The following is a 144,179-nucleotide window of genomic DNA, read 5'->3' as shown; positions in this document are numbered from 1 at the left end:
CGGTGGAAATGGCCTTTAGTGAGGCGTTGCCTCAAAAGCGGATGGACCCACATTTGTCTCCTCCTCCTTGGATCCACTATCACTGGGTATGACTCGCCAAAGCGACGTGACAACACCCAGTTATATAACACACGCTCAGTTGGGGTGAAATGCAGTAGGTCAGACATGTTGCCAAAGAACCACCAACACACCAACAGAAGCACAGCAACAAAATGGCCAGATTGGAGAGTGCCACCTATTGTAGAGGCAATTAATAGGGTTGCTGATGATGATTTAAATTAATTTCAGGCCTCAAAACCTTTACATATCCATTTTGGAAGGTTGCGAGAAAAAAACCGCAGTACGGATGTCATACGGATTACATACGGAGGATGACATGCGCAAAATACGCTGCCACACCCTGCCAACAGATTACATACGGAACACTGTTCAAGGAACATTTCTGCATATCTTGGCCATAAAAAACAGACAGTATTTTTAAACGTTAGGTCTGACCCCGGCCTTAACATAATGGGAATCCCTCCTTCGCCTACCCTCTGTAGTTTTCTGTTTTGCCTTCAGCTTGCAACCATTTATGAAAGAATGAGCAAGTTCACCACAACATTCAAATCATTCAAGAAGGAGACTGGACCTTTCAATAACCTCTTCCAACTGACTTACATTCCGATGTGGCCACTCAACGATATTGAAGTAGTATGGAGTATGAAACAAGGGAACCTAGAGATTTTTCTTTTGACCGCTGTTTAAAATTCAAGTCGACTCACGTAGTAAGAGAAATGAAATCATCAAGGGAGGAAGGCAAATCTCTACCAGCAAAATTGTCTTTGATCAGATTGTATAAGCTGGTATAAAAGATAGCCAGAAAAGAGTTAACTCAAGGTCAATTATTAAACCAGAGGGCATAATATCTCACAGAGCCAGTCTGTCAGATCCACAGTATGGAATCAGAGGCTTAGTGGACACAACACTTTATGCAAGGCAGTTGGGAAGATAGAACACATCATAGGATCATGCTTTTCTCATAATGGTATAATCAGAAAAATTGGAGTATATTTTATATTATTAACCCCTTCATGACCCAGCCTATTTTGACCTTAAAGACCTTGCCGTTTTTTGCAATTCTGACCAGTGTCCCTTTATGAGGTAATAACTCAGGAACGCTTCAACGGATCCTAGCGGTTCTGAGATTGTTTTTTCGTGACATATTGGGCTTCATGTTAGTGGTAAATTTAGGTCAATAAATTCTGCGTTTATTTGTGATAAAAACGGAAAATTTTGACAATTTCGCAATTTTCACATTTTGAATTTTTATTCTGTTAAACCAGAGAGTTATGTGACACAAAATAGTTAATAAATAACATTTCCCACATGTATACTTTACATCAGCACAATTTTGGAAACAAAATTTTTTTTTGCTAGGAAGTTATAAGGATTAAAATTTGACCAGCGATTTCTCATTTTTACAACGAAATTTACAAAACCATTTTTTTTAGGGACCACCTCCCATTTGAAGTCAGTTTGAGGGGTCTATATGGCTGAAAATACCCAAAAGTGACACCATTCTAAAAACTGCACCCCTCAAGGTACTCAAAACCACATTCAAGAAGTTTATTAACCCTTCAGGTGCTTCACAGCAGCAGAAGCAACATGGAAGAATGAAAAATTGGCTCCACTCTTTAGCGGACACCATGTCACATTTGGAGAGCCCCCGTGTGCCTAAAAATTGGAGCTCCCCCATAAGTGACCCCATTTTGGAAACTAGACGCCCCAAGGAACTTATCTAGATGCATAGTGAGCACTTTGAACCCCCAGGTGCTTCACAAATTGATCCGTAAAAATGAAAAAGTACTTTTTTTCACAAAAAAATTCTTTTAGCCTCAATTTTTTCATTTTCACATGGGCAACAGGATAAAATGGATCCTAAAATTTGTTGGGCAATTTCTCCTGAGTACACCAATACCTCACATGTGGGGGTAAACCACTGTTTGGGCACATGGTAAGGCTCGGAAGGGAAGGAGCGCCATTTGACTTTTTGAATGAAAAATTATCTCCATCGTCAGCGGACACCATGTCGCGTTTGGAGAGCCCCTGTGTGCCTAAACATTGGCGCTCCCCGACAAGTGACCCCATTTTGGAAACTAGACCCCGAAAGGAACTTATCTAGATGTGTGGTGAGCACTTTGAACCCCCAAGTGCTTCACAGAAGTTTATAATGCAGAGCCGTGAAAATAATAAATACGTTTTCTTTCCTCAAAAATAATTATTTAGCCCAGAATTTTTTAATTTTCCCAAGGGTAACAGGAGACATTTGACCCCAATATTTGTTGTGCAGTTTCTCCTGAGTACAGTGATACCCCATATGTGGGGGTAAACTACTGTTTGGGCACATGCCGGGGCTCGGAATTGAAGTAGTGACGTTTTGAAATGCAGACTTTGATGGAATGCTCTGCGGGCGTCACGTTGCGTTTGCAGAGCCCCTGATGTGGCTAAACAGTAGAAACCCCCCACAAGTGACCCCATTTTGGAAACTAGACCCCGAAAGGAACTTATCTAGATGTATGGTGAGCACTTTGAACCCCCAAGTGCTTCACAGAAGTTTATAATGCAGAGCCGTGAAAATAATAAATACGTTTTCTTTCCTCAAAAATAATTATTTAGCCCAGAATTTTTTATTTTCCCAAGGGTTACAGGAGAAATTGGACCCCAAAAGTTGTTGTACAGTTTGTCCTGAGTACGCTGATACCCCATATGTGGGGGTAAACCACTGTTTGGGCGCACGGCAGGGCTCGGAAGGGAAGGCACACCATTTGGCTTTTTAAATGGAAAATTAGCTCCAATCATTAGCGGACACCATGTCACGTTTGGAGAGCCCCTGTGTGCCTAAACATTGGAGATCCCCCAGAAATTGCCCCATTTTGGAAACTAGACCCCCAAAGGAACTAATCTAGATGTGTGGTGAGGACTTTGAACCCCCAAGTGCTTCACAGAAGTTTATAACGCAGAGCCATGAAAATAAAAAAAAAAAAAATATTTTCTCAAAAATGATCTTTTAGCCTGCAATTTTTTATTTTCCCAAGGGTAACAGGAGAAATTTGACCCCAAAAGTTGTTGTCCAGTTTCTCCTGAGTACGCTGATACCCCATATGTGGGGGTAAACCACTGTTTGGGCACATGCCGGGGCTCGGAAGTGAAGTAGTGACGTTTTGAAATGCAGACTGTGATGGAATGCTCTGTGGGCGTCACGTTGCGTTTGCAGAGCCCCTGGTGTGCCTAAACAGTAGGCACTTATCTAGATATGTGGTGAGCACTTTGATCCCCCAAGTGCTTCACAGACGTTTACAACGCAGAGCCGTGAAAATAAAAAATCATTTTTCTTTCCTCAAAAATGATGTTTTAGCAAGCATTTTTTTATTTTCACAAGGGTAACAGGAGAAATTGGACCCCAATAATTGTTGTGCAGTTTGTCCTAAGTATGCTGGTACCCCATATGTGGGGGTAAACCACTGTTTGGGCGCACGTCGGGGCTCGGAAGTGAGGGAGCACCATTTGACTTTTTGAATACGAGATTGGCTGGAATCAATGGTGGCGCCATGTTGTGTTTGGAGACCCCTGATGTGCCTAAACAGTGGAAACCCCTCAATTCTACCTCCAACACTAACCCCAACACACCCCTAACCCTAATCCCAACTGTAGCCATAACCCTAATCACAACCCTAACCACAACCCTAATTCCAACCCTAACCCTAAGGCTATGTGCCCACGTTGCCGATTCGTGTGAGATTTTTCAGCATCATTTTTGAAAAATCCGCGGGTAAAAGGCACTGCGTTTTACCTGCGGATTTCCAGTGTTTTTTGTGCAGATTTCACCTGCGGATTCCTATTGAGGAACAGGTGTAAAACGCTGCGGAATCCGCACAAAGAATTGACATGCTGCGGAAAATACAATGCAGCGTTTCCACGCGGTATTTTCCGCACCATGGGCACAGCGGATTTGGTTTTCCATAGGTTTACATGGTACTGTAAACCTGATGGAACACTGCTGCGAATCCGCAGCGGCCAATCCGCTGCGGATCCGCAGCCAAATCCGCACCGTGTGCACATAGCTTAATTCTAAAGGTATGTGCACACACTGCGGAAAACGCTGCGTATCCGCAGCAGTTTCCCATGAGTTTACAGTTCAATATAAACCTATGGGAAACAAAAATCGCTGTACACGTGCTGCGGAAAAACTGCACGGAAACGCAGCGGTTTACATTCCGCAGCATGTCACTTCTTTGTGCGGATTCCGCAGCGGTTTTACAACTGCTCAAATAGAAAATCGCAGTTGTAAAACCGCAGTGAAATGCGCAGAAAAACCGCGGTAAATCCGCCATAAATCCGCAGCGGTTTAGCACTGCGGATTTATGAAATCCGCAGCGGAAAAATCCAGAGGACCAGAATACGTGTGCACATACCGAAACCCTAACCCTAACCCTGCTCCTAACCCTAACCCTACCCCTGCCCCTAACCCTACCCCTAACCCTACCCCTATTCTAACATTAGTGGGAAAAAAACATTCTTTATTTTTTTTATTGTCCCTACCTATGGGGGTGACAAAGGGGGGGGGGGGGGTCATTTATTATTTTTTTTATTTTGATCACTGAGATATAATCTATCTCAGTGATCAAAATGCACCTTGGAACGAATCTGCCGGCGGGCAGATTCGGCGGGCGCACTGCGCATGCGTCCGCCATTTTGGAAGATGGCGGCGCCCGGGGAGAAGACGGACGGACCCTGGCAGGATCGGTAAGTATGATAGGGTGGGGGGGAGCACGGGGGGGGGGATCGGAGCATGGGAGGGTGGATCGGAGCGTGGGGGGGTGTGGAACGGAGCACGGGGGGGTGGAACGGAGCACGGGGGGGTGGAACGGAGCACGGGGGGGTGGATCGGAGTGCAGGGGGGGTGATTGGAGCACGGGGGGGTGATTGGAGCACGGGGGTGAGCGGAGAAGAGCACGGGGGGAGCGGAGCACAGGACGGAGGGGAGCCGGAGCAGTGTACCGGACAGATCGGAGGGCTGGGGGGGCGATCGGTGGGGTTGGGTGGGGGCACATTAGTGTTTCCAGCCATGGCCGATGATATTGCAGCATCGGCCATGGCTGGATTGTAATATTTCACCAGTTTTCATAGGTGAAATATTACAAATCGCTCTGATTGGCAGTTTCACTTTCAACAGCCAATCAGAGCGATCGTAGCCACGGGGGGGTGAAGCCACCCCCCCTGGGCTAAAGTAAAACTCCTCCTGTCCCTGCAGGCCGGGTGAAATGGGAGTTAACCCTTTCACCCGATCTGCAGGGACGCGATCTTTCCATGACGCCACATAGGCGTCATGGGTCGGATTGGCACCGACTTTCATGACGCCTACGTGGCGTCATGGGTCGGGAAGGGGCTAAGGGGGGTGCTAGTGAGATGGGGGTCTTTGACCCTAGTCCCATATAATTTAGGTCCAGAAATATTTGGACAGTGACAAGTTTTAGCATTTTATCTGTTTACGAAAACATTTTCAGAATACAGTTATATAATCAATATGGGCTTTAAGTGAACACTCAGTTTTAATTTGAGGGTATTCGCATCCTAATTGGAGTAGAAGTTCAGGCATGACAGCTCTTTAATATGAAGCAACTTCTTTTTCAATAGACCAAAAGTAATTGGACAAATATCGCAAAAGCTCTTAAATGGGCTGCATGGGCTTTTCCCTCATTAATCTATCATCAGTTAAGCGGGTAAAAGCTTTGGAACTGATTCCAGGTATTCCATTTGGAACTCGTTGCAGTGAAGGAAAAACACATAGTAAAAGATGCTCATAATAAGCGTAGGACAGACCATCATTAGGCTGAAAAAAGAAGAAATCTATTAGAAATATAGCAACAATTTTAAGCGTGGCCAAATCAACAGTATAGAACACTCTGCAAAAAAAAAGATGTTGATCAAAAACCACTTCACATCATTCACCCAAGTGAAGCACACCCTCAAGGAAGCACGTGTTTCAGTATCTAAGTCTACCATAAACAGAAGACTTCATGACGGCAAACGGAGTACACAAGGTGCAAACCATTAATCAGCCTAAAAAATAGAAAGGCCAAATTAGACTTTGCCAAAAAACATCTAAAGAAGCCAACCTAGTTTTGAAAAAAAGATTCTTTGGACAGGTGAAACTGAGATCAACCTGTACCAGATTGATGGGAAGACGAAAGTACACTTGAAACATGAAAAAGCTCATGATCGAAAGCACACCACATCCTCTGTAAGGCTAGGTTCACATTGCGTCAAGTACATGGCGTTAAACGGATGCGTTAAACGCATGTACAGAAACGGAGCAAAAATATGTTAAATTCGTCGTCACGGTAACGCTAGCGTTAACGCATGTGATCGCGTTTTTTCATTTTGATGTCCGTTTACGAAGTATCCGTTTGTCTGCGTTTGTCACTGTCAATAAAGTTGTTCTTTTTTTTTTTTTTTTTCCCTTTTGTCATTGTCGGGTGTGGGCACAGACTCATTCTCCATTTTGAAAGCATTGAGTGAACTTCTGCTAGCAAGATGTTTGTGTCTGAGCTCGTCAGATTTCGCTTGATGCGGTTGCGACTTCGGCAGAGAAAGCGTAGTTCACAAAGGAGATATTGGATCCACGAAGTGAATTTCTTGCGGAGTACATATGGTGCCTTTCACACCCTGTATGTGCAGCTTCGGGATCATCCCTTCAAATTCCAACGCTATCTACGGATGTCCATTGAGACCTTTGATGTTCTGCTCTCACATGTGAAGGATGAGATACATCATCATCGCAGCACTTTTCGTGAAAGCATCAGTGCGGAGCAACGTTTAGTAGTGACTGTGAGGTAATTATACATTTTTTTTATCATTCTATTGACAAAGACTAGATCTCGGTATCGTGTGGCCTAATGTTCATTTTGCAATTGTATATTATATTGTAAACTAGCCTTTAGATGATCATTAAAATCCTAATTTTTTTTTTTTGTTTTTGAATGTCAACAGATATCTGGCTACCGGAGAAACTTTTGCGTCACTGCATTACCAGTTTCGACTTGGGAAGTCAACAATTTGTCAACTGGTTCGGGAAACTTGTGATGCCATTTGGAACAACTTGCAACCACTTGTGCTACCAACACCAACATCAGAAATGTGGCTAGCAATTTCCCAACAGTTCGAGGATGTGGCTAATTTCCCCAATTGTATTGGTGCCGTGGACGGAAAGCACATTCGGATTCAGAAACCTGCACATAGTGGTTCCCTCTACTATAACTATAAGAAATACTTTTCTATAGTATTGATGGCGATTGCGGATGCCAGGTACCGTTTTGTTGCTGTGGATATTGGAGCTTATGGCCGGACTAACGATTCCAGAGTATTCAGAGACTCCAACATGGGCCAATGTTTGTACAACCAAAGTTTAAACATACCGTCATCACGACCTCTTCCGGGGACCGAAGGCCCAAGTTTGCCCTATGTTTTCGTTGGTGATGAGGCCTTCCAACTAGGACAAAATCTCCTCAAGCCCTACTCAAGCCGTAGTCTAGACTCCAGCAGGCGCATTTTTAATTATCGCTTGAGCCGGGCTAGACGTTATGTGGAGTGTGCCTTTGGGATTTTGACATTAAAATGGCGGATTTTACTAACCTGCATGCAACTGCAACCAGACAATGTGGACCGTGTTGTGAAGGCATGCATCTGTCTGCACAATTTTGTGGCGAGACATGAACCCCAGTTGGTAGACCCCAATGATTGTGAGTCGAACCTCAGTAGCATTGAATCGACTACAGTTCGTTCTGCATCACAAATAATGAGGATTCGTGATCAATTTGCACACTACTTCACACATGAAGGCCAGGTTCCATGGCAAGACAGACACGTGTGAAAATAATTTAAAGTCTTCCTGATGTCGTGTAAAAAGTTACGTAGTGTAAAAAGTTATGTTGTTTAACCTGATGTCGTGTAAAAAGTTACGTAGTGTAAAAAGTTATGTTGTTTAACCTGATGTCGTGTAAAAAGTTAGGTAGTGTAAAAAGTTATGTTGTTTAACCTGATGTCGTGTAAAAAGTTACCTTATGTCGTGTAAAAAGTTAAAGTTAAAGTCATACAAGAATCTGAAATTTGAAACAGTTTACTAAATGTTTTTGTATTTTCCCAACAAACTGTTGGTACACAGGTGTAACATATGATATCCCATAGGGATGAAAAAAAAAAGGAAAATAGAAATTAACAACAAACCCCCCCCCCAAAAAAAAAAATTCCAACGCGGTAATTGCACCTGGCTGTGGACAGTGAACTGTACTAAAGACTTTGGTACTGCACGGGAGTATTGTCTGCCCAACTATATGATGGACTGCTACATTGTCTTTGAGGTTCCACGCTCGTTTCACCCCGGCCTCTATATTGAGGGTTGTAGGGCGGCATGTCCAGTCTTCTTCTTCCCGATGGAGCGGGTTCCTCGGTGCCCACAAATTCCTCTACAAGCTCGTTAAGTCTTTGTCGAAACATAAGGTTTCTATGTGCCGGGATATTTTGTACTACAGGCACATAGGATAATAAAAGTAGCTTCCACTCATTAGCAGAGTAGACAGACTTGCGTGCTTGCAGCTCGGTAATTTCTCGTCTCAGGTCTTTGAGCTCACTGCGACACATGTCCTCTACCCGTTGGAGTCCATCCACGATAATTGCATCTGCTTCATCTTTTTGAGATGCTCGCTTGCGTCCACGCTGTGATTGCAACCGGGCACTCACACCTGCAGCAACAGTGCTTCTATCCGCAGATCGTGGCTCGCTGATGCCAGACACATCTTCAGGTTGCGTTGGTTCCACTGAAGAAGGCTCAAGTTCCTCTGCTGGTCTAGGAGCAGCGGTACTGCATATCGTGCTGTAACCCAAAAACTCGCACACAGACCTTCTTGTACTTACGAGCGCTGAGACACTGTTTTCTGAAGAAAGAGCAGTTGGTCATAATGCACATACGGTGTCACCCGTTTGCCACTTGATCCGCTTGGTGCATTCTGACTGTTCCGGTAGTCACGGACAAAGCGATCGCGGATGGACTTCCAACGGGTATGGACAGCATCGGCTTTAAATTTAAAAAAAATAAATAAATAAAAATAGTAGATTGTGTTAAGATATAGGAAAAATTGTTCATAGTTTGCTACGATAGTTGATATATAAATAGTAGATAGATAGTTGTTAGATAAGAAATAGTGTAGAAATAGTGTATAGATAGATAGATATATAGTGTACAGATAGTTGATAATTGAGAGATAGATAGCAGACAACAAGTGGATAGGTTGATAGGATAGAAAATTTTTTTTTTTTTTAAACATTTTCCGATGTTACGTCACCAATATTTACCAATTTTTTTCTTTGAGGTTGTCGACTTCTCCATGTATCGGGGATCAAAGTGACAGATTATTTGATCCCACAACTTCCGGTTCTTCACGATGTCATGGTGGGAGCTGTCGCTCTGGTCCCATATGGAGGGGTTGGCTTCCACAAGGTTAATAAGTGTCTCATTGTGGATAGTCAATGGCTCTTCGTCAACGACAATCCTTTTTTTTTTGTCGCTGACTTGGACTATGTAAACACAAAACGTTATGTTGATAGTGTCAATTTCACTGGATGGCCATATTCATATATACAGAGATAGATAGATACATAGATATAGCAATATATAGATATATAGATAGATGTAGATAGATAGATATACATTGATAGATAGATAGATACATAGATATTGATAGATAGATATATAGATAGATAGATACATAGATATAGATAGATAGATAGATACATAGATAGATAGATATAGATTGATAGATAGATATTATTTCTTTTTATTTCTTAGTAAGGCCGAAAAAAGACATTTGTCCATCCAGTTCAGCCTATATTCCATCATAATAAATACCCATATCTACGTCCTTCTACAGAACCTAATAATTGTATGATACAATATTGTTCTGCTCCAGGAAGACATCCAGGCCTCTCTTGAACCCCTCGACTGAGTTCGCCATCACCACCTCCTCAGGCAAGCAATTCCAGATTCTCACTGCCCTAACAGTAAAGAATCCTCTTCTATGTTGGTGGAAAAACCTTCTCTCCTCCAGACGCAAAGAATGCCCCCTTGTGCCCGTCACCTTCCTTGGTATAAACAGATCCTCAGCGAGATATTTGTATTGTCCCCTTATATACTTATACATGGTTATTAGATCGCCCCTCAGTCGTCTTTTTTCTAGACTAAATAATCCTAATTTCGCTAATCTATCTGGGTATTGTAGTTCTCCCATCCCCTTTATTAATTTTGTTGCCCTCCTTTGTACTCTCTCTAGTTCCATTATATCCTTCCTGAGCACCGGTGCCCAAAACTGGACACAGTACTCCATGTGCGGTCTAACTAGGGATTTGTACAGAGGCAGTATAATGCTCTCATCATGTGTATCCAGACCTCTTTTAATGCACCCCATGATCCTGTTTGCCTTGGCAGCTGCTGCCTGGCACTGGCTGCTCCAGGTAAGTTTATCATTAACTAGGATCCCCAAGTCCTTCTCCCTGTCAGATTTACCCAGTGGTTTCCCGTTCAGTGTGTAATGGTGATATTGATTCCCTCTTCCCATGTGTATAACCTTACATTTATCATTGTTAAACCTCATCTGCCACCTTTCAGCCCAAGTTTCCAACTTATCCAGATCCATCTGTAGCAGAATACTATCTTCTCTTGTATTAACTGCTTTACATAGTTTTGTATCATCTGCAAATATCGATATTTTACTGTGTAAACCTTCTACCAGATCATTAATGAGTATGTTGAAGAGAACAGGTCCCAATACTGACCCCTGCGGTACCCCACTGGTCACAGCGACCCAGTTAGAGACTATACCATTTATAACCACCCTCTGCTTTCTATCACTAAGCCAGTTACTAACCCATTTACACACATTTTCCCCCAGACCAAGCATTCTCATTTTGTGTACCAACCTCTTGTGCGGCACGGTATCAAACGCTTTGGAAAAATCGAGATATACCACGTCCAATGACTCACCGTGGTCCAGCCTATAGCTTACCTCTTCATAAAAACTGATTAGATTGGTTTGACAGGAGCGATTTCTCATAAACCCATGCTGATATGGAGTTAAACAGTTATTCTCATTGAGATAATCCAGAATAACATCCCTCAGAAACCCTTCAAATATTTTACCAACAATAGAGGTTAGACTTACTGGCCTATAATTTCCAGGTTCACTTTTAGAGCCCTTTTTGAATATTGGCACCACATTTGCTATGCGCCAGTCCTGCGGAACAGACCCTGTCGCTATAGAGTCACTAAAAATAAGAAATAATGGTTTATCTATTACATTACTTAGTTCTCTTAGTACTCGTGGGTGTATGCCATCCGGACCCGGAGATTTATCTATTTTAATCTTATTTAGCCGGTTTCGCACCTCTTCTTGGGTTAGATTGGTGACCCTTAACATAGGGTTTTCATTGTTTCTTGGGATTTCACCTAGCATTTCATTTTCCACCGTGAATACCGTGGAGAAGAAGGTGTTTAATATGTTAGCTTTTTCCTCGTCATCTACAACCATTCTTTCCTCACTATTTTTTAAGGGGCCTACATTTTCAGTTTTTATTCTTTTACTATTGATATAGTTGAAGAACAGTTTGGGATTAGTTTTACTCTCCTTAGCAATGTGCTTCTCTGTTTCCTTTTTGGCAGCTTTAATTAGTTTTTTAGATAAAGTATTTTTCTCCCTATAGTTTTTTAGAGCTTCAATGGTGCCATCCTGCTTTAGTAGTGCAAATGCTTTCTTTTTACTGTTAATTGCCTGTCTTACTTCTTTGTTTAGCCACATTGGGTTTTTCCTATTTCTAGTCCTTTTATTCCCACAAGGTATAAACCGCTTACACTGCCTATTTAGGATGTTCTTAAACATTTCCCATTTATTATCTGTATTCTTATTTCTGAGGATATTGTCCCAGTCTACCAGATTAAGGGCATCTCTAAGCTGTTCAAACTTTGCCTTCCTAAAGTTCAATGTTTTTGTGACTCCCTGACAAGTCCCCTTAGTGAAAGACAGGTGAAACTGCACAATATTGTGGTCGCTATTTCCTAAATGCCCGACCACCTGCAGATTTGTTATTCTGTCAGGTCTATTAGATAGTATTAGGTCTAAAAGTGCTGCTCCTCTGGTTGGATTCTGCACCAATTGTGAAAGATAATTTTTCTTGGTTATTAGCAGAAACCTGTTGCCTTTATGGGTTTCACAGGTTTCTGTTTCCCAGTTAATATCCGGGTAGTTAAAGTCCCCCATAACCAGGACCTCATTATGGGTTGCAGCTTCATCTATCTGCTTTAGAAGTAGACTTTCCATGCTTTCTGTTATATTTGGGGGTTTGTAACAGACCCCAATGAGAATTTTGTTACCATTTTTCCCTCCATGAATTTCAACCCATATGGACTCGACATCCTCATTCCCTTCGCTAATATCCTCCCTTAAAGTGGACTTTAGACAAGACTTTACATAGAGACAAACCCCTCCTCCTCTCCGATTTTTACGATCCTTTCTAAACAGACTGTAACCCTGTAAGTTAACTGCCCAGTCATAGCCTTCATCTAACCATGTCTCGGTTATTCCCACTATGTCAAAGTTACCTGTAGATATTTCTGCTTCTAGTTCTTCCATCTTGTTTGTCAGGCTTCTGGCGTTTGCGAGCATGCAGTTTAGAGGATTTTGTTTTGTTCCAATCTCCTCACTGTGGATTGTTTTAGAAATGTTCTTACCTCCCTTCAGAGTATGTTTTCCTGGGTCGTCTTTGTTCGAGTCTAATGTTTTTCTTCCCGTCCCCTCTTCTTCTAGTTTAACGCCCTCCTGATGAGTGTAGCGAGTCTTCTGGCGAATGTGTGTTTCCCAGGTTTGTTGAGGTGTAGTCCGTCTCTGGCGAGGAGTCCATCATACCAGTAATTCACACCGTGGTCCAGGAATCCAAATCCTTGTTGTCTGCACCATCGTCTTAGCCAGTTGTTTGCATCAAGGATCCTGTTCCATCTCCTGGTGCCATGCCCGTCTACTGGAAGGATAGAAGAAAAAACTACCTGTGCATCCAGTTCCTTTACTTTCTACCCCAACTCTTCAAAGTCCTTGCAGATTGTCGGTAGGTCCTTCCTTGTCGTGTCATTGGTGCCAACATGTATCAGAAGAAATGGGTGGACGTCCTTGGAGCTGAAGAGCTTTGGTATCCTATCGGTCACATCCTTGATCATCGCACCTGGAAGGCAGCATACTTCTCTTGCAGTTATGTCCGGTCTGCAGATGGCTGCTTCTGTGCCTCTCAGTAGTGAGTCTCCCACCACCACCACTCTTCGTTGCTTCTTGGCTGTACTTTTTGCTGTCACTTGTTGCTGTGTGCCCTTTTCTTTTTTGCTTGCTGGTATTGCTTCATTCTTAGGTGTGCCATCTTCATCCTCTACAAAGATTTGATATCGGTTCTTCAGTTGTGTGGTTGGTGATTTCTCCATGGTCTTCTTGCTTCTTTTGGTCACATGCTTCCACTCATCTGCTTTTGGAGGTTCTCTGACACTTTTTTCACCTTCTGTGACCAGTAGAGATGCTTCTGTTCTGTCTAGAAAGTCTTCATTCTCTTTGATGAGTTTCAAAGTTGCTATTCTTTCTTCCAGACCCCGATAGATAGATATATAGATAGATACATAGATATAGATAGATAGATATAGATAGATACATAGATATTGATAGATAGATATATAGATAGATACATAGATATAGATAGATAGATATAGATAGATAGATATAGATAGATAGATATAGATAGATAGATATAGATAGATAGATACATAGATATTGATAGATAGATAGATATATAGATAGATACATAGATATAGATAGATATAGATAGATAGATAGATAGATAGATAGATACATAGATATTGATAGATAGATAGATACATAGATATAGATAGATAGATATAGATAGATAGATATAGATAGATAGATATAGATAGATAGATACATAGATATTGATAGATAGATATATAGATAGATAGATATAGATAGATAGAGATAGATAGATAGATACATAGATATTGATAGATAGATACATAGATATAGATAGACAAATAGATGGAGCGATAGTTTATAGGTATAGTAGATAGAAAGTGAATAGATAGATTGTTGGTAAATATTGGATAGAATATTTCTATTTTATATTTACCACTGGCAGTTGTGGCGACGACAGACGTCTAGGGACCTTTTTTCTTTTTTGTCCTCCTTGTGCCACAACCTATTGTGTATGTAAAATGTAAAAAAAAATATTTTAACATTAAATAATGTTAACATTCATTGGATCAATAAATTTATGCCTGAAAAATTCAACATGTGTGCTATGTACCTTTGTTGTTTTTGCGTGTTTTTTGGGGGGAGGTCTAACAGCCTCGGGCTCAGAAGACTCCTATTCACAATAAAACAATAAACAGGATTGTTATGCCTAGCTCAATACAATGGAGTTTCACACAACATGGTTTTTTAAAGTGCAAGCCTACCGACTCAGAAGAAAAAAAATCGCAGACACGCTGCTGCTGCTGACATCTGTATCCGACATCTGTGTGCAACAAAACAATACATTTTTAGTACACACACATCCGACGGACATTACAGACTCCCATGATGTATACAGAGATATATTATAGAAATGTACTTACAATTTAGCTAGGGCAAAACACTCTGTCACGTGCAGGAGACTTTGTGTGAGTGGGATATTTTAATGGCCGAAGTCACATTTCCTGTCACATGACCACATGTGACCACCCTCAAACGCTATTAAAACGTGTGGTTCTATTTGGAAATTTTTCATGATTTGCATCTGACTGCGTTTGCCATAGCCTTCTATGGCAGAATGAACGCTTCCGTTAGTAGTGCGTTAGCTTGGCCGGACCCGAAAACGCTGCAAGCCGCGTTGAAGGTCCGTCAGAAAAAAAACGTTATGTGACAAACGCATACCAATTTAGGGATGCGTCACGATGCGTCAGACAATGCAAGTCTATGGGCGCGTTAGTATGTGCGTTACATTGCGTTTTTACTACTTAAAAACGAGTCCGTTAGACGGACACACCTAGCGCAATGTGAACCCAGCCTAAAACATGAGGCATTGTGAGATAACATGGGCATGCATGGCTTCCAATGGCATTTGGTCACTAGTGTTTATTCATGATGTGACTGCTGATAGAAGCAGCCGGATGGATTCTGAAGTGTACAGGGATATACTTTCTGCTCAGATTAAACCAAATGCAGCAAGGTTGCATGGACGGAGCTTCACAATTCAAAATTACCCAAAATATATTGCAGCAACCTGGGAATTTTCTAAGTCAAAAAAGTAATAATAATAATAATAATAATAATCTTTATTTTTATATAGCGCTAACATATTCCGCAGCGCTTTACAGTTTGCACACATTATCATCGCTCTCCCCGATGGGGCTCACAATCTAAATTCCCTATCAGTATGTCTTTGGAATGTGGGAGGAAACCGGAGTACCCGGAGGAAACCCACGCAAACACGGAGAGAACATACAAACTCTTTGCAGATGTTGTCCAAGGTGGGATTAGAACCCAGGACTCCAGCGCTGCAAGGCTGCTGTGCTAACCACTGCGCCACCGTATTCTGCAATAGCCGAGTCAATCACCAGATCTCAACCAATCGAACATACATTTCACATGTTTAAGACAAAACGTAAGGCACAAAGACCCACAAACAAGCAACAACTGAAGTTAGCTGCAGTAAAGACCTGGCAAAGATGCACAAAGAAGCAAACTCATTGTTTGGTGATGCTCATGGCTTCCAGACTCGACATAGTCATGGCCTGCAAAGAATTTCTCTACAAAGTATTAAAAATGAACAGTTTTATTTAAGGTAAAGTTAATTTGGCCAATTTCTTTTGAGCTCCTGAAATGAAGAGGCTTTGTAGAAAAATGGTCGCAATTCAAAAAAGTCTTGCAGGATAATTTTGTCCATCCCCTTTAATTAAACCTGAAAGTCTACAATTTATTTGCATTTTAGGTTAAATAAAAAATAGTGACATGGAGAGCCCAAATCATGAAGATTCGGTCACTGTCCAAATATTTTTGACTTTCAATGGTTCTGTGATCACACCCCAATAACTTATTAAGGCCGGGTTCACATTAGCGTTTCTGTGTGCAGCTTATGATCCGCATACATCCGCATGCGTCCACATCTTTAACATGGTGTACACAGGGACATGCATTCACATGCGGATACTTACGCATGCGTCGTTTCGCGGTGTGCGGCAAACGCAACATGTTGCATTTTTTGAGGAGTCAAATATTGCGCATGCGGACGATTGGGTCAAAAAAGCATTACCGTCTATGGGAACACATTGGTACGCAATGACATGCGTATGAATGCGTTCGAACACGTGTACTTTAGACTGCGCATGTCCAGAAATGATGTCACCGCCTCCACCATGCACATAAAAAATGCAAATGCATGGCAAAACGCATTTAAACGCATGCACACGCAGTTTTTGTTTGCGTCACGCGCAAGATGATGCGCAGGCGTTAGCATGCTTTTGCATGCGTTTTGGCATGCGTTTGCGAATGCAGAGGATATGCTGCGCACAGAAACGCTAATGTGAACTTAGCCTTAGCAATTCCAAGAGTGCTGCATCAGGCTGCTTTCACACCAGTTTTTTGCCATCAGGCACAATCTGTCGAATGTTGAAAAAAACCAGATCTGTCGCAGATTGTGAAAAATTGATACGACGGATTCGTTTTTTTGACAGATCCGACTAGCGATTGGATCTAGCCAATTGGGTCACAAAAAAATTGGAGCATGCTCAGTTAAAAAAAACGGAATTAGTCACTGGATTCCGTCATTTGACAGATCCGGCACCATAGGGTTCCACTGTAGCAAACGACGGACTGCGACGGAAAAAAGTTACTATGTCTGTCTTTTCCGCCCACTGGAAAACCAATTTTCGACGGATGAAACGTGAGACCATCCATTGCAATCCGTTGCTAATACAAGTCTATGAGAAAAAACGGATCAGGTGGCAACTTTTGCAGGATCCGTTTTTTTCAGGATTTGACGCATTGTGGCTGACGGCAAAAAACTGATGTGTGAAAGTAGCCTAAGACTCAAAGGGGTTGTCTGGGCTTTCTTTATAATTTGACAAATTGCAGAATTTTGACAATTTGTAATATACTCCTTGCCAGCATTCTGAGTGGTTTTCTAGATATCACTTAGGCTACTTTCAGGCTCTGTGCATACGTTCAGGTTTTTTTCGCGGTAAAAACGCTATAAAAACTCATTAAAAACGCATTAATTATGCATCCTATCATTTAGAATGCATTCTGCATGTTTTGTGCACATTGATGTGTTTTTTTCCGTGAAAAAAAACATTGCGGTAAAAAAAGCAGCATGTTCATTAATTTTGCAGATTTTCTGCGCTTTTCCCGCTATTCTATGCATTTGGGTAAAAAACGCACAAAAAATGCGTCAAAATCGCGGTAAAACCGCATGCGGATTTCTGGCAGAAATGTCCGGATTTTGCCAGGAAAATTTCTGCAAGAAATCCTGACGTCTGCACATACCCTTACACATCAGTTTTTTGCAGTCAGGCACAATCTGGCGAATTTTGAAAAAACGGATCCGGCAAGATTTGCCGCCGGATCTGTTTTTTTCTCAGACTTGTATTAGCGCCGGATTGCGATGGATGGCCTCATGTCTCATCTGTTTTTTGACAGATTCGTCTAAAGTTTGTTTTTCGGCGGCCAGAAAAAACGTACATAGGAAAGTTTTTGTTTGTTCGGCGAAAAAACAGCCAGCAATGGATCCGGTGGAAAACGTATGAAACTTGAGGTGAGATGATCGAATCCGGCAACCAAATCCATTTTTTTACACAATCATGCATATTCCATTCAAATCATGACTTTTCCGTTTTGGTTTCTCTCTCTTCCCTGGAACAGGCTCTGTCTCTCTTCCCCAGAACAGGAAGTCCAAACGCTGTCCCCGGGGAAAGAAAAAAAAAAGAAAAAAACGGATCCAGCAAAAAAACAGATCCATCGCATCAGTTTTTCACAATTTGCGCCTGATTCGTTTTTTCCAAAATTTGCTGGATTGAGGCTGACGGCAAAAAACTGATGTGTGAAAGTAGCCTTAGGCTGGTGCGTCTGTGTGCGCAGCATACGATCTGCATGTGTACCACGGTGTACGCATGGACATGCGTTTGCATGCTTTTGCGTACGCATGTTTTTTCACGGTGTGCAGCGGGGCGAAAGCAACATGTTGCATTTTTGGAAGCATCAAAAATCAGTCAAATATGCGCAGGCATGCGCATGAGTGCGTTAAAAACACATTACTGTCTATGGGAACGCACGCGTACGCAAGGACATGCATACGCATGCGTTCGATGCGCTTGCATACTTTGCATGTCCAGGAACTGTTTTGAGACAGGCCCATTGAGACACTCCCTCCTGGAAATATCAAACGCATGCGCATAAAAAGCGCAAACGCTATAAAAAACGCATGCAAATGCTGCTTTTTTTTTGCCGTCATGCGTAAGCTGATGCGGATAAAAAAAATGCTGTGTTAGTATACATTTGCGGAAGATATGCTGCGCACATAGACACAAATGTGAAACTATACTTATGTATACCCCTCCTCACATGTAAAGCGCCATGGAATAAATGGCGCTATAATAATAAATAATAATAACTAGCCTTAGTCATGGAAGTAGCTATCTCGTGATTCTGGAGAAACTGCTCACACCCTGACCTGACCAGAGTTATCCTGTCTTGTAGAAACTGATCGTAAAGTCCCAACATACACCACACCCCCAGTCTAAGCCAGACCCTCACTATGCCTCCTGCTCCAGCCTCTCCTTGCAGCACACGGTTCGAGGCAGAAGGGAAATTTGTGCAGACAGCAGGGGACTGTGTGTATGCAGCAGGAGAATGACACATGTTGATTGAACTATCCAATTAGTTTGATTAAAGAGCTGTAGACTGGGTGGGAGGCTGTTCAACATATCTCCACTCCAGGGTGGAGTCCAGAGAATAAACACACAGCCTTCTTGCTCATTGGGGTGGTGTGTGTCTGGAGATGTGAACTCCAGAACTGTGTACGCAGATAAAGGGAAGTTGCACCTTTTTTCCCCCTATGTTTATTTCCTGAGCAGGTGGATACCCACAGCCTGTGCAGTTTTGTTTTTTCTGTTAGGCCAGAAAGGTCGTTTTAATGTTGTTAACCCTACCCTGGTTAATGCTGTATCTAATCAAACCAGTGGAAAATTTAAAGAGACAGCGTTCCTGTGTCTACATGTATGAGCAGAAGAATGAACTGATCGACCACAGTTGGTGCTAGAATTACGGGCAACTTCACCAGGGAAAACGTGTGACGGCTGTGGATAACTTGCATGTCTTGGGTGAAAAGCAGCAGCAATAAGATCAGCACCAACAACAGCAGCAGATTGAGTTGCTCGCAAAGGCGGTTGGTGAGAGACAAACAGTTCCTCCCCAAGTCCAGGTGATGAATCTAGACTTTGGCCATTCTCATGTCTTGGGTGGGCATCTATCTGCACGTAAATAAAACACAGAAGCGGACATTTCAAAGTTTCTACTATTCCTGGTGTCGCTGAGATTGTTAATTACCACTTTTGTCGTACCTGTCAGCTAACTGCTCCTATTTCACACTTCCACAATCCCCTTGTGCCATTTCCCATTATAGAGGTCCCATTTGACCAGATTTCTATGGATCTTGTCGGGCCCCTAGTTAAGTCTGCCAGTGGGCACCAATATATCCTAGTGGTCATGGACTACGCAACACTGTCCTGGGAGGTGGTTCCACTAAGAAACTCCTCTGCCAGGAGCATAGGCCAAGAGCTAATTCATATTTTCTCCTGGATGGGCCTGCCAAAAGGAAATCCTGACAGACCAAGGAACGCCATTTATGTCCAAAGTAATAAAAAAAAGCTATGCAAGTCTCTCCAGATTACACAACTCAGGACGTCGGTGTACCATCCACAGACGGACGGCTTGGTGGAGAAGTTCAATTCATGCTTATGGAGGTCGTGGAAAAGGATGGCCAAGACTGGGATTGCCTACTTCCGTACCTGCTGGGGTTCTCACCGTTCGAGTTGTTATACGGACGACACCCTCAAGGACTTCGGGATATTACAAAGGAGACCTGGAAAGCAGAGGTTACACCCCACTAAAGTATCATAGAGCATGTGGCCCAGATCCAGGATAGGATCGCAAGGGTAACGCCAATTATGAAATAGAGCCCCCTTCAATCACAAGAGGCCTAGGCAAGGGTCTACAATCATTCGGCAAGGCTGAGAAAGTTTAGCCCTTGAGACCCAGTGTTGGTGTTGAACCATATGAGGTGGTCAAAAATCTGAGTAATGTCAACTACAAGGTCCACCAGCCCAAGAGAAGCAAGCCGCATCAAATGTACCACATCAATGTGCTTAAACCATGGCGAGAAAGAGAATGAGTGGAAGTTACATGCCTAGCTGTCAATTCTGAGGCCAAGTTCGACGATGTCACATTGGAAGAGACACTGTCATCGGCCCAGAAACAGCAATGCCAAGAACTGTTGAAGTGGAACTGAGACCCGTTTTCAGAGTTGCCAGGATGTACACAGGTTGTTGAACATGAAATACTGACAGAACCACATGTGCGGGTGAACTATAAGCTAGAAGGAATCTCTGAAGCCCGCCGCGAGATAATTTTGAAAATGGTGAGGGGGAATGTTGAGCCTGGGCGTCATCGAGAAGTCAAAGAGCGGCTTTTGCAGCCTCACTGTCAACATGCAGAATCCTGATGGAGTGGCGTTTCAGCAATACCTACAGGAAATTAAATGGTGTCTAAATTTGACGTGCATTCGATACCTTGTGTCGATTAACTCATATAAAGGCTAAAGCCAGCCAGATACAACACCCCCTGGAACTAATGAAAGGTTATTGGCAAATCTTCCTCTCTAAGTGCCAATGAGAAGACACTTGACAGTTGCTTCCAGTATACCAAAATGCTGTTCGGGCTGCAAGGAGCCCCAGTCACCTTCCAGAGAGCCATGTACCAGATTCTAGCCCTTCGTAAAAAGTATGCCGAAACTTACCTTAGCAATATTGTGATATTCAGCCTGAATTGGGTATGTCATTTGAAGAAGGTCCAGGCAGTTCTGGATGTGCTGAAGAAGGCGGAGTTTACTATAAACCCAAAGAAGTGTATCATGGGGGAAGAGGAGGCAAAATACTTGGGCTACATTGTCGGAATAGGGAAAATATAGGCGAAAGTGAACAAGGTAGAGACAATCCAAAATTGGCAGCAACTGGTCTCTAAGAAACAGCTTGGGGCATTTCTGGGAATGTGAGATACTATTGTCGGTTTATCCCGAATCTTAACGTGATAACTGCATCCCTGAGTGACCTTCTTAAGGGTAAGAAGTCGTCAACTGCCAAATGGTCTCCTTTAAGGAAGAAACTCTCTTCTGAGAAAACCTATGTCATTACAGAAAAAGAATGCTTAGCCATCAAATGAGCAATTGACATCCTGAGCTACTACCTGCTAGGTCAAAATTCAGACTAGTGTCAGATCACGTGCCCCTGAGAAGAATGAGGGAAAGGAAAGGGAAGAATGCACAGGTGACTAGATGGTTTCTAGGGTTACAGGAGTTCAAATTTTTATGCGGAGGAAAGGCCCAGGTAACTGCACGGTAATGCAAATGCTCTGTCTGGAGGTGCCAAACCCCCCAGCTTTGGGCAGAGGGGGGGGGAAATGTGACAGTCACTGGCAAAGTACTGGAGGGGAGATATGCATCACTGCAGTTGTTAGCTTCAGTGATATGAACCTGGAAAATGCAACAGTACACTAAATGCTGAGAAGGGTTAATTGGCCATGTTAAGGACTAGGTTGATTGAACAGCTGTTCAACATATCTCCACCCCAGGGTGGAGTCCAGAGGATAAATAAACAGCCTTCTAGCTAATTAGGATGGGGTGTGCCTGGAGATGTAAATTTCAGAGCTGTGTGTGATGATAAAGGAAAATTGAACCTTGTTTTTTTTTGAATGTTTGTTTCCTGAGTGGGTGGAACCCTGCAGCAACATAGACTGTGCCATTTGTTTTCTTTTTATTCTGTTAGGCCAGAAAGGCTGTTTTCATGTTAAACCAGGGCAGGGTTATGGTGTACATAAATAAGCCAGTGGAAGAGTTAAAGAGACAGAGTCCCTGTGACTACCTCCATGACCAGCTAAGTAAATCGATCGACTACAATATCTATAGCAATCTATTATCTATCCATCCCTCTATTATTTCTATATTAACAATCTATCTAGTGTAGATTCGCCAAGTTATGCAAAGCGTGACCTGGAAGTGGCTATTGATAAAGTGGTGACCAGAAAATTGCCCACATGAAAAATGCCCACACGGAAATTTGCCCACATGGAAAATTGCCAACTGCAGCATCACAAAGTTTTAGATCTATGATATTTCAGGTGCAAGGTGTTCACATGATATGGGAAAAGTGCCCACAGACATGAATACCCACAGGAAAACAGTAGAGAGTTATAGGTGAGATGCTCTGCAGAACAGAGAATAGCATAGAGCTATAGGCTAAATGCTCTGCAGAACAGGGGGATAGTATGCAGGTATATGTGAGATGCTCTGCAGGGCAGGAGAATAATATAGAATTATAGGTGAGATGCTCTGCAGGGCAGGGGGATAGTATACAGGTATGGGTACAGCCACACTAGCGCCATTTTCAGGGGTGGCAACCAAGCAAAAACACCGTTCAGATCGAAGAAATGCAGTCTGACTGCAACAGTCAATCACAGAGGCTCTCACAGAGTGTGCGCTTCTGTGACTGGCTGTTTGCCTGTCAATGCAGTGAATATTAATGCGGCTTAATGGGCGGGAGATTGGTAAGCCTGATCTACCTTTTACAGCATTTATCTATCTGCCTCTTCTATTCAATCTATCTATCCTGTCTTCTCTTTTCGAACTTTATACAGCACTAGATGGAGGCCACATGCTATCGCATCAGGAGGGCGGTAATGTCCCGATGGGGCAGGTTTCGCAGCATTGAGAATCTCTCTTCCCATGTGCTCACCCACCTATCCACTCTCTCTTTCCCCATATGCTGACTTCTTCCGTCTGTGCGCTCTTCTTTGACCTGTCTACTTCATGTGCCATCCCTCTTGTCTGCTGTCTCTCTCCTTCCTGTGATGTGTTCTCCCCTCATGTGCTGTTCCGTTTGAGCTGTCTCCCCCTGTGCTGTCTCGCTCACCCGTGTGCGCTCTCTACCCCATTTGCTGTCTTCTCTCATCATCTCTTCTTTGACCTGTGTACCCCATGTGCTCTCCCCCTTGTCTGCTCTCTCTCCACTATTTTACCTGACAAAATGAATCCTCTGTGATCCCCTGCTGTAATGTCAGTATTGTCTTTTGCTTCCTCCCCTGCCAAGGAGATGTGGTATGCTCTGTACACGGTCAGACACAATTTTTTAAATGAACTTTCGTTCGTGGGAAACCCCTTTAGGCCATGTTCACACTTTGCGGTTTTTACCGCGGAACCACGGCGATTTTGCAGCTGCGGGTCCGCAGCAGTTTCCATAGCGTTTACAGTAACCTGTAAACCCTATGGAAACCGCAAACCGCTGTGCACATGCTGCGGGAAAAACCGCGCGGGAACGCGGCGGTTTACAACCCGCAGCATGTCACTTCTTTGTGCAGAATCGCAGCGATTCTGCACCCATAGAAATGCATTGATCCGCTTACTTCTCGCATGGGGCTGTGCCCACCATGCGGGAAGTAAGCGGATAATGTGCGGGTGGTACCCGGTGTGGAGGAGAGGAGACTCTCCTCCAGGCCCCGGGAACCATATTTGTGGGTAAAAAAAAAGAATTAAAATAAAAAATAATGCTATACTCCCCTCTCAGCGCTGCACGCGGCCGTCCAGTCTCAGGTTTGCTATGCGACCAGGACCTGCGGTGACCTCGCGGTCCCATGACCGTGACATCATGAAGGTCCTTATCGCACAGCATCTTTGGAACCGGACCGCCGCCTGCAGCACCGAGGAGATTGGGACGTCAGTGGGTGAGTATATCATTATTTTTAACACTACTATTGATGCTGCATATTGCTGCATATGCAGCATCAATAGTAGGAGTAAATCCCGCAGCGGAAACCGCAGGACAAAACGCGATAAATCTGCAGGGATAACCGCAGCGGGTTTGCCCTGCAGATTTATCAAATTCGCTGCGGGAAAACCCGCAGCCCCCTTCCCACGTGTGAACATAGCCTTAATGTGACCGGCTTCCTCTGCCTGTAGATACGTCGCGCATCTGCCTCTGGGATCACCCTAATGATTCACTGCGCCTGCGCGGAATTCACGCAAGTTAAGTAAATCAGACCACCAGCATCTTTGTACAGACATATAGCGGCGGTCACATTAAAACTGCGCATGCGCTCCTCCTGTACAAAGATGGTGGTGGTCAGTGACTGATCCAGGCAGCGTTGTGTTCACGACGGTGTTCCGCTGGTGGTACCACACAAGAGGCTGTGTACGGCTTATACCGTGTGTGTGTGTGTTTGGTGCGTACGGCGTATACAGTGTATGTTTTTGTGGTGCGACGGTGTTCTGCTGGTGGTACCGCGCAAGAGGCTGCGTACGGCATATACAGTGTGTGTTTGTGTGTGTCTGTGGTGCGTACAGCATATACAGTGTGCGTGTGTGTGTGTGGTGCGACGGTGTTCCGCTGGTGGTACCGCAGAAGAGGCTGGTACCACCAGCAGTTTCCATATTGAGACACCCATCACTTGGGTGTCCCAATGTGGAGGTCGGTGAACTTCCGCCGCTTGGAATTCTGACATCCGGATACATCTGGACGAAACAGGATGTGAAGACATTACAAGGTAAGTATATATTAAGATGAGAAAGACCATGTTAAAAACGCATAGCACACAGACACCACACAGATGTCACACGGATGTTAGCTGAAGAAAAAAAAAAAGCAAATTTGCGTCACACTCGCATGACGATACGGAAAGCACTCGCGCGACTGTCATGCATTAAAATCGCTCCGATAACGCATACCCCAGTGTGCGTTAATCTCCTAGAGACACAGCTGACCGCACCACCGCTTCTTGTGATAGCCGAGCCTGCTCACATGCAGTGGAAGCTAGCCGCCAGACCACGGGTGCTATAGCCGAAGACACATGCTGACCATTCCAATGATGAACAAAAAGGCAGCACTCACCAATCCTCCGAGTCAGATAACTTTATTAGCTCACAGTAACATCTTCACAGCTGGGGGTGTTAAAAGTGCAGTGTGTGCAAAGCCAGACGACGGCCGTTTCGCGCCTGTCGGGCGCTTCTACGGGTCAGTCTGACCGTGAAGATGTTACTGTGAACTAATACAGTTACCTGACTCGGAGGATCGGTGAGTGCTGCCTTTTTGTTCTTCGTCATTGGAATACCCTAGTGTACCTTTACCCTATAGGTGAGATGCTCTGCTGGGCAGAAGAATAGTATAGAGTTATAGGTGAGATGCTCTGTAGCACAGAAGAATGTCGGCAAAAATTGCCCACACAGAAAATTACCGACACGTTTATTAAGGTCTAATAACAATAACTTCAATTTATTAAGCAATCATTGTACACCTGGAAATAATTCGCCACCTGGTGATAGACCTGAACAGTTTATTAAAGAGGTCTAATAACAATAATAACTCCGGTTTAGTAAACAATCACTGCATACCTGCAAATTAGCCATTTTACTGCAAATTAGCTATTCTCCTTAAGTACTTTAGTTTATCTTCAACCTGGGGGTAGTCCTGTACAGAAGTTGCCACCATATGATACAGCGCCTCATACTTCCTCTTTTTTATCTCAAGGCAACCCGCCTGTGCATTAGCCAGTGTTAATTTATGGCAAGCCAGGTCCTTCTGCAATCCATCAAAGAGAATCCACAAGCTGGGATGACTGCAGTGGAACATGGAATTAAGTGCATTGGGAAATCCCTCACAACAGTTAGTGGTTTTTGGTGACTGTTCCAGGGCTGCATCATGATGATTCCATATTCTTATAGGAAACTGAGGATCTCTACCAGCTGCACCCTCAATATATGTAGAAAAAAAGTATGTGAGCACCTCATTATAGCATTCTTCATCTGGGAATGTGGCAGCAAGCTTATCAAAAACACATCTCACATCTTCAATTGGCACAAAGGCTAATGCAGCAAGAGACTGCAGTGTAATTTTTAGGTTGATATTTGATTCATATTCAGTTTTCAAACCAACATTTTTTATTTTTCTAATGAGACTCTGACAAAGATGAAAATAACACCCTTTAACATCAGCATGTGGAAAGGCAATCCTTACTGCAGTCATACAAGCCTTCTCAAAATCCACTGAAACCTTTTGAGGTGCCAGATTTGGAATCAATAGCTTCATTATTTCAAACATTCTCTTATATGTGTTCATGTCCTTTCTTTGCAGTAAAATGTACAAACATGGCGGATATGAGTTACCCACCTTGGCATGCCAAGTGTACAGCTGGTAAAACATATTGGGCACTTTATCAAAGGTGCCATCTCCATAGATTGTATCTTTGTTCAGTTCAAGCATAAGATCTCTATCTCCTAAAACCAGAATTCTGTTTCGATCTTCCTTTCCTGAATCATGAAGTATCAGTTGACTATACTTTTCCGGAATGCAAAAATGTATAGTTTTTGGGTTAGGCAAATTACCATCTGTTCTATGATAGACCAGGCTTCTCGCAAGAGATGATTGTCTTGGCATATGGGCCAATACATCATTACTCAATACAGACAACACCTTTCCCATCACGTTGCGAGGAGTAGCACTTACTGCTCTCATGTTTTCTCTCATTTTGCTTCTGGCAACGTTTGCTTCTGCTTTTTGAGGGCAGGAGTCATGACAATGTTCTGTTGGTTCTTGAACTACGTTGCCATCTTTTGTTTTGAGAATTGAATGGCACTTTGAAGAGCGGTGCAGTCGGCATCTCCAAGTCACCACTGCTTTGCTAGTACGAAATGCAAGATATTCAAACCCCAAGTAAATCATAACTTTGTTGTTTCTCTGGCTTTTTGAAAACTCCATTGTTAGCACTAGGGTTGAGCGAAACGGGTCGAAATTGTTCAAAAGTCGCCGACTTTTGGCAAGGTCGGGTTTCATGAAACCCGACCCGACCCCAGTGGGGGGTCGGCCATGAAGTCGGCGATCTTTTGAATCTGGAATCGGAATTCCGATCCCGATTCCCGATATGTTTAAGATATCGGGAATTGGTATCGGAATTCAGATTAAAGTGTAAAATATAGAATTAAAATAAAAAATATTGCAATACTTACCCTCTGACGCGCCCTGGTACTAACCGGCAGCCTTCCTCCTTCGAATCCGCGACGTCACCGAAGGTCCTGGAAGGGCTGATTTTTAGGAAGGAAGGCTGTCGGAAGGAAGCAGGGCGCTTCCGAGGGTGGGTATATACCTAATGGGAATATACTCACCCTCGGAAGCGCCCTGCTTCCTTCCGACAGCTTTCCTTCCTAAGAATCAGCCCTTCCAGGACCTTCGGTGACGTCGCGGGTGACGTCGCGGCTTGTGATTGGCCGCGCGAGCGGTCACATGGGCGGCCGCGCGGCCAATCACAAGCCGCGACGTCACCGAAGGTCCTGGAAGGCTGATTCTAAGGAAGGAAGGTTCCCGGTTAGTACCAGGGCGCGTCAGAGGGTAAGTATAAGGATATTTTTCATTTTAATTCTATATTTTACACTTAAATATGGATCCCAGGGCCTGAAGGAGAGTTTCCGCTCCTTCAGACCCTGGGAACCATGGAAACCCAATGCACCGATTTCACTCGACCCGACTTTTCCAAAAGTCGGGTTTCGTGAAACCCGACCCGATCCTATAAAAGTGAAGGTCGCTCAACCCTAGTTAGCACTACAAGAAGAAATAGAATACTTTAGATGATCTCAAAATACACTTTTATTGAAAATAAATTAACAAATAGGGGGATAGGAAAGACTATTGGTTCACCAATACAAAAAAAACACAGATGTGTAACGACTGTGGTCGCAGGCATCAAGTCCACAACCAGGCAAGGAGGTACAGGTGCCTGCTTCTGCTGGATCTGCGTCTTCACTGAAGATGCAGATCCAGATGACATGCATCATGTTGCAGAGACCCGTGGGGTCCCAGCACTGCGATACATGCTGCTGGCGCGTTGGCTGTGAGCTGACATCAGAGGTGCAGCCACAGGGAGCGGTGCATGAAATGGCGCACACTCCGATGTCAGCTGCCTGGCTGTGCGGTGGCTACAAAAGACACTGGGCGACGTGGGGGCAGAGGAAAGGTGAGTAGAATGTTGATGTTTTTAATTATGCATTAGGGTCAGAACGGGGACACATACACTAGGATTGGGGACCATGTAAACCAGGATAGGGACATATATACCAGAAAGGGGGCATAAATATCAGGATGGAGATCATGTGGACCATACATACTAGGATGGGGACCATATATACCAGCCTTAGGACATATATACCAGGATGCAGACATATTCACCAGGATAATGGGCATATATACCAGTATGGGGGACATTACTACATAATGAAGGGGGAGGGGGGAAATTCATACGTCTTTATAGAATTTAGAACACTACAGGGGCCCATACATCTGACCAACATGTGTGTGTGGGGGGGGGGGAAGGTCCAAATTTCGCACTGGGGCCCATCGGACTCCTCTGCAAAAGCATATCATACATTCTCAGCAAGAAAACAAAGTGGTACAAGTGACAGAATGTCACCTTTCTGCTGTGCCTTCTGTGTTATAGCTGGCAATCAGGCAACACAGCGTGCAGTAATCAGCGCACATACAGAGATCTGGCAATAACCAAAAACAATAGGACGAGCTCTGAGACGTGGAATCTCTGTAGACTGCAGTACCTGATCTATCCTCACACAACTGGAAGCAGCAGTGGATTGCGCCTATCAACTACCTATGCAACTCGGCACTGCCTGAGGAGCTGACTAGCCTGAAGATAGAAATACAAGCCTGACTTACCTCAGAGAAATACCCCAAAGGAATAGGCAGCCCCCCACATATAATGACTGTTAGCAAGATGAAAAGACAAACGTAGGAATGAAATAGATTCAGCAAAGTGAGGCCCGATATTCTAGACAGAGCGAGGATAGCAAAGAGAACTATGCAGTCTACAAAAAACCCTAAAACGAAAACCACGCAAAGGGGCAAAAAGACCCACCGTGCCGAACTAACAGCACGGCGGTGCACCCCTTTGCTTCTCAGAGCTTCCAGCAAAAGATAATAACAAGCTGGACAGAAAAAACAGAAAACAAACTAGAAGCACTTATCTAGCAGAGCAGCAGGCCCAAGGAAAGATGCAGTAGCTCAGATCCAACACTGGAACATTGACAAGGAGCAAGGAAGACAGACTCAGGTGGAGCTAAATAGCAAGGCAGCCAACGAGCTCACCAAAACACCTGAGGGAGGAAGCCCAGAGACTGCAATACCACTTGTGACCACAGAAGTGAACTCAGCCACAGAATTCACAACAGTACCCCCCCCTTGAGGAGGGGTCACCGAACCCTCACCAGAACCCCCAGGCCGACCAGGATGAGCCACATGAAAGGCACGAACAAGATCTGGGGCATGGACATCAGAGGCAAAAACCCAGGAATTATCTTCCTGAGCATAACCCTTCCATTTGACCAGATACTGGAGTTTCCGTCTAGAGACACGAGAATCCAAAATCTTCTCCACAATATACTCCAATTCCCCCTCCACCAAAACAGGGGCAGGAGGCTCCACAGATGGAACCATAGGTGCCACGTATCTCCTCAACAACGACCTATGGAATACATTATGTATGGAAAAGGAGTCTGGGAGGGTCAGACGAAAAGACACCGGATTGAGAATCTCAGAAATCCTATACGGACCAATAAAACGAGGTTTAAATTTAGGAGAGGAAACCTTCATAGGTATATGACGAGAAGATAACCAAACCAGATCCCCAACACGAAGTCGGGGTCCCACACGGCGTCTGCGATTAGCGAAAAGCTGAGCCTTCTCCTGGGACAAGGTCAAATTGTCCACTACCTGAGTCCAGATCTGCTGCAACCTGTCCACCACATAATCCACACCAGGACAGTCCGAAGACTCAACCTGTCCTGAAGAGAAACGAGGATGGAACCCAGAATTGCAGAAAAATGGAGAGACCAAGGTAGCCGAGCTGGCCCGATTATTAAGGGCGAACTCAGCCAACGGCAAAAATGACACCCAATCATCCTGGTCAGCGGAAACAAAACATCTCAGATATGTTTCCAAGGTCTGATTGGTTCGTTCGGTCTGGCCATTAGTCTGAGGATGGAAGGCCGAGGAAAAAGATAGGTCAATGCCCATCCTACCACAAAAGGCTCGCCAGAACCTCGAGACAAACTGGGAACCTCTGTCAGAAACAATATTCTCAGGAATGCCATGTAAACGAACCACATGCTGGAAGAACAAAGGCACCAAATCAGAGGAGGAAGGCAATTTAACCAAGGGCACCAGATGGACCATTTTAGAAAAGCGATCACAGACCACCCAAATGACAGACATCTTTTGAGAAACGGGAAGGTCAGAAATGAAATCCATCGAAATATGTGTCCAAGGCCTCTTCGGGACCGGCAAGGGCAAAAGCAACCCACTGGCACGTGAACAGCAGGGCTTAGCCCTAGCACAAATTCCACAGGACTGCACAAAAGCACGCACATCCCGTGACAGAGATGGCCACCAGAAGGATCTAGCAACCAACTCCCTGGTACCAAAGATTCCTGGATGACCGGCCAGCACCGAACAATGAAGTTCAGAGATAACTTTACTAGTCCACCTATCAGGGACGAACAGTTTCTCGGCCGGACAACGATCAGGTTTATTAGCCTGAAATTTCTGCAACACTCTCCGCAAATCAGGGGAGATGGCAGACACAATGACTCCTTCCTTGAGGATACTCGCCGGCTCAGATAACCCCGGAGAGTCGGGCACAAAACTCCTAGACAGAGCATCCGCCTTCACATTTTTAGAGCCCGGAAGGTATGAAATCACAAAATCAAAACGAGCAAAAAATAACGACCAACGGGCCTGTCTAGGATTCAAGCGCTTGGCAGACTCAAGATAAGTAAGGTTCTTATGATCAGTCAAAACCACCACGCGATGCTTAGCACCCTCAAGCCAATGACGCCACTCCTCGAATGCCCACTTCATGGCCAGCAACTCTCGGTTGCCCACATCATAATTACGCTCAGCAGCAGAAAATTTCCTGGAAAAGAAAGCACATGGTTTGAACACTGAGCAACCAGAACCTCTCTGTGACAAAACCGCCCCTGCACCAATCTCAGAAGCATCAACCTCGACCTGGAACGGAAGAGAAACATCAGGTTGACACAACACAGGGGCACAGCAAAAACGACGCTTCAACTCCTGAAAAGCTTCCACGGCAGCAGAAGACCAATTAACCAAATCAGCACCCTTCTTGGTCAAATCGGTCAATGGTCTGGCAATGCTAGAAAAATTACAGATGAAGCGACGATAAAAATTAGCAAAGCCCAGGAATTTCTGCAAACTTTTTAGAGATGTCGGCTGAGTCCAATCCTGGATGGCCTGAACCTTAACCGGATCCATCTCGATAGTAGAAGGGGAAAAGATGAACCCCAAAAATGAAACTTTCTGCACACCGAAGAGACACTTTGATCCCTTCACGAACAAGGAATTAGCACGCAGTACCTGGAAAACCATTCTGACTTGCTTCACATGAGACTCCCAATCATCTGAGAAGATCAAAATGTCATCCAAGTAAACAATCAAGAATTTATCCAGATACTCACGGAAAATGTCATGCATAAAAGACTGAAAAACAGATGGAGCATTGGCAAGTCCGAACGGCATCACCAGATACTCAAAATGACCCTCGGGCGTATTAAATGCCGTTTTCCATTCATCTCCCTGCCTGATTCTCACCAGATTATACGCACCACGAAGATCAATCTTAGTAAACCAACTAGCCCCCTTAATCCGAGCAAACAAGTCAGAAATCAATGGCAAGGGATACTGAAACTTAACAGTGATCTTATTAAGAAGGCGGTAATCAATGCACGGTCTTAGCGAACCATCCTTCTTGGCTACAAAAAAGAACCCTGCTCCCAATGGTGACGACGATGGGCGAATATGTCCCTTCTCCAGGGACTCCTTCACATAACTGCGCATAGCGGTGTGTTCAGGTACGGACAAATTAAATAAACGACCCTTAGGGAATTTACTACCAGGAATCAAATCGATAGCACAATCACAATTCCTATGCGGAGGAAGGGCATCAGACTTGGACTCTTCAAATACATCCTGAAAGTCCGACAAGAACTCTGGGATGTCAGAAGGAATGGATGACGAAATAGACAAAAATGGAACATCACCATGTACTCCCTGACAACCCCAGCTGGTTACCGACATAGAGTTCCAATCCAATACTGGATTATGGGTTTGTAGCCATGGCAACCCCAACACGACCACATCATGCAAATTATGCAGTACCAAAAAGCGAATAACTTCCTGATGTGCAGGAGCCATGCACATGGTCAGCTGGGCCCAGTACTGAGGCTTATTCTTGGCCAGAGGTGTAGCATCAATTCCTCTCAACGGAATAGGACACCGCAAAGGCTCCAAGAAAAATCCACAACGTTTAGCATAATCCAAATCCATCAGATTCAGGGCAGCGCCTGAATCCACAAACGCCATGACAGAATATGATGACAAAGAGCACATTAAGGTAATGGACAAAAGGAATTTGGACTGTACAGTACCAATAACGGCAGAGCTATCGAACCGCCTAGTGCGTTTAGGACAATTAGAAATAGCATGAGTAGAATCACCACAATAGAAACACAGTCTGTTCAGACGTCTGTGTTCGTGCCGTTCTACTTTAGTCATAGTCCTGTCGCACTGCATAGGCTCAGGCTTACTCTCAGACAATACCGCCAGATGGTGCACAGATTTACGCTCGCGCAAGCGACGACCGATCTGAATGGCCAAGGACATAGACTCATTCAAACCAGCAGGCATAGGAAATCCCACCATTACATCCTTAAGAGCTTCAGAGAGACCCTTTCTGAACAAAGCCGCTAGTGCAGATTCATTCCACAGAGTGAGTACTGACCATTTTCTAAATTTCTGACAATATACTTCTACATCATCCTGACCCTGGCATAAAGCCAGCAGATTTTTCTCAGCTTGATCCACTGAATTAGGCTCATCGTAAAGCAATCCCAGCGCCTGGAAAAATGCATCAACATTACTCAATGCAGAATCTCCTGGTGCAAGAGAAAACGCCCAGTCCTGTGGGTCGCCGCGCAAAAAAGAAATAATAATCAAAACCTGTTGAATAGGATTACCAGAAGAATGAGGTTTCAAGGCCAAAAATAGCTTACAATTATTTCTGAAGCTCAGGAACTTAGTTCTGTCACCAAAAAACAAATCAGGAATCGGAATTCTTGGTTCTAGCATCGATTTCTGATCAATAGTATCTTGAATCTTTTGTACATTTACAACGAGATTATCCATTGAGGAGCACAGAGCCTGAATATCCATGTCCACAGCTGTGTCCTGAAGCACTCTAATGTCTAGGGGAAAAAAAAGACTGAAGACAGAGCTAAGAAAAAAAAATGATGTCAGGATTTCTTTTTTCCCTCTATTGGAAATCATTGAATGGCTCCTTGTACTGTTATGGCTGGCAATCAGGCAACACAGCGTGCAGTAATCAGCGCACATACAGAGATCTGGCAATAACCAAAAACAATAGGACGAGCTCTGAGACGTGGAATCTCTGTAGACTGCAGTACCTGATCTATCCTCACACAACTGGAAGCAGCAGTGGATTGCGCCTATCAACTACCTATGCAACTCGGCACTGCCTGAGGAGCTGACTAGCCTGAAGATAGAAATACAAGCCTGACTTACCTCAGAGAAATACCCCAAAGGAATAGGCAGCCCCCCACATATAATGACTGTTAGCAAGATGAAAAGACAAACGTAGGAATGAAATAGATTCAGCAAAGTGAGGCCCGATATTCTAGACAGAGCGAGGATAGCAAAGAGAACTATGCAGTCTACAAAAAACCCTAAAACGAAAACCACGCAAAGGGGCAAAAAGACCCACCGTGCCGAACTAACAGCACGGCGGTGCACCCCTTTGCTTCTCAGAGCTTCCAGCAAAAGATAATAACAAGCTGGACAGAAAAAACAGAAAACAAACTAGAAGCACTTATCTAGCAGAGCAGCAGGCCCAAGGAAAGATGCAGTAGCTCAGATCCAACACTGGAACATTGACAAGGAGCAAGGAAGACAGACTCAGGTGGAGCTAAATAGCAAGGCAGCCAACGAGCTCACCAAAACACCTGCGGGAGGAAGCCCAGAGACTGCAATACCACTTGTGACCACAGAAGTGAACTCAGCCACAGAATTCACAACACTTCTGGGCTTCCAGGACCAACTATCTCTGCCAGTGGCTCCTCTGGATCACACTGCTGCTGGTTCTGCATGTTCTGCTATTTTGGGCTGGTGGGAGGAGTAAGGCAGAATCAGTGAGAGATGAGAGCAGACTAGATCTATCTATTGCTGATAATGACAGACTGCTATAAACCACAGATCATCATTTTTGCAGTTTTGCACTAGGTCAACTGTAAATCACAAGTTGATCACATATTGTGTGAACATCCTCACCTTGCACCTGAAATATCATAGATCTGAAACTTTGTGATGCTGCAATTGGCAATTTTCCATGTGGGTAATTTTCCATGTGGGTAATTTTCCGTGTGGGTAATTTTCCGTGTGGGTAATTTTCCGTGTGGGCAATTTTCCGTGTGGGCAATTTTCCGTGTGGGCAATTTTCCGGGAACCTGATAAAGTCTATGGAGTGACAGAACGAGGCTCCATAGACTTTGTCAGATTCGCAGGACTACGTCTGATTAGGTGGACTACGTCTGACCTTAGTGGGATTAACCGCACCCCCGGCCCTGACTGAAAGCTGGACCCAATTTTGACGACGAAATAAAGTTATGGACTTCTAGCTCCGACCAGCGATGTCACAGCGGGATCCAGATCGCTGCTGCGTGTCAAACACAACGATATCGCTATCCAGGACGCTGCAACGTCACGGATCGTTGTCGTTCTTGTTGCAAAGTTGCTGAGTGTGACGGTACCTTAAGTGTGTCGGGAACGTTAGTAATGCTATTAAGCTGAAGATCAATCTGCTGGTTAATAGCGTTTTTTGTGCAATGCATGATCTATCTAACTTTTGTCAGTGCGGCACTGACAATTATAAACCATTGCAATGGTTTATAACAGCAATCAGAACTATAAATGTGAGAGTCTTACAGTGTGACTAAGTAAAAAAGTAAGAAAAAGTAAAAATAAAAATTGTAAAAACATTTAAAACAAAAATTATATTATATATATATATATATATACACACAATGGGGCAAAAAAGTATTTAGTCAGTCAGCAACAGTGCAAGTTCCACCACTTAAAAAGATGAGAGGCGTTTGTAATTTACATCATAGGTAGACCTCAACTATGGGAGACAAACTGAGAAAAAAAATCCAGAAAATCACATTGTCTGTTTTTTTAACAATTTATTTGCATATTATGGTGGAAAATAAGTATTTGGTCAGAAACAAAATTTCATCTCAATACTTTGTAATATATCCTTTGTTGGCAATGACAGAGGTCAAACGTTTTCTGTAAGTCTTCACAAGGTTGCCACACACTGTTGTTGGTATGTTGGCCCATTCCTCCATGCAGATCTCCTCTAGAGCAGTGATGTTTTTGGCTTTTCGCTTGGCAACACGAACTTTCAACTCCCTCCAAAGGTTTTCTATAGGGTTCAGATCTGGAGACTGGCTAGGCCACTCCAGGACCTTGAAATGCTTCTTACGAAGCCACTCCTTCGTTGCCCTGGCGGTGTGCTTTGGATCATTGTCATGTTGAAAGACCCAGCCACGTTTCATCTTCAATGCCCTTGCTGATGGAAGGAGGTTTGCACTCAAAATCTCACGATACATGGCCCCATTCATTCTTTCATGTACCCGGATCAGTCGTCCTGGCCCCTTTGCAGAGAAACAGCCCCAAAGCATGATGTTTCCACCACCATGCTTTACAGTAGGTATGGTGTTTGATGGATGCAACTCAGTATTCTTTTTCCTCCAAACACGACAAGCTGTGTTTCTACCAAACAGTTCCAGTTTGGTTTCATCAGACCATAGGACATTCTCCCAAAACTCCTCTGGATCATCCAAATGCTCTCTAGCAAACTTCAGACGGGCCCGGACATGTACTGGCTTAAGCAGTGGGACACGTCTGGCACTGCAGGATCTGAGTCCATGGTGGCGTAGTGTGTTACTTATGGTAGGTCTTGTTACATTGGTCCCAGCTCTCTGCAGTTCATTCACTAGGTCCCCCCGCGTGGTTCTGGGATTTTTGCTCACCGTTCTTGTGATCATTCTGACCCCACAGGGTGGGATTTTGCCTGGAGCCCCAGATCGAGGGAGATTATCAGTGTTCTTGTATGTCTTCCATTTTCTAATTATTGCTCCCACTGTTGATTTCTTCATTCCAAGCTGGTTGGCTATTGCAGATTCAGTCTTCCCAGCCTGGTGCAGGGCTACAATTTTGTTTCTGGTGTCCTTTGACAGCTCTTTGGTCTTCACCATAGTGGAGTTTGGAGTCAGACTGTTTGAGGGTGTGCACAGGTGTCCTTTTATACTGATAACAAGTTTAAACAGGTGCCATTACTACAGGTAATGAGTGGAGGAAAGAGGAGACTCTTAAAGAAGAAGTTACAGGTCTGTGAGAGCCAGAAATCTTGATTGTTTGCTTCTGACTAAATACTTATTTTCCACCATAATATGCAAATAAAATGTTAAAAAAACAGACAATGTGATTTTCTGGATTTTTTTTCTCAGTTTGTCTCCCATAGTTGAGGTCTACCTATGATGTAAATTACAGACACCTCTCATCTTTTTAAGTGGTGGAACTTGCACTATTGCTGACTGACTAAATAAATACTTTTTTGCCCCACTGTATATATTGTACCAATGTCTATTTTGATGTAAAAAATAAACCAAAAAGTAAACGTTTGGCATCGAAGCGTCTGTAACAACCTGCCCCATTAATGAATCTATTTAACCCCTTCAGCGAACACCGAAAAAAACAATGCTTTTTCATCATACAACTGAACAAAAAGATCTAAAACACACCCTCCAGTAAATATACACCCTGTACAAAAGCTCTATAAGGGTATGTGCACACGTTGTGGATTCCATTGCGGATTTTTTTGCGCGGATTTTGCAGAATCCACAGGTAAAACGCTGAGTTTTACCTGCGGATTTCGCCTGCACTTTTACACCTGCAGATTCCTATAATGGAATAGGTGTAAAATACTGCTGAATCCGCCAAAAGAATTGACATGCGGAGGAAAATAAACCGCTGCGTTTCTGCACTGAATTTTCTGCAGCATGGGCACTGCGGATTTGGTTTTCCATAGGTTTACATTGTACTGTACAACGCATGGAATACTGCTGCGGATCCGCAGCCAGATGTGTAATGTGTGCACATAGCCTAATGCCTCCTCCAGTGTATGCATCCTGTACAGCAGCTCTATAACACAAAGCCCCATCCAGTGAATACTCCCTGTACAGCAGCTCAAAAATGCCCCCTTCAGTGTTCACCTTGGCAGTAGGGTGATAATGCCCCTTTCAGTCTATAGACTGTATAGCAGGTCTACAAAGCCTCCACAGCGTACACATCCTGTGCAGAAGCTCTATATAGCTCTTTCCAGTGTATACACCCTGTGCACCAACCCTATAACATCACCGGTGTATACACCCTGAGCAGCAGCCTATAACACCCCCCTGTGTATACACCCTGTGCAGCAGCTTATAACACTTCTGGTGTATACACCCTGTGCAGCAGCCGTTACCCTCCCCTCGTGTATATACCCTGTGTACCAACCCTATAATACCCCCCGATGTATACACCCCGTGCAGCAACCTATAACATCCCCCCGGTGTATACACCCTGTGCAGCAGCCTATAACACCCCCCTGTGTATACACCCTGTGCAGCAGCCTATAACACCCCCCCTGTGTATACACCCTGTGCAGCAGCCTATACCCTCCCCTGGCGTATTCACCCTGTGCAGCAGCCTATACCATCCCCTCGTGTATATACCCTGTGTACCAACCCTATATTACCCCCCGATGTATACACCCCGTGCAGCAACCTATAACATCCCCCCGGTGTATACACCCTGTGCAGCAGCCTATAACATCCCCCCGGTGTATACACCCTGTGCAGCAGCCTATAACACCCCCCTGTGTTTACACCCTGTGCAGCAGCCTATACCCTCCCCTGGTGTATACACCCTGCGCAGCAGCTTATAACACTTCTGGTGTATACACCCTGTGCAGCAACCCACAACACCCCCCAACGTATTCACCCTGTGCAGCAGCCTATACCCTCCCCGGTATATATACCCTGTGTACGGACCCTATAACACCCCCCGATGTATACACCCCGTGCAGCAGCCTATAACATCCCCCCGGTGTATACACCCTGTGCAGCAGCCTATAACACCCCCGTGTATACACCCTGTGCAGCAGCCTATAACACCCCCGTGTATACACCCTGTGCAGCAGCCTATACCCTCCCCTGGTGTATACACCCTGTGCAGCAGCTTATAACATTTCTGGTGTATACACCCTGTGCAGCAACCCACAACACCCCCCAACGTATTCACCCTGTGCAGCAGCCTATACCCTCCCCAGTGTATATACCCGGTGTACTGACCCTATAACACCCCCCGATGTATACACCCCGTGAAGCAGCCTATAACCCCCTCCCCCCCCGAAGTATACACCCCGTACTAACATCCCCAGTGTACACACCCTGTGCAGCAGCCTATAACCCCCCCCCGAAGTATAGACCCCGTACTAACATCCCCGGTGTACACACCCTGTGTAGTAGCCTATAACCCAGGGTTGTCAAACTGCATTCCTCGAGGGCCGCAAACCATGCGTGTTTTCAAGATTTCCTTAGAATTGCACAAGGTGCTGGAATCATTATGTGTGTAGGTGATTAAATTATCACCTGTGCAGTACAAGGAAATCCTGAAAACATGACCTGTTTGCAGCCCTCGAGGAATGCAGTTTGACACCTCTGCTATAACCCCCCCGAAGTATACACCCCGTACTAACATCCCCGGTGTACACACCCTGTGTAGTAGCCTATAACCCCCCCGAAGTATACACCCCGTACTAACATCCCCGTGTACACACCCTGTGTAGTAGCCTATAACCCCCCCCCCAAATATACACCCCGTACTAACATCCCCGGTGTACACATCCTGTGTAGTAGCCTATAACACCCCACCCCCCCAGTATACACCCCGTACTAACATCCCCGTGTACACACCCTGTGTAGTAGCCTATAACACTCCACCACCCCAGTATACACCCCGTACTAACATCCCCGTGTACACACCCTGTGTAGTAGCCTATAACCCCCCGAAGTATACACCCCGTACTAACATCCCCGGTGTACACACTCTGTGTAGTAGCCTATAACACCCCACCCCCCCAGTATACACCCCGTACTAACATCCCCGTGTACACACCCTGTGTAGTAGCCTATAACACCCCACCCCCCCAGTATACACCCCGTACTAACATCCCCGGTGTACACACCCTGTGTAGTAGCCTACAACACCCCCCCCCCCCAGTATACACCCCGTACTAACATCCCCGGTGTACACACTCTGTGTAGTAGCCTATAACCCCCCAAAGTATACACCCCGTACTAACATCCCCGGTGTACATACCCTGTGTAGTAGCCTACAACACCCCCCCCCCAGTATACACCCCGTACTAACATCCCCGGTGTACACACTCTGTGTAGTAGCCTATAACACCCCCCCCCCCCAGTATACACCCTGTACTAACATCCCCGGTGTACACACCCTGTGTAGTAGCCTACAACACCCCACCCCCCAGTATACACCCCGTACTAACATCCCCGTGTACACACCCTGTGTAGTAGCCTATAACCCCCCGAAGTATACACCCCGTACTAACATCCCCGGTGTACACACTCTGTGTAGTAGCCTATAACCCCCGAAGTATACACCCCGTACTAACATCCCCGGTGTACACACCCTGTGTAGTAGCCTATAACACCCCACCCCCCCAGTATACACCCCGTACTAACATCCCCGTGTACACACCCTGTGTAGTAGCCTATAACCCCCCGAAGTATACACCCCGTACTAACATCCCCGGTGTACACACCCTGTGTAGTAGCCTATAACCTCCCGAAGTATACACCCCGTACTAACATCCCTGGTGTACACACCCTGTGTAGTAGCCTATAACCCCCCAAAGTATACACCCCGTACTAACATCCCCGATGTACACACCCTGTGTAGTAGCCTATAACACCCCACCCCCCCAGTATACACCCCGTACTAACATCCCCGTGTACACACCCTGTGTAGTAGCCTATAACCCCCCGAAGTATACACCCCCGATGTACACACCCTGTGTAGTAGCCTATAACACCCCTCCCCCCCCCCAGTATACACCCCGTACTAACATCCCCGGTGTACACACCCTGCGTAGTAGCCTATAACACCCCCCCAGTATACACCCCGTACTAACATCCCCGATGTACACACCCTGTGTAGTAGCCTATAACACCCCCCCAGTATACACCCCGTACTAACATCCCCGGTGTACACACCCTGCGTAGTAGCCTATAACACCCCCCCGAAGTATACACCCCGTACTAACATCCCCGGTGTACACACCCTGTGTAGTAGCCTATAACACCCCCCCGAAGTATACACCCCGTACTAACATCCCCGGTGTACACACCCTGTGTAGTAGCCTATAACACCCCCCCAGTATACACCCCGTACTAACATCCCCGATGTACACACCCTGTGTAGTAGCCTATAATCCCCCCCGAAGTATACACCCCGTACTAACATCCCCGGTGTACACACCCTGTGTAGTAGCCTATAACACCCCCCCGAAGTATACACCCCGTACTAACATCCCCGGTGTACACACCCTGTGTAGTAGCCTATAACACCCCCCGTACTAACATCCCCGGTGTACACACCCTGCGTAGTAGCCTATAACACCCCCCCAGTATACACCCCGTACTAACATCCCCGATGTACACACCCTGTGTAGTAGCCTATAACACCCCCCCAGTATACACCCCGTACTAACATCCCCGGTGTACACACCCTGTGTAGTAGCCTATAACACCCCCCCGAAGTATACACCCCGTACTAATATCCCCGGTGTACACACCCTGTGTAGTAGCCTATAACACCCCCCCAGTATACACCCCGTACTAACATCCCCGGTGTACACACCCTGTGTAGTAGCCTATAACACCCCCCCAGTATACACCCCGTACTAACATCCCCGGTGTACACACCCTGCGTAGTAGCCTATAACACCCCCCCGAAGTATACACCCCGTACTAACATCCCCGGTGTACACACCCTGTGTAGTAGCCTATAACACCCCCCCAGTATACACCCCGTACTAACATCCCCGGTGTACACACCCTGTGTAGTAGCCTATAACACCCCCCCAGTATACACCCCGTACTAACATCCCCGGTGTACACACCCTGTGTAGTAGCCTATAACACCCCCCCAGTATACACCCCGTACTAACATCCCCGGTGTACACACCCTGTGTAGTAGCCTATAACACCCCCCCAGTATACACCCCGTACTAACATCCCCGGTGTACACACCCTGTGTAGTAGCCTATAACACCCCCCCAGTATACACCCCGTACTAACATCCCCGGTGTACACACCCTGCGTAGTAGCCTATAACACCCCCCCAGTATACACCCCGTACTAACATCCCCGGTGTACACACCCTGCGTAGTAGCCTATAACACCCCCCCCAGTATACACCCCGTACTAACATCCCCGGTGTACACACCCTGCGTAGTAGCCTATAACACCCCCCCGAAGTATACACCCCGTACTAACATCCCCGGTGTACACACCCTGCGTAGTAGCCTATAACACCCCCCCCAGTATACACCCCGTACTAACATCCCCGGTGTACACACCCTGCGTAGTAGCCTATAACACCCCCCCCGAAGTATACACCCCGTACTAACATCCCCGGTGTACACACCCTGTGTAGTAGCCTATAACACCCCCCCAGTATACACCCCGTACTAACATCCCCGGTGTACACACCCTGTGTAGTAGCCTATAACACCCCCCCAGTATACACCCCGTACTAACATCCCCGGTGTACACACCCTGTGTAGTAGCCTATAACACCCCCCCAGTATACACCCCGTACTAACATCCCCGGTGTACACACCCTGTGTAGTAGCCTATAACACCCCCCCAGTATACACCCCGTACTAACATCCCCGGTGTACACACCCTGTGTAGTAGCCTATAACACCCCCCCAGTATACACCCCGTACTAACATCCCCGGTGTACACACCCTGTGTAGTAGCCTATAACACCCCCCCAGTATACACCCCGTACTAACATCCCCGGTGTACACACCCTGTGTAGTAGCCTATAACACCCCCCCAGTATACACCCCGTACTAACATCCCCGGTGTACACACCCTGTGTAGTAGCCTATAACACGCCGCTGCTGGGGAATTCTGAAGTCAGTCACAAGGTGAGTACTTCTCCCATGAACACAACACTGAACACAACACTGAACACTCACACTGTGCGCCGAAGCGCGCTCCCGCCTCCCCCAGAGCGAGCACGCAGCCACAACTCCGGCGCGGGAGTCGGTTGTAGAGTTCGGCTGACGTCACTGCGCAGTGTCTGAACCGGGATGCAAAGTGGGGGAGGCGGGGGACGACAGCGACTGCAAGGTGAGAGTGGGCTCCGGGGCAACAGGTGGAGTGTTGCCGGTCTCCCCTGTTTATACCTCTGACCGCTCGGCTCGGTGACTGCACTAGCGGCCGCGGACACCGTTTGGCGGGATGTTTGAAAGTTCTGTTTAGTGCAAGAAAGTGGCGTCCTGACATTGAGAAAAGCAACAGAACCGCGGCTGCCGCGACCCCTGACCCGGAACCATGTGCGCACAGCCCGGCATTGCTGAGGTGTTTGTTGTGGTGACCGGGCCAGCGGCGTGTGCTGAGCTCTGTGCTTTCCTGTAGCTGTGGCCATAGCTGCGAACGACGTAATCTCGGGCACTCCTGTGCCCCTACATATCTGTGCCCCCTGTCTATTCTCTGACACTCCTGTGCCCCTACATATCTGTGCCCCCTGTCTATTCTCTGGCACTCCTGTGCCCCTACATATCTGTGCCCCCTGTCTATTCTCTGGCACTCCTGTGCCCCTACATATCTGTGCCCCCTGTCTATTCTCTGGCACTCCTGTGCACCTACATATCTGTGCCCCCTGTCTATTACCTGGCACTCCTGTGCCCCTACATATCTGTGCCTCCTGTCTAATCTCTGACACTCCTGTGCCCCTACATATCTGTGCCCCCTGTCTACTCCCAGGCATTCCTGTGCCCCTACATATCTGTGCCCCCTGTCTATTCTCTGGCACTCCTGTGCCCCTACATATCTGTGCCCCCTGTCTATTCTCTGGCACTCCTGTGCCCCTACATATCTGTGCCCCCTGTCTACTCCCAGGCATTCCTGTGCCCCTACATATCTGTGCCCCTACATATCTGTGCCCCTACATATCTGTGCCCCCTGTCTACTCCCAGGCATTCCTGTGCCCCTACATATCTGTGCCCCCTGTCTATTCTCTGGCACTCCTGTGCCCCTACATATCTGTGCCCCCTGTCTACTCCCAGGCATTCCTGTGCCCCTACATATCTGTGCCCCTACATATCTGTGCCCCCTGTCTACTCCCAGGCATTCCTGTGCCCCTACATATCTGTGCCCCCTGTCTATTCTCTGGCACTCCTGTGCCCCTACATATCTGTGCCCCCTGTCTATTCTCTGGCACTCCTGTGCCCCTACATATCTGTGCCCCCTGTCTACTCCCAGGCATTCCTGTGCCCCTACATATCTGTGCCCCTACATATCTGTGCCCCCTGTCTACTCCCAGGCATTCCTGTGCCCCTACATATCTGTGCCTCCTGTCTATTCTCTGGCACTCCTGTGCCCCTACATATCTGTGCCTCCTGTCTATTCTCTGGCACTCCTGTGCCCCTACATATCTGTGCCCCCTGTCTATTCTCTGGCACTCCTGTGCCCCTACATATCTGTGCCTCCTGTCTATTCTCTGGCACTCCTGTGCCCCTACATATCTGTGCCCCCTGTCTACTCCCAGGCATTCCTGTGCCCCTACATATCTGTGCCCCCTGTCTATTACCTGGCACTCCTGTGCCCCTCCATATCTGCTCCCTGTCTGTTCCCAGGCACTCCTGTGCCCCCACATATCTGTGCCCCCTGTCTATTCTCTGGCACGCCTGTGCCCCCACATATCTGTGCCCCCTGTCTATTCTCTGGCACTCCTGTGCCCCTACATATATGTGCCCCCTGTCTATTCTCTGGCACTCCTGTGCCTCTACATATCTGTGCCCCCTGTCTATTCTCGGGCACTCCTGTGCCCCTACATATCTGTGCCCCCTGTCTATTCCCTGTCACTCCTGTGCCCCCTGTCTATTCCCTGTCACTCCTGTGCCCCTCCATATCTGTGCTCCCTGTCTATTCCCAGGCACTCCTGTGCCCCCTGTCTATTCCCTGTCACTCCTGTGCCCCTCCATATCTGTGCTCCCTGTCTATTCCCAGGCACTCCTGTGCCCCCTGTCTATTCCCTGTCACTCCTGTGCCCCTCCATATCTGTGCTCCCTGTCTATTCCCAGGCACTCCTGTGCCCCCTGTCTATTCCCTGTCACTCCTGTGCCCCTCCATATCTGTGCTCCCTGTCTATTCCCAGGCACTCCTGTGCCCCCTGTCTATTCCCTGTCACTCCTGTGCCCCTACATATCTGTGCCCCCTGTCTATTCCCTGTCACTCCTGTGCCCCTCCATATCTGTGCCCCCTGTCTATTCCCAGGCACTCCTGTGCCCCCTGTCTATTCCTGGCCACTCCTGTGCCACTGCATATGTGTCCCCAGTTCATTCCCGGGCACCCCTGTACCCCTATGTATCTGTGCCCACCCCTGTCTCTTCCTGTACCCTCACGTATCTGCCCCCAGTCCATTCCCGGGCACTCTTGTACCCCTAATTGTCTGTCCCCCCTATCTATTCTTGGGCACTACGGTTCCCCTGCGTATCTGTGTGCCCTGTCTATTCCCAGACACCCCGGTACCCCCACTAGTCTGTATCCCCAGTGTATTTTCTGGCACTCCCTTACACCTACTTGCCTCTGCCACCAATCTAATTCCAGGCATTTCTATACAGTTCTCTGTCGGTGCCTCATTCTGTATAACACTAATAAATACTTGAATGTCCATTTTATAGCGTACAGTGTAATTGTCGGGTCACAGTCTGCAGTGTGCATGCTGAGCACGGATAAAGGCTTGTCAGTGATTCTGTAGACAATTTGATCATATGTGCAAAATAATCACATCATTAACAATTTTCTGATATAATAACTTGTGAGAAGGCTTTTAAAGGCAATCTGTCACCCCTTTTTTTTTTGCTACCACGTGAGAGCAGATGACATGGGGCAAAGACCCTGATTCCAGCGATGTATCACTTCGGTACTTGGTGTGTCCTGCCGTGTAGCCGTCCTGCTCTGTGTAACCTGCTCCCCACACTGATTAGCAGCTTTCTGACAATTTAGGGTGTACCCCAACTCCTGTCATTCAGTGGTGTGTGCAGGGTTATATAGAGCTCATTAATGTGGAGGACTACCTGGCAGCAGGTTTACTAGTCATCTAGTGATAGACTCCTGCTAATAAATCAGTGATTTTATTGAAAGTGTAGCAAGAAGTTTAGTATGTGACACAGATTCTATTCAAAAGATGATCCAATACATGAAGAAATGGACAGCAAGTCCTTTTTTCTCCTTTGCCTCATTGGGGGACACAGGACCATGGGTGTTACGCTGCTGCCACTAGGAGGCTGACACTAAGTTAACACAATAAAGTTAGGCTACGTTCAGACTAGCGTTGTGCTAGTGTGCGTCGGGCGACGCAGCGGCGACGCACGCGTCATGCGCCCCTATGTTTAACATGGACGCATGCGTTTTTGTTTGTTGCGTTTTGCGACGCATGCGTCTTTTTTGCCGCAAGCGTCGGACCAAGAAAACGCAACAAGTTGCATTTTTCTTGCGTCCGATTTTCGGCAAAAAACGACGCACGCGTCGCAAAACGCAGCGTTTTTGCGTGCGTTTTGCTGCGTTTTTGCGTGCGTTGTGCGTTGCGTCGCCGACGCAGCGGCGCACAACGCTAGTCTGAACGTAGCCTTAGCTCCTCCCTGGAGTATACACCCTCATGCTGGCTCCAAGAGAACCAGTTCTTGCTTATAGTGTCCGTAGGAGGCACACGGGTCTGGTCTTCAGACCAAAAGCTCTTTATTATTTTTACATTTTTTTTTATTTTTTTTATTATTCTTTTTTTTTTTTCAAAGCGAAGGGGCGACTGATCCTTTCAAAGATCTGATCTCCCCGAACCATCAACAGGTGAGCACAGAGAGTGTCGCCTCCCCGTATCCTCTCCTACGACGTGGGATGTCATGCCTGGGCTGCTTTTCAGGGGTGACAGGTCCCTTAAAGGGAACTGATCTACCCGCACCCTTAACGGACGAGCACATGGAGTGTCGCCTCCATATATCCTCCCCCGTAGCCAGGTTTAATGCCGGACATTCAGCCCTGTCACATCCTAGGGGTTTAACCCCTTGGATGTACAGTGTCCCTCCCCTTTTTTGGCGTCCGAGCAGCCCCCACGGCACCATCACCGTTAAAGCGGATGGAAAAGGAGGTGGACGGTCCCCCTCCACCTCCCTATTAAAGGGATGGTGGATTGAGGTTTATCCCTGCACCGTCCAAGACCAGCAGCTGCAGCAGAAGGACCCGCCGCATACAGCTGGCTTACAGGTCACCCGGCAGCTTCTCGGGTACGTGACGGGGCTGGAGGGCTCCAAACAGGCGGTCTGGGGTGGCGCTGGCATAAGGGGGCCCATCATGGCAGCGGGGGCATGCATCCGGCCCCTTCTTGCTTCGGCATTGGTCGGTGGCGCAAAATTTAGTCCCCGGCTTCGGCCCTCAGGCCGGAGAAATAATTAGGTATGATGCGCTGTGGCGGCTCCGACCACTTTCCTGGCGCTTCTCGCACAGAATGAGATGTGCCTCCGCTAGTCTCGGCGGCCATCTTTCACCCCCCACGACCACCTCAGGACACACAGCTGCCATCAGGATCTTTGCAGCAGGTGTCATAGAGCATGGGGCTACGCAGCTGAAGGCCACACAGCAGAAGCAGGGAACAAAGGATCTGGGTAAGGCAGCGCTGCTGTATACCCCCCTCCTCCCTGCTGTAACTGTTTTTTCACCACAAAATCCCTATTATTATAGAGATACATAGAGGAGTACAATGTCCCAGCCTAAAGTATCTAAAATGTCTAACAAGACTATTGACATTGTTTTCACCTCCTCATTTTTTTGCTCCTCCTGCCAGTCTGCGTTTCCTAAGGCTCAGAGTTCGCTGCTCTACAATGCCTGTGACCCCAAATGCACTAAGGAGCCCTCCACCGCCCCCCAGTTCAGTGTTCTTAGTCCCCCTGAGTGGACTTCGTCACTGTCTCAATCCATAGCTTCTCTGGCCAAAGTGATTGAGTCCCTCTGTGATCTTTCTGGGGAGCGGTGCGTTCGTAGGACTGATATAGAAAGATCCCCCCAAGGCGGGAGCAGTTGGTTAGCAGGAGCCGAAAGCACTCTAGAAGCCTACAGGCGTCTACGAAGCAGATCCGTAGCACATCTCCTGAGCAAACACGTGCCTTGTTGCCCGAGAGCTCTGTTTCTCACTCTCCCTCTCTAGAGGTCAGTAGCGAAAGCGAATCTGAGTGTGAATCGGACGGTTCCTTAGATCCGAATTCGCCAGACTTTCAGAAAACCGTGGATTCGCTGATTGAGGCTGTCAACCAGACTTTGATGGTTGCTGGAGATTCTGGCTCCGCTCCGGATCAAACCGTGTCCTTTAAGAGGACTAAACGCCCTCATAAGGCATTTGCTATTCACCCTGAGTTTCGGGCCATAGTTAATCAGCACAGGGAGCGACCCGATAAATGCTTCACAGGACAAAGACCTCTTGAGGCGAAGTATCCTTTCTCAGCTGAACAGAGGAAAGATTGGGTTGAGTAGACCCCCCAGTATCTCGCCTAGCATCCAAAACCCTTCTGTCCGTGCCGGATGGTTCCTCCATTAAAAACCCCACGGACCGTCAGAAAATTTGGCTCGCTCTGTCTTTGAGGCCTCATGTTCGGCTCTTTATCCATCCTTTGCTGCAGCATGGATAGCTAAGACTGGTCTTATGGTCGAGACTCTAGCTACTTCCATTCAGAGCAGTAATCTTCCCCCAGAGGCGGTGCACCTTGCCAGCCAAATTTCCCGGACAGGAGATTACCTCGTACATGCATCTTTGGATGTGGCCAGCTGTGTTGCTCTGTCAGCAGCCAATGCCATCACCATCAGAAGAGCATTATCACTTAGAGAGTGGAAAGCGGACTCTGCATCAAAGAAGTCTCTCACTTCTCTTCCTTATCAGAGTGGCCGTTTATTTGGTAAGAAGCTGGATCAGCTTATTTACGATGCCATGGGAGGAAAGAGTAAACTTCTTCCCCAACAGAGACTTAGGCGTCCTTTTCAGAGACAGCAACAAATACGTTTCTGATCCTTTTGCTCCAATCCAGGCTGGCTCACTACTACTTCTGTCTCAGGGCGTTCTCCACACAGGGATGGAGGATCTCGGGTCTCATATAGACCTAACCAGCATTGGAAATCTCGACCCAAACAGTCGAGGACTAAAGGACCTAGGTATCAGAGATTCTCTGCCCGCTGACTGCTGGCACTATCTGATCGACACCAGGAGGGTAGGCGGCTGCCTACTTCTGTTTCATCAGGTCTGGCTTTCCGTCATCCACGACGAGTGGGTCAGAGACCTGGTGTCGTCCAGATACAAGATCGATTTTGCTACTTTCCCCCCCCAGCTCGTTTCTTCCCCTCCCGTTCTCCTTCCTCAGAGGCAAGGGCAAAGGCCTTTTCCCAAGCCGTGGACGCATTGCGTCACGACGGCTTCATTGTCCCTGTTCCAAAAAGCGAACAGTTTCAGAGTTTCCACTCGAACCTTTTCGTTGTTTCAAAGAAGGACTGTAAAGTCAGACCCAAACTAGACCTCAAACTTCTAAGCAAGTTTGTCAAGGTCTGTCATTTCCACATGGAATCTTCGTTCAGTTATCACTTCACTGGAAGAAGGGGAATTCTTGACATCAATCGACGTCCGAGATGCTTACTTACATATCCCGATTTTTTTTTTTCTTCCTCCATTTGCGACCAGCATTTTCAGTTCACAGCCCTGCCCTTCGGCCTTGCTACGGCCCTCAGAGTGTCCACAAATGTCATCGCGGCCATCATGTCCATTTTGCTCTCGGGTGTGGTCGTTCTGCCCTATCTGGATGACCTGTTGATCAAAGGTCCATCTTTCCACTGTTCGCATTACTTGCGATACCCTTTCTCGCCTGGGCTGGCTAATAAACTTAAGTAAATCCTCCTCCGTCCCAGCCCAGCAGATATTATTTTTAAGGATGACCCTGGACTCTTCTCGAGGGTTGGTAATTCTCCCTAGAGACAAGGTCCTAGCCCTTCAGCAAGGAGCCCGCGCACTTTGTCAATCTCCCCCCTCGTTCCATCCGGTTTGTTCTGAGAGTCCTGGGAAAAAATGGTGGCCGCAATGAAGCGGTCCCCTTTGCGCAGCTGCACCTTCGTCCCCTGCAGCATGCTCTTCTGGTGGCTTGGGACAGGAACCCGTTCTCCCTCAACCACAGGTGCCACTTATCCCTGAAGGTCAGGCAGGATCTCAGATGGTGGATGATGAAGTCTTCTGTCAATCAGGGGAAATCCTTTCAATGGCTTGTGGTGACTACCGATGCCAGTCTTTTTGGCTGGGGAGAAGTCTTTCGTCTCCACACTTCTCAGGGCCGTTGGTCAATTCGAGAATCAAGGCTACCGGTCAATGTTCTGTAGATCCGTGCCATTCGGCTGGCCCTGCAACAGTGCCATTATCTTCTAGCCGGTCACCCCATCCGTATTCAATCGGACAACGCAACGGCAGAGGCATATATCAATAATCAAGGGGGTACCCCCAGCAGGGCAGCGATGTCCGAGGTACCTCACATCCTCCGATAGAGAACAACCATTCAGTAATCTCAGCGGTGCACATTCCAGGCGTGGAAAACTGGACAGCAGACTTCCTCAGCCGTCGGGCTCGCCTCGGGGGAGTGGGAGCTTCATCCAGAAGTTTTCAACCAGATCTGCCTTCTCTGGATGACTCCAGATGTGGATCTGATGGCATCCAGACTGAATGCCAAAGTTCCCCAGTTCATAGCGCGGTCTCGAGATCCAAGAGCATTCAGAGTGGATGCTCTGGTCCTTCTGTGGCGCCAATTCCGTCTTCTGTGCATTTCCCCCCCAGTCAAGAAGATCAAAGCGAAAGGAGTCCCAGTGATCCTGGTCACGCCGCGCAGAGTTGGTGCGCCTCGTCGCCAACATACCCTGGCGGCTGCCATTTTAGAGTTTCTACAGGCCGGTCTGGACTCCGGCCTGGCACTCTGCTATCTCAAGGGCCAAATCTCTGCTCTATCGGTCTTATTTTAAAGAAGGACTGCGTCAAGACTTCAGGTTAAGACCTTTATACAAGGGGTGTCACATGTGGCACCTCCCTATCGCATACATTTAGAGCCTTGGGACCTCAACTTGGTACTGGGTGCCCTAAAGGAACCACCCTTTGAACCGCTTCAGGACATTTTGTTGATTTTTCTGTCCTGGAAGGTTGTCTTGATGCGATCACATCTATCAGGCGATTTTCGGAACTAGACGCTCTGTCCTGTCTGGCGCCCTTCCTTAACTTCCATCAGGACAAGGTTATCCTCAGGCCATCCCCGTACTTTTTTGCTAAAGGTCATCTCGTCCTTTCACCTTAACGAGGACATTGTCCTTCCTTCATTTTGTCTGCTCCCTATTCACAGGGTGGAAAGAGCTCTTCACACTCTGGACCTAGTCAGAGCTCTGAAAAGGTACGTCTCGAGGACGACGTCCTTCAGAAGGACGGATGCTCTGTTTGTTATCCCGGAAGGTCATAGGAAGGGTCTCGCCGCTTCAAAAGCCACGATAGCCAGGTGGATTCGTTCTACCATCCAGGAGTCATACTGAGTCAGAGGACAGCCCATCCTAGCAGGAATACTCTCCACTCGGGCAGTGGGGGCTTCTTGGGCCATTCGGCATCAGGCGTTGGTGGAACATGTCTGTAAGGGTATGTGTCCACGTGCAGGAAACGCTGCGTGTCTGACGCTGCACAGAGCCGCAGCGTCAGACACGCAGCGTCCAGATGTTACAGCATAGTGGAGGGGATTTAATGAAATCCCGTCTCCACTATGCGTGGTAACACGCACGCGGCGGCCCTGCGACTCCGGACATGCTGCGCGTCTTTTCAGATCGGAGCATGTCCGTATATCTTGCGGCGATGCTGCGTCGCCGCAAGATATAGCACAAGACCCTATGGTGGGGAGCGATGATCCCGGATGTGTGCTATGAACACATCCGGCATCATCGCGTCCCAGAAAGGGGGCGGGGCTTACCGCAGAGCGGCTAAGCCGCTCCGTCGATACCGCCGGCCATCCTGAAAGTGGACACATACCCTAAGGCTGCTACTTGGTCTAGTCTACATACCTTCGCAAAGCACTATAATATTCACTCTCCGGCTTCAGCGGATGCAAGTCTGGGCAGAAGAATTCTGCAGGCAGCATTGGTGCACATCTAGTTAGTTGTTACGTGAAGCCAAGTCCTTTCTGTTGTTTTCCCACCCACCGACTGCTTTGGGACGTCCCATGGTCCTGTGTCCCCCAATGAGGCGAAGGAGAAAAAGGGATATTTGTGTACTCACCGTAAAATCCTTTTCTCCGAGCCACTTATTGGGGGACACAGCACCCACCCTGTTAGCCTAATGGCCTATATGGCTTTTGCCTGATCTTTAAGTTGTCATGTTGTACTCTATGTTGTTACTGCTTTTACACTGAACTGGTTCTCTTGGAGCCAGCATGAGGGTGTATGCTGCAGAGGAGTAGCTAACTTTTTTGTGTTAACTTAGGCTACTTTCACACATCAGGTTTTCGCTGTCAGGCTGAATCCGTCGACTTTTGAAAAAAAATTCGGATCCGTTGCAAATTGTGAAAAACTGAAGGAGAGATTGATTCCAGAACGGAAAATGCAGCTACGGGGCATGCTCAGTGGAAAAAAAAAAAACTGGAATCGCTAACCAGATTCACTCATTTTACCTCATGTTTCACCCGTTTATCGCCAGAACTGTTGCTGTGTGTTTTTTTCGCCGGACAGAAAAACCGTTCCTCTGTATGTTTTCTCCGGCCGACGGAAAACTAATTTTCGACGGATCCGGCAAAAAACGGATGAAACGTTAGGCCATCCAACGCTAATTGAAGTCTATGAGAAAAAAACATCCGGTGGGAAAATTTTTTTTTGCTGGATCCCTTTTTTTCAAAATTCACCAGATTGTGCCTGACGGCAAAAACCTGATGTGTGAAAGTAGCCTCCTGGTGGCAGCATAACACTCATGGTCCTGTGTCCCCCAATAAGTGGCTCAGAGAAAAGGATTTTACAGTGAGTACACAAAAATCCCTGTTTTTTTTTTTTTTTACACAGAAATGAATGGCCAAAATTTTCAGCATTTTCTGAGCAGTTTTTCAATTGGTTTTCTAAATGGACCTTCTTCAGATATGACTGAAATAGACATTGTGTAAACATAGCCTAACAAGCAAAGGGAAAGGGTTTCAGTGTATTAGGCAGATTGGCTTGGTGTTGTAAAGCATGAATTTCAATATTCGGGGAATTATTGGTAACAGGGACATGGTTGCCAACAGTCATGAATTGTAAGGACTGTGCCTATTTCTCTAGTCACCTTCCACGACAGCCACTTCGGAGGTTGTCTTCCCCACCCTAATAGGGGACAGGAACACAAAGAGGTTAAGTATCACTCCCCTTTCTGCAACCACCAGTGTTTTACTGTCCCCTATTGGGCATGAAGAGGATCTGAAGGGGCTGACATGGCCGGCGATCGGAGCTCCACAGATACCTAAATAAGGCGGGCAGCTGAGGTCGGGCTTCCCTCCTCGGACGCTGCTCCCGTCTCCTCGTTTCGGCGGGACTCGGGACCTTCACCGCTCCTCCTGCGCCTCCTTTGGGGGTAATGCGGGGTAGTGATCTGCATACCGGGGGCTTCTTGCAGCCCCCCGGTTTCCTCCTCCCCTGCTGCACGCTGGAGGTGGCGCACGCCTCGGAGGATGTGGCTCTGGCCGACGGGGTCACTTCCGGGTCATCCAGGTGCGTTCCACAGTGGAGCGCACGCCGGCTGGCATTCTCAATTGCGGCGGACAGCATTACCTGGCCGCATTACCGGGGCGTTCCGGAGCGGCGCCCCAATTGGGCAACGTGGGGAGGAGGAGCACAATGACGCTGGCCCAACGATTCATTTAAAGAGATCCAGGTGGCAAGGTAAGCCTGTGTGACAGTTACTATTGTGACGGACATGGACGGTGATAGACCCCCTAGCTCTGCATCTGCAGAACTCCGCGTTCCCCCTCCTACCGTAAGTAGCAGGTGTTGGGCCCAGCTATCCTGTATATATACTCCTAAGTGGCTTAGCAAACCCTTTTTCCTCTCTCTTATAGGGAGAAAAGGTTTCTGATCCTAAAAGGTCAAGCCGCAAATGTAAAGTGTGTGCAGCCAGACTCCCATCTACATATGGGAAAAAGCTCTGCCAGTCCTGTACGGATGAGGTCCTACGCGCTGAACAACCCTCTCTTCTGGATAGCATCAGATCCCTCATTAAAGATGAGGTCCATTCTTCTATGGCTAACTCCTCCCAGATCCCGGAGCCGCAACCACCGCCTCCGACCCAGACTCAGTAGAGATTCAATCCTCGAGTTCGGAGGATGCCTGGGAAAATGAGGGCTCCACTTCAACCCCCACCTTTAAACCAGAGAACAAAAAATACTATTTTAATTCTGAGGACATGGGTGACCTAATCAGTGTAGTAACAGGCACCATGGGGGTGGAGGATGAAGAAGTTACGCTCACGGTACAGGATGAGATGTTTGAGGGTCTAAAGCCCAAAGATCAGAAGGGCTTTCCAGTGCATAAGAATATACAAAATCTAATTCTGCATGAATGATGAATGGGACCTCCCTGAAAAAGGTCTGACTGTTCCGTCAGAGCTAAAGAACCGGTGTCCCTTGGACAGGGATAACTCCTTTTGGGAGACCCCAAAAGTGGATGTACAGGTGTCCAGGGTAACTAAGACAACAGCCCTTCCCTTTGAGGACTCTTCTCAGCTCAATGATCTGATGGATCGAAAGATAGAGAGTTTTTTAAAGAAGTCCTGGGACACCTCCACAAATTTACTAAAGTTTAACATAGCCTCCACTTGCTTGGCCAGATCCCTGTTCATCTGGTTACGCAAGCTTGAGGATCATTTGACACAGGGCACCCCAAGAGAGGAAATCTTAGACTCCCTCCCCCTGCTACAGAAAGCAACTGGGTTCCTAGCCGACGCCTCGCCGGACTCTGTCCGAGTAGCTGCGAAAGCTGCCGACCTCTCCAACTCATCCAGGAGAGCACTTTGGATAAAATCCTGAGGAGGCGATTTCGTCTCCAAGTCCAAATTGTGTAGCATACCCTTCCAGAGTCATAATGCATTTGGACCCGTTCTGGATGATATCTTGGATAAGGCAGCAGATAAAAAGAAATCTCTCCCTGAACAGAACATTCCTAAAAAACGCTTTTTTCGCCCCCCCCCCCCCCTTCATGACCAATCTGCACAGAGAGGAGAAGGCAAAACAGGGAGATGGAGTTATCCCAAAGGAGGCAGGGGCAAGAACATCCTGGCCCCTCAGGCTCAACAAACCCCAGATAAGCAATGACTGTGCTCCGGCTTGCGGGGGTTGACTCTCACTCTTTTTCACGAAGTGGCAGTCCATCTCCACAAATCAGTCAGCCCTTCGTACCATACGAGAGGGACTAAAAATAGAATTCGAGAGTCCATCCCCACAATGCTTAAGAATAACCTCCCTACAAACCCCACACCTCCAGAGCTCCTTATTGAAGGATCTAGAGAACTACTCCAATCAAATGTGATCTCGCAGGTACCAAAACTGGAAGAAGGATGTGGTCATTATTCACGTCTGTTTCTGATAACAAAGCCGTCGGGAAGGTACAGAATTATTATAAACTTGAAACCATTAAACGAATCAGTCTGGTACAGGAGATTCAAAATGGAAACAATCAGATCAGTAATCCCCATCATTGGACAAAATTGGGTGATGGCGACTGTGGATCTGAGGGATGCGTACTACTCCAATCCACCTAGAACACAGAAAATTCCTCAGATTCGCAGTCTCCCAAATAGAACATTTCCAATTCAATGTCCTCCCCTTCGGCATCTCATCGGCTCCACGAGTTTTCACAAAAATTATGGCGGAAGCAATAATCTTCATCCGTCAACAGGGAATATGCATCGTCCCGTATTTGGACGACTTTCTTATTATGGCACCATCTGCCCCTCGTCTGGAAACAGACGTGTCAAAAACCCTGGAGATATTACAATCCCTGGGTTGGATCCTGAATCTAGAAAAATCAGAAGTCCATCCCTCCACAAGGAGGAAATTTTTGGGGGTGCTACTAGACTCGAAAGAGAGGACATCATTTCTACCCAGAGATCATCAGATCAACCTTGTCCGCAAAGTAGCCAAATTCAGAAGCCAGCGAGCGCCAACCCTCATAGTCAGTGTCTGTGCTAGGTTCCCTGACCGCATGCATCCAAGCGGTTTCCTGGGCCCAGGCTCACACGCGAACACTTCAGACTTACGTGCTTCTATATTCCAGAAGACGGCAGACTCCATTGAATCAAAGAATTCTCCCTGGCCATGTAAAATCGGCTCTAAAGTGGTGGATAGATTACCAAAATCTTCAGAGAGGGGTCAGCTGGGATCAGTTTCCCCTAAAAATACTCCACTCAGACGCCAGCAAAAGAGGCTGGGGTGCAGTAGTAGACTGTTTCCTCTTTCAGGGACGATGGGCATCAAATAGCAGCAGTTCCTCGAATCTAAAAGAACTAAAAGCTGTGGAAGAAGCCCTAAAGGCGTCATCTGCACTGATCAGAAATCACCACATACGTATTTACTCGGACAACATGACCACAGTAGCCTTTCTAAGACACCAGGGGGGAATGAAGTATGCTGGTCTTAAGGAAATAGCTGCAAGAATATTCTTCTGGGCAGAGAAAAACCTTCTGTTAGTCACAGCGGTACATCTGAGGGGGTTAGACAACACTCAGGCAGACTTCCTCAGCAGGAAGGACATACATCCGGGAGAGTGGTGTCTAGACCAAACAATGTTCCAGTCCCTAACCTCAAAATGGGGTACTCCAGAGGTGGATCTATTCGCCAACGGACAAAATGCGAAGGTGGAAACATTCTTCTCCCTTTACCACATGGACAGGGCGCAGGGAATAGATGCCTTCTTACAACAGTGGGGGTTCAACCTCGCATATGCCTTTCCACCCATTCCCATGCTGGCGAAAACTCTACAAAAGATCAGGACAGACCGAGTTACCACAATCTTGATTGCCCCATTGTGGCCCGGGAGGAGTTGGTACAGTGCCCTATTAGACATGACTCTGGAAGGTCCCTACATTCTACCTCAAAAAGTCGATCTCCTTCACCAGGATCCCCTACTGCATTCGGACCTGCGCAGATTGAACTTGGCAGCATGGCTACTGAAGCCAGAATTTTAAAAGCCAAAGGACTCTCGGATGAGGTGATCCAGACCCTCCAAAAAAGCAGGAAGGCGGTAACTAACGCCATCTATACTAAGGTCTGGAAAAAATTTGCGTCCTTGTTCTCCCCGGAAACCCCAGACCCTTTCAATCCTAATATAGCACAAGTAATCGTTTTTTTTTTTTTAACAGAAGGGCTTAGAAATGGTCCTTACCCCTAGCACACTCAAAGTGCAAGTATCGGCCCTTAGTAGCTTTTTTTTATTTAAATTTAGCCAGCATTCGCTGGATGAAGCGCTTTATGACAGCAGCATCCAGAATTCGTCCTACGCTCCGGAGTAAAGTGCCTTCCTGGGACCTGAATTCTGTGCTCAATGGTCTAACCCAGGATTCATTTGAACCCCTGGATTCCATAAAGAACTTAACTCTTAAGACAGTCTTTTCAGTTGCAATCACTGCAGCTAGACGTATTGGAGAGTTGCAGGCCCTGTCAATACAGGAACCTTATCTAATGTTCACTACGGATAGCATTATACTAAAACTAGACCAGTCCTTTTTACATAAAGTGGTTTCAAATTTCCACGAGGATCAGGACATTGTACTACCTTCATTCTGCTCAAACCCTCCAACCCTAAAGAAGAGACCTTCCACACCCTAGATGTTCGCAGAGTGGTCCTATCTTACCTACAACAGACAGAGGCCTGGCGAATTGATCAAAATTTATTCATCCAGTTCTCAGGACGAAACAAGGGCAAGACGGTGGCAAAAAACACTATCGCAAATTGGATCAAACAGTCTATTTGTCTGGCATATTCATCACAGGGACTGGATCCTCCTGCTTCACTCAAAGCACACTCTACCCGGGCGATGGCAACATCGTGGGCAGAGAGGGGGAATGCGCAGATATGCAGAGCCGCCACCTGGTCGTCCATCCACACATTCAACAGACATTACAGGCTAAATTTTAATAGGGATTTAACATTTGGAAGGCGTGTTCTGCAGGCCGTGGTCCCTCCCTAGAGAAATTAGTTGTTGGTACTACTCCGAAGTGGCTGTTGTGGAAGGTAACTAGAGAAAATAGAATTAGGCTTACCGGTAATTCGGTTTCTAGGAACCTTCCACGACAGCACTAATTTCCCTCCCTATCTGATATTTTTATTGGATGATTCCTGCACTTCTGTGGTAATTATACATGCTAGTGTCCAGGAAAACACTGGTGGTTGCAGGAAGGGGAGGGGTATTTAACTTTTTTGTGTTCCTGTTCCCTATTAGGGCGGGGAAGACAACCTCCGAAGTGGCTGTCGTGGAAGGTTCCTTGAAACCGAATTACCGGTAAGCCTAATTCTATTTTTTGAAGACCAATCCTCACAAATATTTGTCTTCATCAGTGTTCCAGACAAGTTTCACCCTGAGCTTATGGGAAGCCAGTAGTGAGGTATTTTAAGGGGTCTGGAGTATCTTCAGAGAGTTTAAAATTGGTCTCCGTTCTTAATTCTGAAGCAATTATGCATCATTACATGATCACCCATTTTTTTTTTTTTTTTTTTAATTTTTTTACACACATTTTCCTTTACACATGGATGGAATATTTGTAAACTTACCACTTTCTTCTACGTAACTGTAAAACCCATTATATGCATGTAATATAGTGGCCATTCATTCCTTCATAAGTAACATATAAGTAAGTACGGTAACTAAAACACATTTTATGTATGTAATATTGTGGCTGTTCAGTCCTTAATAAGTAATATATCTAAGTCTTCAAAATGTACTGTAAATAGTTAAAACACTTTTTTTTATTTTCAGGGACCACAATGCAGGATAACATCAGATTCGCTTCAGCTGGCGATGATATTAAAATATGGGATGCCTCATCCATGACGGTGGTGGAGCAATTCAATCCCCATAGTACCACACACCCTGTATCATCTTTGTGTTGGAGCAGTAACAGTATCCTTTGACAGGTGCACATTGCCTTCTTCAGCAGACATGCTCTGGAAGAATGCTGCTGTATAACGCAGCATCGGAGATGTCACTATTTAAAATTAAAGCTTTGTTTTTAGTAGTGTGAGTTAGTCTCTGTCTTGGCCTGATTTCTGACTGCTTGGGCTTAATTTTTCCATCAATATGGCCGTATATGTGGCTTGTTTTTTGGGAACGAGTTGAACTTTTGAATGGCACCATTAATTTTACCATATAGTGTACTAGAAAATGACAACAAAATTCCAAGTGCTGTGAAATTGCAAAAAAAATACAAGTCCACATTTTTTTTTTTTTTTTTTTTATTTACCATGTTCACTATATGGTAAAACTAACCTGGCAGTATAATCCAGGTCAGTATGAGTACTCAGGTACCAAACATATATAGTATTTTATTTTTAAGAGCTGAAAAAAAAATTGGAATTTGGATGAAAAACAAAAAAAACTATGTGAGAGCTTATTTTTTGCTCCCTGAGCTGACAAAACCATTTAATACCATTTTGAGGTAGATACAATTTTTTCTTATCCCCTTTTATAGCATTTTATTGCAATGTTGCGGAGGACAAAATAATGTAATTCTGGCTTTTTGAATATTATTTTTTTTCTTTAAGCTGTTTACCGATCAGATTAATTTATGTTTTTATTGATTGAACAGTTCTGAACACAACAAAACCAAATGTGTATTTTTTATGTTTTATTTTCAATGGGAGGGAAAAGGGGTTGATTTGAACTGTTTTTTTTTTTTTTCATATTTTTTTTAACTCAAATATTTTTTTATTAAGTATAAAATTCTATTAAACATTTCACATTAAGACATAAATTTTCATTTTATCCACTCTTGACCCCCCTTTCCCACCCCTCCCCCTCCTTTCCCACCCCTCCCCCCTCCTTTCCCACCCCTCCCCCCTCCTTTCCCTTTTTTAGACAGCTCACGCTTTTCTTTTAACATGTGTTGTAGTATTATATACATTATCCTTATACACTGACTTTTATTTTGCACATAAAAACCATTAGTATATAGGCGAACCCTCTTCAGGCCTTGCTTCCCTTAACTTCCCCTAACCTAGTTCCAGCCAAGGCGTCCACAATTTAGCGTACAGGACCATCTTTCCTCTTTTCTGTTATACACCCTTCTCCAGGGTAATGACCTGCTTCACATATTTAATATAGTCTCCCCTCGAGGGAGGCTCCTCTTTGATCCAGTTTCTGGCTATGACTTTCCGAGCCATGTATAGTAGTCTAGTGATTGCTATGTTCAGCTTATTATCCACAACTATCTCATCCACATACCCTAACACGCACACCAAAGGTTCTCTTGGAATCACACATCTGCATGCCCCTTCTATCCGACTTATAACCACCAACCAAAAAGCAGTCAATCTCGGACACGTCCACAACATATGAAACATTCCAGCACTATCATTCCTACATCTAGGACATTCAGAGTCAGATCTAAACCCAGCTCTACACAGGACATCTGGGGATCTATACACTCTGTGTACAATATAAAGCTGGGAAAGTCTATATGGCTCATTTAGTGATAATTTTGGCATCCATTCTCATACAGACTCCCACGTTTCATCTTCCAAACGACCCAGCTCCATTTCCCATTTAGCCCTCGTGCCAATCGGATATCCCAATAAGTGAGTATGGAGTAAATCCATATAAAGAGATGAGATAACACCCCTTGTCGTCCCCACTCCACAGATGTAATCCAATACTAAGTCGCTTTGAATTCGGAAACAATCCCCTTCATTTTGAGCCACAAACGCATGCCGTACTTGTTCATACTGGAACCCCCCAGGTGCTCTAAGACCATGCTCCGACTGTAGCTGGGAAAAGGGTTTCAACTCCCGCTGCTCTAAAGTCTGACAGGCATACCGAATCCCCCTGGCTTGCTATTCTGGTATATATCCCATCACCAAAAACTCCGGCAGATTATTATTAAACCACAGTGGAGAGAACCTGGTTAGATAAGCAACCCCACAAATTTGTTTAACTCTCCCCCACACTTTATATATCAGAAATAATGTTGGATATTTTTTCCCCCAGTATCCCTAGGGAGCCATCTTCTAAACACTGTACCGCCGGACTTCTTTTTGCCACCCTTTCTATCAAGAGTTGTGCAACATTGGCAGACGACTCATTCCCAGCCCTTTAACCCCTTCATGACCCAGCCTATTTTGACCTTAAAGACCTTGCCATTTTTTGCAATTCTTACCATTGTCCCTTTATGAGGTAATAAATCAGGAACACTTCAACGGATCCTAGTGGTTCTGAGATTGTTTTTTCGTGACATATTGGGCTTCATGTTAGTGGTAAATTTAGGTCAATAAATTCTGCGTTTATTTGTGATAAAAACGGAAATTTGGCGAAAATTTTGAAAATTTCGCAATTTTCACATTTTGAATTTTTATTCTGTTAAACCAGAGAGTTATGTGACACAAAATAGTTAATAAATAACATTTCCCACATGTATACTTTACATCAGCACAATTTTGGAAACAAAATTCTTTTTAGCTAGGAAGTTATAAGGGTTAAAATTTGACCAGCGATTTCTCATTTTTACAACGAAATTTACAAAACCATTTTTTTTAGGGACCACCTCACATTTGAAGTCAGTTTGAGGGGTCTATATGGCTGAAAATACCCAAAAGTGACACCATTCTAAAAAATGCACCCCTCAAGGTGTACAAAACCACATTCCAGAAGTTTATTAACCCTTCAGGTACTTCACAGCAGCAGAAGCAACATGGAAGGAAAAAATGAACATTTAACTTTTTAGTCACAAAAATTATCTTTTAGCAACAATTTTTTTATTTTCCCAATGGTAAAAGGAGAAACTGAACCACGAAAGTTGTTGTGCAATTTGTCCTGAGTACGCTGATACCTCATATGTGGGGGTAAACCACTGTTTGGGCGCATGGCAGGGCTTGGAAGGGAAGGAGCGCCATTTGACTTTTTGAATGAAAAATTGGCTCCACTCTTTAGCGGACACCATGTCACGTTTGGAGAGCCCCCGTGTGCCTAAAAATTGGAGCTCCCCACAAGTGACCCCATTTTGGAAACTAGACGCCCCAAGGAACTTATCTAGATGCATAGTGAGCACTTTGAACCCCCAGGTGCTTCACAAATTGATCCGTAACAATGAAAAAGTACTTTTTTTTTCACAAAAAAATTCTTTTAGCCTCAATTTTTTCATTTTCACATGGGCAACAGGATTAAATGGATCCTAAAATTTGTTGGGCAATTTCTCCTGAGTACACCAATACCTCACATGTGGGGGTAAACCACTGTTTGGGCACATGGTAAGGCTCGGAAGGGAAGGAGCGCCATTTGATTTTTTTGAATGAAAAATTATCTCCATCGTTAGCGGACACCATGTCACGTTTGGAGAGCCCCCGTGTGCCTAAACATTGGAGCTCCCCCACAAGTGACCCCATTTTGGAAACTAGACCCCCCAAGGAACTTATCTAGATGCATATTGAGCACTTTAAACCCCCAGGTGCTTCACAGAAGTTTATAACGCAGAGCCATGAAAATAAAAAATAATTTTCTTTCCTCAAAAATGATTTTTTAGCCTGGAATTTCCTATTTTGCCAAGGGTAATAGGAGAAATTGGACCCCAAATGTTGTTGTCCAGTTTGTCCTGAGTACGCTGATACCCCATATGTGGGGGTAAACCACTGTTTGGGCGCACGGCAGGGCTCAGAAGGGAAGGCACGCCATTTGGCTTTTTAAATGGAAAATTAGCTCCAATCATTAGCGGACACCATGTCACGTTTGGAGAGCCCCTGTGTGCCTAAACATTGGAGATGCCCCCACAAATGACCCCATTTTGGAAACTAGACCCCCAAAGGAACTAATGTAGATGTGTGGTGAGGACTTTGAACCCCCAAGTGCTTCACAGAAGTTTATAACGCAGAGCCATGAAAATAAAAAATAAAAATTATTTTCTCAAAAATGATCTTTTAGTCTGCAATTTTTTATTTTCCCAAGGGTAACAGGAGAAATTTGACCCCAAAAGTTGTCCAGTTTCTCCTGAGTACGCTGATACCCCAAATGTGGGGGTAAACCACTGTTTGGGCACATGCTGGGGCTCGGAAGTGAAGTAGTGACGTTTTGAAATGCAGACTTTGATGGAATGCTCTGCGGGTGTCACGTTGCGTTTGCAGAGCCCCTGATGTGGCTAAACAGTAGAAACCCCCCACAAGTGACCCCATTTTGGAAACTAGATCCCGAAGGGAACTTATCTAGATGTGTGGTGAGCACTTTGAACCCCCAAGTGCTTCACAGAAGTTTATAACGCAGAGCCACGAAAATAAAAAATCATTTTTCTTTCCTCAAAAATGATGTTTTAGCAAGCATTTTTTTATTTTCACAAGGGTAACAGGAGAAATTGGACCCCAGTAATTGTTGCGCAGTTTATCCTGAGTATGCTGGTACCCCATATGTGGGGGTAAACCACTGTTTGGGCACATGTCGGGGCTCGGAATTGAGGGAGCACCATTTGACTTTTTGAATACAAGATTGGCTGGAATCAATGGTGGCGCCATGTTGCGTTTGGAGACCCCTGATGTGCCTAAACAGTGTTAACCCCTCAATTCTACCTCCAACACTAACCCCCCCACACCCCTAACCCTAATCCCAACTGTAGCCATAACCCTAATCACAACCCTAACCACAACCCTAATTCCAACACTAACCCTAAGGCTATGTGCCCACATTGCGGATTCGTGTGAGATTTTTCAGCATCATTTTTTCCAGTGTTTTTTGTGCGGATTTCACCTGCGGATTCCTATTGAGGAACAGGTGTAAAACGCTGCGGAATCCGCACAAAGAATTGACATGCTGCAGAAAATACAACGCAGCGTTTCCGTGCGGTATTTTCCGCACCATGGGCACAGCGGATTTGGTTTTCCATAGGTTTACATGGTACTGTAAACCTGATGGAACACTGCTGCGAATCCGCAGCGGCCAATCCGCTGCGGATCCGCAGCCAAATCCGCACCGTGTGCACATAGCCTAATTCTAAAGGTATGGGCACACGCTGCGGATCCGCAGCAGTTTCCCATGAGTTTACAGTTCAATGTAAGCCTATGGGAAACAAAAATCGCTGTACACATGCTGCAGAAAAACTGCACGGAAACGCAGCGGTTTACATTCCGCAGCATGTCACTTCTTTGTGCGGATTCCGCAGCGGTTTTACAACTGCTCCAATAGAAAATCGCAGTTGTAAAACCGCAGTGAAATGCGCAGAAAAAACGTGGTAAATCCGCAGCGGTTTAGCACTGCGGATTTATCAAATCCGCAGCGGAAAAATCCGCAGAGGACCAGAATACGTGTGCACATACCGAAACCCTAGCCCTAACCCTAACCCTATTCTAACATTAGTGGGAAAAAAAAATTCTTTATTCTTTTTATTGTCCCTACCTATGGGGGTGACAAAGGGGTGGGGTCATGTATTATTTTTTTTATTTTGATCACTGTGATAGATTATATCTCAGTGATCAAAATGCACTTTGGAACGAATCTGCCGGCCGGGGGGGGGGGAGGGGTGGAACGGAGCACGGGGGGGGGGTGAAACGGAGCACGGGGGGGGGGGGGGGGGGTGGTGTTGTTGGTGGAACGGAGCACGGGGGGGGGGGGGTGGCTCGGAGTGCAGGGGGGATGATTGGAGCACGGGGGGGTAATTGGAGCACGGTGGAGTGGACAAGAGCACGGGGGGAGCGGAGCACAGGACGGAGGGGAGCCGGAGCAGTGTACCGGACAGATCGGAGGGCTGGGGGGGTGATCGGTGGGGTGGGGGCACATTAGTGTTTCCAGCCATGGCCGATGATATTGCAGCATCGGCCATGGCTGGATTGTAATATTTCACCAGTTTTAATAGGTGAAATATTACAAATCGCTCTGATTGGCAGTTTCACTTTCAACAGCCAATCAGAGCGATCGTAGCCACGGGGGGGTGAAGCCACCCCCCCTGGGCTAAACTACCACTCCCCCTGTCCCTGCAGATCGGGTGAAATTGGAGTTAACCCTTTCACCCGATCTGCAGGGACGCGATCTTTCCATGACGCCACATAGGCGTCATGGGTCGGATTGGCACCGACTTTCATGACGCCTACGTGGCGTGATGGGTCGGGAAGGGGTTAAATGCTGACATTGGGCCGCTAAGAAGTATATTTCAGGGTTAGGTAGCGCCAAACCTCCCGCATCCGTAGGGTGCTGAAGCATCTCCAATCTGATTCGTGGATGCTGCCTCCCGCATACCAGGCTTCTAAATAGTTAATCAGTTTGAATTTCCCACGTGGTATCCAGATAGGTGGGTTATGGAGAACATACCGTATATTGGGCATTAGAATCATCTTAACAAGATTAGCTCGGCCAACAACAGATAAATGCAACTTAGACCAAGCCCCTACCTTTGCCTTCAGAGTTCCCAGTACCGGTGTGAGATTCGTATGCAAGTAATTCGTGATTGGCAAAGGCTACGTTCACATTTGCGTTGTTGTGTGTTGCGTCGGCGACGCAACGCACAACACATGCAAAAACGCATGTTTTTGTGACGCATGCATCCATTTTTGGCTTGCTTTTGGATGCAAAAAAAAATGCAACTTGCTGCGTCCTCTGCGCCCTGACGCTTGCGCCAAAAAAGACGCATGCGTCACAAAACGCAAAACAACGCATCTCCATGCGCCCCCATGTTAAATATAGGGGCGCATGACGTATGCGTCGCCGCGGCTGCGCCCGACGCACGGCTAATGTGAACGTAGCCAAAGAGATTAGTATCTCCAGATATTTGAATTGATCTGCTATTTTATGTCTACCCCCTTCCGTGGAATCTCACAGTTCACCACCTGCATCATCCACCTTTTCATATTTTTAAAAACTTAAAAAAAACTTTTTACTGTATTTCAAAGTCTCCTTAGGGGACCTGAAGCTGCAATCGTCCGCATCAGTATTGCTATGTATAGCAGAAATTACTGTCACCTATGAATGCTATACACAAGTCGGCGTTCACAGGAGGATCATAATGACAGGCACGGGGGGGGCGGGTCACCAGCAGACCCCTGGCTGTCATGACAACACATCTGCACCCTGTGATCATGTCACTGGCTCGCCGCTGGGGGGATGCAGTGACCCGCACCCCTGTTGGCACATGTTAAATCCCACTGTTAGAGATTGACAGCAGGATTTAACAAGTTAACATGATGACTGAAAAAATATGTTGTGAAGTGGTTAGTTTATTCCTACTGCTCCCTTGAGTATTACATATTTATTTATTTAAATCCGCTATACAGTTACAAGGATTTGGACTTTTCTGTTTAGTCCTATGTTTATGGTCTTTGCTAAGGAGGTGGAAATTCACAGGATTCTCCAGGGGTACAGTTTTTGGCTTCTCTGTATAATTTGTGAGCACCGAGTACTTGGTCAAAAGGCCTATTTCACAGACAGATTTTGATGAAGTACATCAAATATAAAATTATGGTAAATATGAACTAAGGACTTCTCTTTCCCTAGGGATCCACTTTTGGCTTTAGCTCAATAAGCTGCATCCAGTTGTCTTTCCAGAATGGAGTTTTTCAGTTCTTTTGAATCCACTTCTGGATTTAATTAAAAAAATGCATCAAAAACTTAAGTGGCTCCAAAAAAATTGGGGCAGATTTACTAAAACTTTAGAATTTTTAGTCATTGTGAACTTGGATCAGTCTTAAATCCTGCCATATTTATTACAGTGGTTCATGTTGGACAATAAATTTGACAATCTTTTCTTTTGACTGTCTTGTTTACCGTATATACTCAAGTATAAGCCGAGATTTTCAGCCCATTTTTGGGGGTTGAAAGTCCTCCTCTCGGCTTATACTCGAGTCATACCCAGGGGTCGGCAGGGGAGGGGGATCCCGGACTATCTAATAATACTCACCTTCTCCTGGCACGGTTCCTGCAGGTCCCTGCTTCCCCGACGCCACAGCTTCTTCCTGTACTGAGCGGTCACATGGTACCGCTCATTACAGTAATGAATATGCGGCTCCACCTACCATAGGGGTGGAACCGCATATTCATTACTGTAATGAGCGGTAACGGTGACCGCTGAATACAGGAAGAAGCTGCGGCGCCGGGGAAGCAGGGACTGCACAGCGCCAGGAGCAGGTGAGTATAAAGGGGAGGGAAGCACTGCGTGATATTCACCTGCTCCTCGTTCCGGCACTGCTCCGTCTTCTGCAGTGACGCTCAGGTCAGAGGGCGCGGTGATGTAGTTAGTGCGTGCCCTCTGCCTCGAACGTCAGTGCAGAAGGCGCTGAAGATGGAGCGGCGCCGGAACGAAGTCAGGTGAATATTGAAAGTGTCGGGGGCCTGAGCGACGGAGAAGTGAGTGTGTGATTTTTTTTTTTTTTTTTTATCACAGCAAATGGGGCAAGTGTCTGTATGGAGCATCTTATGGGGCCATAACGTCTGTGCAGGATTATATGGCGCAAATATCTTTATGGAGCATCTTATGGGGCCATAATCAACGTTTATGCAGCACTATATGGCGCAAATATCTTTATGGAGCATCTTATGGGGCCATAATTAACATTTGTGGAGCATTAGGCCATGTTCACACGTTCCTGGTTTCCCTGCGTTTTTTTCTGCACTAAAAACCGCAGCTCTTGGCAGAAAACGCAGGTGCGTTTTTGGTACGTTTTTTGATGTGGTTTTTAGTGCGGTTTTTTTATGCAGTTTTCTCTGCAGAGTCTGTGTGTTTTCTAGGAAGTTTTTTTAGGGTTAAAATGGCTGAAAATACCCTAACCCTATCCCTAACCCTACCCCTAACCCTAACCCTAGTTCTAACTGTAGTGGGGGGGGGAAAAAAAATTATTTATTTTATTATTGTTACTACCTATGGGGGTGATAAAGGGGGGGGGGTCATTTACCTTTTTTTTTATTTTGATCACTGTGAGGTTATCACAGTGATCAAAATGTGCCTGGAACGAATCTGCCGGCCGGCAGATTCGGCGGGCGCACTGCGCATGCGCCCGCCATTTTGGAAGATGGCGGCGCCCAGGGAGAAGACGGCCGGACGGACACCGGGAGGCCCGGTAAGTATAAGGGGGGGAGATGAGGGCACGGGGGAGGTCAATGGGTGCAGAACCGCTGCAGTTCCGCAAAAAGAAGTGACATGGTACTTCTTTTTTACCGCAGCTATTCAGCGCGGCTTTTTTAGTGCATTTCCGCAATGTGGGCACAGCGGTTCCTGTTTTCCATAGGGTACATTGTACTGCACCCTGCATGGAAAACAGCTGCGGACCCGCAGCGGCAAAATCGCGGCGGTTCCGCAGTTAAAAACGCATAGTGTGAACATGGCCTTATATGGGGCAAGTGTCTGTATGGAGCATCTTATGGGGCCATAATCAACATTTGTACAGCATTATATTGGGCAAATGTGTCTATGGAGCATCTTATGAGACCATAATTAACCTTTATGCAGGATTATAGTGGGCATATTTTAATATGGAGCATCTTATGGGGCCATCATAAACTTTATGGAGCATTATATGGGGCTCCTGATTCAATATGGATATTCAAAAACACTTGACCTACTGATGTCTCAATTAATTTTACTTTTAATGGTATCTATTTTTACTTTTGAGATTTACCGGTAGCTGCTGCATTTTCCACCCTAGGCTTATACTCGAGTCATTAAGTTTTCCCAGTTTTTGGGGGGCAAAATTAGGGGGGTCGGCTTATACTCGAGTATATACGGTTTCTTGACTACATCAACTAAGCACAGAGTGGCAACACATTTTTGGCTCACTCTACCACATCTCAAACCATGCTTTATTTCTCATTAAACACCCTTTATCTGTCAACTCATGCCTGTTATTGATCAAAACCTAGGATCAAAAAAATGAGCAAATACAAGTAAGTAAATAGTAATAGTACATATAAATAACAAAGGGGACTTAGTTGACACTATTTTGATTAAAAAAAAAAAAGCTTAAGTCAACAAACTGCGAAAAGGTGTACTCAATCAAAATGGTCCATTACTCTTTCACCTCTCTATCTGTCAGCTGGCCTCAAAATAGATGTCGACAGAGCAGAGCAGGACCTAGGCATGACTGTTTTGTGCCTACCCGTGGGAAAGCTGTATAGACGAGACTTTTTCAGAAAGTTGGAAACTGTTTTTAAAACCAATTCATATGATTACCTATCTAAATTCTTGGGCCAGTCACGACTGCATTATGTGGACTTCCACGTAGGATGTGTGCTAGCCTACAATCTACAGCATTGATAAGAACACTTTTGTTTGAGATAAGTGCTTGATCATGTGAGTTGACCAAGTCATTTACGTTATTTAGTGTCCTGAAGTTATACTTATCTGAACGTGTTCTGTGATGCATTTTAGAGCAAACCTCAGTAGATCAAAAAAAAAAAAAAAGGAAGAATATGAAAAAAGACTGGTCTCTCTCTTCTGTATCCATTTTTGTGTTTGGCTCAATAACGCTGCCTCATAAAATGCCCCCAAAACTGTATATGTTACATGTGCTGCTAGATTAATTTTTTTGTGTGAAGGCCAGGCATGGATTAAAAAGTGAATGGGTGACATAATGAAAGAATGGAAATTTCATGACCTGTTTTAATGTTGCAGGCTCTGCATAATGTTTCTAATCTGTAGGTATCTGGTTCTTGAGAACCCAATCGATGGGTCAAAACACCGCTCCGACTTTTGCTGCTCCTACATGGGCTATGTGAACAGTGATGGGCCCAATGATAAGTCATTGGGGTCATATGCCACTCTGTGACTGTACAGAACTATAAAAGAATTGAAAGAACAGCTTTCCTAAAGGTACCTTTACACTAAGCGACGCTGCAGCGATACCGACAACGATGTCGATCGCTGCAGCGTCGCTGGAGAGCGGTCACACAGACAGCTCTCCAGCGACCAACGATCCCGAAGTTCCCGGGTAACCAGGGTAAACATCGGGTTACTAAGCGCAGGGCCACGCTTAGTAACCCGATGTTTACCCTGGTTACCATCGTAAAAGTAAAAAAAACAAACACTACATACTTACCTTCCGCTGTCTGTCCCCGGCGCTCTGCTTCTCTGCACTCCTCCTGCACTGACTGTGAGCACAGCGGCTGGAAAGCAGAGCGGTGACGTCACCGCTCTGCTTTCCGGCTGACCGGCGCTCACAGCCAGTGCAGGAAGCAGAGCTCCGGGGACAGACAGCTGAAGGTAAGTATGTAGTGTTTTTTTTTTACTTTTACGATGGTAACCAGGGTAAACATCGGGTTACTAAGCGCGGCCCTGCGCTTAGTAACCCGATGTTTACCCTGGTTACCAGTGAAGACATCGCTGAATCGGCGTCACACACGCCGATGCAGCGATGTCTGCAGGGAGTCCAGCGACGAAATAAAATTCTGGACTTTCTGCAGCGACCAACAACATCACAGCAGGATCCTGATCGCTGCTGCGTGTCAAACACAACGATATCGCTAGCCAGGACGCTGCAACGTCACGGATCGCTAGCGATATCGTTGTGAAGTTGTTTAGTGTGAAGGTACCTTTAGAGTAGTATCTCCAGCAGTGTGGAAAGTTAGGCGATTACAGCAAAGTCACCTATAGCTGTTGTGCGAGTCACAACTCTATTTTTGCGTGTATGGATTAAACTCCCCAAGGCCGCAGCTACCTCCACGGATTCCTGAGATCACCTACAGGAAACAGTATACCAGAAGAAAAAAACAAAACTGTTGTGGCAAGAGTGCTTCTAAAGACGAGAACATATAGATGTTATTATAATTATGTTAATCTCTGATGCGCCAATCATGTTACCTCAACATGGACTGACCTTTATAAAAGGTCAGGGTAGTCATTTTGTATGTTATATGCCTGATAAAGGAGTCCTATTGACTCTGAAACGCGTTGCATGAATAAAAGACTTATCTATACCCCTGGATGTTCGCGTCCTTGGCAGCTCTCCTGTCACCATGGTTTCTTTATTTTTTCTTTGTGTGCAGAACCATAGACTTTATGTTGAACCTGAACACCACTCTGCTCACAGCTATTGCAGGAATTGAGGGAGTAGTTCTGACTAATCGGTGGGGGATCTCAGGACCTGGATCCTCACCAGTTTGTAATTTATAAAATGACCGTTAACGTTTTAGGCTTCATTCACATGGGCTTTGGAGAAATAGTAAGGAGGGAGTTTCCGTTGCAGATTCTGTCATATTACCAGAAGAAAGAGCAGAGCATGCTGCTTCATTTTATTTGGTACAAATACAGAAACCACTAGGGTGAGTCCACAAGGTCAAGGTGGCTTCATGGCTGATTCTACACCTCTCTGGTGGTGGCCTAATGCTTCATGATTTTCATTCCTAATTGTGTGGCTGTGAGGAGTTTCAGCTGTGTGGTTAGCCACACTTTATGGTCTCGGCCAAATAGTCACATCCTTTTTGCTCTACAAATGCAGATCACGACTGGCTTCGGTCTCCTGACCTGATCTCCACAGCCTTCTAGGCATTTGGGTCAGGATACCTTCAGCAAGTTTGTTCAACAGACCACAAAACTTGGATGCGTGAATGTGGCCTTATAGTCAATCAGGTCAGTCACTTGAAGCATTCATCTATTGCATGCTTCATGTTTGTTTTGGTTTTTTTAAGTGTCTTACAGCCTTATTCAGATGTCATCTTTTTCACATATGAATTCTAACCATGTTTTTCATGGATAGAGCACACACCCCTTGTCAATTGGCCAGTCCATATGTCCATATTTTTTTTTTTTTTGCCCGGTTTGAGAGTCACGAGAAAAACGTATTGATCTGATTCAAGGATCAAAATTGTAAATACAAGTATTTTGGTCCGTGTAAAGTCCAAATGGCACTGAGAGGCCATCTATGTGTCATTTGAGTGCAAAGGACAGAAGTATGTTTGCATTATTTGCATGAGAGAAATACTGATGGTGTATGGACACATGTACCAAATATGGATGAAAATTTTTGTATGCTTAAAAAAAAAAGTGAATGAGGCCTAAAGGAAGAACAAAATTTGTAACAAAGCTGTTCGGTGAGCTCTAAACTTCACATACCTACTGGATCCACTTCTGTTTGTAGATTGATCTGTTTGCCTATACGTCTATCTGCTTATATTTTAAGTAAGGCAGTAGTAAATGGATTGGGCACACTGTGCAGTGTGATTCCTGCATTAATGAGTCATTGATGGAAAAGGCGTCAACTTGTATTAGGGCAATGGACCTCTTCTGTTTAGAAAACACATTTGTTTCCTTTCCGTGGTGTCTGGAATAGCCTAATAAAACGATTACACATCACTACACTATGCAATAAAGACATAAAAGCAGCACAAGACAACCCATCAATGTAGGAAAGTAATTGCTGTTTGTTTGTTTGATAGTTGATCTGTTTTCATTGTAATACATACAAGTACAAGTTTACATTTTAAAGTAAAAATGTTGGTTTTAACCTTATGAAACAGAGGACGTTATTTGCAGATTTTCTCTCCTATAATTCTACAATTACCTTGCTCTCATCTACTTCAGTGGTCCAGTGGGATTTTGCGATTTCACAGTAGCCACTGTTAATATAGTGTAATGCAAAAATTAGCTTTAGATAATTCTACTTATAAGAAAACTACAGGGGTTGTTGAGCCAAGATTGATGACATTAGGATAGTTCTTCGATATCGTTTTGTGGAAAGCTGACACCTGGCTCCCCCATCGATCAGCTGTTATCGCTCTGGTGGCCAACAGATGTAAACACTTGGGGCCCGACTTATTCTAGACTTGCGTTGTTCACGCTGGTCTTGATGAGAAGATGTCATCGCTCGTCAGACACTCTTACCCCTCTTCTTGAATCGGGAGCATCAGACAAGTGGCGTACACCTGTGTGTGCAATTCACCACAAATCCCAGTCTGATCCCTGCTGTAGTAAGATTTGTGGCATAACGAATGTCTGCGCTTGTCATGAATTTGGCGATTGGTGGTCACCATGCCCCCATCCCATCCACTTGGTCGAAGGTGAGAAAAAATGGCGTAAGAAAAATAAAAGTTGCAAAATATTAGCCCAACATTGAATATATAAAATGGTATAAAATGTTTAATGATTTGGGCACTTTGAATGGAGCTTCAATGTGCAGCTTTTTTTATGGTGTAGCAGCTGTTGCTGGGTACTGCAGAAGAGTTCTCATTCTTTTGGTCGGAGCTGTTTTACAGCAGCCACTACATATTGACTAGAGCTGCCTTTTGTGCATTTAGTCTTATTTTAGTTAGATTTTTTTTTTTAAGTCTATTATGTTTTTTTTTTAATGTTTTTTTTAAGTTCACCACTGTGGCTGAAGTTTAGTAGGGTCTCCAGATGGTTTTGCCTGATTCATCATTAGTGACTTTTCAAAGTCGCAAGGTTTGTTGCAAATGTACTCCTGTTGCCAATTTATCTATTCCAGGTATTTTCGCTTATTTTTTTCTCTAAATTTTTGCCCTATTTTGGAAAATGTGTGACTTTGCTAAAGGGTCGCAAAAAAGATTAGACAAAAATAAACAAGTTTTTACTTTGCTCAAAATCCATGATTCACTTCCACCATTTTGAAGAATTTGGCGAAAAAAGACACCAAAAGCAAAACTACAATTGCCAAAAAAAGCAAAACACAAATGATGACTCAAGGCCACAGTTTATAACCACTGGCCACCAGAACAGTAAGGACTAATCGGAGAGGGTAGATAGAAAAACATAGCACTCAACTTAGGGTACCGTCACACAGTGCCATTTTGATCGCTACGATTCGTGACGTTCCAGCGATATCGTTACGATATCGCTGTGTCTGACACGCAGCAGCGATCAGGGATCCTGCTGAGAATCGTACGTCGTAGCAGATCGTTTGGAACATTCTTTCGTCGCTGGATCTCCCGCTGTCATCGCTAGATCGGTGTGTGTGACACCGATCTAGCGATGCGTTCGCTTGTAACCAGGGTAAACATCGGGTTACTAAGCGCGGTCCTGCGCTTAGTAACCCGATGTTTACCCTGGTTACCCGGGGACCTCGGCATCGTTGGTCGCTGGAGAGCTGTCTGTGTGACAGCTCTCCAGCGACCACACTATGACTTACCAACGATCACGGCCAGGTCTTATCGCTGGTCGTGATCGTTGGTAAATCGTATAGTGTGACGGTACCCTTAATTGCAACATAGTGAAGAATTTTTATTCAATCCATAGGTGGCAGTACAGCAAAACCTTTCGGTCAAACCTGACCTTCGTCAGTTATGTACCATCTGAATAAGGGATTTCAAATAGAGATCTGAGTATGTTCCAATGAATATCTCATTATCTGTAAGGACTATGTAAGAAGGGTAGTAGAGGACTATAATGGACGGTCCGTGTGCCAATACCTACAATGGCCTTGTGGAATGGGTAGGGTATGCCTATGTATGACGTGGTAATCGGAGAGGATGACCGTTATTGGATGTCAGGCTCTCAATGGTCCAATATTGATGACCTATCTTACAGATTCGTCAAGTATACTGATTGGTATTCAGACTTGGCTAATCATTGATTGGTAGAAGCTAGTAATCACACTATTTTATTTAATTCTTTTGGAGGTGGTAATTGTTGTAGGTTCAGTCTACATGTGTGCTTCTTATTGTGTATCACTAGAACGTAAGTACTTACTTACAGCTCAAACTTGCAAATCTTGAAGGGATAAAATGCTATGTATGGTAATTTACATGATGAGAAGGGTTGTCAGTGCATCTTTAACAGCTGTGTTAGGGACTTGATTTGTTGGCACTTACAAATGTATAACTACAGCCCCCTTTTTCAATGGCTGCTGAAGGAGAAGAATGTAATCAGAGCAGTGTGTCCGTAATTAGGGCAGTGGTGTCAGTAACGAAACCTCCAACTCCCGACTGCTCAATTTTCCTGATTCCTGACTCAATGACCCGGCCTCACTACTGAGTGTTTACATAAAGTGCAGCACAGATTCAGCTCAACTTCCTGTTAGATCAGGAACAGACCAGACATTTATAGAACATTTCACAACTTTCCCAAATTCTTATTAAAACATTTACAGCACATCCTGCACTGAACTACTGAACCCAATTTATTATATATTTTAAGAGTCAGTCCATTTTATACCGATTCCACAGCCCTGGTTAGCTCCTCCAATTCCAAAATAGCTTTCCCACGTTCATTAATTTTGCATGCGCTTCTACAATTTGCAAAGAATGCTGCTTTGATGTTTAGTTACATTATTGCCTCACTGTCTCTGGGATGTTAGAATATTAGAAATAGCTACTGGATGCAATGCAGACAAGCAGAATTACACGTATTCACAGATACAGATCTTCCTGCTGCCTCGTACAATTGCAATAAAGATTCTTCAACACACATTGCAAGTTAGGTTTATTAGTAGTTAAAAAAAACTTTGTTTGCAATAGACCAGTCAATTAAGAACAATTTATAGAATTCGACACAACTAATATAACTAGTGGTTAGTCCAACCTGCAGCATGTGGAGGGGAAGAGGGATTTAATGTGGTGTCAGGAAATTTTAGGAGAAATCGTCATGCCTTCTGTGAGGAAGCTGACACTTGGGCATCCTAAAACCTTCCAACAGGACAATGGCCCCAAGCATACAGTATCTCGAAGGGCACCAAAGTTTGGGTTTAAAAGAACCTCTTTAGGATTTAAAAAAGGCGGCTGCGGCATGTTTGGCTGATGTCTGGCTATATGTCACATCTACAGCAGGTCATAACAGCCAAAAATAATAATAATCTTTTGATATAGCCCTAACATATTCCGCAGCACTTTACACACATTATCATTGCTGTCTCCGATGGGGCTCACAATCTAAATTCCCTATCAGTATGTCTTTGGAATGTGGGAGGAAACCGGAGAACCTGGAGGAAACCCACGCAAACACGGGGAGAACATACAAACTCCTTACATATGTTGTCCTTGGTGGGATTTGAACCCAGGACTCCAGTGCTGTAAGGCTAAAGTGCTATCCACTGAGCCACCATGCTAAGGCAAAAAAGGCTCTTAAGTAATAAACACACTTGTCATGAAGGAGTTGAGTAATTGTGCAATAGTCAGTAAGTGGCATTTTGTGACAAATTTGTAGTAACTACATGTTATATTAGTTGTTTTGATATATTGAAATTATTTTGTTTCATTGGTTTATTGCAAACAGTTGAAAGTTTGTAAATGTTGCTACAAAACCTACCTACCGTATATACTTGAGTATAAGCCGAGATTTTCAGCCCATTTTTTGGGGCTGAAAGTCCCCCTCTCGGCTTATACTCGAGTCATACCCAGGGGTCAGTAGGGGAGGGGAGTCTAATAATACTCACCTGCTCCCGGCGCGGTCCCTGGTTCTCCTAGCGCCGCAGCTTCTTCCTTTACTGAGCGGTCACATGGTACCGCTCATTACAGTAATGAATATGGACCCGACTCCACTCCCATAGGGGTGGAACAGCATATTCATTACTGTAACGAGCGGTAACCGCTCAGTACAGGAAGAAGCTGCTGCGCCAGGGAACCAGGGACCGCGCCAGGAGCAAGTGAGTATAATGGGGAGTGGGAGCACTGCGCGATATTCACCTCTCCTCGTTCCGGCGCTGCTCCGTCTTCAGCGTCTTCTGCAGTGACGCTCAGGTCAGAGGGTGCGATGACGTGGTTAGTGCGCGCCCTCTGCCTGAACGTCAGTGCTGAAGACGGAGTGGCGCCCGGAACGAGGACAGGTGAATATTGAAAGTGCCGGGGGCCTGAGCGACGAGAGGTGAGTATGTGATTTATTTTTTATCGCAGCAACAGCATATGGGGCAAATATCTCTATGGAGCATCTTATGGGGCCATAATCAACGTTTGTGCAGCACTGTATGGGGCAAGTGTCTGTATGGATCATCTTTTGGGGCCATAATCAACGTTTGTGCAGCACCATATGGGGCAAGTGTCTGTATGGAGCATCTTATGGGGCCATAATCAGCATTTGTGCAGCCCTGTATGGGGCAACTATCTTTATAGAGCATCTTATGGGGCCTTAATTAACGTTTATGCAGCATTATATGGGGCAAATGTGTCTATGGAGCATCTTATGGGGCCATTATTAACCTTTGTGCAGGATTATATGGGGCATATTTTAATATGGAGCATCTTATGGGGTCCAACATAAACTTTATGGAGCATTATATGGGGCTCCTGATTCAATATGGATATTCAAAAACACTTAACCTACTGATGTCTCAATTAATTTTACTCTTATTGGTATCTATTTTTACTTTTGAAATTTACCGGTGGCTGCTGCATTTCCCACCCTAGGCTTATACTTGAGTCATTAAGTGTTCCCAGTTTTTTGTGGCAAAATTAGGGGTCTCGGCTTATACTTGGGTCGGCTTATACTCGAGTATATACGGTAATTTGCAGTGGGGGTTGAACTATTTTGATTACCACTCTAATTTAGATCAATGCCTAGCTTCATTAAGGTTGAGGCTACACAATCAGGTTTTGGGCAGTTTTGAAAACAGATTGGGATTATAAAGAGTCCTCTGTTGCTCTACCCCTCCCTACATATAAAATGTGTGTTTTTTTTTTTTTTCAAAAGCAGGTTTTGTATATGGCGATTTTTCTCTGGCATTTTCCCGTAAACCTTTTTTTTTTATATGTTATATGTATAGGGCTTGGAAAAACACATGTCCATAAAATTAGTAAATAAAAAAAGCCACGTATAAGATTTCTTGTAAAAACCCTGTAATGCAATCTATATTCAAAATAATGTAGTTTTGCGCAGCTACATATTTCCGAAAAGAACAGTGTTAATATAATTGCATCAAGTTTTTATTTTTTAAATTACTACAGTGATAGAATGGTTCTTTTTTTTGCCGGGAATAAACTTTAAAGAGCATATATTTCATGTGTTTTTTTTTTCTTTTTCATTATGGGATGTGCCCCAGTTTTTTGCTGATTAAATGCTGCTTGAATGAACTTGCTTAGATATTTCCTGAATCAAGGTTGGTGTATTTCTCAGGATGCAGCACTGTGGTTGCCTTTGCTTTGAACTTCAAAGTGAAGCTTTACGATCAAGAGTACTGAGGCAATAGTAAGTTAGCAAATTCTATTTTTTGCCATTTAGAAGTTTTGGCCATTTCAGACATTATCTGGCCTGTCATCAGCTTTTCATTCTTTGTGCTTGAACTTCAAACTGACCTTTGTTGATAGAAATGCAGGTTAATACCAGCGATCCTCCTTTGCACTGTCAGTAACGAATTTCTCAGCTTTTTGTATAGTCCCTAACTATAAGTTCAGATCATTTTCTGGTCACCGCTTCTGGCAGTGGCGATAAAATTGTTGTTTCAAGTTGTAAGTCCAAACCTGTTCCTCTTCTGGAGTTAGCAGAGGGGGTAAGTATATGAGAATTGTTCTATTTGCCTTTTTTCATTTTGTTATATGTACAGAACGTTTGTGAAACTTGTTTTGCAAACGATTTGGTGATGTGTTTTGTTAATATTTTAAGGTGTAGCCAAGGTTTAAATGTGCAGTGAAATCTTTTTAGGCCTCCTTTCTATCTATGGGTCCATTCAATGTTTTTTTTTCGATGGGAAAGAAACTGATAGCAAAACTAATCTAATGGGTTTTTGAGATCCTTCCCCATTCACTGCAACAACTTCTGGTTTATTGGTCCTTAAATTGGGTAAAAAAGAAAAAAAAAGTAGCATTCAGCTTTTTCTTTTTTTAGAACCTGCCTGTGGATGTTAGAATAATACAAGATCACATTGATCAGTTATGTCCAGCTCAGGCGTAAAGCAACTGACATATGTGAACCCAGTCTCATCCCAGGTGGCCACAATCTGGAAGTAGCAGCACTTTGGATGCAGCGCATGTTCTCTGAGTCCAAAGCGCTACCGTCACTGAACTATGCGGATTTACTGCATCTGATAGATTATATTAGTGAAATTTCTAGCGTCTCCGCAAGAGAAATTGACATGCTGCGGTAGGGAAAGATGCGCCGCATGTCCGTGTCCGAGGGTGATCTGCAGGAGTCTGTGGACTTATAGTGGACATGGGATTTCTTGAAATCCAGTCCAAACCTGCAGCAATTACTGATAGTGGACACATACCCTTAAAGACAAAGGTATCTAGATCAGATTATTTTTTGACAGTTTTTTAATTTGTGTAGCTTCCATCTATTTTTGCCCTCTTCTGCGGTAATGAAGAATCCTTAGGATCAAGATGAGTTGAACTGTTTTTATTTCCACAATGCTGGAGTAGCGTTTTTTTTTCAAGTGAGAAAGCCAATTGCAATAATGCCGTTAATAACTGGCTCAATGAAAGGAAACAGTGGTTGTTAATGGTACACAGTCTGATCGGGTCACGGTTAACAGTGCGGTCAGTATTGAACCCTCTTCTTTTTATTTGTATTAGTGATTTTCTAGAGGGCACGTAGAATAAAATTTCAAAATTAGCAGATAATAAACTGCAAGGTAATCAGTGCATAGGATGATAATTTAATATTAGAGGAATTGTGTAAGATGGAGGCTTGGGCTGACAAAGGGCAATGGAAGTTTAATGTAGACTGATCTAAGAGTGCTTTCACATTGCGCTTAGGCCGACACTCCGTGTCCCCATCGGGGCTGATGTCAAAACTCACCGCAAAACGGGATTGGGATGTATGCGCTGACGGGGCCATAGACTCTAATGGTGCCGACAGAACGAATGTGTGTTTTGACGTGCGTTATTTTCGGATGTATATGCTTACTGCAGGTGAACACTCAAATGCAGTCTGCTAAAATGAAAAGAAAAGAAATCTACTCACCAGTGTGGGAAATACCGAACATAAGGGCGCAGTGCGGGGAGTAATCAGGCCAGTATGCTGAATGCGGGAAAGGGAAGGTAATTCCAGCCCCTCAAAAATAGATGAAAAAATTAGAAAAAAATTAATATCTCATTTAAAGGTATGATTAAAAACACATGAAAAAAATAACACTGGGTCTATACATTTCGAACTGTGTATAGCTCTTAATCCTGACAAAAACTACTGCTATGTCTGATTTTCTGCCACCAATAGGCGTACACAACCGAAAATGATACACGGCAGAGCGCTCGTTCTCTGTCGGCATTATGAAACATTATGACCCCGTCGGTGCATATGTCCAAATTCTGTTTTGCGGGATGTTCGGATATAAGCCCCAAAGTGAACCAATGAATGGATGGCTAAATGCAATGTGAAAGCACCCTATGCACTTGGGCTGAGGAAGTAAAACGTAATTATGTTCTAAATGATAAAAGCACTAAGACGATGGTGCAGACAACAAGGATTCGGATTCCTGGACCACGGTGTGAATTACTTGTACGATGGACTCCTCGCCAGAGACGGACTACACCTCAACAAACCTGGGAAACACACATTCGCCAGAAGACTCGCTACACTCATCAGGAGGGCGTTAAACTAGAAGAAGAGGGGACGGGAAGAAAAACATTAGACTCGAACAAAGACGACCCAGGAAAACATACTCAGAAGGGAGGTAAGAACATTTCTAAAACAATCCACAGTGAGGAGATTGGAACAAAACAAAATCCTCTAAACTGCATGCTCGCAAACGCCAGAAGCCTGACAAACAAGATGGAAGAACTAGAAGCAGAAATATCTACAGGTAACTTTGACATAGTGGGAATAACCGAGACATGGTTAGATGAAAGCTATGACTGGGCAGTTAACTTACAGGGTTACAGTCTGTTTAGAAAGGATCGTAAAAATCGGAGAGGAGGAGGGGTTTGTCTCTATGTAAAGTCTTGTCTAAAGTCCACTTTAAGGGAGGATATTAGCGAAGGGAATGAGGATGTCGAGTCCATATGGGTTGAAATTCATGGAGGGAAAAATGGTAACAAAATTCTCATTGGGGTCTGTTACAAACCCCCAAATATAACAGAAACCATGGAAAGTCTACTTCTAAAGCAGATAGATGAAGCTGCAACCCATAATGAGGTCCTGGTTATGGGGGACTTTAACTACCCGGATATTAACTGGGAAACAGAAACCTGTGAAACCCATAAAGGCAACAGGTTTCTGCTAATAACCAAGAAAAATTATCTTTCACAATTGGTGCAGAATCCAACCAGAGGAGCAGCACTTTTAGACCTAATACTATCTAATAGACCTGACAGAATAACAAATCTGCAGGTGGTTGGGCATTTAGGAAATAGCGACCACAATATTGTGCAGTTTCACCTGTCTTTCACTAGGGGGACTTGTCAGGGAGTCACAAAAACATTGAACTTTAGGAAGGCAAAGTTTGAACAGCTTAGAGATGCCCTTAATCTGGTAGACTGGGACAATATCCTCAGAAATGAGAATACAGATAATAAATGGGAAATGTTTAAGAACATCCTAAATAGGCAGTGTAAGCGGTTTATACCTTGTGGGAATAAAAGGACTAGAAATAGGAAAAACCCAATGTGGCTAAACAAAGAAGTAAGGCAGGCAATTAACAGTAAAAAGAAAGCATTTGCACTACTAAAGCAGGATGGCACCACTGAAGCTCTAAAAAACTATAGGGAGAAAAATACTTTATCTAAAAAACTAATTAAAGCTGCCAAAAAGGAAACAGAGAAGCACATTGCTAAGGAGAGTAAAACTAATCCCAAACTGTTCTTCAACTATATCAATAGTAAAAGAATAAAAACTGAAAATGTAGGCCCCTTAAAAAATAGTGAGGAAAGAATGGTTGTAGATGACGAGGAAAAAGCTAACATATTAAACACCTTCTTCTCCACGGTATTCACGGTGGAAAATGAAATGCTAGGTGAAATCCCAAGAAACAATGAAAACCCTATATTAAGGGTCACCAATCTAACCCAAGAAGAGGTGCGAAACCGGCTAAATAAGATTAAAATAGATAAATCTCCGGGTCCTGATGGCATACACCCACGAGTACTAAGAGAACTAAGTAATGTAATAGATAAACCATTATTTCTTATTTTTAGTGACTCTATAGCGACAGGGTCTGTTCCGCAGGACTGGCGCATAGCAAATGTGGTGCCAATATTCAAAAAGGGCTCTAAAAGTGAACCTGGAAATTATAGGCCAGTAAGTCTAACCTCTATTGTTGGTAAAATATTTGAAGGGTTTCTGAGGGATGTTATTCTGGATTATCTCAATGAGAATAACTGTTTAACTCCATATCAGCATGGGTTTATGAGAAATCGCTCCTGTCAAACCAATCTAATCAGTTTTTATGAAGAGGTAAGCTATAGACTGGACCACGGCGAGTCATTGGACGTGGTATATCTCGATTTTTCCAAAGCGTTTGATACCGTGCCGCACAAGAGGTTGGTACACAAAATGAGAATGCTTGGTCTGGGGGAAAATGTGTGTAAATGGGTTAGTAACTGGCTTAGTGATAGAAAGCAGAGGGTGGTTATAAATGGTATAGTCTCTAACTGGGTCGCTGTGACCAGTGGGGTACCGCAGGGGTCAGTATTGGGACCTGTTCTCTTCAACATATTCATTAATGATCTGGTAGAAGGTTTACACAGTAAAATATCGATATTTGCAGATGATACAAAACTATGTAAAGCAGTTAATACAAGAGAAGATAGTATTCTGCTACAGATGGATCTGGATAAGTTGGAAACTTGGGCTGAAAGGTGGCAGATGAGGTTTAACAATGATAAATGTAAGGTTATACACATGGGAAGAAGGAATCAATATCACCATTACACACTGAATGGGAAACCACTGGGTAAATCTGACAGGGAGAAGGACTTGGGGATCCTAGTTAATGATAAACTTACCTGGAGCAGCCAGTGCCAGGCAGCAGCTGCCAAGGCAAACAGGATCATGGGGTGCATTAAAAGAGGTCTGGATACACATGATGAGAGCATTATACTGCCTCTGTACAAATCCCTAGTTAGACCGCACATGGAGTACTGTGTCCAGTTTTGGGCACCGGTGCTCAGGAAGGATATAATGGAACTAGAGAGAGTACAAAGGAGGGCAACAAAATTAATAAAGGGGATGGGAGAACTACAATACCCAGATAGATTAGCGAAATTAGGATTATTTAGTCTAGAAAAAAGACGACTGAGGGGCGATCTAATAACCATGTATAAGTATATAAGGGGACAATACAAATATCTCGCTGAGGATCTGTTTATACCAAGGAAGGTGACGGGCACAAGGGGGCATTCTTTGCGTCTGGAGGAGAGAAGGTTTTTCCACCAACATAGAAGAGGATTCTTTACTGTTAGGGCAGTGAGAATCTGGAATTGCTTGCCTGAGGAGGTGGTGATGGCGAACTCAGTCGAGTGGTTCAAGAGAGGCCTGGATGTCTTCCTGGAGCAGAACAATATTGTATCATACAATTATTAGGTTCTGTAGAAGGACGTAGATCTGGGGATTTATTATGATGGAATATAGGCTGAACTGGATGGACAAATGTCTTTTTTCGGCCTTACTAACTATGTTACTATGTTACTAGGTAATATGGTCTTTGTAAAAGCTTTGGATGTTATGGTGGACTCCACTTTATAGACCAGTGTCAGACAGTTGCTTGGGATGCATTAAGAGTCATAGAGGCTCATGACAAGAACATAGTTTTTGCATCTATGTAAGTCACTAGTGGGGCCACGCTTAGAACACTCTACTGTACAATTTTAGGTTCCAGTGTATAAGGAGGACATGGCTGTAACAGAGCAGGTGCAGAAAAGAGTTCAAAATTTATTAAGGTAATAGGTGAACTGTAGTACTAAAAAAAGGCTTACAGTGTACAAATACATGAAAGGACAGCACAGCAATTTCTCTCTAGGCCAGTGACAATGAAAAGGGCACATCGTCTAGGTCTAGAAAAAAGGTTTGTCATCACAGATTGCAATTCTCTACTGCAAAAACTGAAATTCTGGAATTCTGCCACATGATGTTGTAATGTTGATTTATTTTAAGAGTCTGAGGAGGAGGGCCTTCATGCCTTTCTTGAAAAACATTACAGGTTTGGATATCAGATTTTGTGATTAAAACATTGATCCAGGGAACTAGTCTTATTCTTTTATGTAGAGTTGGGAAGGACTTACCCTAATATGGGGCAATTGGCATCTGCGTCATGAGGTTTTGGCCTTCTTCTAGATCAGGGGTCCCCAACCTATACCCATGGCCATGATGTGTGGCTCGTTGGCCATGATGGGTGGCTCTTTGGCCATGATGCGTGGCTCGTTGGCCATGATGCGTGGCTCGTTGGCCATGATGCGTGGCTCGTTGGCCATGATGCGTGGCTCGTTGGCCATGATGCGTGGCTCGTTGGCCATGATGCGTGGCTCGTTGGCCATGATGCGTGGCTCGTTGGCCATGATGCGTGGCTCGTTGGCCATGATGCGTGGCTCGTTGGCTATGATGTGTGACTCGTGGCTGCTTGACAGCTTGGTTTATTAGCACCAGTTCCAGCAAACAACTATGAAACGCAGGTCTCCAGATGGGGAATTTTGTAAGGGTCTGTTTCCACGATCAGGAAACGCTGCGTGTCTGACGCTGCATAGAGCCGCAGCGTCAGACACGCAGCGTCCAGATGTTACAGCATAGTGGAGGGGATTTAATGAAATCCCGTCTCCACTATGCGTGGTAACACGCACGCGGCGGCCCTGCGACTCCGGACATGCTGCGCGTCTTTTCAGATCGCAGCATGTCCGTATATCTTGCGTCGCCGCAAGATATAGCACAGGGCCCTATGGTGGGGAGCGATGATGCCGGATGTGTCCTGTGAACACATCCGGCATCATCGCGTCTCCAGAAGGGGGCGGGGCTTACCGCAGAGCGGCTAAGCCGCTCTGACGATACCGCCGGCTATCCTGATCGTGGACACGCAGCCTAAGTAGTCCTGCAAAAAGAGCAGATCTGAATGTGCATATTCTGGCCCTGGGTGGTTAGAAATAATTTAAGTGTGGTAACCTGGAGCCGGATGATGCTAACTGATGGAGGAGGAGCTTGAAGCCAGATGTAACAGTGTGGTGGGAGTGATTAATGCGAGAATACTGAATGGGGGTATTGTGGAAACCTAGATCTTCAGTGTAATTTATGTGGAAAAGCTTTGGCTGTCATTACCCTTAATGGTGTCTGTGTGTTGTCCACTCTCTCTTAGACCTAAATGTAGCTCGTGACCCTTTCTCAATGCTGAATGTGGATCTCAAGGTCAGAGCAGTGGGCTCTAGATCAAAATGTTAGGTTATGGGTTGAACACGATGGACTTGAGCCTCCTTTTCACTATAAAACGGTGAAAGTTAATTACAATGTTTTATACAGATCATAATACCGCTTTAGGCTTTTTTAAGGCCTTTGGAATCAGTTTAAAGTATAATTGTGGTTCTTGAACCAGAAAAGTTTGTACACCCCTGCTATAAATGAACCAGTTCAATAGTTAATAACTTGGTTAACCTTATAAATTAGCTACATTGCATATATAAAAAAGAATAGTTTGTGCTCAAGTTGGAAATCGTTAACATATGACAGCTTGCTGAGGGGCAGGTCATTTTATCATATATCCATTTATTGTACGGTGTCTGGTGTAAAGACTCTTCTTCCCAGAATACATATCACCAAGTCAATCTGTGTCGAATGAGCAAGCAATAAATATTTGAAGATTTTTTTCTTTTGAACCTAAAAACATGCATGCAACTGAGTTTTTTTTTAATACAAGTTGTGAAGTTAGATTACTACCATCATGTAATATTGGTGTTTTTTTGTGCATGAACTGTTAAAATATCTTCCAATGAGATTGTTATTGTCAGGAAATCTTTACCCATTAATAATGGTTTAAAATCTTTCGATTACTAGAAAAGACAGACCTGTGTGAATTTCAGCTCCATCTCCCAATATGTGGTCAGTGGAGGCCTTGATAACACTGTGAACATTTGGGATTTAAAATCTAAAAGACTACATCGATCCTTGAAGGTAAGAAGTTTTTCATTACTTCTGGTGCAAATGACTTGATCTAAACTGCAGTCCATTGAATAGCCTGCAGCTGCAAGTTGGTGAAAAGTAGCCCTGTACATTTTACTTACAGCTGTGACCTTTCTTTGTGAAACTTTTTTTATTTTTGATTTTAGGATCACAAAGATGAGATAACTTCAGTTACTTTTAATGGGAATGACAGCTATATTGCCTCAGGCTCCATGAGCGGTGAAATCGTATTGTATAATGTTACTACCAATTTATCCAGTGCACCTTTTGGTCATGGCAGCAGTCAGGTATTCAATATGTGTGCCCACGTTTCTATGTGCCTTGATATTCTCGTTACTAAAAGCAATATTTCTTTCTTTAGCCAATTCGGCATTTGAGATATTCCTATGTAAAGAAGTTTCTACTTGGTGCAGCATCTGACAGCGGCAGCGTGACTCTATGGGATGCGCACAGCCAGAATCCATTACATATGTTTGACAGTGCTCACAAGGCCCCAGCATCAGGCATCTGCTTCTCTCCAGTAAATGACCTTCTGCTTGTCACAATTGGATTGGATAAAAGAATTATCTGCTACGATGTGTCTAGCAAAATGTAAGTATTTTAAATCTTTTTTTCGTTTTTTCTTTTTTAAATCCTACTCTTAATTACTCATAGTGCTGTAAGAAGGGTCTCTTGCTTTCAAATGGGAGTGGGCACAATGGAAGGTAAACTCCTGACTCCGAGTACACATCTCTGACCGCGCACTAGCAAGAACAGCTTACTTATCGAGTGTAGCGATAATGTACATTTTATTTGAAAATACATCTTCGGCTGCTTTAGAGATTGTAGTTTTTCCTTTTATTGGAGAAAAAAAATATTTTTCTTAATTTGTCGGCACTTAGTCAAACAGAACATTTTCTGTGGGTTGTGGCCAATTCAGATTTGCTGCATCCATTGTAAGGCCACAATCGTCAGACATTCGTGTTGCACGTACGTGTTGTATCTGTTTTTTTCACAGTTACAACACATAATCATTATAATTTATGGTGCTATTCACATGTCTGTGTTTTTTCCATGCAAAACACACGGAGACGTCCATTTTTTTTTCCAACTGTACAGGTGACACGTGCTAATACAAATCTATGGGTCTGTAAAAAAAACATCTGCAGCACAAAGGTGGTATCATTGCACAGTCCGTATGCATTGTACAGTCTGTGTGCAGACCATAATTAACCCCTTCAAGTCGCGGCCCTTTTTCGTTTTTGCGTTTTCATTTTTCACTCCCTTCCTTCCCAGAGCCATAGCTTTTTTATTTTTCCGTCAATATGGTCATGTGAGGACTTATTTTTTGCGGGACGAGTTGTAATTTTGAACGACACCATTGGTTTTACCATGTCTTTTACTAGAAAACGGGAAAAAAATTCCAAGTGCGGTGAAATTGCAAAAAAAGTGCAATCCCACACTGGTTTTTTGTTTGGCTTTTTTGCTAAGTTCAATAAATGCTAAAACTAACCTGCCATTGTGATTCTCTAGGTCATCATGAGTTCATAGACATCTAACATGTCTAGGTTATTTTTTATCCAAGTGGTGAAAAAAAATTCCAAACTTTGCTTAAAAAAAAAAAAGTGCCATTTTCCGATACCCCAAGCGTCTCCATTTTTCGTGATCTGGGGTCAGGTGAGGGCTTATTTTTTGCGTGCTGAGCTGACGTTTTTAATGATACCATTTCGGTGCAGATGCGTTCTTTTGATCGCCCGTTATTGCATTTTAATGCACTGTCGCGGCGACCAAAAAAACTTAATTCTGGCGTTTCGGATTTTTTTCTCGCTACGCAGTTTAGCGATCAGGTTAATGCTTTTTTTTTATTGATAGATCGGGCGATTCTGAACGCGGAGATACCAAATACGTGTAGGTTGTTTTTTTTTTTAATTGTTTTATTTAGGATGGGGCAAAAGGGGGGTGATTTAAACTTTTATATTTTTTATATTTTTTTCATATTTTTAAAAACATTTTTTTTTTACTTGTGCCAAGCTTCAATAGCCTCCATGGGAGGCTAGAAGCTGGCATAGCCTGAACGGCTCTGCTACATAGCAACGATCATCAGATCGCTGCTATGTAGCAGAAATGCAGGTGTGCTGTGAGCGCCGACCACAGGGGGGCGCTCCCAGCAGGCCTGCATCAGTAACCATAGAGGTCTCAAGGACCTCTATGGTTACCTTCCTGATGCATCGCCGACCCCCGATCATGTGACGGGGGTCGGCGATGACATCATTTCCGGCCGCCCGGCCGGAAGCGCCGGTTAAATGCCGCTGTCTGCGTTTGACAGCGGCATTTAACAGGTTAATAGCGGCGGGTGAATAGCGATTTCACCCGCCGCTATTGCGCGCTCATGTCAGCTGTACAAAACAGCTGACATGTCGCGACTTTGATGTGGGCTCACCGCCGGAGCCCACATCAAAGGGGGAGACACGACATGCGCCGTACTATTACTGCGCATGTCGTGAAGGGGTTAAGATTGCAATGTATAGGAGAAACTTTGTAATTTATTTACCCATCTGTGAAAGACACAGACAGTGATGGTAAAAAACGGACATGGATGACATACTAATGACACTAGTAACATTTTTTTCCAGGACGTCCCTCCTGACAGCACCCCGGAGGACGTCCTCCTCCTCCTCGCAGGGACAGGAAACACACGAGAGTTCAAATATCCGGTTCCACCCACCGATCCTCAGTGTTTTTCCTGTCCCTGCACGGAGGGACACACGCAGAGAAGCAGCAGGCTTACCGGGCTCAGGAGGATCGGGCGGGTCCTCCAAACCTTCCTCCTGTCAAGCGGCCCAGGGTCGAAACTCCCCGGTGGGGAGTCCCTCTACCCCAAAGGCCCGGAGCGGACGAGGCTCCGGGATCAAACCGCTCCTCCCGGTGGGAGGCTCTCGGTTCAGGACGCGGCGATGATCCATCAGCGTCTCCCTTCGACAGTGAGCGCTGGTTCGGACGCTTCAGCGTCGGCACTTCCGGTCTCATCGGAGCCGGCAGAACGTCATTTCCGGTGGCATTCCACGAGCAGTAAAGCAGAACGCTCCAGCGGAGAAAGCCGACAGAGCGGTCGCTATTGCGCTAGCGTCCTGCACCTGTGGAGGAGGATTCAACTACTACTATTCTGCTACAGGCAATGGAAGAAAGAAACGCCGAGGAGTGGGTAAGTCTGCCCTGGGCAGTACACCCCTTGTATACAGGAAATCCCTCGTTCCATCTAGCCTATTCTCCCTATCTTATGTTGTCTAGGATAAGGGAAACCCCGCTGCTCCCCCGATCACGACTAAAAAATCTGGGAAGGTCACGGTGAAAAGCTACAGATGTCCCGTATGCCATATCAAACTTCCAGATTCCCATGGCAAGACCCTCTGTGACTCCTGCACGTCTAAAATCATGAAGGATGAGCAGTCATCACTATTTACTGAGATGAGATCCCTTATCCGGGAGGAAGTACAGGCTTCTATAGCCAGCCTATCACATTCTCGGCCTTCCAGTCCCATAGCTGGTCGCAAGCGGGCCAGGAAAGAGGAGGAGCCAGAGTATTCATCGGATGAAGGTTCCGAGCCTAGGGACTCTCTATCAGAGGAGGAGGGAGAGATTCCCGTAGAAAACCAGGACCGGGGCAGAAAGTACCTCTTCCGTTCCGAAGAGACAGATGAACTGGTCCAGGCGGTCAGGAGTACGATGCAGGTCGAGGACACTGCTAAGCCCCAGTTCAGACAGGACTTAATGTTCGGGGGTCTTGTGGCACGAAACCAGACTGTGTTTCCCATTAGTGACCATATTAAGGCTATGATATTGGAGGAATGGAAGGATGCTGAACGCAGACTTGTGTTATCTCGTGACTTTAAAAGTCGCCTGCCTTTCGATCCTGAGGATGTCAAGTTGTGGGAGGAGATCCCTAAAATTGACGTTCTGGTTGCGAAAGTAACAAAAAAGACTGCTATACCTTTCGAAGACTCCTCTAGCCTTCGTGATCCTATGGACAGGAAGGCTGACATACTCCTTAAAAGGGCTTGGGAGGCCTCTACAGCCCTGATTGAAACTAATATTGCGACCACTTCAGTGGCCAGATCTATGTATCTATGGATGGGGCAGCTAGAGGAGCAGCTGTCCAATAAGACCCCCAGATCTGATATCCTGCATTCCCTTCCCATAATGAAATCAGCAATGGCCTTTTTATCTGATATGACAGCTGAATCAGTTAGATTTTCAGCTCGTAATAGTTCTCTTTCTAATGCGGCTAGGAGGGCGGTGTGGCTAAGATCATGGTCAGGTGACAACGCCTCCAAATCCAAACTCTGCTCTATCCCGTTTTCGGGACAGAGGGTGTTTGGTCCAGCGTTGGACTCCATCCTCGAGTCAGCCTCAGATAAAAAGAAAGGATTTCCGGAGGACAAACCAAAACATTCTCAGTCCTTTCGGAGAGGCTTCTTCTCCAGAAAGCAGTTCGATCAGAGGGGTCAGGGTCGGTCCAGCAGAGGATCCTACAGAGGCTCCCGGGGACAGAATAGCAGGAACAGAGGTTCTTTCTTTAACCCTGCCTATAAAAACAAATCTCTGGCGCCACTTGTATTGGAAGGAGGCTTCGGAAGTTTGCAGGAAACTGGGCGCAAATTACGCAGAATCAATGGGTTCTCAGTACTGTATCCGAGGGTTACAGTGTAGAACGTTATTCTCCTCCCCCAGAAAGGTACATTACTCCTACGCTAATCGGGGCAGATTCGGCCATATTAAAAGACTTACAAGAAATGGTCAGGACAGAGGTAATAATTCCTGTTCCTCAGTCAGAGTTGGGGAAAGGTCACTACTCTTCCCTTTTCACTATCACTCGGCTTCAGGAGACTCCCGTACCATAATAAATTTAAAACCTTTGAACCATTGGGTGAGATACAAAAGGTTCCGCATGGAATCCATTCGCTCAGCAATCCCTCTTATAAATCAAAACGCGGTCATGTGCACTATCGACCTAAAAAGGGCCTACTACCAGGTCCCAGTACATCCTTTATCTCAGAACCTACTAAGATTTGCAGTAGCTCTGCCATCTCGGATATGCCATTATCAATTTCAGGGCCTTCCCTTCGGTCTGGCTTCTGCTCCTCGTATTTTTACCAAGCTTGTATCAGAGATGGTGGCCTTTCTAAGGAATCAAGGCATCATAATAATTCCGTATTTAGACGATTTCCTTCTCGTGGCAGATCCCGTAAAGCTGCTAGAAGATCACTCAGAGCGGACCATTGCTCTAAATGAGACATCTCGGATGGGTAATAAACTGGCAGAAATCCGATCTCGTACCAGAACAGAGGAAAACCTTCCTGGGGGTGCTTTTGGACTCCAGACGCAGAATATCTTTATTACCCGACCTCAAGCGAATGATAGTCCAGACTCGAGTCCGATACCTGTTGGAACATCGAGTCACCCTAAGGACGGCTATGAAGGTTCTAGGACTAATGACAGCCTGTATACCATGCGTCAGATGGGCACAGGCACATGCAAGGCAGCTACAGAAGCAGATCTTGGTCACCTGGGATCGACGTCAGTCATCACTGGAGGCTCCACTAAGGCTATCTGGTCTAACACGAAGATCCCTCACCTGGTGGATGCGATCAGAAAATCTAAAGGTGGGAGTTCTGTGGATCACTTCTCCTTACGTAATCATTACTACGGACGCCAGCGCATGAGGCTGGGGAGCTCATCCACAAGGAAAAATTTTGCAAGGCAGATGGCCAGAAAATATAAAAAACAGATCGTCCAATTTCAGAGAACTCTACGCGGTATGGCAAGCTCTAAGACACAATCAGCGCAGTCTCTCAGATTGTCATGTAAGAATATTCTCAGACAATGTAACAAGTCTCATTCCTGAACCATCAAGGAGGTCCAAGATTTCAACCACTGCATGACCTAGCAGAGACAATCTTCAGCTGGGCAGAAGACACGGTGTTATCCATAACAGCGATCCATTTAGAAGGATCTCAGAACGTGGTAGCTGATTATCTAAGCAGGCGGAACCTGTGCCCAACAGAGTGGGAATTGGAACAGAGCATATTTCGAAGATTATGTCTCAGATGGGGAACTCCCAACATCGACTTATTCGCAAGCAGGAGGAACGCGAAGACCCCAAGATTCTTCTCTCTGAACCCCTCGGACTTACCAGAAGGAGTGGATGCTCTGAGTCACCGATGGGATCAACCTCTGTAATACGCATTTCCACCACTGGCGTTAATTCCCGCTGTGCTACGAAAGATCAAAGAAGATCAGGCGGTAGTCATACTGATCGTACCATATTGGCCAAGAAGGAGCTGGTTTCCAGTGCTGGGGACTCTAGCAATCGACAATCCAGTCGAATTGCCTATCAGAGGGAAGGTCATTCACCAGGGTCCAGTGTATCACCCAGACCCAAGCAAACTCCGTCTTTCAGCCTGGATCCTGAAAGGGACATCCTGAAGTCAAAAGGATTGTCAGACCAGGTCATATCCACTATCTAGGGTAGTAGAAAACCAGTTACCTCAGCCATCTACTGTAAGATCTGGAAACGCTTTTGCCTAGAGGGAGGCAGGTCTGACGTGGTATCTGACTCTCCGGACATCCCGGGTATCTTAGACTTTCTACAGAAGGGGTTTAATCTGGGTCTTCGTCCTAGCACATTGAAGGTCCAGGTGTCAGCGCTAAGTGCATTCCTGGATTACCCTTTGGCATCTCACCCATGGATTATGAGGTTCATTAGAGCCACTCAGAGAATGCGTCCCTCCATTAGACAACTGTCTCCATCTTGGGACCTTAACTTGGTTCTTAGGGCCTTATGCAAGGGCGTCTACTCTTCAGGGGAGAATATGCCTATTCCTATCCTCACTCGTAAAATAGCTTTCTTAGTGGCGATCACTACGGCTAAGAGGGTGGGAGAGATTCAGGCTCTTTGTATCAGGGATCCTTACCTACAGATCAGGGAAGACTGCCTAATCCTGAAACTAGATCCAGCCTTTATCCCGAAGGTAGCTTCTACTAAGAATAGAAACCAGGAAATTATTCTCCCTTCATTTTGTAATAATCCAGCTAATGACAAAGAAAGGGCCCTCCATTCTCTGGATGTTAGGCAAGGGGTACTAGACTACTTAAAAGCCACAGAATCTTGGTGTTTAGATTCCAACCTTTTTATTCTGTTCGGTGGAAAGAATAAGGGTAAGAAGGCCTCCATCGCACGTTGGATCACTAATGTGATCTCAGACGCTTATAGGTCAGAAGGTATCTCTCCCCCTTCAGGTTTAAAAGCTCATTCTACCCGAGGTGTTTCTGCCTCCTGGGCGGAGCGTGCGGGAGCCTCGGTAGAACAGATCTGTAAGGCCGCAACGTGGGCTAGGGCTGACACTTTCTGTAGACATTATAAGCTTGATGTAACTTCCGGTCAGCACACGGCCTTTGGTAGAAAGGTCCTCCAAGCGGTAATCCCACCCTGAGGAGGTCCTTTGGTACTCTCCGGGGTGCTGTCAGGAGGGACGTCCTGGAAAATAGGTATTAGTCATACCGGTAATTATGTTTCCAGGAGTCCATACTGACAGCACCTGTAGTTCCCCCCCATGTATGTAATAAACTCAGGTATATTCAGACTTGTGCCTATATATATTATTTGTAATGTAATTAAGTCATTAAAATTTTTATTTGCATTATTCCATGTTTGGTTCTTGTTACAACACTGAGGATCGGTGGGTGGAACCGGATATTTGAACTCTCGTGTGTTTCCTGTCCCTGCGAGGAGGAGGAGGACGTCCTCCGGGGTGCTGTCAGTATGGACTCCCGGAAACATAATTACCGGTATGACTAATACCTATTTTTTTCACAGATGTGTGGATGAATCCTAACATGCAGGGTTACCGCCACATTATGGGACAGCAATACCATTACTGCATCATGGCGAAGCATACCGTATATACTCGAGTATAGGTAGAGTTTTTCAGCACATTTTTTTTGTGTGCTGAAAACGCCTCCCCCCTCAGCTTATACTTGAGTGAGGGTCCAGAAGATGGAGGGGAAGCGGCAGAGCAGCAGGTCACAGGAGGCAGGAGCCAGCTGCTTCGGCTAAAGCCTTTGCCCGTTGCTAAAGAGAGATGAATGTTCACTGCGCTGGCAGTGAATATTCATTTCTCTGTAATAGCGCGAACAGTGTCAGCCGCAGCAGCCGGGTCTCGCAGCTGCTGGGCATTCACGTGTGCCCGATACTCAAGAGAAATGAATATTCACCTCTCTCCACTCCCATGAATGCGAGGTGAGTATTCATTTCTCTTAAGTAGCGGGTACACGTGACCACCTGGCGGCTGACACTGTTCGCGCTACTTAATAGCAATGAATACTCACTGCCCTCGACTCACATAGTACCGGCATTGGTAGCGGTGAGTATTCCAAGAGCTGTCCTCTGCTTGTGAGCAGTGCATGACGTCCCTGCCATGTGCTGCTTACAAGCATAAAGCAGCTGCTGGCACCAGAACTAGACACTGTGAGGGAGCGCTGGAAGGTATGTTTTTTGATGGGTGCCAATCATACCTGGATAAGGATGGGGTCATTTATACAAGGATAGAGATTGAGCCATGCATACAAGGATATAGGGATGGAGCAATGTATACACTGTGTTCCAAATTATTATGCAAATAATATTTCCTCATATTTTCTCTAAATTACCTATCTGAATTGCAGTCATTGTTATTTTCCAGTCATCTACTATTCTAGTATAATTGCAATGTTTTGGAACAAACTGCCTATGAAAACAGTATCTTTATTTTTTTTTTTAAACACTCAAAATGCATGTTCCAAATTATTATGCACAGCAGCGTTTTCAACCTTTTTTATTTAATTTTGAACAAAAAAAATGGTTAATTGTGAAGTTATAAGCATTATCAGCTTATTACAAAATGAAATCAAACAGTTTTCAAGTGAAAAATTTATTCTAGGTGATGTTACATTTGCACATAGGACTCCTTGTTCGAAAGAAGCTTCTGAACTCTCTCATCCATTGAATTTGTCAGTTTTTGGATGGTTTCTGGTTCAATTGTTTTGCATGTGGACAGAACACCCTCCCAGAGCTGTTGCTTAGATGCAGGGGTGGATTAAGGGTAGCCAGGGCCCCGGGCTGTTCAGACACTGTGGGCCCCCCCCGGTCATGTGACGGGGGTCATGTGACGGGGGTCATGTGACGGGGGTCATGTGACGGGGGTCATGATATACCCGAACCAGATTATTCCAGAAAAATGGCCGGGCCCTACTCTACTGTAACCTATTAAATATTTGTTAGAATCTGCAATACAATTTAGGTATATTTTGACCAATAATATCACATACAAGGAACAAATACCACCGCACCGTGACCAGACCACAAATTACAACCACAGTGATCGAATAATATCACATACAAGGATCAAATACCACCGCGCCATGACCAGACCACAAATTACAACCACAGTGATCGAATAATATCACATACAAGGATCAAATACCACCGCGCCATGACCAGACCACAAATTACAACCACAGTGATCGAATAATATTACATACAAGGATCAAATACCACCGCGCCATGACCAGACCACAAATTACAACCACAGTGATCGAATAATATCACATACAAGGGACAAATACCACAACACCATTTCCAGACCACATATTACCACCACATAGTGACTGAATACTACAATACTGATCAGTAAAAAACAACAACACAATACTATCACCATAAGTGCCAGTATTCACAGGAGATCTGTACTTAGTATGCAGTGTCTGTGTAGAGGTAATACAGAGATCACTGGTGGTATTATACACAGGAGCTCAATATAGTATACATTGTATAGTGTCAGTGTATAGGTAACACTGACTCACCAGTGACGTCTCTAGGTGAAGTCCTTCATCTTTCAGCCAGCACAGACCGCCATCATTTCTTCCAGCCAGGACTCGTTTCTGCAGGAAATAACACAGTTATCTCGAGCTCCGCTTGCAGAACACATTACTTAATTTTCACAACTTCTACATTACACCACATGAAGAAAAAAAGGTGATATAGTGTCACTCTGCACAGTAACAGGACCGCCCCCCATTTAAAACAGTATACTCAAAAAATAAAATAAATACATCACTGCAGTAATAATATCCCTAAATTAGCCCCTATGGTAATAATATTCCACATCCTGGCCCCGTGTGTCTCATTCCTGGCTCCAGCCATATGTTCTCGCATCCTGCCCTCATGAGTATCCATTCTACCCCATATGATCTCCACATCCTGCCCCATATGTCTCCATCGTATCCATCCTGCCACATGATCCAATCCTGCCCCATGTCTTTAATTCTGCCCCGTGTCTCCAATCATGCCCCGTGTCTACATTCTGCCCATGCCTCCAGTCCTGCCCCCATTGTGTCCAGCAATCTGCCCCAGCATGTCCAGCATATTGCCCCAGTGTCCAGCAATCTGCCCCAGTGTCTCCAGCATATTGCCCCCAGTGTGTCCAGCATTGCCCCCAGACAGTGTGTCCAGCAATCTGCCCCAGTGCGTCCAGCATTGCCCCCAGACAGTGTGTCCAGAATATTACCACCAGTGTGTCCAGAAATCTGCCCCAGTAAGTCCAGCATTTCCCCCAGTGTCTCCAGCATTGCCCCAGTGTCCTCCAGCTCCAGCAATCTGCCCCAATGTCCTCCAGCATTGCCCCAGTGTCCTCCAGCATTGCCCCAGTGTCCTCCAGCATTGCCCCAGTGTCCTCCAGCAATCTGCCCCAGTGTCCTACAGCAATCTGCCCCAGTGTCCTCCAGCAATCTGTCCCAGTGTCATCCAGCAATCTGCCCCAGTGTCATCCAGCCATCTGCCCGTGTCCTCCAGCATTGCCCCAGTGTCTTCCAGCATTGCCCCAGTGTCCTCCAACAATCTGCCCCAGTGTCCTCCAGCTCCAGCAATCTGCCCCAGTGTCCTCCAGCATTGCCCCAGTGTCCTCCAGCATTGCCCCAGTGTCCTCCAGCATTGCCCCAGTGTCCTCCAGCATTGCCCCAGTGTCCTCCAGCAATCTGCCCCAGTGTCCTCCAGCAATCTGTCCCAGTGTCATCCAGCAATCTGCCCCAGTGTCATCCAGCATTGCCCCAGTGTCTTCCAGCATTGCCCCAGTGTCCTCCAACAATCTGCCCCAGTGTCTTCCAGCCATCTGCCCCAGTGTCCTCCAGCTCCAGCAATCTGCCCCAATGTCCTCCAGCATTGCCCCAGTGTCCTCCAGCATTGCCCCAGTGTCCTCCAGCATTGCCCCAGTGTCCTCCAGCAATCTGCCCCAGTGTCCTCCAGCAATCTGTCCCAGTGTCATCCAGCAATCTGCCCCAGTGTCATCCAGCCATCTGCCCGTGTCCTCCAGCATTGCCCCAGTGTCTTCCAGCATTGCCCCAGTGTCCTCCAACAATCTGCCCCAGTGTCTTCCAGCCATCTGCCCCAGTGTCCTCCAGCCATCTGCCCCAGTGTCCTCCAGCCATCTGCCCCAGTGTCCTCCAGCATTGCCCCAGTGTCCTCCAGCATTGCCCCAGTGTCCTCCAGCCATCTGCCCCAGTGTCCTCCAGCCATCTGCCCCAGTGTCCTCCAGCATTGCTCCAGTGTCCTCCTGCCATCTGCCCCAGTGTCCTCCTGCCATCTGCCCCAGTGTCCTCCAGCCATCTGCCCCAGTGTCCTCCAGCCATCTGCCCCAGTGTCCTCCAGCATTGCCCCAGTGTCCTCCAGCCATCTGCCCCAGTGTCCTCCAGCATTGCCCCAGTGTCCTCCAGCATTGCCCCAGTGTCCTCCAGCCATCTGCCCCAGTGTCCTCCAGCATTGCCCCAGTGTCCTCCAGCATTGCCCCAGTGTCCTCCAGCCATCTGCCCCAGTGTCCTCCAGCATTGCCCCAGTGTCCTCCTGCCATCTGCCCCAGTGTCCTCCAGCCATCTGCCCCAGTGTCCTCCAGCCATCTGCCCCAGTGTCCTCCAGCATTGCCCCAGTGTCCTCCTGCCATCTGCCCCAGTGTCCTCCAGCCATCTGCCCCAGTGTCCTCCAGCCATCTGCCCCAGTGTCCTCCAGCATTGCCCTCAGTGTGTCCAGTCCACCGTTGTAAAAAAAAAAAAACAAAGTCTCCTCACCTGTCCTCGCTCCAGCGCCGCGGTGAGCTCCCTCCAACAGAGCACACTCGCCGGCGACTGACAATGACGTCAGACGCCGGCGACGTGTGCGCCTGCGGCCGACATCAGCCGCCAGCCTCCAATTGGCTGGCGGCTGGTGTTAACTATTGACGTGCGGGCGCGTGCCCGCACGTCAATAGGAAACCGCCGCAGGCAGCGCCGGAAGGGGCCCGGTGAGCAGATGAGAAGGGGCCCGATGCGGGCCCCCTCTCTCTGCCCACCGGCTACGGCAGGGGGCCGGGGGCGGGCACATAAATGCCGGCGGCGGCCGCCGGCAGCGGCATTCGAATAACAGATGATCAGAGGGTCAACAGTGTGGTAGCCCAGGGCCCCCCCAGACCACTGGGCCCTGGGCTACCGCCCATATTGACCCTCTGATAATCCGCCCCTGCTTAGATGTGAACTGCCTCCCGCCATCATAGACACTCCTTTTGATGATGCTACAGAGGTTCTCAATGGGGTTGAGGTCAGGGGAAGATGGTGGCCACACCATAAGTTTGTCCTCTTTTATGCCCATAGCAGCCAGAGATGCAGATGTGTTTTTTGCAGCATGAGACTGTGCATTATCATGCATGAAAATGATCTTGCCTCTTGAACCATGGCAGGAAGTGTTGTTTTAGAAACTCCACATAGATTATGGAGTTCATCTTTACCCCTCAGGGATCGTAAAGGGGCCGACAATCTCTCTCCCCATGATTCCAGCCCAAAACATTAGTCCACCTCCTCCTTGTTGGCGCCTTAGCCCTGTTTTCATGGGTTGTCCATCAACCAGCCATCCTCCACTCCGTCCATCTGGACCATCGAGCGTTGCACGGCACTCATCGGTGAACAAAACAGTTTGGAAGTCAGTTTTCATGTATCATTTGGCCCACTGGAGCAGTTTCTGCTTGTGTGCAGTGGATAGAGGTGGTCGACAGGATTTCTTATGCACAGCTGCAAACCTCTGAAGGACCCTGCATCTTGTTGTTCTGGGGACGTTAGAGGCACCAGCAGCTTCAAAAACTTGTCTGCTGCTATGAGAAGGCATTTTTGCAGCTGCTCTTTAACCTTATGCAATTACCTGTTGGAAAGAGTCCTCAATTTTTCCTTATCACGCACACGTGTGTGCTGGGAATCCGCTACACTTGATTGTGCGATGATCACGATGAAGTGTCTTGGCAATGTTGATTGTAGTCATGCCTAAATACTCCACAATTTGTTGCTTCTCAGCAGCCGACACATCCTTTTTCTTTTCCATTTTGGCCAAAAATGTAGGCTGCTTAATAATGTGGAACAGCCTTCTTAAAGGGAACCTGTCACCCCGAAAATCGCGGGTGAGGTAAGCCCACCGGCATCAGGGATGGGGAGCCATGCATACAAGGATAGGGATGGGGAGCCATGCATACAAGGATAGGGATGCGGAGCCATGCATACAAGGATAGGGATGGGGAGCCATGCATACAAGGATAGGGATGGGGGAGCCATGCATACAAGGATAGGGATGGGGTCATGCATACAAGGATAGGGATGGGGCCATGCATACAAGGATATAGGGATAGGGCCATGCATACAAGGATATAGGGATGGGGCCATGCATATGCAAGGATAGGGATGGGGAGCCATGCATACAAGGATAGGGATGGGGAGCCATGCATACAAGGATAGGGATGGGGAGCCATGCATACAAGGATAGGGATGGGGCCATGCATACAAGGATATAGGGATGGAGCCATGCATATGCAAGGATAGGGATGGGGAGCCATGCATATGCAAGGATAGGGATGGGGAGCCATGCATATGCAAGGATAGGGATGGGGAGCCATGCATACAAGGATAGGGATGGGGAGCCATGCATACAAGGATAGGGATGGGGAGCCATGCATACAAGGATAGGGATGGGGAGCCATGCATACAAGGATAGGGATGGGGTCATGCATACAAGGATAGGAATGGGGCCATGCATACAAGGATATAGGGATAGGGCCATGCATACAAGGATATAGGGATGGGGCCATGCATATGCAAGGATAGGGATGGGGAGCCATGCATACAAGGATATAGGGATGGAGCCATGCATATGCAAGGATAGGGATGGGGAGCTTGGTCAAGAGCTAAAAAGACTGCAAAAGTGCATACCACCTACTGTATTTCTCTGCGTGTACCACCTGCCAGGCTCCTCTCACTCGGCCGCAAAGTTCCTCTCTTTGTACCACCTGTGATAACCAATGTGCTCAGGAGCCCTCCGCCGCTACCGACCCCACTGTACCTAGCCCCCCGGAGTGGGCCGCATCACTGTCTCAATCCCTGGCTTCTTTGGCCAAAGTGATTGAATCCCTTCAAGACCCCTCTGGGGAGCGGGGCACTCATCGTCTACCTGTGTTGAGACCCCTCCCTTATAGGGGAATCATCGGCCAGCAGGGGCCGCTCTCACCTGAAGGAGGTACGGACATCCAAAGCTGTCAATTGAAGCAGTCAATCACGCGCTAAATGTTGACGACGACCCTAGTTCGGCTCCGGGATATGCGATATCTTTTAAAAGAACCAAGCGATCCCATAGGGTGTTCGCCTCTCATCCTGACTTTATAGACATAGTCCGGCGACACAGGGAACGTCCGGATAAGCGCTTTACGGGAAAAAAGGCACTGGAAACAAAGTATCCTTTTTCCGCAGATCTTGTTGATTGGACGGAACCTCCATTGGTGGATCCTCCGGTGTCGCGTTTGGCTACCAGAACGCTTTTATCTGTGCCTGATGGGGCTTCGATTAAAAATCCCACAGAACGTCAAATAGACTGCCTTGCTCGCTCAGTTTACGAAGCTTCAGGTTCCTCTCTCTCCCCTTCTTTTGCTACAGCATGGATCACAAAAGCAATGGTTTTCTGGGCAGAAGCCCTTGCAAAATCCATTCAGGACCAGGCTCGTCCGTGTGAGGCTGCGGATCTTGCCAAACAAATTGCCGTGGCTGAGGACTATGTGATGTACGCGTCTTTAGATGCTGCGAACTGCGCTGCAATTGCAGCTTCAAACGCCGTCACCATTAGGAGAGCACTGTGGCTTAGGGAGTGGTGTGCGGATTCCTCTTCTAAAAAGTCATTGATTTCTCTGCCTTTTCAGAGCGGATGTCTGTTTGGAGAAAAATTAGACCAGCTTATTTCCGATGCTACAGGAGGGAAAAGCAAATTCCTCCCGCAGCAAAGGCCCCAAATTACTTTTCAGCATCAGCAACACTTTCGCTTTCGGCCCTTTCGCAGTAGCCCATTCTGGTCTTCCCCCACAACCTTGTTCAGATCAGAAGGATCTCCACGTGCAGAGACACCCGGCCCTCATACAGACTGAACCAGTCCTGGCGAGGTAAGCCTAGGCAACCCAGAACCAGGTTCGCTTCACAATGACTCGAGGAGCCTTCCGGTTGACACCACCAAAGTAAGCGGATGCCTGCTTCTTTTTCAGCATGTCTTGCTTTCCATCATCCACAACGAATGGGTCCGAGACCTGGTGTCTTCTGGTTAAAAAATAGAATTCTCCGGCACGGTTCTTCCCCTCTTGCCTCCCAAATTCAGAGGCTCGTGCTCTTCACTGCGCCATTGAAACTCTACGGCGAAACGGGGTCATTGTTCCGGTTCCAGAACACGAGAGATTCAGAGGTTTTTACTCAAACCTCTTCGTCGTTCCAAAAAAAGACGGGACGGTGTGCCCCATTTTGGATCTAAATCTGCTAAACAAATTTGTCAAGGTCAGGCACTTCAGGATGGAATCCCTCCGGTCGGTCATTTATTCAATGGAAAGAGGAGAGTTTCTGGCATCAATCGACCTCAAGAATGCTTATCTCCATATCCCAATCTTTCCGCCGCACCAGAAGTTCCTGCGTTTTGCCATCCAGGAGGACCATTTCCAATTTACAGTCTTACCCTTCAGCCTCGCCACCGCGCCCAGGGTATTCACGAAGGTCATGGCGGCAGTCATGGCCGTTCTTCACTCCCAAGGAGTGGTCATGTTGCCATACTTGGACGACCTCCTGATCAAGGGTCCGTCCTATCAGGCTGGATGGATCTCCTTCCTAGGCACGATCCTGGACACGTCCCTGGGGCTAGTCCTGCTCCCTCGGTCCAAGGCCCAAGCTCTCCAGCAGGGAACCCGGACACTTTGTCGTTCCTCCGCTCATTCCATTCAGTTTGCCATGAGGATCCTGGGGAAAATGGTGGCAGCAATGGAAGCGGTCCCTTTCTCCCAACTGCATCCCCGCCCCTTGCAACAGGCTCTGCTAGACAATTGGGACAGGAGTCTCTTATCCCTCGATCGGTCATGTCCCTTGTCCCTGCAGATCTGGCAAGCGCTCAGATGGTGGACTTTGGAATCGTCACTCAGCCAGGGAAGGTCTTTTTTTCTCCCAATTCACTGGTGGTGACTACCGACGCCAGTCTCCTCTGTTGGGGAGCAGTATTTCGCCACCACACTGCCCAAGGGCGCTGGACGATTCGGGAGTCGAGACTTCCGATAAACATCTTAAAGATCCGAGGTTTGCCCTGAGACGTTTCCATTTCCTCCTTGCGGGCCACCCAATTCGAATTCAATCAGACGTCACAGCTGTGGCGTACATAAACCATCAGGGGGTTCCCCGCAGCAGGGCGGCAATGCGGGAGGTCTCCCACATTCTCCGTTGGCCCGAAAATAACTGTTGGATCATTTTGGCAGTGCACATTCTAGGAGTCGAGAACTGGGCGGCGGACTCTCAGCCGTCAGGGTCTCGTCTCGGGAGAATGGGAACTCCATCCGGAGGTCTTCCAGCAGATTTGCTTTCGCTGGGGGACTCCGGATGTGGATCTGATGGCGTCTAGACTGAACGCAAAGGTTCCCAACGTCATAGCACGATCTCGGGATCCTCAAGCCATCGGGGTAGACGCACTGGTATCCCCATGGCATCTGTTCCGTATCCCGTACATCTTTCCTCCGCTTCCCTTCCTACCGAAGGTTATCCGGAAGATCAGGATGGAAGGGGTTCCTCTGATCCTAGTTGCCCCAGATTGGCCATGTCGCGCGTGGTACGCGGAGCTAGTTCAACTCGTCTCTGACGTTCCCTGGTGGCTACCAGATCGCTCAGATCTGCGTCGCCAAGGGCCAATCTACCACCAGAGTTCAGGGGTCCTAAGTTTAACGGCTTGGCTGTTGAAACCTGGATCCTAACTCAAGCTGGTTTCTCCCAGCAGGTCATTGCCACCTTGATTAGCGCTCGCAAACGTCATCCGCTTGCATCTACCACCGCACTTGGAAAGTCTTCTCATGGTGCAGGCACCGTGGACATTCTATCTTTTTCGGTTCCCTCCATTCTGGATTTTCTCCAGGCCGGCTTGGATTCCGGTCTGGCACTCAGATCCCTCAAAGGTCAGATCTTGGCATTATCCGTGTTGTTCCAACGTAAGATTGCTTCTAACTTGCAAGTCTGGACTTTCCTTCAGGGGGTTTCCCATGTAGTACCCCCCTATAGAGTGTCGTTAGAGACCTGGGATCTCAATTTTGTCCTGAGTGTTCTTCAGGAGCCCCCTTTTGAACCTTTGCAAGAGGTTTCGCTGACTGTTCTCTCCTGGAAGGTTGCCTTTCTTGTGGCAGTAACCTCTATCAGAAGAATCTCAGAGTTGGCTGCCCTATCCTGCCGGTCGCCCTTCCTTACCTTCCACCAGGACAAAGTGGTCCGTCGCCCATCTCTGTCATTTCTACCCAAGGTGGTTTCATCCTTCCACCTTAATAAACATATTGTTCTTCCCTTCTTCTGTCCACAGCCAAGACATCGGGTTGAAAAGGCCCTTCACACCTTGGACGTATTAAGGGCTCTCAGGAGGTACATTTCTAGAACTGCTCCCTTCCGTAAGTCGGACTCCCTCTTTGTGCTCCCTGAGGGTCACAGAAAGGGTTTAGCTGCTTCAAAAGCCACGATAGCCAGATGGATCCGGTCAGCTATTCAAGAATCAAATCGAGTCAGGGGCAGACCTATCCCGGCGGGGATTAGGGCACACTCAACTCGATCGGTGGGTGCTTTCTGGGCCATTCGGCATCAGGCGTCTGCAGAACAGGTTTGCAAGGCCGCAACGTGGTCCAGTCTGCATACTTTCTCGAAGCACTACAATGTCCATACTCAACCATTCGCTGATGCAGCCCTTGGCAGACGTATTCTGCAAGCGGCTGTAGCACATTTATAGTCCGTTGGTACACGGAGTTATTCGGTTATGTTGTTTCCCACCCAGGGACTGCTTTGGGACGTCACATGGTTCTGTGTACCCCAATGTGGCGAATGAGAAATAGGGATTTTTGTGTACTCACCGTAAAGTCCTTTTCTCCGAGCCACTCATTGGGGGACACAGCACCCACCGTGTTAGCCTTAGGGCTCGTTCTTTTTGGCTTTTTACTTACTCTGATATGTTGTACTCTAATATTATGCTATATGTTATTAATGATCTCCAACTGCTTTTACACTGAACTGGGTCTCTGGAAGCCAGCATGAGGGTGTATACTGCAGGGGAGGAGCTAACTTTTTTGTCTCTTAGTGTCAGCCTCCTAGTGACAGCAGCATAACACCCATGGTTCTGTGTCCCCCAATGAGTGGCTCGGATAAAAGGATTTTATGTGAGTACACAAAAATCTCTCTTTTCGTGGCAAAATTAAGTGCCTCGGCTTATACTCTGGTCGGCTTATACTCCAGTATATACGGTAATTGTCCAATCTATGGTTTCCCAGATAGAACACGTACCCATTATGGTCTGAGGCTGTCCGTGTTTTTTTTTTTTTTTTTTTTGTAGCCTGGATTGCCCGCAAAAAAGACTACCGTAAGTCATGTTTTTGGGTCTGAGCCACAGATCAAACTCACAATTGCAGGCTATGGGTCTGTGAAAAATTAATTTAAACAAAACAATACTGGTAACGTAGTTGTCTTATTCTGTTATATGATTTTGACTGACTGGGAAAGTTTAGGAAACCTCAATCAGGGTTTTTGTATTTCATGAGAAAAACTGATGAAACATTGGTTAAAAGCTGACACACATAAATTCTGATAGCCGTGCTGATGAAAGCTGGATCGTGTTTTTGGGGGTTTTTTTTGCATACAAGAAAAATCACTGATGTGTGAATGAGGCTTTAGTTGGAATCCTCCTCTGTCGAGATTTCTATTCATTAACTTTAAGAAAACAGTAGAATCAAATATATTAAATTATATTACTTTTTTTATTTTGCAGTAATGAAACTTGGCTTAGACACTGAAATGGCTATACACTTTTCAAAGATTAAGCAGAGTATCACAAAATAGTTTTGCAAATGTACATTTTGTAAACTTTTTTTTCTTTTTCTTTTCCAGTCTTCTGCAAACTGTTGTAGCTGAATCACCTCTGACTGCTGTAGACTTCATGCCTGATGGTGCTACACTGGCAGTTGGCTCCTCTCGTGGAAAAATTTACCTTTATGACTTAAGAATGTTAAGCTCACCGATCAAATCTGTGAGCGCGCATAAAACATCGGTGCAGTGCATTCAATTCCAGCACAGCAGCGCACACAAAGTGAGTTCTGTTCTGCATGTTTTGTGTTTAAGTGCTTTTTTGTTGTGTGATGCAGAACCCTCTCACTTCTGTAATAAGTTTTGTTCGTTTTTGTTGTATGAAAAACCTTTTCAGTTTTTTCCTGTTTCTTAAGTTTAGTATTATTCATATTGGCTCTATTAACCTTAGCGACTGAAATAAAAATGCGTGTTTATATAGTAGTTCTTTATGTAAGGATAATATAGCACTAGTCAGTTTATTTTTTTTAATGTTGAATTTTTGCATGTTAAACCTACAATTCCTGTAATTTGGTATGCACTTCAAGTTATGCTGTTTTGGCCAACGATTTTCAGATTCCCACTGCAGAAGCTGCTCGACTAATGGCTACACATTACATAGCGTATATACTCGAGTATAAGCCGAGACCCCTAATATTGCCACAAAAAACTGGGAAAACTTATTGACTCGAGTATAAGCCTAGGGTGGGAAATGCAGCAGCTACTGGTAAATTTCAAAAATAAAAATAGATACCAATAAAAGTAAAATGAATTGAGACACCAGTAGGTTAAATGTTTTTGAATATCCATATTGAATCAGGAGCCCCATATGAATCAGGAGCCCCATATAATGCTCCATACAAAATATGCCCCATATAATGCTCCATAATGTTCATGATGGGCCCCATAAGCTGCTCCATGCAAAATACGCCCCATATAATGCTGCACAAAGGTTAATAATGGCCCCATAAGATGCTCCATATTAAAATATGCTCCATATAATGCTGCATAAAAGGTTATTGATTGCCCCATAAGATGCTCCATAGAAAAATATTCTCCATAAAGGTTGATGGCCCCATGAGATGCTCCATAGAATAATATGCCCCATATGCTGCTGCTGCGATTTAAAAAAAAAAAGGCATACCTCACGTCGCTGGGGGAAAAGTGCCGGGGTCCTGAGCAGGCGGGAACACCGGCGCGCTATGGGTGCCTGGCACGGTCTCTGCTTCACAGATGGTCTCTGGCACCTGCAGCTCTTCCTGTGTTCAGTGGTCACATGGTACCTATCATTAAAGTATGGGAGTGGAGTCACATACATATTCATTCCTTTCACATGACCGCTGAACACAGGAAGAGCTGCTGGCGCCAGAGACCATCTCAGAAGCAGGTACGTGCAGAGACCACGTCAGAAGGGGGTGAGTATGATGTGACAACCACCACTCCTGCCGCTCCCCCTCCCCCGCCGACCCCCTGGGGCAATGACTTGAGTATAAGCCGAGAGGGGCACTTTCGGCCTAAAAAAAGGGCTGAAGATCTTGGCTTATACTCGAGTATATACGGTAAGCTTTTTTTTTTTTTTTTTCCTCTGTAGTTCAAATCCTTAATAAAGTATGACATATTTGAACTACTGCTCATACTAATCACACTTAAAAAAGTTTTTTTATGTTCTAATTGCCTGAAATCAAACAAGTTTGCAATTTACTTTTCTCTTACATAGTTTACAGCTTGTTACCAAGGAGATCGACAATTATAGCCTAGTTGAATATGCATAGTTTTCACATTCTAGGCTGAGGGCGATTCTGAACGCGGCGATACCAAATATGTGTGTGTTTGATTTTTTTTTTCTAATTATTTTACTTTAAATGGGGCGAAAGGGGGTGATTTAAACTTTTTTATATTTTTTTTTATTTATTTCATGGTTTTTTTAAACTTTTTTCACTTTTGTCATGCTTCAATAGCCTCCATGGGAGGCTAGAAGCTGGCATAACCTGATCGGCTCTGCTACATAGCAGCGATCATCAGATCGCTCCTATGTAGCTGAATTGCAGGCTTGCTATGAGCGCCGACTACATTGTGGCACTCACAGCAAGCCGGCATCAGTAACCATAGCGGTCTCAAGGAGACCTCTGGTTACTATGCCAACGCATCGCTGACCCCCGATCATGTGACGGGGGTCGGCGATGCGCACATTTCTGGCCGCGCGGCCTGAAGCGGTAGTTAAATGCTGCTGTCAGCGTTTGACAGCGGCATTTAACTAGTTAATAGCGGCGTGTGGATCGTAATTCCACTCGCCGCTATTGCGCGCACATGTCAGCTGTTCAAAACAGCTGACATGTTGCGGCTTTGATGTGGGCTCACCGCCGGAACCCTGCATCAAACGGGATCTGACCTCGGACGTACTATCCCGTCCGAGGTCAGAAAGGGGTTAAAATGTGATGTAGTAAAAAAAAAAAAAAAAAAATGTTTTGTACATTTTGTTGGAAAATATAAATTGATTAAACTTTTAACCCTTCTAGCTTAAAATAATTATGCAGATGTAAAGTAGATGTGGTAAATGTTATATTTTTTAACATTTTGTGCGACATAACTCTTTAGTTTAAGGGATTCCAAATTAAGAGGTTGAAAATTGTGAAATTGTCAGTTTTTGCGAAAATTCTGATATTTTCACAAATATGCATAAAAAATATCGACCTAATACTACCGCTGATATTAAGTACAGTGTGTCACGAAAAAACAGTCTCTGAATCGGTGGGATCCATTGAAGCATTCCAGATTTATTACTGCATAAAGTGACAAAGAATTGTACAATTTGGTCTGGTGAGGAAATTGAAATCCGGCTCAGGGGTGAAAGGGTTAAACTTGAGAACACACTTTTAGGCTATGTGCACACGTTGCGGATTAGCGTTTCCGCATGGAATTTTCCGCACCATTAGCACAAAAAATTTTTTCCTATTGATTTACATTGTACTGTAAATCACTTGCAGATCTGCAGCGTTTCTGCAAGGCAAAAAACGCTGCGGATCCGCAGGAAATCCGCAACGTGTGCACATACCCTTAAAGGGAACCGATCACAACGAAAATGCAGACTTATCTGCAGACAGTATGTTATAAACAGCAGGAGTAGCTGTGTGGATTGATATAGTTTTGTGAGCAAAGATTCAGTATAACCTGTTTTTTTCCCCCCATTTAATCCTCTGCTCTTTCTCTGCTATTTATCTTTTTTTAAGAGTGTATAAAGAGTCAGTTGTCAACCACTGTAGGACCTCCCAATGGATCAAAAATCCCAGAAAGAGCATAGGATTAAATGATGAAAAAACAAGTCATACTGAATCTTTTCTTACAAAACTAAATATCAATCTACTTATCTACCCCTGTTTTACAACATGAGTCCTGCAGATGAGACTGCATTTTCATGGAGACAGGTTCTCCTTAACTATTGAATGATCTACACTGTGTTCCAAATTATTATGCACAAAGAGTTTAGGAGTGATAAGGTTAGAATTTTTTTTTTTTGTCATTTAAACTCATTGATGGTGATGTGTGTCAGGGCTCTTCATATCACTGAAGTCAATTGCAGATACCTGTGCAAATTAGTTTTGCAGGTGTGTCCAAATAAAGGCAAGACTACTTAAAGGGAACCTGTCACCCCGTTTTTTCAGTACGAGATAAAAATACTGTTAAATAGGGCCTGAGCTGTGCGTAACTATAGTGTATTTTGTGTACCCTGATTCCACCCCTAAGCTGCCGAAATAACTTACCAAAGTCGCCGTTTTCGCCTGTCAATCAGGCTGGTCAGATCAGATGGGCGTGGCATATCTTCCCCCAGATCTTGCATGTATTTCCGTTGGTGGCGTAGTGGTTTGCGCATGCCCATCTTCTGAATCCGCTGGGCAGGAGAAGAAAAAACGCGCGATCGGCGCTATTTTCCTGGTGATCTGTGGGGGGCGGCCATCTTCCTGAGGCCGCGCATGCGCATATGGAGTCCTCTGCTGCCCGGGGCTTCAGGAAAATGGCCGCGGGATGCCGCGCGTGCGCAGATGGAGATCGCGGCGGCCATTTTCCTTAAGCCGAGTTCGCATCTCAACTTCAGGAAAATGGCCGCCGCGATCTCCATCTGCGCACGCGCGGCATCCCGCGGCCATTTTCCTGAAGCCCCGGGCAGCAGAGGACTCCATATGCGCACGCGCGGCCTCAGGAAGATGGCCGCCCCCACAGATCACCAGGGAAATAGTGCCGATCGCGCGTTTTTTCTTCTCCTGCCCAGTGGATTCAGAAGATGGGCATGCGCAAACCACTACGCCACCAACGGAAATACATGCAAGATCTGGGGGAACATACAACGATGTCGCCACGCCCATCTGACCTGACCAGCCTGATTGACAGGCGAAAACCGCGACTTTGGTAAGTTATTTCGGCAGCTTAGGGGTGGAATCAGGGTACACAAAATACACTATAGTAACGCACAGCTCAGGCCGTATTTAACAGTATTTTTATCTCGTACTGAAAAACCGGGGTGACAGGTTCCCTTTAAGAAGGCTGTTCCACATTATTAAGCAGCCTACATTTTTGGCCAAAATGGGAAAGAAAAAGGATGTGTCGGCTGCTGAGAAGCAACAAATTGTGGAATATTTAGGTCAAGGCATGACTACAATCAACATTGCCAAGACACTTCATCGTGATCATCGCACCATCAAGTGTAGCTGATTCCCAGCACACACGTGTGCGTGATAAGGAAAAATTGAGGACTTTTTCCAACAGGCAACTGCGTAAGGTTAAAAGAGCAGCTGCAAAAATGCCTTGTCATAGCAGCAGACAAGTTTTTGAAGCTGCTGGTGCCTCCAACGTCCCCAGAACACAAGATGCAGGGCCCTTCAGAGGTTTGCAGGTGTGCGTAAGCCATCCTGTCGACCACCACTATCCACTGCACACAAGCAGAAACGGCTCCAGTGGGCCAAACTATACATGAAGACTGACTTCCAAACTGTTTTGTTCACAGATGAGTGCCGTGCAACGCTCGATGGTCCAGATGGATGGAGTGGAGGATCACTGGTTGATGGACACCCCATGAAAACACAGCTAAGGCGCCAACAAGGAGGAGGTGGAGTTATGTTTTGGGCTGGAATCATGGGGAGAGAGATTGTCGGCCCCTTTGTGATCCCTGAAGGGGTAAAGAAACTCTATAATCTATGTGGAGTTTCTAAAACAACACTTCCTGCCATGGTTCAAGAGGAAGAATCGTGCTTTCCGCAGCAAGATCATTTTCATGCATGATAATGCACCGTCTCATGCTGCAAAAAACACATCTGCATCTCTGGCTGCTATGGGCATAAAAGAGGACAAACTTATGGTGTGGCCACCATCTTCCCCTGACCTCAACCCCATTGAGAGCCTCTGTAGCATCATCAAAAGGGGTGTCTGATGGCGGGAGGCAGTTCACATCTAAGCAACAGCTCTGGGAGGGTGTTCTGTCCACATGCAAAACAATTGAAACAGAAACCATCCAAAAACTGACAAATTCAATGGATGAGAGAGTTCAGAAGCTTCTTTCGAACATGGGGTCCTATGTGCAAATGTAACATCACCTAGAATAAAGTTTTCACTTGAAAACTGTTTGATTTCAGTTTGTAATAAGCTGATAATGCTTATAACTTCACAATTGACCATTTTTTTTTGTTCAAAATTAAATAAAAAAGGTTGAAAACTCTGCTGTGCATAATAATTTGGAACATGCATTTTGAGTGTTTATTTTTTTTAAGAAGATACTGTTTTCATAGGCAGTTTGTTCCAAAACATTGCAATTATACTAGAATAGTAGATGACTGGAAAATAACAATGACTGCAATTCAGATAGGTAATTTAGAGAAAATATGAGGAAATATTATTTGCATAATAATTTGGAACACAGTGTAATTGTAGTAATACTATGTATAGTGATGAGTGAGCGTGCTCTGATATCATGGCATCTGAGCTTGCACCAAGTATCTTGGTCGTGCACAAATAATATGTTCGAGTCCCTGAGGCTGCATGTCTCGTGGCTGTTAAACAGCCGCTATGCATGCAGGGATTGGATATATTTTACTCCTGGACAACGCCTTTAATTAAATTGTATATATATATTTTTTTTAGATTGGTAAAGGTTCACATAAATCATCTGTGGTATCCTCCAGGAAGGCCTCAACCAAGTCAACTGCGGTCATAAGTGGAGCGCACATAAAAGATTTACCATCCAGTGTAACACAACCAGCACCTCCTCCAGCAGCTGAGACTGTGGATAGTAGAGAACCTGAAATGAGTAATGAAGAATCTGGTACAATTGTGTATTGTTTTCTTTTACCAATTTTTTTGTGTGTGTTTTGTACATGGTAAACTTTTTGGTCTTGGTGTATAGGAACAAATAAATATTTTAATATTCTAATAAATGTCACTCTCAAGGAGGTGGCAAATGTATGATCACTTAAGAGCCTACTGCTTGGGATCACTAGCAAATGCAAGAATGGGATTCCAGAGCCTGTGTGGTCTTTTTTTTTTTTTTTTTTTTTTTTTTACTTTTCAAAAAAAAAAAAGTGTTGCCCGAGTTCCTAAAGAACCTAAACTTCATAATGATACAGGCTCAGGTCTTGATTCCTATTGAAATGGAGGCCAATGGTCCCTTGTTTTTGCATGTCACATGGAGAGCAGAGGGCAAAGTTTAAAAGACTTGAGATAGTTTAGAGTTTTTTGCCCTAAAGCACAAGTTGCTGGAGGAGCATTGCGGCTTTGTCTCCTCATCTCTGCATGCTTAGCATGTCAATCTCCGCAAGGAGAAATAATACTTCTTGGATATCGTTCAGACGCCTCTCACTCAGCCTAACCAGATCTCCACTTTGCACTGACAATGGGCAGAACCCCGAAACACAGTGTCTGCAAGTTGAGATTCTGGTTTGGCTTTTATCCTAAGTCATGTGACAAGGCTCGTTGTCAAGAGTTGACATTGACTTTTAGGATTGCTACTTCCAATAGGTGGCACTAGAGTTCTAGTCCTCTTCCTCTCTGAAGAGACAATTTGCATATTTCCCAGAGGAGCATTGCGGCTTTAAGTCTCCTCATCTCGGCATGCTTAGCATGTCAATCTCCGCAAGGAGAAACGATACTTCTTGGATACTGGTGAAATGTCTAAAATGCTACATAGTCAACAACCTGCATGATAAAGGAGCGCACACAGGGTATCTGGCAAGAGAAGTACAATTGGTATCAGATTTGTGGACCCAATCAGAATATTTCCAGGTATTAACAAAAAGATATTTAATTAATAGGATCTCATTTATATAACTTGCGGAGCATGAAAAACTTTCTTGTTGGCAATAGTAACCATTGCTCTGTGAAATATGAAGCTGCAATGTTCTTGGTTGCTACGCATAACATTGTCAGTTATTTGTTTTTAAAATTGAGGTCCAATGTTTGTCATGTGATATTTAAATTTTTTTCTTATTTGCTTTTAGGTATTCCACGTAGTACAAGTCTTGATGTAATACCGTCAAAAGAAACAGACTATGCTAAATCATCCGACCTACAGTCAATAGATCCCTTTGGAAGAAGTAGCCTAGGTGACATTTTTTCTCCTGTTCGTGATGGTAAGTTGTCTTGGTATGCATACAGCAATATTTAACCCCTTAGTGACAGAGCCAATTTGATACTTAATGACCAAGCTCATTTTTACAATTCTGACCACTGTCGCGAGGTTATAGCTCTTGAACGCTTCAACGTATCCCACTGATTCTGAGATAGTTTTTTTTTTTATGACCTATTGTACTTCATGTTAGTTGTAAAATTTCAATATAACTTGCATTTATTTATGAAAAAAATTGAAATTTGGCAACATTTTTTTAAATGTTGTAATTTTCAAACTTCAAATTTTTGTACCCTTAAATCCGAGTCATATCACACAAAATAGTCAACTTTACATCAGCACAATTTTGGAAGCATTTTTTTTTGTTAGGACGTTATAAGGGTTAAAAGTTGACCAGTGATTTCTCATTTTTCCAACAAAATTTAACAGAAAATACCGAAAAATGACACCATTCTAAAAACTGCACCCCTCAAGCTGCTCAAAACCACATTCAAGATGTTTAATAACCCTTCAGGTCCTTCACGAAAACTAAAGCAATGTGGAAGGAAAAAAAATTAACATTTTACTTTTTTCACAAAAAATTTACCTTGGAACCAATTTTTGTATTTTCACAAGGGTATCAGGAGAAAATGAACCACAAAATATGTTGTGCAATTTCTCCTGAGTTCGCTGATACCCCTTGGGGGGAAAGCCACTGTTTGGGCGCATGGTGGGACTCAGAAGGGAAGGAGCACAGTTTGACTTTTAGAACGCAAAATTGGCTGGAATCAATGGTGGGCACCATGTTTTTTTTTTATTATTTTTAATGGGGTGGTAAATGGGGGGGGGGGGGGGGGGGAGTTGATTTACAATTTTTTTTAGTTTTAATCACTATGATAGACCCTATCACAGTGATCACAATGAACCACTAAAATTTTTTTTACTATTGTTGCCGGGGGCTGGCTGGCAAATCTGGGCGGGCGCACTTCGCATGCGCCCTCCATTTACTTCCTGGAAGAAGCCGCCGCCGGTCGGGGATATCATGGGGGGATGTAGGAGGGTTCAGGGACACCAGAGGTACCGGGTTGGGGTATCGGGATACCCCGTTTCTCTCTCCTCTGATGTGCGATCACATCAGAGGAGAGAGATTAAATAAGAAATAGGACTTTTTTTTTTGTGGTCGCCGTTATTCGGTGAATAACGGTGATTGCAACACTGGAATTGGTAAAAACCGACCCGAATCATGCCCTCTGGGGTTTCGTCTACCCCTGGTAGCCGAGACCCCGGAGAATTTCCAATGCTTGGGGGCTCTATACACTTATTTCTCAGCCGTTAAAACCCGATGCCGAGGAACAAGTACCCTTAACTGCCACTGTTAAAAGGCGTATCGGCGTTCTTTAAGGGGCTAACCTTTACGAAGAGGCAGATTTCCTTTGTTATATATGCGTATTGTATTGTTGATTTGCCTATTATGCTGCATATCCTCCACACTCTTTACACATGCATGGGAAGTGAACCTCTGCTCTATAACCTTAAATTCGTAGCATTGAAAATCTGTGTGAGTTGGGTTTTGAAAATTGCATTCACATGTATCATAGTGACAATGTCTGTTTATTTTCCCCCTCAAGATGCTTCTCACCTTAGAGTAATGGAAGAGTTTGCATCTAAAGGAAACGGTAGGTGATGCTCTCAGCATATATGTGTGTCTAATAATTGCAGGTCCTAAATCAAGGATCCTCTCTGATTTATCTTGTCATACTCCATCCATACACCTTTCTGTATTCATTTTTGTGATAAAAAAAATTCAAGCGTTTTTGCAAATTATTTTTTTCATTTTGGAGAATGAGCTTTTCCAGCACATTTCCACGTCCTGTGCAGTGACTGTTCAGGTCAGAGGGCAGGATGACGTATCAGTGTGCGCGCCGCCCTCTGCCTGAACAGTCAGTGCGGAGAGATGGGACGCTGAGGGGCAACGACAAGAGGTGAATGTCATTTTTTTTTAATCACAGCAGCATTATATGTGGCACATTGTTATATGGAGCATCTTATGGGGCCATAATAAACTGTATGAAGCATTATATGTGGCATATTGTTATATGGAGCATCTTATGGGGCCATAATGAACTGCATGGAGCATTACATGTGGCACATTGTTATATGGAGCATCTTTGGGGCCATAATGAACTGCATGGAGCATTACATGTGGCACATTGTTATATGGAGCAACTTATGGGGCCATAATGAACTGTATGCAGCATTATATATGGCACATTGCTATATGGAGCATCTTATGGGGCCATAATGAACTGTATTGGGCATTACATGTGGCACATTGTTATATGGAGCATCTATCTATATATATAATTGTCTAAGGGTTTTTCCGTCTGTCTGTCTGTCTGTCCTGGAATTCGGGCAAACAACCGCACTCAGACAATATTTTGCATCAGAGATGTGAAGTATTTATTTGAGTAACACCACAGTGGTCAACAGAGTTCTGAGGTAACGTTTCGACCTGAAAGGTCTTTCTCAAACCTCACTTTAGTGTGGTTGTTTGCCCGAATTTATGATTGATCTGGATCCAGTCCAGGTTCAGCCGGCACCAGCTCCCTTCTACAGAGTGCACGCCTTTCTCCCTCTAATCTTGTCTGTCCTGGAAGTCCCTGCTCTCTGATTGGTCGAGGCCGCCAGGCCTCGACCAATCAGAGACCGGCACAGCATCGACGTAGAAATCCCGCGTCTCTGATTGGTCGAGGCCGCCAGGCCTCGACCAATCAGCAACGGGCACAGCGACGATGATGTCATAAAGGACGTAGACATCCTGCGTCTCTGATTGGTCGAGGCCGCCAGGCCTCGACCAATCAGCAACGGGCACAGCAACGATGATGTCATAATGGTTGCCATGGCGACGATGATGTCATAATGGTTGCCTCGACCAATCAGCAACGGGCACAGTCTGCCGCGAATTCTGGAATCATCATTGTCCATATATTACAGGGACATGCATATTCTAGAATACCCGATGCGTTAGAATCGGGCCACAATCTAGTGGGACCATAATGAACTTTATGGAGCATTAAATGTGGCACATTGTTATATGGAGCATCTTATGGGGCCATAATGAACTGTATGGAGCATTAAATGTGGCACATTGTTATATGGAGCATCTTATGGGGCCATAATGAACTGTATGGAGCATTATATGTGGCACATTGTTATATGGAGCATCTTATGGGACCATATTGAACTGCATGGAGCATTACATTTGGCACATTGTTATATGGAGCATCTTATGGGGCCATAATGAACTATATGCAGCATTACATATGGCACATTGCTATATGGAGCATCTTATGGGGCCATAATGAACTGTATGGAGCATTATATGTGGCACATTGTTATATGGAGCATCTTATGGGACCATATTGAACTGCATGGAGCATTCCATGTGGCACATTGTTATATGGAGCATCTTATGGGGCCATAATGAACTGTATGGAGCATTATATGTGGCACATTTTTATATGGAGCATCTTATGGGGCCATAATCAGCAGTTGTGCAGCCTTATATGTGCCAAATATCCATATGTAGCATCTTATGGGGCCATAATCAGCATTTGTGCTTCATTATATGGGGCATATTTTAATATGGTGCATCTTATGGGGCCCATCATAAATTTTATGGCGCATTATATTGGGCGTATTTTGTATGGAGCATCTTATGGGGCCCATCATGAACTGTATGGAGCTTTATATGGGGCTCCTGATTCAATATGGATATTCAAAAACACTTAACCTACTGATGTCTCAATTAATTTTACTTTTATTGGTATCTATTTTTATTTTTGACATTTACCGGAAGCTGCTGCATTTTCCACCCTAGGCTTATACGCGAGTCAATAAGTTTTCCCAGTTTTTTGTTGCAAAATTAGGGGTCTCGGCTTATACTCTGGTTGGCTTATACTCAAGTATATGAGGAAATTCACTAACAACCAGTGTACGCCACACATTAATGTATCCATAAAGTATTGTGTCAATCAGGGTGGATAAAAATCAATGATTTTTTAAAAAAAAAAAATCAAAAAAATTGGATTTTTTTTATTTAAATCGGATTTTTTTTATTTAAATCGGATTTTTTTCAATAAACTGCTTTTTGAGGAAAATATTTTACCATCCAAAGGTTCTTCCATCATGAGATAAAGCTGAGTTGTTTAACTCAGTAGAATAAAGGCTGTATATGTGTAACATTCACAATGCCATGCTCTTCCAGAGGTTTCTGTAGGATTAGTGGGCAGTTTCTCTCCTATATTATCACAGACGCTCGCTTTACTTAGGCAGTTCTCAAAACTGAATTTGACTCCGCAGAGGTCCCAGCCTCTTCTTCACGGCAAAAATGTTACAACATGAACAGAGTTGAGAAAAAGACCTTAATCTTATTGTTCTACAAACCTATGAATACAGAATCAACCCCTTCAGTGCCAAGTCCAAGAAGTTAGACAATATGTTTCTGATTGTTTGGAGTGGAATAGATCTGCACAACACAAGAAGAATGTGAATCTAAGTGTGAGGAGGAGGAAGGGCAAGCAGACAAGAAAATGAAAGTGAAACTTTGAGCACAATACTGCAGCATAGCCACAGACAGACAAGTCTGGATCTGTTTGTGTGTACGATCTGAGGTTTATTACATTCTTTCCTTATAATGGCAGCAGGCTGTAAAAGAGACCCAGTTTGGGAATATTTTAATGAAGCTCCTTCGCCTATCGGTAAGGCAGGCATGCGTGCAAAATGCAAACGATGCAACAAAGAGATGCAAGGCCGCACTTCTCATGATGTTGCCTCATTCGCGCCACCAGGCCTTGCATCTCTTTGTTGCATCGTTTGCATTTTGCACGCATGCCTGCCTTACTGATAGGCGAAGGAGCTTCATTAAAATATTCCCAAACTGGGTCTCTTTTACGGCCTGCTGCCATTATAAGGAAAGAATGTAATAAACCTCAGATCGTACACACAAACAGATCCAGACTTGTCTGTGTGTGGCTATGCTGCAGTATTGTGCTCAAAGTTTCACTTTCATTTTCTTGTCTGCTTGCCCTTCCTCCTCCTCACACTTAGATTCACATTCTTCTTGTGTTGTGCAGATCTATTCCACTCCAAACAATCAGAAACATATTGTCTAACTTCTTGGACTTGGCACTGAAGGGGTTGATTCTGTATTCATAGGTTTGTAGAACAATAGGATTAAGGTCTTTTTCTCAACTCTGTTCATGTTGTAACATTTTTGCCGTGAAGAAGAGGCTGGGACCTCTGCGGAGTCAAATTCAGTTAGGTAGAAACTTTGATTTAAATCACTGATTTAAATCAAGCCTTACTGACTAGTGATTTAAATCGTGATTTAAATCAGTTAGATTTGAATCAAATCCACCCTGGTGTCAATTAACAGGAGATATAAAACAAAAACCTGCTTAATTTAAAACCTGACATAGCATAAAGAGACAAAAACCGGAGTGGAAAAAAAAAAAAAGAAAGACACGTAAAAAAAAATGCAATGAAAGCTGTTTAGCGAAGAGGTGCAGAAATGCTACAGAAAATCTGCAACATAAAATACACCAAATACTCGTCATGCAAATGTAGCTTTAAAAGAAAAAGCTATGGAACCAGTTACTGAAAATTCCATGTTTTTAAAGCATAAAGGTAACTTTGAGTGTTGGTGTTGGCAACATCTCTTACAAAATGTTTAAAAGTGACCAGGGTAGACTGTACTAATGAAAAATGTAAGTTTTAAAAAAAATAAATAAAAATGTTTTATATTTTAGACCTTGATTACTTGGCTCAGTTCAGTGCAATTCCTGGCTCAAGACGACTTCCTGTAGGTTCCAATACTCAAGGGATGAATTCTTCTCCTTTGCACTTAATTATTGGAAGTCCCATCAAAGAAGAAGATGAGCCCCAAGATATAGAGCTTAAAAACAGAAAACCCTATATTCTAAAACAGGATGTAAACGATAATGTGAAGCAGGTAATCAGTACAGCAAACTGTCTGTTGGTGGTTAAAGGGGTTGCCCTGTCATTACACATCACACTCACTGTATGGGTCATAAAAATAAATATTACATGATGGTGAAAAAAAAGCATTGAAATGCTGTGATCTAAAATGGCTTTAGTCATCACCGGATGACAACCTAATAAAACCATGTTAATTACATAAATTATACAAATTTTATGATGTATGCAATGGCTGTGATACAGCATGCAATCATAGGCCTTCCTTTTTAATGATTTGACATATGCGTGCTACTTGCCATTTGTCTGATAAAGGCATGGTCTCTTCACATATTGTAATCTTTATACATTTGTTATTGTAACAGTAGAAATGTAATATGCAACTGTCACAGATATGAAGTGATATATACATTTTTTTTCTCCATTTTCTAGCCTTATAAACCAACAAGCAGTGAACAAATTGTTAGTTCTTCACCTGTTCCCATTTCTCGGACTCCAGACATATCTGAAAGAGTGGGGAAGCAAAATCCATCCCAGATAAAGCAAGGATTTTCAGTTAGCAGCACAAAACCATTAAGTATGTGGCTTATTCATTGTTCGCATGTATCACTTCCATAAAGTAATGATTGATAGGCATGAGCACTAGTGATGAGCGAACGTGCTCGGGTGTTATCTGAGTATCTTGGGCATGCTTTAATAATATAGTATGTTTGAGTCCCCGCGGCTGCATTGTTACACAGCCGCAACATGTGAGGGGATTGCCCGTTTGTTAGGCAATCCCCACATGTGTTTAGGCTGTCTAACAGCTGCAAAACATTCAACCTCAGGAACTCGAACACATTATCCGAGCACGCCCAAGATTGTCGGATAACATCTGATCATGTTTGGATAACACTAATGGACACATTATAATAAAGACCGACCTAAAGCTGATATTACCATTTTTGTGCGTGGCTCCACCTTAAGTCCCAAGCAGCATGCTCTTTGTCTTGAGATGATATTACACTGTGATCTTCCCTTAACTCCCTTTATCCAATCATTGCTCATTCTGTCACCTGTACCTTAAAAACATTGCAAGAATTCATCCTTTTCTTACTTTGACACTGCAAAACTCTTACTGTTGCCCTGATTCATTCTCACCTGGACTCCACTCTATAAGGCTACGTTCACATTTGCGTTCTGCCGGGCTGCCTCGGGCGCAGCCGCGGCGACGCATGCGTCATGCGCCCCTATATTTAACATCGGGGCGCATGGACATGCGTTGCATTGCGTTTTGTGACGCATGCGTCTTTTTTGGCGCACGCGTCAGAGCGCAGAGGACGCAGCAAGTTGCATTTTTTTTGCGTCCAAAATCATGCCAAAAAAGGACGCATGCGTCACAAAGCAATGCGTTTTGCATGCGTTTTGTTTTGCGTTGTGCGTTGCGTCGCCGACGCAGCACCGCACAACGCAAATGTGAACGTAGCCTTAATCGGTCTCTCTTACTAAACATTCTCCTTTCCAATATCCTGTATGCAGCAGAAAGGGTTACATTTCTGTTTAGCGGCTACACAAGGAGCCACATGTGACTTGCTTGCCCATTATGTATGGATATCGGCTGGCTGCCAGTTTTCTGCATTAGCATCAAATCTAGCAAACTGTTATGAAGAACAGGTCTCAAGATGGTTACAGAAGAAAAGATATGGGTGCACATATATTGGCTGTGGAGGGACTATAAATATGATAAACTGTCGATTGGAGGATACTGCCAGGTAGAGGTGTGCTTGGAAATGGTTGCAGTTGTGTGACAAGTGTGCTTGATGTGACAATACTGAATGGGAGTAAAGTGGGAACCCCTGGATGTAAGTATACTGCCTTTAAGGGAGTGGTGCACACAGTCCCAATGTGCCTTCTGTGGGGGAAAGCTTTGGCTGTTATTCCAGTAATGGGGAACTCTGGATGTTACTTCTGGGGGAGGGTTGCGGTGGATCTGTCTCAAGGTTAAAAAAGTTTGGGAACATTGCGTTCCAGAGCACAATATGGACTTATCACACTCACCCATAATTTTATTTTTTATTTTTATATATATATAGCACTAACATATTCCGCAGCGCTTTACATTATCATCACTGTCCCCGATGGGGCTCACAATCTAAATTCCCTATCAGTATGTCTTTGGAATGTGGGAGGAAACCGGAGAACCCGGAGGAAACCCACACAAATACGGGGAGATCATACAAACTCCTTGCAGATGTTGTCCTTAGTGGAACTGGCGCTGCAGTGCTAACCACTGAGCCACCGTGCTCCCCACCCATTAAACTATCCCCAGTTCTTCACCACCTTATATATCTTCCTTCATCTTTATCACTTTACCTATCTTCTCTGTTTCACTAATAGCCTAACACTAAAATCCTCTATAATCAAAACCTCCCACGTTCCTCTCCAAGACTGCTCTCGTGCTGCATCAGTATTCTGGATTCCACTACCTCAGACAATCCAGCTAATTCCCAGTGTCCAAAGTTTTAAGTGTGCTTTAAGAGTGCACTTCCCGTCCCTAATCTAATCATTCCCTGTTCTCTCATTCCTTAATTTTACTCAGTATCTGTTAATAATAATAATAATAATAATTTTTTTATTTATATAGCGCCAACATATTCCGCAGCGCTTTACAAATTATAGAGGGGACTTGTACATACAATAGACATTACAGCATAACAGAAATACAGTTCAAAACAGATACCAGGAGGAGTGAGGGCCCTGCTCGTAAGCTTACAAACTATGAGGAAAAGGGGAGACACGAGAGGTGGATGGTAACAATTGCTATAGTTATTCGGACCAGCCATAGTGTAAGGCTTGGGTGTTCATGTAAAGCTGCATGAACCAGTTAATTAATTTTTTTTTTTTTTTTTTTTTTTTTTTAATATAGGCCACACAGGGATCGTTAGGTTAATGCATTGAGGCGGTAGGCCAGTCTGGTTCAATCTGTTCACCTCGGTCATCTGTTTACCCATCCTCCATGCATTCTATGTCAGAAAATGCAGGAGTACCAGTGGGTCATTTGGCGGGTGCAGTTGACCTAATAACTTATAACTTTCTCTGGCAGGTCCAAAGATGCCCAACTCTGTGAGTTCTGAAGTTGCCTCCTCTTTGTCAGAAAAAATAGCAGACTCATTGGCACGTGAGAAATCTGGAGCCCCGCTAACATCTGTTCAGATTAATTTTATTAGAAATATGATTGAAGAAACCCTGGATGACTTCAGGTAAGTTTCTAAAACAATTAAACACTGTGGCCAAACTTACTGGAAAAAAATGAATCTGTTAACATAGTGAAGTGTTAAGATGGCTATTGCAAATAAAAGACTTTTATGACTAACATGAACATTGTTCAGTCTCCAGCTGATAGCAGAACAGGAATGTAGGGAATTTCCGCTTTCAGAAGTTATTTGCTTAGGGTTCTTTCACACTGCATTTTGACATCCGGTGCTTGGGTCAGTAGGGGCTTACATTAGAACCATCCCAAAATAGGATTGTGGCGTATGTGCCAAAGTGGCCATAAACTATAATGGTGCCGACAGAATGAACGTGCACTCTGCTGTGCATCATTATTGGGCAACTATATCTGGCGGTCCACCTCCAGTAGGCGTACACACCCAAAAATGATGCATGGCAGAGCACACGGTCACTCTATCAGCACCATTATAGTTTATGGCCACTTCGGCACATACGCCCGAATCCTGTTTTGCAAGGGGTTTTGATGTAAGGGTATGTGCACACGATGCAGATTTAGTGCAGAACTGCAGCAGATTTTTCTGCACCAAATCTGCATCGTGTGCACACAGCCTTAGCCCCTACTGACCAAGGAATGGGTAACAAAACACAGTGTGAAGGCACTTTTATCGTGTAGCAAATGGATTAGAAATTTGATGCTGTGCATTATTTCCACCTGTCTCATTTGAGGACTAACCAAGCATGTGTGAACGCTACAGTTCAGAGAAACATAAATTTTAGCATCAAGTTTCTGCGGGGCAGATTTTTTTTTTTTTAAAGTGTGTCCATTAGTATAGTATCCTATATACAGCATATGATGCTTAGGAGAACAGAATATACAACTACAGTAGATGGGAGACTGGTAGGTGGATCTGTTGGAGCTAGTTTATATCTGGTATGCCTGTGATTTATATTTACTTGAGTGTTTTATGTGTGCTCTCACAGTTAGATATTCAGACGCTACACTTGAGTTTGTGCCAAAACCACAGATTGTACAGTCTATCGCATATTAAATGTCTTCAAATTACTTAACATGGGTTCTTAAATCAGGACAGTGTCTTTCCAAATCTGATGTTAGATGATATATTTTATAAAGGGAATCGCCAGATTTCACAGTACAAATGGCATAGATTGATGTATATCTCTCATAGGCCTAATGAAGGTGTACATACGTTGAAAATCCATGTCCAAATGGTCATATTAGTCTTTTTGAAAGTTTGCACTTTATCTCTGCTGACCAAACTTAATTGGCAGCTCCTCAGTGTCCCTCTGCTGCTGTGATCCTACACTGCTAAGTACAAGCTGCAGCTGAACTACGAGACAGAGTACGCTTGGTCTTGTGAACTCTTTCACTCCACAAACTGGACTCGTACAATATTCATTTTCATATCAGAACTGTACAGCTATTCACATATGGATTTTCGAGTAAGTACACCAATGACATTAGGTCAGTGAGGTCTGTTTAGTAAAGCATCCAGTTTGTATTTTGAAACCTGGTAATAGGGATATTTACTGACAGGTATTTTGTTATGCCTTTTCCTTTAACCCTATCATCTGCCTTCTCTTCATTAAAATAATCTTAAAATAAAACCTTTAAAAAAAGTTTCTGAACCTTATACATCAGCTTTAGATTTTGAATATTTTAACTATTTGGCACATTTTTGATCATCTGGCATTGGAATGATTCCTTGTAAGATTTTGTATTCACAGTAATAACGTAGTATCAGATGCCAGAGTAAGGCCATGTTCACACAGTGCGTTTTTTACTGCGGAACCGCAGCGGTTTTGCCGCTGCGGTTCCGCAGCTGTTTTCCATGCAGGGTACATAACAATGTAACCCTATGGAAAACAGTCACTGCTGTGCACATGATCCGTAATTTCGTTTAAAAAGCCGCGCAGAATAGCTGCGGCAAAAAAGGAGCATGTCACTTCTTTTTCCTGAACCGCAGCGGTTCTGCACCCATAGACCTCCATTGTGAGGTCAAAATCGCAGTAAAACCCGCAGATCAAAAATATATCTGCGGGTTTTACTGCGATTTGATGTGCAGAACCGCTGCAGCAGGAAGTGCGGGGGAGCGGGCGGAAGTGCGTGGGCGGAGTGTGGCTGCCCCCCCGTGCTCCGATCCCGCCACCCCCCTGTGCTCCGATGCCCCCCCCCCCCCCCCCCCCCCGTGCTCCGATGCCCCCCCCCCAGTGCTCCGATGCCCCCCCGTGCCCTAATCTCCCCCCCTTATACTTACCCGGCGTCCCGGTGTCCGTCCGGCCGTCTTCTCCCTGGGCGCCGCCATCTTGCAAAATGGCGGGCGCATGCGCAGTGCGCCCGCCGAATCTGCCGGCCGGCAGATTCGCTCCAAAGTGCATTTTGATCACTGAGATAGGTTATATCTCAGTGATCAAAATAAAAAAATAGTAAATGACACCCCCCCCACTTTGTCACCCCCATTGGTAGGGACAATAAAAAAATTAAGAATTTTTTTTTTTTTTTTTTCACTAAGGTTAGAATAGGGTTAGGGTTAGGGGTAGGGTTAGGGGTAGGGTTAGGGTTAGGGGTAGGGTTAGGGTATTTTCAGCCATTTTAGCCCTAAAAAGCTTCCTAGGAAACACACAGTCTCTGCATAGAAAACTGCATAAAAAAAGGATAAAAAAACGCATCAAAAAAGGACAAAAAAAGGACCTGCGTTTTCTGCCAAGAGCTGCAGTTTTTTAAAAAAACTGTCCTGAAAAAAAAAGGATGGAAATCCTGAACGTGTGAACATACCCTAAGAGAGTTGTTTTACTACTGTAAAAAAGACCTCTCCATATGTTGGCTGAATTGTTAGAGCAGTGAAGTGAAAACAACTCCAGAAAGCATTTTGTCTATTTATATTGTATATATAGCAAAGGATCATATTGTTAAACCCCATTTGGTTAGTAAACGCCTTGAAACTTTGTTTCATAAGACATTATATTATCTTGCTCTGACAATGACCTAAAAAGTCTCTTCATTCATGGCTTCTCACTATATAAAGACAGCCTACCAGATGGTTTTATGTCTGATAGTTCTTAAGAAGAAACACGACTGACAGTGGGAGGCTCTGACCCTTTTCAAGGCTGTGAACTGTGGTAGGACTCGGGAGGAACTGTTCTGAGCAGATTGCTTTCTAACCAGCTGTTGGAGTTGAAAGCCTGTGAACCACATATGTAGATCCAGAGCTGAAGTCCTCCAGAGACTTCATAATCAGTTGTCAATAATGGAACTGCAGAATAGATGTCTTTTCTTTTATATTTTCAACAGATTTTATGTTTTGTGTTAATTATTTGTGGAGTGTAAATAAATCGCCCTAACTCTACTAGTCTTTAATTTTCTGTACAAACTGTTCATATTGCTGTTCATATTGGTTATATGGTGAAAATCTGAAAATTCTGCTTTTTCATTCTGCATTTGCTGACCGATTTCTGTCTATGTAGCAGGACGACAGACATTTTAACGAACCTGTCCAAAGTTAGACACACTTGTTTATTCAATGGTTTTCCTTGTTCCCATTGTAATGTGCACATTATATATCCAGACTGAAGGCAGCAAAGCCACAAAAGGACACACGTGAAAACAAAAAAGATTAGCAATAAAGAAAACTTGTCAAACAGAAAAACAATGTATATTAAAAAGGTCAGCAAAATGCTGATTTAAATTTAAACACTGAGTTCAGTAATCAGTTATTAAAAATAGACTAGCTGAATCCTTCTAAGCTCTTTGTAGAAACAGGAAGTCTCTCCTGATTCTCCGGCCTCTTTCTCCTTCCTGCGCCGGCTTCCTCCTGACTTATGCATAAATTTAAAGAGGTTGTACCACCATAAAGGATACATTTAATTAAGCAGAAAATGTGAAAATAAACAGTTACAAATTATGCTTCTTTAGAAAAATAAAACAAATTAACTTTTCAACTTCTGAATTGGTACCCCTGGCCTTATTCCCTCTGTGACCTTTATCCATCCATCCCAGTGAGCGATAAACTGGCCACTTCTGGGTTCCTGTCTTTAAAAAAAAAAAATTCCCCCACCCACCTCCAGTGTGCTCCATATATGTGAGAAGCTCCCTGCGCTTTCAGAATGCTGGGAAGCGTGTCTAGTAATAGCAAGCACACAGCCTGCACTCATCTGATTGGTCATTAGGATGGACGACTAAAGCACACTGAGGGAAGAACATCCATTTCATAAGCTAACAGGTTGTTATTTTTTTGAACGGAGCATGCTTTTTAATAACTGTAAATTGGAAAAACATTTAGATATACACTTTCTGCCTTAAATGTAGATGTAGAACACATCATTCCGGCATTTGATAGCAGATGTAAGAACCTTATTTTAATTGCATGTGGCCTTGGTAGTGTGCCAGTTACCAAGGAGAGCACTCTGGTCAACCTGGCAACTACAAATGTGTCTAGTCCTGGCATTGAGGGACTTTGATTTTATGTTTATTTATTTTAGTTAAAGGGAATCTGTTAGCTATTTTTTTTGCTATGTTATCTGGTAGCATACTGTAGTGGCTTAGAAAGACCACGAAAAAACCCACCAGGCTGATTAGAGCAAAAAAAGGGAAATCAAAGCGTATATTAAACTAAAAGGTACAAATTTTATTAGCAAAATTACGTTAAAACTGAAAACAAAGTATCACTGCCAAATGCAGGGGACCAACGGGATCCAAAAGAGCAAGTACCGCAAGAGCACATCAATTAATAATCATAAAATATGAATTGCATGAATGGCACAAATTGAGCACGTTAATGTCAGGCGCATTACCCAGGAAAATCAAACCACTACTCTGATAGCCTAGTATAGGTGAATAATCTCTGGTGAGAGAGTAGAAGCCGGGCATAGCAAGGTGCAGATGGCAGGTGCTACATATAGTGCTTGAGTTAAGGCCCCTTCACATTTAGCGACGCTGCAGCGATACCGACAACGATCCGGATCGCTGCAGCGTCGCTGTTTGGTCGCTGGAGAGCTGTCACACAGACCGCTCTCCAGCGACCAACGATGCCGGTAACCAGGGTAAACATCGGGTAACTAAGCGCAGGGCCGCGCTTAGTAACCCGATGTTTACCCTGGTTACCATGCTAAAAGTAAAAAAAAACAAACACTACATACTTACCTACCGCTGTCTGTCCTCCAGCGCTGCGCTCTGCTTCTCTGCTCTCCTCCTGTACTGTCTGTGAGCCGGAAAGCAGAGCGGTGACGTCACCGCTCTGCTTTCCGGCTCACAGACAGTGCAGGAGGAGAGCAGAGCGCAGCGCTGGAGGACAGACAGCGGTAGGTAAGTATGTAGTGTTTGTTTTTTTTTACTTTTAGCATGGTAACCAGGGTAAACATCGGGTTACTAAGCGCGGCCCTGCGCTTAGTTACCCGATGTTTACCCTGGTTACCAGTGAAGACATCGCTGGATCGGTGTCACACACGCCGATCCAGCGATGTCTCCAGGGAGTCCAGCGACGAAATAAAGTTCTGGACTTTGTTCAGCGACCAACGATCTCCCAGCAGGGGCCTGATCGTTGGTCGCTGTCACACATAACGATTTCATTAACGATATCGTTGCTACGTCACAAATAGCAACGATATCGTTAACAATATCGTTATGTGTGAAGGTACCTTTAGAGTATCCCTAAGGTGCAATGTTGAGCAAGTACTTACATTAGCAGTACGCCTGTCCCTATTTATACTAATCCTGGGGCTAGCTTAAACCAGGACTCCTGACGAAGTCACGGGAAACGCGCGTAAGGGGCGGCCGGCCGGCCAGGGGGAATCCAACCACTGTACTGATAATGTAAGTATTTGCTCAACATAATCCCATTAACGGACCAGACTTCTATCTAACAAGGAACTGGTGGCAGTCCTACCGGGTTGGCAAGGCTCTGTTTCACTGGTTCTAGTGAAAGTGGTCTCTCTCAACCTGGCAGGGTTGTGACCGAGCATTGTGCCATGATGGTGGTCGCCTGAGCCACTCTCACTCACTCCCCATACCTCCCCATGAAACATGTGGACAGGGTGTGTCTGTGTAAAACTGTACCAAGCTGACATTACGAATTCTCAGGGAGCGCGGGGCATCAGGGTGTATGTGGGGAGACCCCCGACGTATTAGTGGCGTCAGGTGGGCCTGCGAGGTGCGGTGTTTCACAGCTTGCTATGACTGTCTGACAGTGAGTTTATAGGTCTTTTATCTCTGAGCTTCTACAGACCACATCAAAGTTGAAGGTGCAGGGAAATAAAAGGCTTGTATGAAATCCAATTGTAAAATGATTTAGTCCCAAATATATGTATTCCACCAAAAGGTGGAAAACCTCTTTCAAGTAATGTTATGAATTAAACATTAATGATTGTGGATCATAGCTTATATAGTTTAGTAATTTCTTCTCGATCCTTGTCTTTTTAGGGAAGCCTGTCATCGAGATATTATCAATTTACAAGTGGAGATGATAAAACAGTTTCACATACAATCGGTATGTATAAAGTCTATTTGCTTCTGGAAACACTAGGTGAAAAAAAGATGTAGCAGAAACAAGAATAGTTTAAGTAAATGACTTACCATGTGGATTGATGAATCTTTGACACATTGAATTTTAAAGAGTTTTGCGCACAGCGATTACAAGAAATATGTTCATATTAAGTGTTCTAGTGGAAGTAACATTGTGCAGACTCGCTGCCTCAGCATTTGTGGAGGAAAAGAATGCTTGTAATAAAACTTAATAAAGAAAAAACTATGGGAAAAAGAGATTATTAAGAATGTATGTTACACTGCTTTATAAGTTACCGGTAGTCTGTTCACTTAATATTATTTTAATGCTTTGTAGCATTAGAGGGAAGGTTCATTTCACAGCTTGTAATGTGTCGGAGAGGGAGTTGGCGGAACCATGGTGCAATGCAGATCTTGTAAAATCAGACGTACGTTTATGGTGCTCTACTACTCGTTCTGAGCGCAGAAACCTAGTTAATGGAAGTTATGTAAGATATAGCACATCTAAATATAGTCCTTGCTGGAAACCGTTACGTCTAGCAGATGCTGCTGCGTACATTTATACGTTATTTGTAAGCCTTGTTATCATTATGTATAACCCATTTTAAGAGCTGCATGAGGGAAAAATAAAGCGATATCTCAGTGATTGGACATAAAAAGACTAAGAAATGTTGTTGCTTAGCTGTACATTTGGAGATGTTGTATGCTTTCTTCTTTTGCCTAGAAAAAAAATGTAGTTATCTTTTTAGTGTTGGTTTAAAAACATGCCAAATAATGTAAACTTTGTCTACTAACTCCAGTACAATAAATTACCGCAATCCGTTTTAACAAACATAACCTAGAGTTTAACTGATTTTTTTTTTTTACTTAAAGGTTTTCAGTAGTTTTCTTTTGTATTATTTCTGTAGGAGAAATTGTTTTATTTTCGTCATGTTAAAGTGTTGCCTATTTTTCTTCCTATTTAGGTATAAATAATAATGCATTTGTTTTTCATTGCCATATATTTTTTTTTCACCTGTGTTCACCTTCCATTTATGACTTCTTTTTTTTATTTTCAGAGTGAAATTCAAATGTTACTTGAAAGATACTCCGTAAATGAAAGCTTAGTCGCTGAGATAGAAAAGCTTCGTGAAGAGAATAAAAGGTTAAAAGCTCACTATTAATACGGCTGACTTTATGCTGTAGGAATGTTTTAAGTGATTTTACATCAATACTCGTCATATTGATGACCTATTGGACTATTTTTTGGCAGTATAGCCAGTAATTGTGCAGCAAGGCTTGTCTTGTCTCTATTTTTTTTAAGCAAGTGTGGACTCTTCCAACCTCCCCCCCCCCCCCCCCCTAAGAAAAAGAATTCAAGGAGCAGATGAATAGTTTACAGCAAACTCAACTGTGCTACTTCTCGTTGCACTGGGTGAATATTTTGGCCTTCCCCACAAAGAAATACATTATGGACTTTCAGCAAGTTAATTTTTGATTTTCCAGTGTTCCTTTTTTTGATTATCTGTACCTCTTCCTGAAAACTCGGACAAGAAAGCTATTACATCACTTACCTCTTGGTAACCATTTGTTCTACACTTACTGTTACCTATTCAATATGTGGAAACGAAAGTGCTGTATAAAGAAAGTCGTCTACTTACCATAGGACTAAAGTGGGACAGCAGAATTGAATTGAAAAGTGCTCAAAGGGTTATCCCCTTGATCAGGAAGCTAGTCCCTGTTCATAAGGTAGGGGATAAATTGATCTCTGGAACCTTTGAAAAGACTGATCTGACACACGAGAATTGGCCTACCTAGAGTACCATCTCCTTCGACCTTCACTCAGTTCATTGTCTGCGTGATTGCCGGACGAAGATGGATAGAGGATCTTGTAACATTTTGAGATAACCATTTCACTTGACCTCAGATTACAGTTTCTTCTCCTATTTAGCATTGAGTTATCTTTTAGTTACTGCTGGTGTATTAAGCAAAATAATTCGCCATTTCAGTTGCCCACAATTTTGATTATATTCAGAATTGAAAATTTCTTTTAACCCCTCCACTCTTGGGTGGGTTTAATATGGACCAGCAGTAGAGTTGGTGCGAATTGATTTGCAGGATCCTGTCCGTCTCCTGTGACTTTAATCTCTGGTTGATTGACGGGAGCCATGAGAGCCACTTCCCAGCTCTCGTTTTGACTGGCCTTCCTGGTGCTATGCCTTAGTTACGGCATGATACATATATGATGCCTCGGAGGTAGTAGTTGGTTCTTAAAACTATTGTGCAGTGACCAGAGATTACTGACCTGGCTACTAGAATTGGTACTGTGAATCGATATGCACCCACTCTAACCGACAGTGAGCAGCGTGGAGATGAGGTTGTTCTGCTGCTTTGGAATTGGTATTTGTCGCTGCTAGGGACAAAAATCAGCTTTTCATCTGGAAGTACTTGTCATGCAGTGATCACTGCATTTGTTCGCTGTGAAAGTTATGCTGGGAGCCATGCTGGGTGGTACGTTCCTTCTGTTTGGTCTTGTATAGTCATTTGAAGTGCTGATGCTGTATGTCCTGTGCCTCTCACCTAGCTGTATATGAATGCAAGATTCACAAGATTGGATGGATTTTTATTTTCAAAGTGTACAGCATGTTGTCTAGCTTACCAACCAATCTGCAATCAAAGAGTGGCTGATTACCTAGGCAAGAAGCACATGGATCCGACCAGTCTCAGTATCCTTGCCTTTTTTTCTTGCTGCAGAGGCAAATCTGCCTATTCTGGCACCCTGATAAAGAGCACAGTTCAGAGCTATTGTGCAACTATGCCACTGGTCTAAATTGTCAATCTTTAGGAATGGACCATCCCTGCCAAAGCAGGAGGCTGAGAGCAGTGTGTGCCTGAAGATTATCTAGAGATAGCCTGGGTTGTCTACTACTTGGACAACTCCTTTTCAATCACTGCTTCCCCCATGTAAAATAATACCTATAGTCCCCTTCGGTGCAGTTGCCATTCCAGTGGTGTAGGCACTGACTCTCCCTGCAGCCACTTCACTCTACCCTCTTTCAGACACATCGGACATCGAGATGAAGTGAGAGAGCAGCCACAGCTCTTGCTTCCTCCAGATGTCCATTATCTCAAAGGAGGGGAGAGTTAATTGGCCACAGGGATGGCTTGACAAAAATGTCACCTGAGCCCAAGAAGCACGAGTCCTGACATGGCGCCAGCAACAGAGTTGAGTATAGATGTTATTATTTTTGAGGAAAACACGTCCAATTCTCAGACAATCCCTTCTGAATTACATCTTTAAGGTATTCCAGTTCATGCAATGCTTCCTTTATGCAGAAAAAAAAAATTTCCCCTGAGACATTCTTTTAGCTTGCTAACTGGGGAAAAAAATGAGAATAGAATAAAAAATTATCCTTAAATTGAATGAAAAAATTGACTTTATTTTTAGTCAAAATCATCTAGCCCTACCTGTAGTACTGTAATCCAAAGCAATAAGTGGCTCTTCACTGAATTGAGATGACCATATGATGTCCGTGCTTTATTAATGTTCCGAAGTGCCTGTTTTTATATCCACTGTGGGCTTAACTTGGTGTTTTAAAATGCTAACTCTTGGCATGATTAAAGTTATTCATGATTTTTCATACATTGGTAAATATAGATGCATTTCTAGAAAATCTGTAACATTTTTATAAATATCTTGTATTTATTTAGCTAATAAAGTAAGATCTTGTGGGTTTTTTGCATCATTACGAAATGATTTTTTTAATATGATATTTTAAATGAGAAAAGCTAACCTTGGTGATATTTGTTTTGTTTTTAATTTGGTTATTTTGGCGTGAAAGTGTCTTGTTAGACTTGTTCTAATTAAGTTTTATTTCAAATCTGACATGGAGAGTAATTTTATTTAAACCATAAATATAAATTTCATTTTAATCCTCTTCAGCACTACATCAATATTATGTAATAAGAGAAGCACTGGTACTGTGGCCAAGTCTGATTGATGTCTAGTCAAGCATGATAACAAAAATTAAAAGGTGTACCTAGAGAATCATGGTGCCTTTATACCGATATTAAATCATTGAATGATTTAATGACCTTGAATTTTAATAAATTGCTTTTATATTTAAACAGTGAATTTGATGAGTTTTCGAGCAGAACCCTTTTTACAGCTATGGTTTGTCATACATAGATGTTAAGAAAAGTTTTTGTCGGTTTTCAGCAAAATTCCACATTCAATGTATTGTCTTATAGCAGTCTTCTAAGTTTACTATTGCCAGACATTTTTAGTACTTAACTTAAACTGTACTACAATGCTAGTTTATATCATTTGTACATAAACTCTAATCTATTGAGAAAATGTAAAGCTTGACTGAATCAAACAAGCTGGTGAAATACATCAATGCAGAAATTAGCACTTTTGTATCCAGACAATAAGGAAACTTGTTGAGGTGATTGAGAAACTAAAAGAGACACACTTAGTTTGAGTTGGTCTTCTCATTCTTCCACAACAGCAACTGTGAAGCTGGGGCTTCATAGTGACATGTGGCCTGACAGAAATTTTCAGACAAGTTACAGGACCAACAATATTTTTGCAACTTGTCTACGACCTGCTACCGTGTGAGTAGTTTATAGTTGCAATTTTTCCGTAAAATTTACCGGCCTATAATTTCAAGGCTTAGGTTTTCTCCTCTTTTTGAATATTGGCATATTTACAATGCACCAATCTTGTGGCACAGACTCTTATTATTGAATGTTGAAAACAGTGGAGTCCCATGTAGACTGTAGACATACAATGTGCTTAATAACTAACACAAGGTTTCAGAGTTCGGCACCCCAGACAAAAGAACAAAATGCACGGTTTGCTAAATCTGTCCCTACTACCCAAATAAGTCTTTCATGCTTTGGCTGGGAGATCAGGAGATCAGTAATGAAGGCCATGGAGAGGTTTGTCCAAGAACCTTTAGGAATGAGTACTGGCTGGAGAGGTTTGATGGGTCAGATGTGGGGCATTTTGGCTTGAGCATAAATTTCAAAAGCGCGTACACATTTCCCACAGTTACGAACTATAGTTGATCACCAAATATACTTGCCCACAAGTCAAAGAACATTTTTAATCTCAAGGCTGTCCTGCGCAAACTGAGGTATTTCAATTCTGTAACTTGCAGACAGACTAAGGAGGAACTATTTTTGGGTGGGAGTATTGTTGGGGACTGATTTGCGATCTAGCTTAACAGAAGACATTGCTATACCTTTGGTGACAATAGAATTTGTTTAGAGTCCTCAGACTGAGATGGATATAACTTCGGGACGAGTTGGTTTGTGCTCTTTGTATCAAATCTCAATGTGGCAACAAAATTAGTGATGAGCGAATGTGCTCGAATAACGTGTACTCCAAGGATCTTGGGCGTTCTCGAATATGTTTGAGATCTTGCTGCTGTTAAGACAGCCACATCACATGCGAGGATTGCCAAACAAGCAATCTGCCATGTGTTGCAGCTATCTAACAACCGCAAATTATGCAGCCACAGCAATTCTAACATAATATTCAAGCTCGCCAAGATATTCGAAGAACACTAAAGGTACCGTCACACTAGGCGACGCTGCAGCGATACCGACAACGATCCGGATCGCTGCAGCGTCGCTGGAGAGCTGTTACACAGACAGCTCTCCAGCGACCAACGATCCCGAGGTCCCCGGTAACCAGGGTAAACATTGGGTTACTAAGCGCAGGGCCGCGCTTAGTAACCCGATGTTTACCCTGGTTACCAGCGTAAAAGTAAAAAACAAACAAACACTACATACTTACCTTCCGCTGTCTGTCCCTCGGCGCTGTGCTTCTCTGCCCTGTCTAAGCACAGCGGCCGGAAAGCACAGCGGTGACGTCACCGCTCTGCTTTCCGGCCGCTGTGCTTACACAGGGCAGAGAAGCAGAGCGCCGAGGGACAGACAGCGGAAGGTAAGTATGTAGTGTTTGTTTTTTTTTTACTTTTACGCTGGTAACCAGGGTAAACATCGGGTTACTAAGCGCGGCCCTGCGCTTAGTAACCCGATGTTTACCCTGGTTACCAGCGAAGACATCGCTGAATCGGCGTCACACACGCCGATTCAGCGATGTCAGCAGGAAGTCCAGCGACAAAATAAAGTGCTGGACTTTCTGCAGCGACCAACGACATCACAGCAGGATTCTGATCGCTGCTGTGTGTCAAACTGAACGATATCGCTAGCCAGGACGCTGCAACGTCACGGATCGCTAGCGATATCGTTTAGTGTGACGGTACCTTAAGGCATGCTCGGATAATGTTATCTAAGCCTGTTTGCTCATCACTAAACAAAATTGAATGTAAAAAATAAAGTCCAACTAGCTTGGCTTGTGTTCAGTCTGTCCTAATTACAACTAAAGGTACCTTCACACTGAGCAACTTTCCAACGAGAACGACAGCGATCCATTACGTTGCAGCGTCCTGGATAGCGATCTCGTTGTGTTTGACACGCAGCAGTGATCAGGATCCCGCTGTGACATCGCTGGTCGTAGCTAGAAGTCCGGAACTTTATTTGGTCGTCAGGTCGGTGTGATTCGTCATGTTTGACAGCAAAAGCAACAATGCCTGCAATGGTTTTTCATGGAGCTAACAACCATTGAGAACGATAAGTATGTCACTGGATCGCTCCTGCATCGTTCAGCTGTTGCCGGTGTTTGACGTCGCCTAAACAGCGACGCTGCAGCAATCGGCTCGTCTATATCGCTGCAGCGTCGCTTAATGTGACTGTACCTTAAGACATTTCTGTGCTTTGTGAGAACAATGACCATTTTTAGCACCTTTGAAGGCTCAGTTAATTGCCAACAATTCACAATTACTGATGACATAATTCCTCTTGCCAGATGAAAACTTTCTCAAAGGTGAGTGAGAGCTGGGTATCTTGAGATAACAAAACTCCTAATTCCAACCTCAAAGGCGTCAACCTTCTCAATAAAAGGACGCTCCAGCTCTCTGGCTCAATACTGGGTCAGATGAAAAACACAGCACACATTAACTCAAGCTTGCAATTAACCACATCTGCCCCTGGTTTAGTCTAGTCAATCAGTGGTTTGGCAATTTTGGGAAAACCTCAATCAATAAGGGCATTTAAGCACACCGATTTTTTCCAGTTAAAATAAAATAACTGAGCAGCAATTTGGCAGTCATAGCCTGGTCATTCCACTGTGAGCTTGTGACCCAGCACCAAAACTCACTGCTGAGGCGTACTGCAAGATATTACCTGGACGTGGTCATCATACAGGAATCCTAAGGTCACATGCACGTTGAGTATCTAGTGAGTTTTTTACCTCTATTTGTAAGCTAAAATCAAGAGTGGAACAGTCAGAGGAAAAGTATGAAAGAAACATGTCACCTCTACTGCATTTTTCATCTACCTAACACTCGACGTGTGCATGAGGTCTAAGGCTTTAAAAAATAAAACTCAAAGGTGGAAAGTTCTGGCTCATCAGGGGATAGGGAAAAAGTCCAATCACGGGAGGTAACCTTGCGGCAGGGAAGTGAGTTCCACCTGCTGAGTCTTGATGAATGTGGGTGAGCCTAAAGTACAGATGATGGCTTTCCTTAAAAATAAAAGTTTTTACAGTAATTTGAAAATTAGTCCGGTTATCCTTGGAAAAGGGTCAAGGGATCTACTACAGTGGTCGCTCTTCAAGATCTTCGACTGACTGGGCCAGGTCTTGCATTTGATCCACCACCGCTTGTAGGGAATGATTATTGTAGTAATTTATATCGTTACGAGGTCTGTCAGTGGTCACTTAAAAGGGTTACCATACGGACATTGCGCTGGCCGCTTTATCAGGTCTCGGGGGAGCTTTTACACCTTTAACACACTGGTATGTGAACGTACAAAGGGGTCCTGGCATGAAAAAGTTTCTGGTTGGTGCATCAGGCAGGAATCGTCAGGTCTCCCAGTCAGAACCAGTAGGGTGTATAGGGAACAAAACTGAAAGACAAGAATGGTCAGGAAAAGGGCTGAGGTCCAACAGGAATAACAAGCAAAACAAGGGTTAAGCAAACTGCAGTTAACCAGAGGTAGTAATCACTATAATTGGCACTAGAAAGTGACTCATAAATTTAAAGGAACCAGTATGAAACGTAACTAACTCAGTATAGTAGAATTGAACTTTGTCTCCTTACAAACGCATTTGCTGCAAATCTCACACCTCTACTATATTGCAACTCCATTGCAAAACTGCATGCCTAGGGGATGGAAGGTGAAGCACTGAGAGAACACCTGCAGCATGTAATTAAAGGGACTCTGTCACCTGAATTTGGCGGGACTGGTTTTGGGTCATATGGGCGGAGTTTTCGGGTGTTTGATTCACCCTTTCCTTACCCGCTGGCTGCATGCTGGCTGCAATATTGGATTGAAGTTCATTCTCTGTCCTCCATAGTACACGCCTGCACAAAGAAATCTTGCCTTGTGCAGGAATGTACTATGGAGGACAGAGAATGAACTTCAATCCAATATTGCAGCCAGCATGCAAGGAAAGGGTGAATCAAACACCCGAAAACTCCGCCCATATGACCCAAAACCAGTCCCGCCAAATTCAGGTGACAGGTTCCCTTTAATGCTGTTCTGTTGTCAGTTGTTGTCAACAACAGATCTGCAGTGAGGGCAATCGAGCAGTAAGCAATCATTACATGTCACACTGGTAACACCCCCTTTTATGTAAAATAACCTCTGCAGGCAGTTTCTCATGCAGATCCTTGTCCTGCACATAGATCTTAACAGTTCATTTACATATAAGAAAAAAATTCCATTTATTCCACATCACTTTACAGACATCATCAACGCTGTCCCCATTGGAGGTCCACAACCTAAATTTCCTATCCGTATGTCTGGAGTGTGGGAGGAAATTGGAGTGCCCAGAGGAAACCCACACAAACATGTGGAGAACATATAAACTCTTTCCAGATGATGTCCTTAGTGGAATTTGAACTCGGGAGCCCAGTGCTGCAAAGCAACAATGCTAACCTCTGAGCCACCATGGTGTCCACGTCCACCTCAATGGATATCCTCGCCAGCCACAATGATATCAGTCAGTTAATTGGACATATATCAGGCAGTTAATTGGAGGGATTCTAGTGAACCCACGGTGAAGTGAGTGAGTGCGTCATGTTTGTACCCTCTTTTACAATGTCAAAAATCTATATTAAATCTATACAAACCCCAATATTCACAACTTAACATTCTCACTGAACCGACTAGTTGCAGATACCTAGTTTCCTCTGAGGTAACAATAGATAGCTATAAAGGTGGTAGGCGTTCGCTTCCCTTTCTTTCAAATCTATAAATCTCTGTCTTCCTCACAATAGACGTCCTGCTTCGTACTGACCCCTTCTGGGCTTCAAAAGGAGTTTTAATTAGCTTTGACCATTCTCAGCTGTACACATATGTCAACTGTGCAATTATATTTCAAAGAGACTCTTAGATTGCCAGCTCTTTCTGCTTGAAATTTTGTGCGAGAGGAGGAGGGTGAATGCCCTCTTACTGGAGCTCACTGGAGCTGTGTTGTGGATCTTAATGTTTTCTATGACAATGACTTAAGGTACCTTCACACTAAACAACTTCACAACGATATCGCTAGCGATCCGTGACGTTGCAGCGTCCTGGCTAGCGATATCGTTGTGTTTGACACGCAGCAGCGATCAGGATCCTGCTGGGAGACCGTTGGTCGCTGAGGAAAGTCCAGAACTTTATTTCGTCGCTGGACTCCCTGCAGACATCGTTGAATCTGCGTGTGTGACGCCGATTCAGCGATGTCTTCACTGGTAACCAGGGTAAACATCGGGTTACTAAGCGCAGGGCCGCGCTTAGTAACCTGATGTTTACCCTGGTTACCAGTGTAAATGTAAAAAAAACAAACACTACATACTTACCTTCTGCTGTCTGTCCCCGGCGCTGTGCTTCTCTGCACTCCTGCATCCTGTGTCAGCGCCGGCCAGCCGGAAAGCAGAGCGGTGACGTCACCGCTCTGCTTTCCGGCCGCTGTGCTCACAGTCAGTGCAGGGAAGCAGAGCGCCGGGGACAGACAGCAGAAGGTAAGTATGTAGTGTTTGTTTTTTTTACTTTTACGATGGTAACCAGGGTAAACATCGGGTTACTAAGCGCGGCCCTGCGCTTAGTAACCCGATGTTTACCCTGGTTACCGGGGACCACGGGATCGTTGGTCGCTGGAGAGCTGTCTGTGTGACAGCTCTCCAGCGACCAAACAGCGACGCTGCAGCGATCGACATCGTTGTCGGTATCGCTGCAGCGTCGCTTAGTGTGAAGGTACCTTTAGAAGGGTTGATCCTACTGACATGCCATTTAAAAAGTTCAATGGGGTTAGCTACAGTTCCAGGCGACCTCAGGAGTGTCATTTTTTCTTGGCTATTGGAGGCTTTGCAGCACTTTTGATTGTGCATGTGCTAGAAGTGCTTGGTGCAACTAAGATGATACTGGGTTCAAGATATTGGCAAGTTACCTAAATTGCAGAGTGGTCATTAGTGGAGTATCAAGCATATCATATTGGTACTTTTCTGGACAAAGTTAAAAATGGAACATATGCTTTCTGATTCCTAAAGGTGGTAATAAAATAAATATTTGGTTTGTTATTCCCACATTGTCCCCAAGGACTATGTTAAGGTAGGAGTATGCTTACTCTCAAACCTTTTCCTACATTCTTTAAGCATGTCCTCCATGTCTCACTATCTCATCTCACACCAGTCCTATGAATAAGCCAAAGTGTGTGCTTCAAATCGTTGCTTTAGCCCAGTGTTTATGGAATTATGAGGTTGGCCTTACCAGTGAGGCACCAGTTAAGGTGTTGATGAAGCACAGTTGGAAAGACTTTTTGTGTATGCAAAAATTATGGGCATCTATGGTCTGATTTCTGTGCCTGTGTGGATTGGATGGGTTGTTTCTGACATTCACTAGAAAATTGGTGATGTGTTCAATACTTCTTTCATCTGCTGTATAGTATGTAGTATCATATGCTCCATCATAATTCTTTCTTTGGCTGCAGCATTGTTTAGTTTAGCACCATAATTGACTTATTTTGTACTAATCATAATTTTTTTTATTGGATACAGAAGACACAAACTGAAAATTGAGAACTAATTTTAATTGTAATCTGGACTTTCACTATCGATCAGTTTGGTCTGTGTGATAAGGCCCAGATGTTATCTTGGTCTGTCTGAGATCCCAATGGAAAACGTCTGTCAAGTTTTGCTTCAGACTATTGTAGGAGAGACAAACAAGCAGGTACGGACTGGGGCCCATGCTGTCGCTGTCCCCAAGCACCAGATGGGATATATTACGAATATTACCCTGGATTGAGGAATGCAAGATTTACTAAAAGACCAATATTTCTAATGATACCCGTGGCCTGCTGGGGTAAGTGACTGTCATGGTTTGGACAGGGTTAATGCCCTGCCCTCCCAGGGTTAATTGTGTGACCTCCTTTTGGATCTGGGAGGGTAATTTATACCCACGCTGGACTAGGATTCTCTGTCAGTCCCCTCCAGAGCATCCCTCCTACATTCTTCAGCCAGGAGTAGTGGTGGCTGAAATATCGTCCAATTTGCATAGAGAGATTTTAGGGGCCCAAACCAGGGCTCCTGGTAGTAAACCTCCAGGTAAATTAATTCTACTGGAACAGTTCCGTCTCAGACTCCTGCAGGAGTTTCACGATTCTGAATGAAGTGCCCATCCTGGGATTGCAGCTTGGCCGGGGCTGTTGCTAGGGGTTTCTGGTGGCCCTATGGTATCAGATGTTAAAAAGTTTGTGACTGCATGTGGGGTGTGCGCCCGTTCCAAAAGTTCTCATACCCGGCCAGCATGGTGCCTTTGCCAATTTCAGATAGGCCATGGACACATTTGTCCATTGACTTTATCACAAATCTCCCTCCTTCCAGGGGCAACTCAGTGGTATGGGTGGTGGTGGATAGGTTCACCAAACAAGGCCACTTTGTACCTCTGCCCACATTACTGTCTGCTGAAACCTTGGCCCGCTTATTTATACAGCATGTTCAGTTGCATGGAGTGCCTGTGAATGTGGTGTCGGACAGATGTGTGCAGTTTGTGGCCAGGTTTTGGAGGGCTTTATGTAAGAAGCTCGAGATTATGCTGTCTTTCTCCTCTGCCTATCACCCGGAGTCTAATGGACAGACTGAACGCACAAACCAAATCCTTGGAGCAAATATTGAGATGCCTGGCCTCTTCCAGACAGGAGGACTGGTGTGAGGTATGGAAGAATTTGCGTTCAACTCTCGTGTGAGTCAGTCCACCGGAAAGTCTCCCTTTCATGTCAACTATGGGTTTGACCCACATTTTGGGGAATTTTCCCGCATGTATTCAGGTTGTCATGGAGCCGAACGCATGGTACAGCATTTGACAACTCTTAGGAAGGAGGTTCAGACGAACATCTCTAAAGCGAAGAAAAGGTACAAATGATTTGCAGACAGGAGGAGGGGGCCAGGTCCGGCTTTTGTAGTAGGGGAGAAGGTGTGGTTATCCACCCATAATATCAAGCTTAAGATACCCTCTATGAAGCTGGGCCCCAAGTTTATTGGTCCATACAAAATTGTGGAGGTAGTCAATCCGGTGTCCTACAGACTACAGCTGCCGACCTCCTTCATATCTGATGTCTTCCACAGGTCCCTGTTAAAGCCAGTGGGGACATATAGGGAAGATTCTACATCCGATACTCTGCCAGTATTGGTAGAGGGACAGCTGGAGTATGAGATAGGGCGCATCATTGACTCCCGGTGGGTGCGCCAGAAATTTCCAATATCTGATACATTGGAAAGGGGTATTCCCTTAAGGATCGGTCATGGGTCCCGGCATGTTCAGTGCATGCCAATCATCTGGTGCGGGCCTTCCATACCAGATATCCAGAGAAGCCTGGGTGTCCAGTGGCCCCCGTTAAGGGGGGTACTGTCATGGTTTGGACAGGGTTAATACACTGCCCTCCCAGGGTTAATTTTGTGGCCTTTTGGATCTGGGAGGGATATTTATACCCCATGCTGGACTAGGATTTTCTGTCAGTTATACTTTCGTTTTGTCTCTGTGCCTGACCCCCTGGTGTGCATGTGCATACTGTGTTGTTTGTTTGCTCTCCGTGCTTGTTCTGGTCTGTTTGATCCTTTCGGCTTCTCTGCTTTGTGTTTCTATTCATTTGCTTACTTGGCTTTCTGACCTCTGGCTTCTACCTGAATTTCCTTCTGTCTCACCCTCCAGTACCCTGCTCGTCCCCCTGGTGTTTGACCTCGGCACGTTTGACTTCTCTCCAGCACCATTCGCCTCCTTTGCACCCTGGCACTGCCCTTGGCCACTCCCCCTCTGTCACATGGTTCAGGTCCTGCTTGCTACCCAGTGAGTTCTCTGCTGTTCTGCTCTGGGCTTCCTTACTGCGGCGAGTAGCCTCCCAGCAGTAGTTACATCTGGGACCTCTGACAGTGATGGAGTGAGCTATTTTTGTGCTCCATCAAACTCTTTAACAGTGTGGGTGTCCTGAGAACACTGATTTTGTTAACAACGTAGCAGACAAGGCAGTCCATGACCAGACAGGCCCTTCTGGCAATTGCTGGATGGCCAATCCGGCCCTCCAAGCAAGCATTCTTTGGGTCTGATTCATCCCTGATTCATCAAAGTGATTATGCCCATAGATTGTTTTGAAAATGTGCTAACTTTTTGTTCAACGTGGAGCAGATCTGGGGTTGTGAGGGGGCATGATGCCACAGCTTGTCTAATTTATGATGAGTTGAGGCTTACCTTACGCTAGAAAGCTTACTGGAGTAAGATATGTGATGAGGCCCATGAAGGCACCTGCCACTTTGTCAGACTCTCCTGTTTCATTAAGAGCCATGTGCCACCTTATGAATCAGGAGCCTCTAACTCCAACACACCCCCCTTATCAAGACCACCATGAATATCACCTGTCTTGGTGAATCGAAGTCTATGTCTCATTTCAATATAAGACCAGAATTATTTCACTACTATAATTTATAACCTGGTTGTAGCCTACATTTGTGGCTAGAAAAGCACTGATGATGTTGTCGGACTAGTTCAAGAGACCAAAAATATTGCAGCTGTGTATACCTGACTAGGACACATTAAAGGGACACTGTCACCTGAATTTGGAGGGAACAATCTTCAGCCATGGAGGCGGAGTTTTGGGGTGTTTGATTCACCCTTTCCTTACCCGCTGGCTGCATGCTGGCTGCAATATTGGATTGAAGTTCATTTTCTGTCCTCCATAGTACACGCCTGCGCAAGGCAAGATTACCTTGTGCAGGCATGTACTATGGAGGACAGAGAATGAACTTCAATCCAATATTGCAGCCAGCATGCAGCCAGCGGGTAAGGAAAGGGTAAATCAAAAACCCCAAAACCCCGCCTCCATGGCTGAAGATTGTTCCCTCCAAATTCAGGTGACAGTGTCCCTTTAATTGTTTTGGCCCAGGCATAAAACAAAGGACCGAACTCAGTGGACAAATGGAAACCTGGGGGCTCATTCACACATCAGATTTTCACATACAAGTGGCCCATGCAAAAGATTTATCCGATATTGATCGACGTGTTGGTTCAAACTTGGCAAATACAAATAAAGTCTATGGGTCTGTAAAAAAAATGGACAGCACTTGGATGCCATCGGTGTGCTGTCCGTGATTCATTGAGAAGGTGGAGAAACTTTTTTATCAGTGGAAAAAACTGATTAAACACTTGATGACACTGGTGAAAATCACTCATGAAACTCTGTCCATTTTTATTGAATGTAAAAATAAAAACCTGCCATCTCAATAAGGCCTTATCCTAAATATTTTCCCACATAACTAATTGCTCAACTCTTCTATCTCAATAAAATGCCGGACTGCATTTTTAGCTTAAGAGGATAATTTTGATGTCACCAGAATACCAGTGAATCATATTTAACAAATTACTTGCCATTTTAGCTAAATTTAAGCAATTGAAATATTAATATGGTAGTCATCTAAAAAAAATAATGTATTCTTTAACACTTGGAACATGCATCTTCAGTTTGCTTGAGTTTAAAAAATGATGCCTGTCTCTTTTGTAACCTTTTTATGCTGTGGGCTTTTTTTTTCCAGCCTCTTGTTTTTTTATTAGTTTTGACCTCTTGATCTTTTGATGTTATTCTGAAACTAATGAAAGGTTAATGACTGTTTAAATGTTATATGCAATAGTTAACACATTCCACTAATTATGTAAATTTCCAGTGCTATTCTTATCCACATTATCTTTATTGTGTTTGTGCAGTGCTGACATTTTTAAAATTCCCAATTATATTTAAGGGAAAAAGAATCTAAACATTAAAATTACTGCAATGCATTACAATATACAATAACCAGGT

General features: G+C 44.8%; 2 protein-coding genes across 3 annotated transcripts; one reads left to right on the top strand and one right to left on the bottom strand.

Moving 5' to 3' along the window:
* Nucleotides 1-25,681: 25,681 nt before the first annotated feature.
* Nucleotides 25,682-42,876, bottom strand: LOC138674054 (uncharacterized). The gene is made up of 2 exons (XM_069762013.1): nt 42,805-42,876; nt 25,682-27,189 (listed from the first exon to the last, which is right to left on the bottom strand). Exon 2 carries the CDS (start codon nt 27,179-27,181, stop codon nt 25,835-25,837), a length of 1,347 nt encoding a protein of 448 aa, XP_069618114.1. The 5' UTR covers nt 27,182-27,189; nt 42,805-42,876; the 3' UTR covers nt 25,682-25,834.
* Nucleotides 42,877-42,928: 52 nt separating this feature from the next.
* On the top strand, nt 42,929-132,515 carry NEDD1 (NEDD1 gamma-tubulin ring complex targeting factor). 2 transcript variants are annotated; one of them, XM_069764451.1, is made up of 15 exons: nt 42,929-43,065; nt 58,961-59,104; nt 78,422-78,516; nt 85,932-86,048; nt 86,204-86,344; nt 86,419-86,648; nt 105,543-105,741; nt 111,624-111,804; nt 112,976-113,107; nt 114,711-114,758; nt 118,893-119,095; nt 119,512-119,656; nt 122,162-122,318; nt 128,723-128,789; nt 129,862-132,515. In XM_069764451.1, the coding sequence occupies exons 1-15, from the start codon at nt 43,026-43,028 to the stop codon at nt 129,964-129,966; spliced, it is 2,004 nt and encodes a 667-aa protein (XP_069620552.1). In that variant the 5' UTR covers nt 42,929-43,025; the 3' UTR covers nt 129,967-132,515. The 2 variants fall into 2 exon arrangements, with proteins under 2 accessions (XP_069620552.1, XP_069620553.1); XM_069764452.1 differs by having other exon boundaries at nt 42,932-43,065; nt 111,624-111,789; nt 129,862-131,623.
* Nucleotides 132,516-144,179: the final 11,664 nt, after the last annotated feature.

The sequence above is a fragment of the Ranitomeya imitator genome, chromosome 4, assembly GCF_032444005.1.
Source record: "Ranitomeya imitator isolate aRanImi1 chromosome 4, aRanImi1.pri, whole genome shotgun sequence".
Lineage (NCBI taxonomy): Eukaryota > Metazoa > Chordata > Amphibia > Anura > Dendrobatidae > Ranitomeya > Ranitomeya imitator.
Note: the sequence above shows the minus strand (reverse complement) of the source record. Positions and strands in the feature narration are given on the sequence as shown.

Excerpts from the sequence above, each read along its gene's own strand:
- NEDD1 (XM_069764451.1), top strand. The coding sequence starts at position 43,026 with ATGCAAAGTGGGGGAGGCGGGGGACGACAGCGACTGCAAG. Across the intron at positions 86,345-86,418 it reads TTGGTCATGGCAGCAGTCAG|CCAATTCGGCATTTGAGATA; the intron begins GTATTCAATATG and ends TTCTTTCTTTAG. Across the intron at positions 86,649-105,542 it reads TACGATGTGTCTAGCAAAAT|TCTTCTGCAAACTGTTGTAG; the intron begins GTAAGTATTTTA and ends TTTCTTTTCCAG.
- LOC138674054 (XM_069762013.1), bottom strand. The coding sequence starts at position 27,181 with ATGGAGTTTTCAAAAAGCCAGAGAAACAACAAAGTTATGATTTACTTG.